Below are 144,179 nucleotides of genomic sequence, written 5' to 3'. Positions count from 1 at the left end.
TAGGTGGTCAGACAAACACAGTGTACCATTCACTGTGGTTTATGCAGATTGTAGTGCTATTTTTCTTTTCCATTTTGTCTTCCTCCTGACCTCGCACACACACATATACACAAACACAAATTCTAGCATATACGTATACGCACACGGCTAGCTTCATGTTAAAAGTATGCTGTTTTTGCCTTTTGTGTTGGCTGAGGGAGAGCAAGACAAGGGGAAAAACAATAGAGAGTGATAGAGAGAGAGAGAGAAAAGGAAAGAGGGAAGAAGAGAGAGTTGAGCCACAGAGCAGCACCGCGCGGAGCAGCTGTGGCACTCCCAGATTTCCCCCTGATTGCTTTCAGCTGGTACTTGAACCCTGGGCCTTTTGGGTTTTGGAGGCCAGCCCAGACCCCACAATCCCCCCAGCGCCCCATCCAGCTGCCTGACCCCTCTCTGACCCCGCGCCGAGGATAGGAAAATACGAGCCGTGCCAAGCCAGAGAGACTCTTTTATTTTGCCTGCTGGCATGCTGCCGGTGACCATGGCTTACATAATGGGAAACATAGCAGGACCCAGGAGAAACCAGTCAAACCCCCCCCCCCAACCCCACTTTTTTTCCTCACCAATCTATCCTTCTCTCTGCCCCTCTTCCCTCCCCGCTGCACTTTCCCTGCTCTCCCTCCGCCTGTGATATATCTTTCGGGCCCTCGCGCTAGGGCACATTTATTACACACGCCCTCGACACAATCTTGAAGCCCAGCCACACACAAACACACACACGTGCATGCACGGGATCCATCGCGCACAGCCGTTTTCACACACGCACATGCAGGCGGCAATGCACGCGTACTTGAACAGATGCTCTCGCACAGATGTATCTTGATGCTCCGCTCTGTCGCACACACATATAGGTGTGTGGATGTTCATATTTGTTCAAGTACTTTTTGTACGTACATGCCAGATGCTTACTTCCAAATTGGAAATATGAGTATTTCGGATGCATGTGTGCGTGTTAGAGTGGTTAAACAGGATCAGATGGATCCTGCCGTGTTTTTACTGATCCCCATTGCCACCCTGGCCTCCTCCGATCGCTCCTCTACAGTGCGAGTAGTTTTATTCACGAACAAATACAGTGTGACCAGTGTAGCTTGATTCACAAACAAATCAAAAACTTATATTGCGGTCAGTGTAGCTCAGTTGTTCACTAATAAATGTCTCTTATGACCTGGATATTTTTAGTGAATCTAAAACATTATGAGCCGCTTCTTTTTTTTTGTAAATCACAAATGCACAGAGCAATCAGTGTAGCTTGATTCACTAACAAATGAATCTTATGAGCTGGTTCTTTATAGTGAATCAAAAATATACAGCATGACCAGTCCAGCTAGATTCACGAACAAATGTCGGATCCCCAGTGCCACCCTGACCTCCTCTGATTGCTGCTCTTGTGAAATCATACAAGCCTCTGCATCCCTTCTAGCATGTGAATGTGACTCCCTTTGCCAGAAACCTGGGAGGCAGGAGGGTAAGAGTGTGTGTGGGTGGTGAGATATGACCTGGGATTGTGTGTGTGCATCTGGCAGTGAGTCTCTGTACATGTGGCAGTGCGAGTGGTTGGCTAACCCTCTCTTGAGTGCCAGCTCACTAGGAGAGCAATCCATCAATCACACGTCCTCTCTGTAATCTGGCTCTGCCCAACATCCAACCAGCCTGTTGGGACTCTCTGCATATCATAAAACATTCTTGAACTGTTTTTCTGGTGCTTTACGTGCTTTTCTGCCAGGCTCTTTCTCCCAGAAAAGTGCCCTGCGTGTCTTCACTCGCTCAGCCTCCCCGTTCCCACCAGCTGTGGAGTGAAACCAGCTGACACTGCAAAGGAGTGGGCACCCAGGGGTATGATGGGAGAGGCATACCAACTCCAGTCTCACCATATTATACAAGACCCACTGCCAGAGCCTGCTATCAGCACCCTGAGACATCGTTTTTTTCCCATCTTATTCTGTTTCCGGAAAAGTGATGCCAATTAATTCTGTTGATATCCACAGCAGGAGCCTGAGGGCTGGCTCACCTGCCGATGTGCTGCGACACCTATTACCATTAGGTGCTCAAAAGTGCCAAAGGCTTATTCAGCTAGTGGAGTTAATGGTGCTTGCTAAGGCTCATTTGGATTTGAACTCTAAGTATTGAACTTTGATGCATAACCCATCCTGCACCAACGTCAAATCATTCAGCTTGTTGAGGAGAGGTGTGCTATTATTACTTCATGACATCGTGTCCACAACTGTTGACAAAATTCTAATAATTATTTATTTATATTAGAAAAAGTCCAAGGCACTCGAATTGGTGAAAAAACTTTAAAAAGCCTTTATTTCTTCATGGCTATAACTTTTAAAATTGTTATGGTGAGAAGCAAAAGTAGGCCTACACCTACGCGTTGCGGCTGCTAGCCTTCATCAGGGTGTGTAAAACAAACTTCATCTCATTTCATTTAACAAGAGTTAATTAGTCGAATTAGAAACACCTGATCTTGACCTGATCAGCTTAAAGATAGGGCTACCTTTCAAAGAGTATGTTTTTCACAATACAATTGAATCAAGTACACAAGTCAAATTACATACATGTCAGAATTTGTAATATAACTTCTCAACAAGCGAGAAGGAAAAAAAAAAAAAAAAAACATCAAAAAAACAAGATACAGAATTAATACATTACAAAAATGGTACAAAATCTAGTTCTCCATTTAAACCCGGAAATGTAGTTGCTTTCAATGTATAAATCCAGAAAGATTCTCTCTGTAACAACCTTTTAGTTCGATCTCCTCCTCTGTTTAAATTAATTTTAAAATAAAAACAATTAAAATAAAGCACACTAAACATTTAATATTTTATTTGTTTACCTGCACGTCATATCCAACATCAGAGAACTGTGAATACTGTATGCAAATGTTTGTTCAATTATTACAATTGTAACTTTTGAGATACTTCAAGAAAACAATTCTGTCAGTGGGGTTTGGCTGACAAAAAAGGTTTTCCCTCTTTAAGTAATGACATTTACATATTTAAAAAAAAAATAGTTTGATGGATGATAAAAAGGTGGGGGGTGGGAATCACATAATTTTCCAATAAAGTAGGGATCCAAATCATATATAGGCACCAGAATATCATTGAGACTTGAGAGTTTGCTCTTTTGACTGTGAGTAACTGCTTGGCAATAGCAACCATTCAGAAACTGCTTAGCAATGCAGTAATAACTACTAAGAATGTATTGGCAACCACATAGCAACACCTTAGCAACCACATAGCCCTGACAACATTTTCTTAAAAAAAAATGGTTTAATGTGTTATTCTGCTGTATTGAGGTACAGTATGTTTGAGTATACAGTATAATGCAAGCAATCTATTATTTTCTGGGCTTTTTGCCACTTTACTGAGAAAGCACAGGAAATTGGGGGAAAGAGTGATTGAAGGGGTTCGGGATTCGGGGCCAGATCAGATTTGAACTTGCATCTTTTGTATGAGCACTATGGCTCAATATGTTGATGTGCATGTTGGTGCATGCACTTACTGCTTAGCCACGACAATTTAGCGCAATCAAGAGTTAGGTTTAGATATAGAGACAAGGGATGATCATGAAGTGTTTAATAATGTTATTATGTATAAAAGACATTGATATTACATATTAATATCTGATAAATAAATATCTGAATGAATATATATATATATATATATATATGTATATGTATATGTATATGTATATGTATATATATATGAAGAGTTCAGATGCAAAAGCCTCTAAGTGCCATCTGAAATTTTCTTCTAGAATGATAATTTTTATGAAGCTTGTATATTTAATTTCAGTAATTTCACTAAAATGCCAATGAAAATGACCTATTAATTGCCATTTAAGTGAAATTACTGAATTTAAATTTTTAAAATTAAAAACAAAAACAAAAAAATTACATGATTTGAACCCAGGGTTAGACTTTTATTAGTCTTGAAGTTGTAGTCATGGTCTTTTGCATAGTTTATTCATTCTTGCAATTGCCACTTAATTTCTCATATTTGCCAGATCATTTCTCATTACATCTCATTGTAACAAAAGGGGACCTCCAAAGAGGCTGGTGCCCCGGGGCCTCACAGGACCATAATCTGCACATCCTTTTTCTTCCTCTCTCTCATCCTCCCCTGTCGTAGCGCGGTCGTGTCCCTGGGAAGGTCTCCGTCTCAGAGCTCTATAAGATTAAGTCATGGACGGATGTTGAGGGAAAACGCTGACCTCTCATCCTCCCTTGTGCTCCGTCTTGTAGTTTTCGGTCTCATCTTCTTCTTCGACGTTTCCCTGATCCCCTTGTGCTCCTTTATCCCTGCCCTCATGTTTGCCCCCAAGCCTCATAGATTGTAATAAAAAGAACAACGATAATAGCGGCGGCGGTGGCCTCAGTGGTGATGTAAAGAAACACAATATAACAATAACAAACACACTCCTCAGCCAATGGCCAGTGACTGACCTCAGCACTGATAGTGTGTGTGCGCGCGTTTGGGGGGAGAGCGAGGTTGCTGGCATGCTGTATATACGGTCACTTCCTCCCCAGTTTAAACAGAGCAGGCTGTGCTGGCAGCCTCCTCTCTCTCCTCCAAATGGTTTGCATCATGTTTGAACCCCCTTGCCACCGCGCCCCCTCCCTTTCTCCATTTCTTTCTTTTCCTCTCTTCCTCTCCCCATAAATCATCAAATATCTCAGACTTTATGTGAATCTGAAAAAGGGTGAAAGAGAGAAGAGGGAGAGACCTTTTTTCTCTCTCTGCTGAAAGGGCATAAGAAAAAGTCATAAAGTGGCCTGCGGATCTCTTTCCATCCGTCCCCCGTCTCTCTATCGCTCTGCTCTGGTCCTTTTCAACCCTCAGCACATACACATTAACATAGTACATAATTTAGGACATAAGATCCATTTGTGTTTTGAACATAATTACCTACTTTTTCTGTTTTGTAGAATACAGTGGAGAGAGATAGGACATGGAAAGGAAAGAGGAGTGTGTATCAGGACATGTTGCAGGCAAGACTCAGACCTATGACCTGTACTAACTACTGCACCACAGCTCTGACATACTGTACTTACATTTACCACACTTAAACCACATCCAGGTGCAACACAACAAGCTAGCATCTGGAAGTAGTTTGTCAGTTTACACTGAAAGCGAATATGTTACGTCAACTAAAATAACAGCCAAACCGAAGATATGGCTGCACCTGAAATCGTATATTCTCTGAGTAGGTACTTCTTTTGAATGAGTACTTACTTCTTACTGCTTAATAGTGTGGTCAGATTTACGTTTATTTATTTTTGTTTGATGAATGACAAAAAGGTGGGGAAAAGATCCCAACCCTTATGAAAAGAAGTTTATTCAAGTGTGCTATTAGTATACTTCTTTTAAACTAAATATACTTCCAGTCTATTTTTTATATACTTCTCGGAAATATGCTTTATGTACTTTTCAGAAATATACTTAAAATGCACTTTAGTATACTTGACTTATGCTGACAGAAAGATCTATTTGGCCGACCTGTACCTTTTGATCGAGATATACTTCAAAGGACAATTAAGTATTCTAAGTATACTTGGCTTGTAGTTGTGTTTATCTTTAGATTGAGTTGCCTATTAAACACTTTTTTCACATAGTTTTACATACTGTCTTATAAACTTACATTTGTCTTTGACAAAAATGCTAATTTCTTCGCTTTTTGTTTAAAGTGTTGACTTTTTTTATTATTAAACTTACCCACATTCAAGTGTTGATAAAAAAGGATACATGAAGATTGAATAAAATGTTTTTAAAATTAGTTAAAGTATATTTTAAGTATAAAAAATGCATACCTAAATAGGAACATAACTTAAAGTTAAAGGAAAAAAATTAACTTAAAGTACTTAAAGTTCAAAAATAACATATAAATATTAGTTAACTATAAATATGATGTTATGTTCACATAAAGAAAACTTACAAGTATACTTGCAGTATAAAACTACTAAACTAGTTGTTTACTGAGAGTTTAGCCGACTTCAAATTGTACTTTAATAAACTAAAAAAAGTAGCTGAGCACTTAAAGTTTACTACTGTTACAATTATTGTACACTTAAACATTTACTTTTTATATCCTAAAAGTGGGCCAATTTAGTCCCAAGCAGTACTGAAATAGGGCACTTATAAGTTTATACTAGAACATTGACATTAGTATACTTACTACATAAAGTATACTTAAAAATATACTTAAACATTACTTAAGTATACTTCATAAAATTAACTTGAAGTATACTTCTTTTTCATAAGGGAAAGCTTTCCATTAAAGTCATATGTAGGCACCTGATTATCATAGAGACTTGAGAGTTTAGCAACACACTAAAAACCACTAGGAATCCCTTAGCAACTCCATAGCAACTCATTGACAACCAACCTGCCAACATTTTCTCAAAAAAAAAAAAGTCTGGTACTTCATGACCACTAAAAACTTCTGTTCTATATAGTATGTAATGTGTATTGGATAAATTTAGTCTGGACGTTCTATATTTGTCATGTTGTCGTTGTCATGTGACCACCTACAGCGTCACTTTACTGCCATTCACAAATCCTCTCCTGTGGCCTCATTGGATAGTAAAGTGTCCATTGGATGTACACTTAAGAATCTCGCCGGAAATCTGGATACTTTTTGATAACATTTAATTTTGATGGTCGCCATTTATACTTTCTGTTGACTCTAAGTATGATTATTAGTATTAATAAGCGTATTAGTAGACTGTCTGCTTCATATCTACACTTAATTGTGATGGTCCCCAAACATACATTCTACTGACAATATAACTTTGCAACTGCATGTCAACTTATTCTATAGAATCCTAACCCAAACCCTTTATTCTACTAACCCTTACCATCTACTAATACTCAACTAAAACTGTAATGAGAGTTAAATGACATGTAGGTGCAACGTTACTGTAGTCAACAGAATGTCTTAATGGGACCATCAAGATAAAGTGTAACCTACTTTTTGTATTCATTGTTACCAAAAAAGTATTCTGACCTGAGCTTTTCTGTTGCCCAAATGGTAGAGCATGGTGCTAGCAAAGCCAAGCTCATGGGTTCCATTGCCAGGAAAATCAGGAACTGATAAAATGTAAACATAAATTTAAAACTGATAATTTGGCGTAATTTAAAGCAAATACATTAATGCCTTGTAAGTGTAGCTGAATACTTTTTTGGGCTACTGTAACTGCAAATTGTGCCCGTCGCAGATATTTATCTGTGTGTATGTTAGAGAGAGGAACATTGAGCTCAGCGAGAGGATGAGTTTGCCTGTTGGCAGCGAGCGTGTCATTTGCCCTGGGTGAGCTGTCACTCTTCTCCCTCTGGTCCAAGCCCCGCCCACTGTTTATTCATAAAGAGGAATCACTGTAAAACCAGAGGAGGTCGTAATAAATCAGACCACAGTTAACTGTGATCCTCAGCCAGGCTGGTAGTGCATGTGTGTAACTGTGTGCAGCCACATGGGTGGGCATACATTACTGTCAGCTACTCTGATTAAACGACTCTGGCTTTATGAACAGAGAGAGGGGTAAAGTGGGGACATCCCCACAGCCTGCAGCCTTTGGCTTTTTTCCCCCATTTAGATCATATCAGTTAACCTCAAAGCAGCATCCAGATCCTTTTAAAGTGATTTAAGTGTTTTTGAACAGCATACAGGTGTGTGCAGGTATCACTTTCAGAGATCATCAGCTACACATTTGCATTTGTGCGCCTCCCACACCGATCGCTGGCTTCACGGCGAATATTAAACACTTTACAGGAGGCCTGGGATCCATTTGAAATTTTATAAGAGCGAAGCATGTTATAGTAATTACTGACTCCATTTATTAGCATTTCCACTAATATGACTAATTTGTTTTTCTTCCTTTTTTTTCCTGTCAATTTCTTCTGCTCGCTTTCCACCCGGTGAATGAATGCTTGTGTTTCTTGCAAATGTACCTTGAATATACCTGCTCATTTGTATTTCAAAGGAAGTCTGCTGCTCCAAGCATTTCCTCGGCTGACTAAACTTGTTCCTTTCTGGAGATGGATCAGACAGGAGTTTTTGTGACCTGGAGAGGGAGACACAGCCATATCCCCTCACTAACCCCAGGGCCTGGCTCAGGTGGGTCACATACAGACGAAAGATTTCTATCAGGTGAGAGGCAGATGACTCAGAATCAAACGATCAGAGAAAATGTGGGTTAACTGGTTGCTATACTAGAACTCCACCTCCTCGTGTGACTCTATGAAGTCTTCTTCAGTTATTACTCTAGATTTCCACCATGCATGAAAGTGTGAAACGCTCTTTTCATTCGTGCCCCTCCCCTTTCGTACCATCATTTTCATTTCTGCCTCAACGGATCTTGCGGTTCCCACACTACTGTGTTCTGGTAGTGAGTGGCTTCTCTAACAGTATTCATCCCATCCTGCTCCATTACTGTCATTCTATGCTTTAATGGTCCCTGTCTGTTTTGGGTTATAATATAGCAGCATAACTGTGGTCAGTGGTTTTTTATGATAATTGTGTGTTCGCTGAGATGGCAAGTCAATCGACAGGCATGCTTTAATTAAGAGAGCAAAAATGTCTGAGTCTGTGCACTCACAAGTCTTTTGGGTAATTAACGGGAATTACTTGGAAAATCATTAGATTAGTTGTGAGAAAGAGTTTTGCATGAAATGGATTGGGGTCATCTTACGATAAGATTCTGAGAAATGTTATGTTTCACGAATAAAATAAATTAAGCCTTGATTGCACATAGTAGCACTGACGGCTTGTAATTTTTGTTAAATATGTCAAAAATTAAAAAAACCTCATGTCATAATTTTTTATACTGCCTCATTTTCAATCCAAAGTGTCGTTTTACATTGTTTGTAGCAGTACATATTTCTTCATGCAATTGTTGAGGCAAGCTTCAGGATTAGGATTGATCATTGCTAAGCTTGGGGCTTTTTTCAAAAGCATGTAAATATGGATTTGAAATTTCGTGTCTTTCCCCATTCAAGTAGACATAGCTGTGTACTTGACTGAAAACCCCATGGGTTTCGAAATATGGCCGTTGAGTGAAGTAACTTGTCTTAAAGGACTTTGATGATGCCTCAAATCATGCAGCTTGTTGAAGAGAGGTGTGCTATTACATTCTGCCAGATGGAAAACAAATCCCATAAAGAAGCCACACAGATCTAGTTACAAGAATATGTTAGTTTAGGTGGTTCTTTTGACTTGTAGCAACCATTCAGAAGACCTTAGCAATGGCCTAGAAATCACACAGATCACCTTGTCAGTAACTAAATGTTCTAGGGCAAGCACCGTTAACATTAACTTCAAAAAATCCTTTTTGAAAGAAATTAATGCTTTTATTCAGCAAGGATATATTACAGTTACCAAAAGTGACAATAAAGACATTTATAATTTCATAAATAGTTTCCCTCAAAAATATTAAGCAGCACAATTGTTTTCAACATTGATAATAATAATAACAAAAATATTTCTTGAGCACCAAATCAGCATTTTTCTGAAGCTTCATACAACACCGAAGACTGGAATAATGACTGCTGAAAATTTATCACAGGAATTAAATTACATTAAAAAAAATATTAAAATAGAAAACATTTATTTTAAATTGAAATAATATTTCACAATATTACTTTTTTTTACTGCATTTTAGTACAAATAAACAACCTGTGTGAACATAAGAAACTTCTTTCAAAAACATTACGAAAATCTTACAGATCGCACATTTTTGAAAGATAGTGCATATGGATGTTTTTTAATTATTTTTTTTAAGTATTTAAGTTCTAGTTTAGTAGAAATTAATCATATTCTACCAAATGTAGTACTATGAAATAAAACTACAAAATGGCGTAATAAATGTTTAAATGAAGAAAGGTTTTTGTGAGGGTTATGTTGTGTATAGAAATAAATATAATTAGCTCAGTATGAAATCAACCAATAAAGTCAGTTGAAATCAAGGTAAGTTGCTATGATAGAAAAAAATCGTGTCTGCCTATGTTTCCATATTCTCATGTATATGTGTGAGTGATCAAGGTGGGCTTAAACCTATGTACTGGTACTAACACAAACACCCAGTTAACCTTATGGCTAATGGAAGACTCATGACCCTGAAACCTAATCTAAAAGAGCTCTCACGGTGCTTAATAGATCATTGTTTTTATTGTAGGCAGTATGCTGGGTATTACATATGGTCTTAATATAGGACAGTGGTCCACCCACACCGCGAGATGAAAGGAAACCAACCCTCCATTTAACACGGGTGATATACGATTCGTAAAACAAGGGCTGTGATATTTCACATGCTTTTATTTACTCATCTGCGTGTGCATTAAAGCAGGGTTGTGAAATATTTCAATTGCCGTTTCCTGTTGTAACAAAATCCAAAAATGCACAGGAAATAACATATTGGCCAACAGATTTATGGAGAGAAATAGCCCTGACTAAAACAATTACACCAAACACAGCCCTGTAAATAATTATTATGTCTGTGTTTTTGGCATTACACCAGGTCAGCTGGTTTCATTGCAGGATCTCATAAACGCAGCTGGAAATCAAACACAGGTTATCACAGGTAACATTGCAAATGTGCACACGAGCCTGCATAGAAATGCTGGACTCATATGGAGATGGTTATCAGTCATAACTTCCTGATTCTCTGCCGTTATCTTATGGGACATTTGCTGAAGTGCATTTTCTCTATCTAATAACAGATGAAGGTGATAGGAGGTTCTGAGGAGGACTGTTTCTTCTGTGGTGGAGGCTGTGAAGGGTGATGACTGTGACGGTGTCTTCTCGGACCTCCTCTCAGTTCAACTCCCTTGTAACCGGCAGCACGGCACTCCCAGTGCTCTCACTATTAAGTCATGAGGTTAGGTCATGTCCCCACACACCAGCTGGTTATTCTGCTTTTACTCACTCTGGGGGGAATTCTCTAAGAATGAACTGCACCCATCGATAGTGGCGTTTGTTTGCCCAAAATGCACTGTTTTAGCTCACGTTTTGCATTGAAAAATAAATAAATAACGCAAATGAATGGTGCAAACAATAAAGCAAAATTCTATTTACCATCTGCTTTCCATTGAAATAGCACTTTTGCAAAAGAAGGCTTTACAGGCCTACAATAGTTTACATAAAAATACACGTTTTTGCAAAAAAAGAATGACAATTACTTTAATTTAAATTAGTGAAATTACAATTAATCAATATTAAGTACCGGTAATACATTGAAATATCAGTAATTCATATTCAGATGATAATACATTATTACTATTTATCATTATCATTTAATTAATTTATTGAATAAGAACATTTTTGTCTTCTTATACGCTTACACAATTTTCAGTTTTAGTATTCTTTATTGCCATGAAAAAACAAACAAACAAAAAAAACAGTATTGCAAATAATTAGGTAATATTCACAAGTCAATTAAAATTATTATTATTATCATCATTATTATTATTATTTACATTGAATATTGAGTGAAATAACAGTTTGGAGTAGAAAACTGTAACAAATTTAAACAAAATTAAATTAAAAGAGCTAATTGAACTAGCAATTAAGAAAGATAAACTAAAGATGAAGAATCAGTCCAGTGATTGTAAATCATCGAAATATGGTCAAATTGAGCTTAAATTTAGTGATGAAGGGACAAACTCAAGTCATACTCACATACCGTACGACTATACTCTTTCTCTGGGTGTAGTGGCGGCCTGCTGACATAGAGTTATTATACCACTTAGTTTTCCTACTGTATGGCCTGCAGTGCATGTATATCTGTGTTTGTTGGTGTTTGTCTTTTGTGTTTGTGTACGTACGTGCATGTTTATGCGTGTGTAGGGCGATGTGGGGTTCAGGTCACAGACAGCCTCCTGCAGTACTGCTCTGGCTTCAGTGTGGTTACAGGTGCTTCACATTACTGCTCGTAAAACTCAGTGAGAGGGAAAAATTACTGCCACTATTTGTTTGGGAGGGAAAAAGTGAGCAGGGATCTGGGGAGTTCTCTGTATATGGATGGGGTATTGACATTTTAATTCACAATCTCTCTCTTTCTCTCTCTCTCTCTCTCTCTCTCTCTCTCTCTCTCTCTCTGTCTGTTGAATGCTTTAGCCATGCATTCCAGAGCAGTGCCCATACTGTTTTTGAATCAGAATAAGGTATCGCTTCGAAAGGGAAGAATGTAACTGTTTTTAGTGTGTTTGTGTCGGTCTGTTTTTTTTATGCCCGCTGGACCCGTGCCATTCTTCTTCAGTGTAAAGGTCACAAGGTCTGCGGGTCGTGGAGAGGTGAGAGCGGAGAGAGGAAGCAGGCTTAATCTGAAAGAGACTGGCAGTTTCCTGTCTGGAGAGCATGGCACAGAGAGCCCTCTGTCCCGTCTGACGGCCCCATACTCTCCCTGCCTGCGCTCCCAGCGTAATTCAATAAGAACCTGACATCTTCCTCTGACCTCCATGAGTCAAACTCCAACTGCACTCACCAGCCCATGAAGCACCAGCACAATAACACTGACTCGCACCTTCTCATCAGGCCTGCTTGCAACAGAACCACTGATGCCTGTTCAGATCTGCATGGCTGTGGAGGAACATGAGCTGAAGATGTTTAAGGTCTCAGTCTTTACATCACAGACATCCTTATCGTTAAGAAACACTAGGGCCACTTCACTGTCTTATTATAGTTTAACATTTTTAATTTGAATATTTTTTTCTATTTTTCTATAGTATTTTGGTAACACTTTTACAATAAGGTTTCATTAGTTAACATTAGTTAACTACTTTAGTTAACATGAACTAAGAATGAACAATACTTCTACAGCATTTATTAATCTTAGTTAGTTCATTTCAACATTTACTAATACATTAATACAACTGAATGTTGTATTTGTTAATATTAGTTAATGCACTGTGAACAAACTTGAACTAACAGCTGGATTTTTATTAACTAACATTACGAAGATTAATAAACACTGTAACAAATGTATTGCTCATGGTTAGTTCATATTAGTTAATGCATAAATGAGACCTTATTTTAAAGTGTCACCTAAGTTTTAGTGCTGCCAAAGTTAATCCAGTAATTCATTTATAATAATAGTAAAAATTGTGTAATTTAAAAAATGTTTGATAGCATTAAATACTATGGCATTTTAATGCAGGTGTTTTGTAAAAGTTTTATAATATACCATAATTTAAAAAATAAAATGAAATTGTGGCCATTTTTATTTCATCTTAGTTTTTAAGTGATGTTTTTTTTTGTTTGTTTGTTTTTGTTTTGTTTTCAATTTAGTTATTTTTACTCTAGTTTCCACTGTATCATTTTTAGTTTATCATTTCAGTTAATTTGTCTTTTATATTTTGAGTTTTAGTATTTTAGGGATACCAGAGTTAATTAGCTAATTTATGTCATTTAAAAATGTTTGTTGCCGTTAAAATATATTAATGAACATATTTAAATGTATAATATATATATATATATATATATTATATTTAAAAAAAATACAAAATTAATGCGAAGTTTTAAAACAGGACGGGTGTTTTATAATATGCCATATATATATATACATATATATATACATATATATATATATATATATATATATATATATATATATATATATATATATATATATATATATATATAATGTCTGTTAAGCGAAATTAATTTTTCACAGGAATTTCCATTTATATCAGTTAATGAAAACTGATTTCAGTTTTTACGATGACACTGGTCTAATCGCTATCTCAGTCCCATCTTTGTCTCATTTCTGCCTCTCTATCTCAATGCCAGCCTTAAAGGAGAACTCCGGTCAATTTTAACATTGAGCTAATTTTTTTGTAAATTTGGAGTGCTCTCAGTACAGAGAACAACGACAAAAATCGGTGTTGCCTACACCGTGTTATCCTCTTTTTAAAATTCGCACCCTGTTGAAGCAAGCTTTAAACCTGCTTTTAGCCTCTTAACATCCTTGATGTGTCATTACAAGTGCCCAGCCATGTGAGCGATTCCTTTAGAGTTAACACGGGTGAATCTGACTGCAGTAGATGTGAAAGATATGAATAAAAATTATGTTAATTCAGCCAGCGCAAATACCTGTATTTTCTTTCTGTTTTTTTTGGTCGAAGTCCGAAGTAGTCGATTGTCGAGTTCACTCGCGTGATAACCTATGCGTGTGAACTCGACAATCGACTACTGTTTAAAAAGAGGATAACACGGTGTTGGCAACACCGATTTTTGTCGTTGTTCTCTGTACTGACAGCACTCCAAATTTACAAAAGAATGAGCTCAATGTTAAAATTGACCGGAGTTCTCCTTTAACTCTGTCTTGGTCTCATTTCTTTCTCAGTCCCATGTATCTCAAACTCATCTCTATTTCAGCCCCAGTGCCAGTTTCATCTGTTCAAAAAAAAAAATCTCAGCTGTAAATTGAATCTTTGTTCTCCAGACTACACTGCACTGGTTCCTTGTGTGTTTATTTCAAAGCTCTGGTCTGAAGGAATATATAACCACAGTCAACACCAGCACAGGGCAGCTGATAACACATCTCTCTCTTTTCCCCCGATCCGCACAGCTGCTTTAGAGCTTTGGTGGAGTGGCACACAGGTCTGGCTCTTTGCAGATAATTGGGATCCTGGGTAACATTATGAGATCAGAGTGGTTTACTGTTACATTTGCCTCACATAAAACAGAAGAAACACGACGGTCAGCCAGCCATTGTTTAGTTTGACCCATGTTGATAATCAGTGTGGTAATCCACTGGCAGAATACAGGGAAGCTGGCAGAGCCGTATGATAGAAGGCCAGAGGCTGCGCAAACACACAAACTTAGTCATCTCTGGCTTCTCCTGTCTCATTAGCAGTGCTTTCTGGAGGACCAAGGCTCTTAGGTTGTTTACAGGGTTTATACAGAGGGCAGGTACGCATTAAATTCATAAATCAAAAAGGTATTACAAAAGTAGACTATTTGAGCTCCAGAACCTAGCTATAATAGGATCAATCAAAATCGATCTTATTTAAAAAATTGTTTGAACAAATAATTACATAAGTAAAACAAATATGTGACCCCGGACCACAAAACCAGTCATAAGTCGCACGGGTATATTTGTGGCAATAGCCAACAATACATTGTATGGGTCAAAATTATTGATTCTTTTATGCCAAAAATCATTAGGATATTAAGTAAAGATCATGTTCCATGAAGATATTTTGTAAAGTTCCTACCATAAATATATAAAATGTTTATTTTTGTGAGTGATTCTTTTGCACCCTCAGATTCCAGATTTTCAAATAGTTGTATCTCGGCCAAATATTGTCCTATCCTAACAAACCCATACATCAATGGAAAGCTTGTTTATTCAGCTTCACAAATTCTCAATTTCAGCTCAATTTCACAAATTTGACCCATGTGACTGGTTTTGTGGTCCAGGGTCAAATATACAGTATAAAATATAAAAAAGTTTACTCTGAGTTACTCAATCATAATTTGCTTTATATAAAAATTATAGATGTCTATATATTGTCCTTAATACCTTATTGTCCTTAATACCTTAATATCCTTGATACCTAAGTGAGCATGTGTTTGTGTGCGTAGATGTCTCCAGGTTCCCTGTGCCTGCTGCAGGTTGCTGGTGAACTGAGCTGGTTTCTTGCAGGCCTGTGTGGACAGGAGGAGCCGCTGCTGGCCTTCAGGACTGGAAAGTATGCGCTCTGTGGCCACAGTCCCACCTCTCAGCCTGGGAACGGAAGCAGGGAGTCGCGAGGGAAAACAAGCAGACAATCAGGTAGAGGAGAAAAAGAAAAATAGAGAGACAAATAGTTGTCATATTCCGTTTATTGTACTTTTATTTTATTGTTTTATTTATTTCCTATACCTGTTTCACAACCACAGCTACACCTGTAAAACCTGGTTGACTTCCACTCTTAAAGAGATGGAGGAAGAGAATTTTATAGACAGGAAGTCAGGAAGAGAAATACACATTTGTATTGGAAGTTGCTGTGCGTCATCAACATAAATTGACATTCGTAATCGGTTTTGCTTCTGACATATTTCTAAGTGAAACTGGGTATTCAATTAGAAAATAAATAAATAAATTGGAATCTATTTTATGCAAGAGGAATTGATTAGGCGATGAAAAGTTGCGAAGTACTGCATTGATTTTTAGTTTTTTGATCCTTCAAAAATCATTCTGATATGCTGATTTGGTGCTCAAGAAACATTTCTTATTATTATCAACATTGAAAACAGTTGTGCTGCTTATTATCTTTGATCAATAGAAAGTTTAAAAAAAAAATGTAAAATTATAAATGTCACTTTTGATCAATTTAATGCATCCTTGCTGAATAAAACTTATAATCTTTTTTTTTTCAATCATATGACCTCAAACATTTGACCTGTAAATTTAATTTAGGAGTAAGTTATTATTTAAGATGAATCATTTTATACGCTTTAATAATCATTACAGTTTTTTACAATCACTTTGTTACTATTTTCAGAACCTTGATGTCATTTTTCACAACTCTAGACACAAAACTCACAACCAATGATCAAAATGCACATTTTTCAAAACTCTAACCCTTTTCTCAATTGCTTGGATACAATACACATAAAACTTAGATCATTTGTTCATTCAACAAAAATCACCTGTTCAATATGACACAACTTAACATCAAAGTACTACTATTTCAAAAGGCAATTCACACATTACATTTCAAATGAGTGTCTATTCATTTCCTTACATTGATCTAACTATCAATTGATACAACTGCTCAAAATGATAAGAAACTATTGCATTACTCTGAATGCATAGTTGTATGGAAACAGACAAACTAACTTCCATGTTTACAGTAAATCATGAAAGTTTCAAGATAACGATATTCATTGTCACCAATTAGCATGGAGCATGAACCAATTAGACTACACTATCCATGGATGTAGCCTAATATTTGATCATACTGCTTCATCAGACACTGTGTCTATGGTCCCAAACACTGTACTACCTTTTCAGACTATGTACAGTATTGACAGCACTGCACTGTATAGATCATCACTCCTGTTCTGTTTCTTACAGTACAAGCAAGCAAGTTGAGGAACACTGCATTTGATGTTTTACAGTACTGTCTTTTCTTTTCTATTTCATAGCTAATTATTTTTTGCTTTGATTCAAATAAACCTATGTTGTGATTGTACTGTAGTGTTTTGCATCAATATATTACAAACTTTGTTCAATGATTCCACTGTAGTATTCTCTCTACTACTGCAGTGCCTTTACAGAGATGTATTTACTGTACATGTAGTGCCATAATGAAACCTGTATCACCTATTTTGTTCTACAATATTTAATGATTGTACGAACAATGACACAATGAAACTATCGGTTGCTTGTGTGTGGGTGATCTATAGTTATGTCTCAACGGTATTTCACAGTAAATTAGTTTTTTGAACCAATGATTGTGCAAGTGCAAGATTTCTTTAAAGATGTGAATACACAATGCAATGTTTTGAACATTAGATAGCCTGTGTTAAAAGTGATAACCGTTTTGAGTTTTGTGTCTAGAGTTTTGAAAAATGACATCAAGGTTCTGAAAATAGTAGCAAAGTGATTGTAAAAAACTGTAATTTATAATTGTATGTGCTTTATTTATATTTTAATGAGCTTTATTAAAACAATAGAAGTCTGTGGTATGTTTCGTATGTGTGTGTGATGTGTTGATGTGGAGTGGTTAATGAAACCCAATCCTGCATCAGCATGTGTTTGTACAGCGCGTGTGTGTGTGTGTGTGTGTGTGTGTGTGTGTGTGTGTGTGTGTGTGTGTGTGTGTGTGTGTGTGTGTGTGTGTGTGTGTGTGTGTGTGTGTGTGTGTGTGTGTGTGTGTGTGTGTGTGTGTGTGTGAGAAAGTGTCGCTGAGCGTGTGTTTGGGTAAGGACAGTGGCCAGCAGGGGACAGGGTGGGTTCAGGGCAGGGGAAGAGCGAGGAGACAGAGATCAGCGTATTCATTTTCCACGAGGGGTGTCCTTCTTCCCTGCACGTACAGTGTGTGTGTAGGTGGGGGGCACAGACCCCATACCCTTCTCCTTTGCACTTTCTTTCCTTCATTTCCTTTTGAATACACACACACATACATGGACAAACACACCCCTTTTCTCCTCAGCGCTCTCTCTCCTCCCACCTCTCTCATTCTTTCAGCAGGAGAATGAATGGTTTTTAGAGTGAATTATGTGTGGCTAAGAGATGATGGTGAATGAATGGAGTTGTGGGAGTGTGAGAGTTGAGCGAGGAGCTGGAAATCATATCGGAGTTTAACATCAGATCAGGGGACAGCTGTTTCTAATGAGTCTCTCCTAGTTATTTTGTCACGGTCTGCTGAACAATTATGAGGTGAGGAAGGCGGGACAGGAACAGGAGTGTGGGCAATGGTTTGTACTTTCTCTGGTTGCAGGTTTATGAGAGTAATTTGTTTATAAATAAACAAGTTGGCAAGTCAGTAAGTACTTAGACTCTATGACAGTGAGGTAAGATACAGGGGGGGTGTTCGTTCTTTTTCAACTCCTGTCTTAGTGTCTATCTCGGGCCCAGTTTCATCTCTTCCTCAGTTCCATCTCTATCTCTGCCCCATTTCTGTTGGACTCTCATCTCTGACTCAGTGCCAGTCCAGTGCCATTTATGTCAGAGAGTCACTCCTTGATGCCAGTTTCATCTTGACTCATTTCTGCTTCAGGATAGGTCTCATGCCTGTCAAAGTGTTACTTTCATTTCGGTCTCAATGCTAGCACCATCATCTCATTTTTAGTATCGTTTCTGCTTTAGTGCCAGTTTCGTTTCACACAATCTCAGTGCCTTGCAGCACCATCTTTAGTCTCTTCTTTGTCTCACTCTTCCCCTCATAGTCTTGTCTCAGTCCCAGCGGTGAGGAGTTCACTGTTACTCAGCTCTAATGAGCAAAGCAAACATGCCACTTCTGATCAAACTCAGAGAGAGACAGGCTCAAATTCTCTTGTCATGTTCTATGCTAGAACTGAGGGAGCATTTGAAAGCCATTAAAATGAGCCTCATAACGTGTGGCCGAGACAGTATGTACAGTAAGGACAAACACTGCAGCAATTGTGTCCTCAAGCCCACCACAGATGTTTGGTCAGGCTGCCATTGACAGAATGGCCTGAACATCAGAGAAATGTCCAGATTGATGACATCTGATTATTCTGATGGGTAGGGTTAAAGTTAGGGGATAGAATATAGTTTGTACGGTATACAAATCATGATGTGTATGGAAAGTCCCCATAAAACATGGAAGCCCAATTGCCCCCCTTTCAAATCACAAATTGGATTTAAATTAAATTGACTTGAAATTTAAACTGGAAGCACAAGAAAAGAAATGTACTGATTAAATAAAAAAATAAAAAGAATAACAGTCAGGGAATTTTCATTTGTCCAACAATGTGTCAGAACTGATCACTACTTAGGTGTTCTGGTTTCATGATCTAAATCATGGCGTTTTGGCTCCGTTTTGAATGTAAATTAAAGCACTCTGGGAAATCAACACTCTTGGTCCATAAAATTAGTTTTAATATTACATTCCTTTTAATTAATTTCTAACATGAAATTGAATTAACATATATGTTTATATTTCTATTTGATTACATTCTTTTTTCATTTCAATTCAGTGCTATTTCATTAATTAATGTTATGTTGTGTTTCTGGAAATACGATGTTCATGGGCATTTCATACAAAAAAATAATGTTATTGTTAATTATTGTTTATTTAACTATTCATTATATACACCTATTCGACATCCTAAATTCAAATTACAATTACAATTGTGCATCCTGTTTTTAATTTACTACCTAATTCAGGAATAGTAATCCAACCGACTTGGCATTCTTGATAAAATTTTGAATGAAGCAAAGTGTGTGTGTGTGTGTGTGTGTGTGTGTGTGTGTGTGTGTGTGTGTGTGTGTACGTGCTTCTGCAACAGTCGCTGGTCTCAGAGGAATTGAACTGATTGAAGAATGGAAGAAAGACAGAGAGAGAGCGAGAGAGAAGGGGGGGGGGGGATGACATCCCCAGCTGTCCTGTGACATCACTGCACTGGGGACAGGAAGTGCAGGAGTTATTGGGCAGGCCGGGAAAACATGGGGTGACATCAGAACTCTGTCTGGGTCTCATAGCTATCCATCTGGATAAACCAGAGTGAGACCCCCTCTATTATTGTCTCTCACTCTCCACTCAGTCTGTTTTTTCTCTTCTTATGTAATTAGAGATATAATGCTCTCCATGCCATGTGTTTCCTCATCTCATCTCCTGTCAGATTACTCACAGCTCATTCTTTCAGTCTGCCCGCCTCAGGGGCTCTCTCACACACACCGCTATCTGCCCACCGTCCACCCACACTGCCCACACACACATACTATGGCCTTCACACTGCCTGTCATGCATTATGTACAGCACGCATAGGAAAACAGCCGCTCATTTACTCAGACGTGTGACCTCATTCTAAATCAGACACATGTTTGCAGCACTGACCACACATAGAGACAGATAAGTACACACACGTTTACACTCTATATTTCCCATAGCATTAGCACATTTGCACGTCCAGTCTGTCATTGATAGAGAAATGTATGCCAGAGCTGTTCAAGATGCAGGGAGTTGTCGGCTGATGCTGAACTGAAGACTTTTGGACGAAGATGTTTGTTGATGTTAGACAGCACGACAAGGACAAAAAAGCTACATCAGTTACTAAGTCAGTTCCACCACGAGGCCCTAAAGTCAACATGAAACAGATTTCACAACCCTTTTACTTATGTAATGTCATATATTCAATGAGGAAAATATACGGTCGAACTAGATTTTATTAGTCGGAATTGACTTGCATTGTGAAAAGTGCTCTCTATAAGAGGAAAATAAGAGGTCTTGTCAGTCGAAAAGAGACTGAGACAAAGTTATTACATTACATACATATTTAAAAAAAACGTACATTTTCTTCTGAATAACAGTGGCAGACCAGGAACAAATTAAATTTGGTCAATTTGTATTTCATATTGACTTTACAAACATTTCTATCAGAAAGACTAGGGAGAGAAAACAGCGTAACAAAGCATACATTTATTAACAGCCCAGCAAGCAGTTATAAAGTTCTTTGGCGTAGGCCCCGTCCGTAACTCGCAATCCGAGGGTAACGGATTCTGCATTTCCTGCCTGAAGACGAAGGCAGGGGCGCAGCCGACCCCCTGGGAAGTATGGACAGGGACCATCCTGGTGGTGGTGGGGAGGATGGAGGTAATTGATGGCGTCAGCATCTGCAAACTCAGACGTGTGTAAGTACCAAACTTTAATACTGCAGATATTAGAACACGATTGGTTAGATGTGAAGGTAATAAGTGACGTACAGTAACAATTGAGTCTTCCTGGCATAACTTACGCTAAAGCTTTCATATCAGTTTAGAGGGTAATCCAGTGATTAAAATAATGCAAATATTTTTTGGGCTGCACAATAGTATCTGTACTACATCAGTTTTCAACTAATATTAGAGTTTATTTTATTTTATTGTTTTATTAAAGGTATTGGCCAATATTAGATATTCATCTAACACTCATTAGGTTTATCTTAAAAAACATATACACATGACTTGTGTAATCTTCAACAAATCTCAAAATAAATATTAATTTCCATACTATACATGATATGAAATATCAATAAATTGTAGAATTGTTTTATTTTTATTTTATTTTGACAAAAGTATTATGTTCTTATACATTATTATTAATATATAATAATCTATATTATATACATCATATAATATGAAATATTTCATAAAATTAAATTTAGTCTAGTCTAATCTTCATGTACTTTCTGTTAAAATGGCAAAAAGGCCATAAACTGAAATAAGTTATGTGTGACAAGAAACTGATAAACCAGTTAAAATGCAGCCTGTATGATTACACTGAATCTCACCGGATTAGTCCCTTCAGACTTATATACTCTTCTGTGTTTCTGTCATTACAATAATTACAATCTGTGGCCGTACAGTTGTGTGTGGCAGAGCAGTGGTCATCCAGTGTAAAAACATCAATTCTGAGCTGACACAACATCCTTTATTAACGTGCGTGTGTGTGTGTGTGTGTGTGTGTGTGTGTGTGTGTGTGTGTGTGTGTGTGTGTGTGTGTGTGTGTGTGTGTGTGTGTGTGTGTGTGTGTGTGTGTGTGTGTGTGTGTGTGTGTGTGTGTGTGTGTGTGTGTGTGTGTGTGTGTGTGTGTGTGTGTGTGTGTGTGTGTGTATGTGTGTGTGTGTGTGTGTGTGTGTGTGTGTGTGTGTGTGTGTGTGTGTGTGTGTGTGTGTGTGTGTGTGTGTGTGTGTGTGTGTGTGTGTGTGTGGTGGCTGGAGATTTCCACATGGCCTATCTGAATGTGAAACACATGTTGATGTGTGGGTGGGAGAGTGAGGAGAATATGTGAGGGTATCCATGTCTCAGTGTGTGAGAACACCCCTCTCTACCATCTGCAGGAATAGTTAATAACGTGTGTGTGTGTGTGTGTGTGTGTGTGTGTGTGTGTGTGTGTGTGTGTGTGTGTGTGTGTGTGTGTGTGTGTGTGTGAGAGAGAGAGAGAGAGAGAGAGAGAGGGTGTGAGTGTGTGTCACAGACCTTTTCTCCATCTACATCTTTTCCATCTTCTCACATACTTTGATCTCCATCCGGCTATTCTCGATGCAAATGATGTTAGGCACCTCATCTATGGGGGTTGACATCATATATGGCCCATAATGCAAAGGATTTTGTGAGTTTGACCCTGAATCTTTTGTTCTGAAAGATATGGATCATGTGCATGAAAGTGTCTATGTTATACCTGAGTGTGTGTTGTCATTTGTTTCGGTTTGTTGTGGGACAGACAGTGGGAATGTGCGATATGCATGTGTAGGGTGAATGTGAAGTGTGTGTGTGTGTGCAGTGTGTGACTGTTGCGTGGGCTTATGGTGTCTGGCAGAGAGTGGTGGTGCTGCAGATGGCAGGAGGTAAGGAGAGGTGTGTGGTTGCATTAATACGGCCTGCAGTTCTCGTTAGCACTAATCAAGGGCTTCCTGTACTGAAAGAAGCCTGGGTTCACCTTCCCAAGCCCTGCGAACAGCACACTCTCTGCCTCTCCTTTATACACAAACACGCACACACCCACTCTCGCTCTCCCCGGGTTACACAGAAACATATGCTATGTTCAGAATAACATGCTAGCGTACTAGTCATACTATTCATGCAGTGTAGTGTATACTGAGCATGCAGAAAATCTGTTTGCAGTGAATTACCAACTATATTTGCCAAGATTTGCAGTGTAAAACAGCTCACATTAAAATTGAATAATATATCACACAATACATTGCACATAAAATGAAAAAAATGATAGATATTAAAATAAAGTATTTGTCTCTTTTTAAATTATTGATCAAATTACTAAATGCTAACACATATTTACATAAAATTTCATTTAAAAAGGCTAAATAACTATTTAAAGATAATTACATACTCCTCGCATGCAGTGCAATAAGGTCATGTGACCGCATTTTTCAACAGGCGAATCAAATGCTCCGCTCTCAACCCAGATACAAACACTGCTGTCAGATAATGAAAATTTGATGGATGAACTCAAGGTTCGATTGGACTCTTGTCGTGTCAAAAGTGAAAAGACTTTTCAGTTGTATGGACGTCCAGTTTTGATATCACTTAAACGGACAGTATGGCATTTTTCGCCACTAGGGGTCACTAACCTATTTACAATAACAAAGGCGTAGATTGATGACGCAACATTTGCTAAGAATTATGGATCTTGTCGTCAACGTCAAGCCGACCGATCTGATAATGTTTATGGATGAGTGAATACATCGATGCTTTTATCATGACTGTGATATGAAGCAGTTCGGGATTGCTAAGAGACAGCTATCAGCTCCACACGCGACGCGAGTCCCGCGGATATAAAAGGAATATGGACATTTCATTCTACCGAACTACACACAGAATTACTACTCACAGGTCAGTTTATTAGACAAATTAAACTTGTGAGGTAACGCAGCGCTGTTTCACTTGGTCTAACATTACACTAGCACACTAAACTGCATTTGAATGTGTTGAAATGTATGTGTTAGTTTGTCTGTATGAGACTAGCAGTAAACTAGATCAACATTAGAATAACATACAGATCATATTCTGACATTTTATCATTGTTGAACTATATAACATTGATTAGTTTTATGTAAATGTGCTCACCTGTTTAATAAAGTACATGTAGGAGCGGTCGAAGTCTCAGACGTGGAGCTCTCGTTTATATACTGTCTATGGGAGCTCTAGGCATCTCGAAAACACCGCGCTGATATTAATTCTTGTTTTAGTTCTCCTTTTTTATCCAAAGTCTGCTTGCCATGGTCCATAATGTTTGAACGAAACAACAACAACAGTGTGCAAATAGACATTGCGAACTACACATTTGTCCACGTCTGTCGCTTTGGTTACTATCAGACGGCTCTGGTTGCTATGGCAGCATGAGCGGAAACCAGGGAGAACGCGGATATGACGCCATTGACTGCGACAAAACGGAAATAAAGAAACGTGCCGTGTCTTCGAATTAAATTACAAATTTCTCCTGGTTTGAACGTTTTTGGAAACAGTCGGGATAATGTAAGTACACAACAAAAAAATATATATAACATAGATATAGTGATTTTTGCTATTTTTAAAGCAAAAAAGTTACATATTGTGCCTTTAAGTCACTGATAAAAGAACACGGGCTTGACTCCGGGTCCCATTGCATATTCATACAGACAGTAATCGAGACGCTAACGTAAGTTGCTGTGGGAATGGGACATTTCCCATTTCCCAAAACACAAAAACTGACTGTGAACGCAGGCTATATCTGATTAATCTCGGGATGCATTTGGTTGAGTTAATTAACCCGCTAGCAAAGTAATTTAATTCAGAATAAATGAAAAAAAAAAAAAAATCATCAGTTAAGTATACTTCAGTTGTGACGCAAACGCTTAGCGTATGCATACAGTTGAACACATAGCCTTTCAAAATATATTGATTGCATGCGCAAACACTGGCGCACTAGAAAGATTCATCCTTGTCCAGTTTCTGTGCTATTTTTCTCCAGAAGTTCTAAGAGATAAAAATGTTGTACATACAGAACAGTTCTTCAGAGTACATACAGCAGTACACGCGTACTGTGCTGATGGTCAAATTTACGTTTGGTGTAGCCTAGCGTACACATAACCATAACCAAAGTATAATGCAGTATACATGAGCAATAAGGTACGAGAGGCTGTGTTGTATCTAGCATGCCATTCCAAACCTTTTTCTGACTGCCTCACTTCCCTCTCTAACTTCCTGTGCCTGTTCGACAGTGCAGTGACCTCACTGTGCAGGATTCTTGCACTCTGTCTCTGTGTTCCACAAAATGAGTTGGAAAATGCAAAATTGTGAGAGAAATCTTTTCCATATTCATGCAAGCTCCCCACCCGCTCCAAGTCTGCTGGCCAAGACGAGGTCTGATCGGCTTGTCCCTCCGTGAACTACAGCAGAGGTCGTGACCTTTAGTCAGAATGGAGAAAGTGGACCACAGAGTGCTAATTGAAACAAAAGACCTCTTTACGGTCATCCTGGCACAACAGGGAGGTGCAACTTATAGCCAGTGCGGTGCACACATCCTGCACTTTCCCACACAATGACTTGGACTCGCTTATAACTGTGACGTCAAGGCAACCATCTATATCAAAATAATAGTTCCACAGTAAAGAAGAGGGCATGCATCATTAATGCAGCACACATATAGACGGAAGGGTGATAAAGCAGACCTCTTAGGATGTAAAACAATGACCGTGAGACTAGTATGTTATTCCAACCTACTCCACGTTCGTATTTTTCTTCCCCACGCTGTCGGTCTATCTCTTCCTCTGCTGAGCTCTAAAGAAGCGCTCGAGTTAAATATATGCTTTTAAGATGTGGAAATTAGGGTTGTGCGCCAGTCAGAACTGATTAATAATGCCTTTTAAATTCTAATTGAATTCCTGAATTTGAATTGGGGTAGCAAACATCATGGCAAATTGTAATTTCAAATCAGGGTTTTACTTATTTAATTATTGTTTATTAGTTTATTTGAAGAAGAATTTCTTAATTATTTGAGAACACTAAACATACGGTAACTAATAAGCTATGTACCTATATGTAATTAAAAAATATTTCCCTTTTTATTTTGAGGAACTAGATTTAAAATCAATTGAAATTCTATTTTTTTTATATAGGTCTGGTTTATAGGTCAGTCAGACCAGATAGATAGATAGGACATTGGACAAAGATGAAACTTTCTATGGCATTATAATCATCATTGCCCTGACTAAACCTTCTCCAGCTTTGCTTGCTTCTCACTCACTCTCTCACTCGCTTTTTTTCTCCTTCCCTAACTTCCTTTCTGCCCTCTTTAATGCACTTTAATAGTGTGTGGGGAGACACTTTGATAAATAGACTGAGAAAGACATAAGAGATTTGGTTTAACTTTTTTTTTAACTCACACTTTTGGCTGTACACTGCGTGTGTGTATGTGTGAAATCCTTTATTTTTTGTAAGCTATCCCCTTTTTTTACAGTGCCCTGGGCTTTGCAATGGATAGCTTTCCCCCACCCTCCTGCTCCAATCGGCCACCCCCACCCCCAGCGCTGAAACCGGGCCAGCCCCAGCTGCCTGTCCAGATGTGAGAGAGAAGGAGAGGCAAGGTCCAACAGGGGATGAGGGCCTGAAACAGAAAAGGGGCTCCACAGAGAATGGAGCATAAAAGAAAATCAAGACATTCAGAGAGAGAGGAAGATGGAGAGATGTCAAGGGGATGTCTGAATTTGTTCCCAGGGTCTTTAAGTGAAATTCGCACATGGAATGGAAAGGTGTCACTGTGGCGTCCAATTCATCTCTGGACGGTTCCAAATAAGAGGATCAATGACACTAGATTGTACCTTCTCTGAATAGTCATTGCAATCAAGTCTGATCTCATGATCTCAGTGGACTGGAACATGTCCTATCCCAGAGAATGCAGACTTGGCATAGTCGTATCCATACAGTTGTTCCTGCTTGCCTGTGCAGGTCCTTCCAGGCCGGCCCTGATTTATGAACACCCCCTGAGCTCTCTCTCCATCCTGGAGGGGCTCTCTGATTAGAGATGGAGAAGAGAGGGCGAGTGCAAACACTCACGCATCCACTCGCGCACCCCAGCATTTGGTTCTAATTACACACGGGGCGACTCCAGGGCCGGGTGTCATCTAGAACACGGAGCTAGATTTACACTTGACATGTTTTATTCACACAGGTTGGTCCTGGCCTGGTAATTGCAACATATTATCTGGGCCGATTCATCAAAGGGAACAGCCTGCTACAGTAAACTCTTAAATGAACGACTCATATGGGTCACAGACGTGAAAAGTGGAGGGTTTTATTAGCACAAAAAAAGACTGAACCAACAAGTCCAGTTCAAATGCTTTGGTAAAAGAGGTGTTTGTGAAATGTTTATGCCTTTTTGGAGGAATACTTGGAAGTGGCCTCTGTTATTGCAGAACATGTTTGCGATTTGATCAGCCATAGTTTGGTGGCAGTATATTAAGTCATATTTTAGTTGTCTAAAAGCCAAAATGTGGCACATCAGATGAGGGTATCCCCTTTGTTATGGTTGTTAGCCAAAGGCTACCCCTTGCTGCTTTAACAGGAGTGTTAATATGTGAAGCTAGTAAACACGCCAGTGGATTCAAAGACTTAAACATGCTGCCCTGCACATTATGCACTGAAGGCCTAATGCACAGAATTGTGAAACTGGGAAGAGATACAGTAAGCGTGTTTACGTTAGGGTTGCTAGATAGATAGATAGATAGACAGACAGACAGACAGACTATGAAGTACTCCAAAGCTATTTTATGAGGGGGAAAGTTAGAGTTCTCCATGCACTTTGTGTTTAAATAAACCCCCTCTTACAGTCTAATCCTCTTGTAATGAGCTTGATTGCATTATATATTGTCCGCCACTTACGGCATTTTGCCCAAACCCCCCACAAAGCATGACATCAGAGTACAAGCCAAGGCCGGAAATGCGACAGGTCCCGCCACACGCAACATGCGAGATGCACCCTTCGACACGTACAATGCACACCATGCCGCCGGGAAACACAGGGACACAGCACCACAGGCTTGATGGACAAACCAGACCGCCGCACACACATAGACACACATGTACATTCTTTCAAGAGGAAAATGGTAACAGTCAGTCCTGTGCAGTAAAATAGAATGGTGCACCTTCATTGTTCTGGCCTCTGGACTCTGGCCTCGCTTCCTGACACCTTCCGTTTGGGCTCGCACACAGATGGCCATGGATGTGCAGGAGCAAGTGCGCCCACTCTGCCTGTCCAGACCCAAATAGAGAGGCATAGACAATCGTATGTAGCCAAGGAGAGGTAAAGGACTAATTGTTGACCTGGAGTGTGGGTGGATGGTTGATGCTATTTGTGTAATAGTGCCCCTAGCCTCGGATCAGATGAGTCCCATGCTATCCCATGCAGGGAGCTGTCTATATCAGGGAAACTCATGGAGACATTTAATGCGTGTGTTTTTATGTAAGTTTGTGAGGAGTCGCGGGGGTGTCACTGTCTGACAGGATGCTTGGGTCAACTGTCTACGTGTGAGTGCAGCCGGGCCTGGGCCAGCAGGTCAGGGTTGGGCAGCCCACAGGAAACGGCCAAGACATTCTGGCCCAGTGCTGGAGGACTTAACCCTTGCACTGCCAGCCTGGTCGGGGCTCTCACTGTTGCCGGAACTGAGACTCCCGAATACAACTCTTTCCAACTGAACTTACAGTGCATATGCTACATTTTGTTACTGACATATGCTTTGTTAAAGGGATAGTTCAACATGGAAATTCTGTCATCATTTACCCACCCTCATGCTGTTCCAAATCTGTATGACTTCAAAAGTTTGGAATCGTATGATTTTGTTAAAATGTTTTTTGAAAGAAGTCTCTTATGCAAAGCTGCAAATAGTAATAATGTGAAATATTTACATTCAGTGTTATTTTAGTATCATTAGTCTTATAGTTAATGTTCAAATTTTGTTCAAATCACTGTAATTTTAGCTGCAGTCCGTAACTTTTGTTGTGTTCAAAATGTAAAAAATGTATATTATAAGCAAGTACATCATGAATCCATTTTCCATACCATGTTTTTGTCTTATCCTGAGTATGGTACACCTATAATAAGTGTTTATATTCGGACTTTATGTTTTAGACTGGTATGGTAGTACCACAGCGGAGTAGCCCAGTACCTGCATGACTCGTCATCGATATAAACAGAGAGAAGTAACTCCGGCTACAATGTTCTTCCACAAGACAGTTCTGTTTATTTACCGCTAGAGTGAAAAAAGTTACAGACTGCAGCTTTAAATTTTTTATTAAGTTTGTAGTGAGTTTTTGACATTTTTATTAGTTTTTTTTTTTATATGTCTAAATGGTATTAATTTTTATTTATATGAATTACTTATTTTAGTAGCCTACTTAAACTAAACGAAAATTTGCCTTGGCAACCTGCTGAAATAGCCTACTGTTATTTATGTTTATTATATATTTTATTTCAGTTAATATTTATTTTAAGCAACGGTTGGGTTTAGTTTTAGGTAATGATAATAACCCTGATTACATTATAAAGTAATTGTTTTGAATGTATTTTAAAATGTAATGACAAAATTCAAAGCTGAATTGTCAGCATCATTACTCCAGTCTTCAGTGTCACATGATCTTCAGAAATCATTCTAAGGCTTCCGGGTTTGGAATGACATGAGGGTGAGTAATTGCAGTTCTTTCATTTCGGGGTGAACTAACCCTTTAATATTTCTGTGGAAACCGTGATAATTTTTTTCAGGATTCTTTGATATATAGAAAGTTCAAAAGTTCAGCATTTATTTGAAATAGAGATCTTTTGTAACATAATAAATGTCTTAACTGTCTTTTTTTCCCCTTTCTGAATAAAAGTATTTAAACAAAAAACCTACTGCCCTCAAACTTTTGAACAGTAGTGTATTATGCAATATCATATTATATCATTCATTTATCCATAATCACAGGAAGAAACACAAGTCCTCATAAGAATGTTTGGTATTTGCTTTCTAATTTTAGTCTCTTCTAGTGCTCCTCCTCGCCCTGGGTGTGACAGTCCAGCCTTTCAGACTGGAAACAATGTGAAGCAACACCTTCATCATGTAACGCAGCACCCCTGTGTTCCCTGCCATAATGGCTCCTTCTCCCCATTCCTCGACCGATGGCCTCTCTAGAGTGCAGTAAGGAAGGGGGACTTCAGTGCTCCTCTGGCCACGAGGACACTGCGCACTGGAATAAGTGGACAGGAAGTGACTCTCAGAGTGAAGGAATTCTCAGACGGCGGGGGTCCATGAGGAAAGGTTGACGTTTTTGGAAAGCAAATGATGTTGTGATGTGCCATCAACAGCCTGCAGGAAGTGGTGGTCTGTACAGGGCCATGTTTATGTTGTTCAGCGTAATGGATTTATATAAATATGTCATTGATGAACCACTCACATCAAGCCCCATAAAAAACGTTATATATAAACTCACCGGCCACTTTATTAGGTACATCTTGCTAGTACCGGGTTGGACCCCTATTGCCTTCAGAATCACCTTAATACTTCGTGGCATAGATTCAACAAGGTGCTGGAAACATTCCTCAGAGATTTTGGTCCATATTGACATGATAGCATCGCACAGTTGCTGCAAATTTGTCCGCTACCACATCTCAGCGGTGCTTTATTGGACTAAGATCTGGTGACTGTGGTGGCCATTTGAGTTTAGTGAACTCAATGTCATGTTCAAGAAACCAGTTTAAGATGATTTGAGCTTTGTGACATGACGCGTTTTCTTGCTGGAAGTAGCCATCAGAAGATGGTACACTGTGGTCATAAAGGGATAAACATGGTCAGCAACGCCACTCATGTAGTCTGTGGCATTTAAACAATGCTCAATTGGGACTAAGAGGCCTAAAGTGTGCACCATTACATCACACCATTACATCACTAGCCGCCTGAACCACTGATACAAGGCAGGATGGATCCATTCTTTCATGTTGTTTATGACAAATTCTAACCCTACCATCTGAATGTCGCAGCAGAAATCAAAACTCATCAGACCTGGCAACGTTTTTTCCAATCTTCTATTGTTTTAATTTGGTTAGCCGGTGTTAATTGTAGCCTTATTTTCCTGTTCTTAGGTTACAGGAGTGGCACCGGTGTGTCTTCTGCTGCTGTATCTCATCTGCTTCAAGGTTCAACATGTTATGCGTTCAGAGATGCTCTTCTGCAGACCTCGGTTGTAAAGAGCGGTCATTTAAGTTACTCTTGCTTTACTATCAGCTCGAACCAGTCTAGCAATTCACCTCTGACCTCTGGCATCAACAAGGCATTTTCACCCACAGAACTGCCACTCACTGGATATTTTCTTTTTTCCGGATCATTCTCTGTAAACCCTAGAGATGGTTCATGTTGAAAATCCCAGTAGATCGGTAGTTTCTGAAAAACTCAGACAAGTACGTCTGGCACCTACAACCACGCCACGTTCAAAGTCACTTGACTTAAATCAGCTTTTTTCCCCATTCTGATGCTCAGTTTGAACCTCGGCAGATCGTCTTGTATACATGCCTAAATACATTTTTATATTGGTGCCATTTGATTGGCTGATTAGATGTTTGCTTTATCGAGCAGTTGAACAGGTGTTCCTAATAAAGTGGCCGGTGAGTGAATATATATATATATATATCTTCACATTCCTAAAATAATTGCCCAAGTAATTTTTTCAGGTTTCTCAGAAAACACAAAAAACTGAACCTAACTTCAGAGGATGAGTAGATTTTCGTTCTTCTTGATGCAGCTGCCATCTTGAAAAGCTTGTAAACTTGCATACGTTTCATTGTCTTAGAGTGTGACATAGGCCATTATACTACAGGGTCTAGAACCGCATGATCTGTTCAACTGAGGATGTGGGCAATTTTACCAGAGGTGGCCAGCATCATGAGGAGATGACTTAATGACTCATAAAATGACTTTATTATTTTAAGAAGGTGACGATATAAAACATATGTATATGTTACATTATACATTATATTTAATAAAGTATAAATATATATATATATATATATATATATATATATATATATATATATTACACATATATTACACATTAAATACAAGTCAGACTTTTATAAATAGGTCATGGATGAGTCACTCACACCGAGCTCCCTCAGTATTTCAGGACAGACGTCTGTTTACTTCCTGGTGCCAAACAGAGGGCATCTCTGCTCAAGAGCCCCCTAGATAGCGGGCTAAACTTAAGCAGGGCCCATCCTGTTTTGGGATTCTGCTGTAACCTTGAGCGTTTTGACTTTCCTGCATCTCGCTCGAAAACAGTCAGCTGTTATCATTCCCGCGTCATGTTTGTACCCCACACAACGATGTTAACGGTCGCTCTGATACTTTACACCGCATCTGTTTGCTTCTGAGGGAGACGCTCTTGACCGTTATAATTTGTGCGTTCATGTCCATCTCACCGATGGAACTGTTCCAACTCTCAGCTTAGCCAGTAGGGCTTTCTTGGTTTCACATCCCTCTTCAGCCAAACACAAACACACACGTCCGGCCAGCCTGACCCAAGCTATCTCTCCGCCTGCGAGTGCCAGACGCACACACATACACACATGCCCTGGACCCTCCTGCTCTTCCCACGTTCCTCCTCTCCCTCTCTCCTCTGTTCTTCTCTCTTCTCTGCTTGCATTTCCTTCTCTCCTTTCCTCTGCCTCAGCACCCTTGTACATCTCATTGTCTCTAGTCTCTTCATCTTTCTCCACTTCCTGTGTCTTGCACCCCGTGCCCTCTCACGCCCCCTCTTTCAACCTCCCCCTCTTTCTCCACATCTCTCTCTCTCTTCGCGACGTGACTTTTAGCACAGACATTGGGGCTGTTGCCAATAATCTGGGGCAGAAAGGCGAGAGATGAGCGCACACACACACACACACACGGACACATGTAGATGTAATAGGGCACACACTAATGTACTCCCTCTTCCCTAAACACTGGTTAGGTATTTCACATCAACTCACAAGAGTACTAGGATTTAGTCTTAAAGAAATATTCTAGATTAGACTCCACCAAGTCTTTGGCCTAATGTTGATTGCTACTGAAAGTTATGGTAACCATTACACTCAGTGAAAACAAGTGTTATGGTTATGCATTTGAAACAACCATGGCCATTCTAAGTATTATTGTTGACATGTTTTACAAACTGAGGGATGAGTCATCTTTATTTTCTATGGTAATTGACAACAGATTTACCCCTGAAAATCCATTTATATTCATATTCTGTATACTTTTTGTATACTGTAACATACCCTTTTTAATGTGTTTATAGATTGTAATACATTTATAATAAATATATTTTACTCAAATGTATATAAAGAATATAGTTAGCATTATATATACATATATATAAAACAAATAAACAAATATCCATTTTATCCGTTCATATTTTCATCCTTACCGAGTGAAGAATTGTATCTCTATTCTTATCTCTGCCTCACACTCTCATGCTTTCTATCCATCTCTCAGCCATTCTCTGACACACAGACACTTAATGTCAATGAGCCATGCGCTCAGATTTAATGAGAGAGAGAGATAGGGACATTAAGTTATGTCACTTAACAGGCTTCTGAAGCGCTGAATCTAGAATTACTTTGTTGTGATGTTTTTCCTGAGTTGCATGGATCAAAAGACAGACATGTGATCTTGGGAACAGAGAAGTGAGAGAGAACATTTGTGAGAATGAAAGAGAAAGAAGGGATCAAGCCATAGCTGGCAAAGTCATTCACACAGAAGAATGCATGAGATTACAGCGTCTCTTTTGGGTTCAAGAGAAAAAGTGAATGTGTATCGATCCCAGTGTATTCAGATCTGATTTCTTTTTAAAAGTTATTTGAATTAAATGATAGCATAAATAGACATATTTTTACTCCTACAAGTAGCCTAAGGTAGTCGATTGCTGAAGTACATAGTATGGAATTTATAACCTAACCATATCATTAGATACTTTCTGTATACCTTCATACTAATTATAGCCCTCTATTAACCTATTCCTGCAAATATAATATAAACATAAAGAGTATGTCCACAATGTGCAGATAAGTGTATACCAGAATGTATGTATGAAGAAATTACAGAAAAGTCATTTCCATGCTATACAAAACAGCTAGCTGTATCTGATCTCATATCTCTGCTTTTCTTCCAGATATCTTCATGGCCTGAGAGAACAAATGTCACCTTCAGCTCAACCTTGCCAACCTGCCAGTCAACAACACAATTTAATGTAGTTGTGAGTAAAATAATGAATGCATACATGCATGAGGGCATTTGAACTATTTTCATTAGGTTTGGGTTCAAATTTGTCATTTTTATTTCATGAAATCAGGAAAATGCTCAGTGTTTAATACATATATTCTAGACCCATGACACATAGTGCTCATGCAGAAAACACGTGTTAAATTTTGGCCTTGTGTCCCATTCCCCCTTCTTTTTCCCTATTTAATATCTCGTCCTTTCTTTACTGTCCTTATGAACAAAAATTAGCAAAAGAAAGAAAGACTAGTTCAGGTCTTCCCTGTAGTGTCTGTGCAGTCATCCTCTGTGTTAATATGCTGAGGATGAACCCACAGTGGAACTCAGTCATCTGTGTTTACCATTCACCAAAACACAGGGCAGTTAGTATTACTAATGTGAGTGCTAATCTCCATTTCCACCACACACATCTCTCCTCCACTCCTTGTCCTCCTTTTTTGATACATATTCACAGAGACACATGTTCTTGAAGTCTGTAATCATTTTACCCACGGTTGTGCTGACACTACACCACATCATCCTGAAAACGTCCAACACGTCTCAGAATTACTAGAAATTTACAGCAAAAGCATGCTGTTGTCGAACATTGCACTCCTCCATGAGATTTCAGTGCCGCACCCGTCTTTGTCAGATCTTGGTGAGATAGCATAAATCTCATGATCTCATACATGGAGTTCAATATATCATACACATGTGATTTTTCAACTTTTCAATCCCCTGGGATGCTTAAAAAATAAATTATCACAGAGTTAAACTTACTTATTAGACTTTTTAATATTTTTTTCTTCTTGCATGAGTTTTTTGAAATGTTAAATTTGGAGTGTTGCACTTTTTCCCAAGAACTTTAAGGTTAAAAAAAAAATATATATATATATATTTATATATACATATGAAGAGTTCAGATGCAAAAAAGTGCCATCTGAAATTTTCTTCTAGAATGATCATTTTTATGAAGCTCGTATATTTAAGTTCAGTAATTTCACTTAAATGGCAATGAAAATTACCTATTAATTGCCATTTAAGTGAAATTACTGAACTTAAATAACCGAGCTTGATAAAAATGATCATTCTAGAAGAACATTTCAGATGGCACTTAGAGGCTTTTGCATCTGAACTCTTCATATATATATACATATTATATTATTAATATTATCTTTTAACAATCAGTAGATTTTTTTATTAAAAAAAACAATCACTTCAGTTTATTTTCATACATTCGAAGTTAATTGCCTGCAAAGCTAACTTGTTGGGTTAGTAAGTATAAATAAATTCATTCATTCATTCATTCATTAAATACATGCATACACATTATACCAAAATTTATCTGAAAGTTCATCAAGGTCATGATCAGATCTTCCGGACATGACACTTGAAAACGTACTTTCTTCTTCTTAACACCCATGTATGATTACCAAAAAAGTCAACATTCCACCTTATTCTATGCCCTTGTAATGTGGCGAACGGATGTGCGTGTGTTTGTTAAAAGTGTGTTACTAAAGATGTAACACCCAAGTCGAGAGCTTTCACACATCTCTTTGTAGATACACCAACACCCTTCCAGCACAGATACAGGCAGTGAAAGTGATAGTGGAGCTGATAACCCATCAGTAACTCCATACGCTCTGAGATCACTGCGCTTCACTGACTGTCAGAGCCCCGTTTGGACACAAACTCACCTGATCTAACAGTACCAAAGGCTATCTTCAGCCCAGTGTACCTATATATTTTTTATATCGCTTATATATTCTTTATAGTTAAGATGTAAATTATCGTACATTCTGAAACACACTCTCTCACTCTGTTCAGTAGTGCATTGGTAGTCTCACTCACCTCCGGGCATGTGCAGTATGGCAGAGGAGATCTGAAGGTGGTGTCATAATGGTGTGTGTGTGTGTGTGTGTGTGTGTGTGTGTGTGCTCTGTACTCCGAAGCAGGGTCTCCCCTGTGTTTACTGGCCTCAGGCCTCTTAGTACTCCACAGTCTGGACCTGTTCAATCTACACTGAGCTTAGACCTCAGGCGCTTCATCATAATTCTCTTTTTCACCATCTCAGTGCTACAGCATTACCTATTCACTATTCTCTCTCTTTTTGAAACTTTAATTCTGTGTAAAAACAAATACAGGTAAATGTGTTTGCATATCAGCGTTAAGGTGTTTTCGTAAGTTTTAGTGCGAGTGTTAAAAAACGCTGATCTCTCTCACTTGTTTTGACACAACTCCTCTGGTAATGTCACAGGATGGGTGGTTCTGTTTGGGTAGGTACCCACAGATGTGTGTCAATCATAAGACAGGAAGTGGCACTGAAAGTTGACACCCTCACACGTTCACACACACACACACACACACACACATACACACACCCTTTACTCTAATAAAAAGCATAGATTGCACACATTGCTGTGTGTGGCACATATGTATTTAGCCTACTGCAGCTGCAAACCTGTTATGCCTATTTAGATCCTAGACTTTTTATTTGAGTAGTTTATGCATTTATGTTGATCAACATCAAGATTTCAGGTTCAAATCTACATATGAATGTCTAGCCTAACGGGAAAGTGTTTGAGTCTGTATTTGTAAGTTATAAACATTGTATAATCACCTTTTTACCTTCTTTAGTTGAAAATGGTCCTACGTTTTTTAAGTTCAAATATTCAATGTAGTCTCCCAATTTACATTAGGCCATAAAAGTTGCAAGCATACTGCCGTTTTGTTGTACATGCCTGCCTGCTAAAGATCCTATGATTACTTCAGAAAGCCAACGGCTTTTATGCAGTCAACAACATAAGGGGCCGTTAATACAGAATGCATTTTTGCATGCCTTTTGTTTTTTTATTCCACTAATACCCTGCATCTCGCGTTTTCTGTGTGGAAAAGAAGTATAGGCTAATCTATTGAATAATCGGTGCTGTTTACTCAAATGTCAAATGAAATATGAAAAAAGCACACATTTACAAAAATTGTAAAATAATTGTATTGCATTCTGTCCTTTTTAGGGTCGCATTTTGTCCTGTATTTGTTACATGTCTTTGGTTTGTTGCGTTCATATTGTATGACTGATATTGATTTATGATATTATATTGTATGATATTGTATATGGAAGCGGACCTAGACCCATCTTTTCAGCGGTCTCTGTCCGCTTGTTTGTTGCGCACCAGGGTTCAGATGGCAGCATTCACACTTTAGTGAACCACACTAGCAGAGCGTTCGCACCAGGGTTCGTTTCAAAAAAACAAACATGCCAAGTGTGAACACGCCCTTAAAGGGATAGCTCACCCTAAAATGTCATCATTAGGTCATCATTAAGGGAGTAGGTAGCGATCTCGGTCTGTTTGAAGTGTGAACACACCCTTAATGATGACCTAATGATGACCCTTTAAGGATGTGTTCACACTTCAAACTGACCGAGATCGCTACCTACTTTATATTACCTCTCATTCTCATCCTCAATCCCTCGGTCTTCCTCATCATGACAGCTTGGCTAAGAGAACGTCTGCGGTAGAAAGCACTTCTTATTCATTACAATCAGAGAGTTGCCTTTTTTTCGAACATGGAGAGCTGAATTTCCCACCTCATGGGGGGGAAATAGTGAGAAAAGGATTGGGCAGAGAGAATTTTTGAAGCTGAAAATGATACGTCTACAGATCAAGATTTTTCTCGGTTTACATTTGTATATTAATGTGTGTGCTGGATGGACCAAATGAGGTTAAATGCCATATTTCACTTTTTTCACTTTTTTTCCATTTTAATTCAGAGCAAGTAAGGGCAGTGCATGCACATATATAATGCATAACAAGAAACACTTTAAGTCTACTTTGAAAGTCAGGCAATGCAGGTTTAGTTTTTTGCCCCTCATTCAATTTTCTGCTAAACTGCCCTCTATTTTATTTTATTGTATTAAATTGATCAACTTTATTTAGTCTCAAAGTTTAATCTTTAATGGATCGTGTTTACAAAAAAAAGCAAATATCATTTAAAAATAAAATCATAACAAAATGATTTAAAATATAAGAGATCAAGTAATATAAATTTTGAGCTCCTGAGGCTGACGGTCAACATTTTCTGAAAGAGAGTTTCAGAGTGTGTTTGTGCGATGTGCACACCCTGTCTCTGTCTGCCAGCATCTTTCAGCTGTTTTGTGAAGCATGCTGTGTTGGCAGAGTTTATTCAGCCCAGGTTCTTGCTGTGTGAGATGTGATTCCATCAGCACAATACGCCCCTGTGCCCTTTACCCTCATCCGCCACACAAGTCCCTGGACATTTCCTCCAATGGAATAAGAGAGAAAACAAAGACTGCAGGTGTGTTTTTCATTGAAAATAAAAATGATGTTTGTTTTCTTCCAAAATGGACAGTTTTAGATGAAACCATTGTTGATGAATGTAGAGCTCATCTATGATTCTCTTATTTTGCAGGCATGTGAATCTGCCGTTAGGGTTTGTTTACTGTGTGTTGGTGCACTGCTATGTTCAGACTTTGTATGTTGATGTAACCATGCCAGAACTCTGCGCCCTATGACATTATCTGACATGGGCATGGGGCACCACTCATTACACAACACCAGATACTTCAGACCTCTGGCATTTGAGCTGCGATGACACCCAGCGGCAGGAGGCAAGGGCATCATGCCAAAGAATCCAGCCTGCGTGGGCACTCGGATCTGCGGAGTGGCACTATAAGCATTTTATCAGAGCCAAAATGAGTAAAGAATGTGGGAAACCAAGATCCTCTCATCCAATATTTGAAATCCTTGTGGGGACATTTTTTGGTCCCCATGAGGAAAACAGCTTATAAATCATAGTAAGTGATGCTTTTTGAAAATGTAAAAACGCAGAAAGTTTTCTATGACGGTATGTTTAGTGTAGGGGAATAGAATATACAGTTTGTACAGTATAAAAAACAATTATGTCTATGTAAAGTCCCCATAAAAATGGAAACTGTGTTTGAGTAATAAAAAAATGAAATGATAGATAAACTGCTGACTAAAATCAGAAACGCATCTGTGTTTAATGTAAATGTAAGCGTCACCATTTTGCCAGTCAAATAAATGATATCAGCCTGTTTCAAAGGTGACGGGGTCTTCAAAATATGCAGATTGAATTCATCAGTGTACAGAGTAAAACGCAGGGCTTGCTGTAATTTGCCTTAACACGTCGAAGCCCTTAAAGTTCAGGGTCTTGGCTGCAGACTTGTAACAGATGGAGTCCCAGTTCACAGTTCTGAAGAGTTACATTTATTCCGTTGAAACTCCTGGAACCTCTACTCCTGTCTGCCCCTACTTGTTTTTATAAACTTTTTGTGACTTCATTACAGATCTCAAAATTGGACTCTGTTATTTTTTTTTCCCCCGCATCTCAATAAGCCACACGTGGCAGAGCGCTGGATGTGATTATGTTGCTGATATTTCCAGGAAATATTTTCTCCAGCGCTGTCGAAATGTTAATCGAGAGATGATCAAGTGTTTGTCTGTGCGATTAAGAGGTTGTTGGTTTCAAGGTGTTTTCAGATGTGCTCTGGGAGGGTTTCTGCATGAACTCCAGCTGACATAGTAATTGCTATGAAGAATGTGGATCTTTTGTAAGTTATGAGATTCATTCAGAATTTCTCCTGAACGAAACTCAGCTGGTTAGCTGCACTCAAGTCCAGATGGGAGTATCTGACCCGCCTTCACGCTCAGCTTTAATCATTCATCTCCAATACAAGCACAGCCTGATGACCCAAATGAACATTAAGAGAGCTGTAGTTTGGTTAATAATATATTATTAAATTAAACGGTATATATCAATCTATATCAGTGCTGTGCAGTGGTGTTCTGAAATGAGGATGCAAAATCAAAATGTAAATTCATGTCTCAGTTACAATTTTCCTTGTAAAATAAACATTACTTATAGTGTGAGGAGTGCCGAAATGTGAACCAGATGGATAGTTGTATAGATAGATAGATAGATAGATAGATAGATAGATAGATAGATAGATAGATAGATAGATAGATAGATAGATAGATAGATAGATAGATAGATAGATAGATAGATAGATAGATAGATAGATAGATACACTGTAAAAATAATTCTGTGAAAAAACGGTAAAGTACTGGCAGCTGTGGTTGCCAGCATCATACCGTAAAATACGGCATGTTACTGTTAATGTTTAAGCAGCTATATGCTGTTAAATTACAGTTTCAGACTGTAGCTGACAAAACGGTATTTAGCTGTTTATTTCAAAAACAGTAACATACCGTATTTTTACAGTATGATGCTGGCAACCACAGCTGCCAGTAGTTTACCGTTTTTTAACTAGATAGATAGATAGATAGATAGATAGATAGATAGATAGATAGATAGATAGATAGATAGATAGATAGATAGATAGATAGATAGATAGATAGATAGATAGATAGATAGATAGATAGATAGATAGATAGATAGATAGATAGATAGATAGAAATTAAAAACAAACAAATCTTTGAACATTCAGTGAAAGTTATTTTATTGCCAAGTTGATTCAAGATAATAAATGGAAAAAAAATGACATTTTCACAATGGCTTTTAAAGCAATTAAAAGCCCAATCAAAGTCATTCATTAAGATTTTGGAACTAAATAACACAATTTTAATACCCCACAAATTAATTTTATACAAAAAAATCTTATAAAACATTTGACATGCAATAAATACATTCATTTCAGTAAAAGCATTTTGTTGGAGGGAGAAAAAAAAAGGAAAAGGAAAAAAGAAAACTATCGACAACGCATTTAAAAAAAAATACTGCTCAAATGTGTTTTTATTGCCTTTTTTTGGTCAAGTAAATCTTGCAAAAAAAGCACTTGAAAGTGGCATATTAAATTGTGTTATATTTGAAACAAGTTCAGAACAAGAAGTAATGGTGATCAGTGATATCAAAACAGACATGCTGGTGTATTACTTGGCTGGAGAGTAATGGGAACATTCACAGTGAGCTGGGTGGTTGAGTTGAGTTTGTGCCTTTTCCTCTTTTTCACTGTTCACACTTTTTTTTTTTTTTTTACTTCTAAATGCCTACAATTGTTTAAGGTCTTTGGTTGGTGTCTGGTTAATGTACTAGCCATTTTTTCTGCCCTTTATCACAACTTCCCCCCACTTATTTTCCCTCATCACACTACTTACAAGCCTCTGTATGTGTGTGTGTGTGTGTGTGTGTGTGTGTGTGTGTGTGTGTGTGTGTGTGTGTAAACCTTGTAGCCATCTCAGAGATGTTCTGGATGGTCTCTTTCTTGCTCGTCTCGTCAGTAACGCTGGCTGTGTTTTACTTATGGCTTTTTCAACTCAAAGCGACACTCCAAAAGGAGCAGGGCAGCCTAATTAAATCTGACCTAATCTGGAACAGAGAGCAGTGACAGGGCTGTCTGCCATCCAGCTGCGAGTGTGTGTGGTCATGCATGATTACAGCGGCACGGTCCTATCAGGCAGTCGTTTTGCTGACGCTTTCTGTTGTTTACATGTTTGGTTAGGCTGTACAGAATTTTTAAGCACGTCTAATCAAGGATGATAAATACAAACAGAGCTCGGGATTGTGTGTCCTGGACTTTCACTGATTCGGGTCTCCGCTTCCAGAGTTTCGGCTGTGCCTGCGTTCCAATCTAAACATGCAGGAGACACTGGTAGCTGCGGTACCTCACTGCCAGCACAAAGACAGCCTGTTCCTGTCACACTGAGATGAGGTGATCATTTTAGGGCCTGGTGAAAGTATCGTGATAGTCCACGCATAAGCTTTGCAATAGAAATGCGATCCGCCATCACTATTATGCCTCAGTGCCACTCTGAGAAAACAACTAAAACGTAACTCGACACTCTCACAAATGTTTCTCTACTTGCTGTTTAGTGATCCATTACAAGGTCAAGAACACAAGACAGATTTGTTTTGTAAAATCAGTCCCAAAGGACTGACGGAAAATGACTCGCAATGAACTTTGCTCTTGCCTTATGAAAAATGCCTGAAAGAACCAACATAAAGAACCATTTCAGCAAAAATGGGTTCTTTATGGGTCAATGACAAATAATGACAACTTGGATAGTGAAAAGAAAAAATATTTTACAAATCTAAAAATATAAAATGGTGTATCTATCAAGTAATCAAATATTTTCCTTACACTTAGAATACATTTATGAGCACAAAATTAATTGAACAGCATTCAAGTCCTTGTCAGAAATGTGTCTGTCATTGTTTTTTTAATATATTCTTCAATATCAATAGATTCCAGACACACACCCCCACCCCCCCCCCACCCCCCAAAAAAATCACGTCATTGACCCATAATATGGTTTATATTGAACTATAAAAATAATTGAAGAACCTTTCTTTTTTTAAAAACCATGTCATTTTAATATTTCCACAGATTCAGTGGGAGGCAAGAACATCTGTGTGACCCAGCCAAAATTGTGCAACCCTAAACATGTTGGCCTTACTGGCAAGTGCGGGCGGCATTAGTATGTTCATTTCCCTTTTGTATGGTCAAGTTTCCTTAATCACCAACTTCCTCTTTAATCTGCATCTCTGGGATATATTTATAGTTATTTAGTCAGAGACAATAACCCCGTATAAGGTTTACATCGTTTACGTTGCCTAGTGGAGGATATTAACACATGCCTTTAAGTTCACTTGGGAACTCGGTCGGGGCTTAAAGAGAAGTTATTCACATAAACATTTAGACAACTGTCTTCTTCAGCATGAAAAACAGTTGGGTGCCTCTTCATCAGAGGTGTGGGCAAGAGCTGAGCATCGTGGGTCAGGCTATAGGAGAGGGAGAACAACGGCTCGAGGTCATTTTGGGAAACGTGTATAGAGAATGAAGGGAGGAGATCGAGTGGGAGGAAGAAGAAGGAGTGGCACGAACGAGAAGACCACTGAGAAAGACGAGTGATCGAAGTCATGATTCAAATATGAAGCCACAAAAATGATGATGTAAAACAGATGAATGTCAAAGCACCCTCACTCCCTATTGAACTATTTTCCTTCTTCTAAACAATGAGACAATGAAGCAGACAGATGGACAGGTGCATTGTGGGCCACACAACTGACACCAAGACATCCCACAATCATGGAAGATTCCACATGACTCACTGCAGACTGCTATACATGAGTCAAGATCAACAATTTATGTTAAATCTAGATGGGTAAAAAAAGTACCAGCTGTATGAAGGAAGTGAGCAAGGATATTTTATTGATAAGAATTTCTAAGAATCTCAATGCTTTGAACGTGTGAAGATTATATCTCTGAGAGGATATGCACAAAACTGACAATTATGCATTTAATCATAACTAACTAAAAAAAGCTTTAGGTTTTGCTATTTAAACATTCAAAGAGTATATTGGTTCCTTCTATACTTTATGACCAGCTTTGGTTTTCAGCTCTCACTGAGTGGGGTTTCCTGAAACTGAGAGGAATATTTCCTTTGGACACATTTATGAAGCATGGTCAGACTCAGAGTATATTGTTCCACATTCAATACAAGTCAAGCTGAATCGACAGCATTTTTTGATTAACCATCTTAATTTGTCCCCTTTCTTTTAAAAAATAAGGTTATGGTGATTCAATACGGCACTTGCAGTAGAAGTAAATGGGAAACTTTCTGAAGTATTTTATAAAAGCACTTCTTCTGTTAAAACTAGTGTATTATCTGATCATTTTTTACAGTCCTAGGGTGTGTTATGCTGTCATGGCCACAAAGTTTTAATACTAGATATAACATCCTACTTTCACATTAAAATCATGTTAAAACACCCATTGTCTTTTGAAACAGTGAGTCATTTTAATGTTTACGGATTGGCCCCATTCGGTTGCATTCTAAGTGCCTTGCTGTAACCCAGACTTTCGCTCTTTTAAAGTAGGGACGAATGCCACAAATGCTGTAAATTTGGGTTAACTGGTATCGAATCCCTTTAAGAAACATCTTTGAAAACCTCCATCCTTGATTTGTGCTCCTCAGTCTGCTTTTCCATAGATAGACAACGTCTGCAGCCCTGCTCTGTTCTCTCTCACCGTCCTTTGCTTTCTCTGTCCCTCTCTATCATCATCTGCCTATCTGCTTTTGAGCAGAACCACACCAAACATCCTGCTCACTGCTACTACAGAGTCAAAAGTTCACTTCCCCAGCTCAACTTTACTCCTTTGTAACCGTTCCATTAACAGAAGCACTTTTCGCAGGTTCAGATCGCTGGAGCGTAAAAAAACACAACCAAACATCTCACCTGCCCCCTGACCCCGACTCACACACCTCTATGTTCCCAGAGCCGTCAGTGAATGCAGAGGCGCTCAATATTTGGTTTTCTTTTCTCTATGCTTTTGGAACCGAAGTGGAAAATTTCTTTCTTTTTTTTTCTCTTGTTTTGTCTGTCGGGGAGCAGGAAAGAGAGAGCGATAGATTTTCGATGAGAGCGAGCTAATGAATGGTGGAGAAGGGGAGTGTGAGATTTATTTTCCCACCACTGAAATCCACTTCAAACGGACTGCCACATCTCCTCAGCGAGTATTAATATGTCTGCGGTCAAAGTTTTAACTGTTATGATAGCTGTAATATTGTTCTATGCCTCGAGTCAGAAGATTTGTATTCGGTTTACGCTCTGGGTTTCGTTTGGATACAAACAAACCTCCGTGCCCAGACTGTTTTCATGTGTTTTGCAAAATTAAGTTGAGAGGAATTTCTGGATCTCGGCTGTCCACTTAAGAGTGTTGGGAAATTTCAGCATCTGTCTCGCCCCAAACAAGCTGGTTTCATGCGTGTGGTTTAATAGTACATGTATACAAAACCTCACTGGGAGTCTAATCCTGCCTCTCGGCAAAAAGGTCAGCTAAAGTTTCTGCAGGCCCGCCCAGAACAAATTGGTCAATCAACTTCAGAAACTATGCTTCCCTCCTTACCAACCCGGCCAAGTGTTTATCATTGCGGCGAATTATTGATAAACACACAACATTTCTTATACAGCATAACGTTAACAGTAATCGGACTTGCTGTCTGGCATTTCTTTTAGTGCATGTGTGAGTTTCAAACTGTGCTTTATAACTCTAAGTACCTTCAAGTGTACAGAGAAACATACAGAATTCTTATCAAGAAATCATTTTTAATTTACAAATTTGCCTTTTATGGTAATTAAGTCATTTACCGTTTCATTGTGTAACTACAGTATTCTGTAATGTAAAAATATAGACAGTTGCATAGGCTAATCAGAAAAGAACAAAAATCAAATAATCATCTCAAGGGGGAAAAAAGACAATTTTTTTGCATTGTGAAATAACCACATGTTTAAAAAAACAATAAGATCCCTTCAGAAAGTGTGCTTGAATTATAACGTATAAGACACAGACAGCAAATATGTTTGTGTTTTTATGTTAAACTATTGCTAAAGCATTGTGTCACCCACCCTTTGATAGGCTCAGTCCTGAGGTAAGCACCAATGTCATTTCGCTTTGATTAAGAGAGTTCAATCTGACCAAAATATAAAAAAAGAAAACAGAAACACTTTGTATAGCTGACATTCTACAGAGTAAAGCCCAGGTTCAATATTCACTAAGCTCTAAAGCTTTAAGATTCACTAGTTCTTTCACAGTGCATTTGTGGTTTAAGTTTTCACATTCACCAACTGAGGTTGTAATTGTAACTAGTGGTTAACGAAAAATTTTCACTTAAGGTCTGGCAGAGGAAAAGACAAAAATGTCAACATGGTCTTCGGAATAAAAAAACAGCAGGTGCCGTATCTTATTAGAGCATTTACATCTACGGTAAAACGATTTATTTAGAGTCAAAGCAGATGAATTGTAAGACATAAAGGAAGCAACCCTACAAGGCTACCGTGTTTCATGTTGCTTGAAAGAAATGAAGGATTGGTCGTTGTAAGTGTAGCTTATGATATGTTAGTGCGGTAGCTGGGGGATTAGGGTGTATGATCAGATCACAGGGCCTGGTCAACTGGCATAAAATCTAACATTAGTGGGAAAGACCAGCGCGGATAGTCTTCGAAAATCTGAGATTTCACAGGGCTTACCCTGAGTGAACCAGCTGCTGCTATCTGCGCTCACAGTATCAGATAGAGAGAGAGAGATAGAGAGAGAGAGAGAGCCCTGCTCCTCATGTTCAGATGGTTGTCACATTAACGGCTCTACGTGTGTGTGTGTGTGTGTGTGTGTGTGTGTGTGTGTGTGTGTGTGTGTGTGTGTGTGTGTGTGTGTGTGTGTGTGTGTGTGTGTGTGTGTGTGTGTGTGTGTGTGTGTGTGTGTGTGTGTGTGTGTGTGTGTGTGTGTGTGTGTGTGTGTGTGTGTGAGGCACCACGGGGTCAAAACCGTCACATTAGCCTGAAATTAACTGCACTGTAATAGGGGTGAGGAGGCCCTCTCAAACATTTCACATAAGGAAAGGTCTTAAAGGTGTTGCTGAATCAATCACTTACAAAATGTCACTGTTTATATACACAAAAGTGCCTTCGCTGTGACCGTTAAACATCTAGTCATGCAGAGAATCTTTCAAAGGGGTCGACTGCAATGCAACTGAAGCATATGAACTTTTCAAAGGCACCACCCATGCTTAGTCTGTTGCACCAGATGGACCGAAACACGTGGACACAGATTGTTATATCATGATCGGAATATGCACAAAGATATTCCAGTTGTGAGATCACAGGGCAGTACTTGCTACTTTTTCAATAAGCTTAAGGCACTTGGCATTTGAGGAAAGGAAATGGAACAAAGACACTAAATAGCTCGGGACCATACACCTGAAGGTAAAAAAAAAAAAAATGGCACTCTCTGTGAACTATCATTCCACGCTGAAGGGGATAACTACATCAATGCAGAGAAAAGCTTAGATCACTTTACCTAAGTCCTGGAACAAACACTCTTCAGTTAGTTGCTCCCTTTAGTATGGAAAAAAACTGGGCCATTCACAAAGCTGGAAAATCAGATACAGGTGATGCAGTACTCCGAAAAATAGTCTATAAAAAGTCCTCCAATTACTATAAAATCCCAAAGATTTGGCTTTTTCTTTTGTCCAGATTACTCTCTCCATTCTGGACAGAAGCCCTGAATATTGTTCATATGTGCTTTTTCATTCTATATACACCAATAATACTTAGTACACAGGTTTAGGGTACGATTGCAACTCTCTTTTGTAACATTTGACATTTTCTCTTTGGCTTTTCATCATACAAAAAAAAAAAAAAAGGAAAATAAAAATAAATAAAAACAATCTCTTTTTGGTTTTCAATTGGTTGTTTGGCTCGGTGATTGAACAAAAAAGAAGTTGTTTTTTTTTATAAATACTGCATTGTCTGAGTGTCCAACGGTCAAAACAGATTATAAATAAAGCAGTTTCCTCCTTTTAGAAAAGTAATTTTAAGAAATGCACGTACTGCAAAATCTGCAAAGAAAGGCACGTTCAGAATTAAACAGCTTTGTGCATTTTTATGGCCAACACATTCCGGCCTCCACTCTTTGAGGTGCAGGTTCAAATGAAGATGAGGTGAGAGTTGAATACTGTGAATGGTATACAGTGATGTCTCTTTAGAAAGTATAGTTAGTGGTTCCCCCCTCTAGCTGGGAGAGTAGCGGTCAATGGTGCGGGACTCTGCCGAGAGCTGCTGGGAAGTGGGCGGCAAAGACGGGTTCAGGATGTCCATCTTGTTGTGAGTGAGGCCGAGGTGTTCCACAGCCAGCTTTGACAGCGGGTAGAGGCTCTCCATGACCTTGGCGTCAGCCAGCAGATGCTGAGAAGCTGCAAAAAGGTCTGAGGTTTTCTCCTGCTTCAGACCCAAATGCTCAGCTGCGTACTTGCTCAGAGGATAAATCCCCTCGGAGAAGTCCATCTTCAGCTTGCCGTCAGGAGTCAGTCCTCCACCAGCTGATCCACTGCTGTGCATCTTCATGTGACTGATGAGGTTGCGCTGCTGTGCAAACTTGCCACCGCACACCTGGCACTCGTAGGGCTTCTCTCCGGAGTGGATGCGCATGTGCTCCGTCAGACGGTACTGCCGAGTAAAGCGCATGCCGCAGGCGTCACAGGCAAAGGGTTTTAGGCCCAAATGGCTGCGCATGTGGCGTGTCATGGTACCACGTTGGGTGAACTTCTTGCCACAGATGCTACAGGGGTATGGGCGTGTAAGCCAGTGGGTTTTTTCATGCTGCCTCAGGGTGGCGGGGTCTTTATAAGACTTGTCACAGGAAGAACAGCGATATGGTCGTATGATCTCCCCAAGTCCAATGGAATGGAGGTTTTGTGCCGATTTGTTGTCTAGGAAAGGGCTGTGGAGGCCACTAGTGCTGTTCAAGCTTGTAGGTCCATGGGCATTGATGGGTTTGCTGCTGTTGTTGTCCACCTCACTCCCATTGTTTAGCTCTTCCTCATTATGCGTTTCCACATGGGCATTAAGCTGCTCTGAGCTGGGGAAGCCTTTGTCACAAGGGATGCACACGTACAAGTTATCCCCGAAACTCTCTGGCTCGTATGGCATGTGATATCTTCCACCTGGAACAGATGGAGATGGACGACCCTCACTGCTCCCCGTCTCCTCACTGCCGGTCCCATTCTCATCCTCTGCATCATCGCAAGTCCCCCTGTCATAGCCCCGTTCGCTCATGTTCAGCTTTTCCTCGCTATTCTTATGGTGGTTCATGTGCTGGTGGTGTCTCTCTTTATCCTGCTCACCCATTCCTCCACTGTCATCCTCTTCATCCTCCTCATCTTCATCCTCTGGGTTGGAAGGCTCATTCTTCACCCACCGATAGATGCTGGACCCATCTCGACCTTGTTCTCTGGAGTCCTCCATGGGTTCTGGGCTGGGAGGGCAGGGGTAAGGTTCTTGGCCCTGAGGACGGTGCAGGTGGGGAAGATGGGGTGCAAGTGGATGATTGGGTAGGGGGAAGGGGTGTGGGGTGAGAGACCCCGCATGATGGGCTGCCTCCATTTTTCTGGAGCCATCGTTAGGACTGAGCAGGGGGCTGGTGCTTTGGTCTAGCTCCCCCTCAGGCTCCTCCTCTGGGTGAAGTGAGGAGATCAAATGGGGATGACCAGAAGGATGCTGGGATTGGGGGCTTTTCTTGGACAAGTCAAGGCCATAGACAGATGAACAGTTCCTGTCAGTAGGGGCCAAGCGCAGGCCTGACTGTGGCGACAGGGATGCCTTTGCTGGGGGGTATGGTGGTGGACCCTGGGTGTGAGCTGGTGCATAAATCTCTCCACCATGGGGGGGCAGTGGGAGGGAGGGCAGGTCCTCTAATGGTGTAGGTCGCGGGGTGCTCATCACTGAGTGGATGACAGGGGGAGATATTCGAAACCGCCTTCCCCCCATGCCACTGGGGTCTATCTTGTAAGGTAAAAACCCAGGGTTAGGACGTAAATGGTACTTCCCATTCCTCTTCAGCTTCTTCTTGCATAGAGTCACCAGATCCAGCAGTTGCAGGTAACTTGCAGCCGCCAGCACTGCACCTATATTTGGCTCAGTTGGTGAGGTGGGGTCACCTTCACTTAAGCGTCCTGTGTAAATATAGTCAAGAATGACTCGAAACACACCTGGACTGACCATTTCATGGTCCAGATTGATGAGGTTGTCATGAACAACAAGAGACTTAAGGTAGAGGCTACTGGCTGCCAGGATGTTCTTGTGAGCACGGAACAGTGCATTCTGCACCACAATGATAACATCACATAAGAAGCCTTTGGTTCGTTGTGTGTTCAATTGCAAGAGGAGGTGCCTAGCATGACTTGGGACTTCCATGGCATCCAGCATCGACTTCAGACCAATACCTGAAACAGAAGAGAAATGCAACAATTAGAAGCCAGATATTTGTTGCAGACAAATATAAACTACCAGATGCTTATCAAATGCAGCTGAATTTTGCTTACTTATTTGAATACAGTGGTATAAGAGGCCATGCCTATTCCCTTTTTTTTAAAATAGCTGTCTTTTGAAATATAACACACATTACTGACACATCTGTTCGTGTTAGACTACCTTGTAAAACTTGAATGGCAGCCCTTAAAGATATGAAAAAGAACACTTAAGCCTGTGTGCATTTTCTTGAGCCTGAATATGGTTCTTCATTTACTCTTTGATATCTTTGTAGACTTTCAGGTAGGGAATTGAGGGCAAACAATTCAGCTTTTCCTTTAATACAACAAGCATCAGAAGAACTCCATAAAAGTGAGCTATAGCTGACCGAGTGAAACTGCAATGGTTTTGTCATTATCAAGATACAAACCCACATGTTTAAAACTTACAGTGAAGTAGTTAACAAAAAAGAAAGAAAAAAGACAGGGGACAAATGCCAGTATAAACATGTTTTCATATTGCTGTCTTCCTGATAAAGAATTCCAGAGGTGGTGTGTGGAGTTTTAAACAAAGTCAGACTGAAGGTTTTGCAAGTGTGATGAACAGCAGGCATAAACCAGCAGGGACAAAAAATGCAGCAAATTCATGACAGGACACTCTGCTGTAATATACTGTATAGAAGTGTGACTTACAAATCAAACCATTTTCAAAAGATCACTTGTCAGAGGGTTCCTACAAGTCACTGCATAAACATTCAACCAACAAAGGCAAGTTTAAATTCTAAGCTGAATGCAACAATTCGCAAACATAATAGTTTCTGGTAGATGTGTAATGTTTATTGTTTAAACCCTGCTACGTAAGGATAGTCTGAAGATAAAACGGATATTTAGGGTCCCTCAGGGGCTGGTTTCACTGATGGGAAACAAGAAGCTAAATAAATATTCATCACAACATCAGTTCATCCTCTCATTGTTTATTTCATTGTATAAAATAATCCTCTTAGATGAATACTGTAGTTTGTAGTCATAAGCTTCCATTTAATTAGCCCTTAAATCCAGCAACGCAATCTACCCTATAAATTCAACCACAACCACAACGCCAGAAAATCAGTGTTATACACAATGTGTGAATTATTCAATGACTTTTAGTGGTTTGCCTTTTTAAAGAAATTCCTGCCAGTAATTTTCTGGTTATTCATCTCCTACAACCCATTCAAACAACATTCAGGAAATTACTAATATATGTATATATTTGTGTGTGTTCTTGTATATATGGTTTATGAGGACACAAATGTGTATAATAACATGGGTATTACAACGTAAATATGGTTTATGAGGATGCTTCTTGTGTGTGTGCATGTGTGTAAAACTACAACAAAGTTTTAAGAAATTAGTAGCATGTTTTTTTGCAGTGTCCGATACTGATCTTGAGGGAAGGAGCTCAAACGGTTGCTGAGGTAACCTCATCAGGCTAACCCCAACTAAACAGTTGACACGTAGGCCTGTACAAAAAAAAAGGGTGGGGGTTCTGGTTTCCACTATTCCTATTTATTAAAATTAAAACAGTAAAATGTGATGCACAAAAAAGCTGCATCTCTGTCTCTCTTTAAAGTAAAGAGCAACTGCGCACTGTAGAGACGCACGAGGACGCGCTTGTCATTTGGTATCTCCACTATAGAAATAAACACAGTGAAGCAGAGAAACCATACATGGACAGAATTAAAGTTCGTCTATTAAAATAAAATAAAATAAAAAATTACTGACAACATATATGTATAAAACAATTAGCCTATCTGTGTACATTTTTTTTGTGTCAAAACAGTTCATTTAGCCCGGTGCCAAAAAACATTTGCACATCAGGGAACAACAATAACGCTTCAGATCAGAAGTCATGGTTTTGAATTATTTTTGAACATTTCCGTCTTGTGGAAATAATGCCGGAGCTGGTTATTTTCGGTCTGCAGTGCACCTGTAGGCTACCTTCCTCCTTTATGTCAGCCTGAACACTCGAGTAACAGGTTATTCAATACAATTTTCCTAATTCATAAATCATGTATTCCGTTTAATTTCTAACTGCGCGTCGTTTATAGTTTTTTAAACGATTATATAATTGCATAATTTGTAATTAGGCCAATATAAAAGAGGATACACTTTCACGAACGCACAGAAACAAAGAGACGAAATTATATCAATTGCCTGTTGCAGGCAAAGTTACCACAATGAAGCGCCTCAACCAAACAAACATTACCCGCAAGATGTCCTCTCAGGCCGCATCTGTCTTAATAAAGCACTAACGTTGTGTAACTCATCTCCTCCCCTGCTGCCCACGGACACGTCTCATCACTGACAGGTGTATTTTAAGGTGAATAGCCATTTTTGGCTCATGGTCTTTCCATTAGCTCTGAGAGTTTGACAAAGCAGCAGATATGAGCGCGTGATTTACAACGATTCGTGCCGTACTGTCCTGAACGTGCTGCTTATAACAACTTCTATTAAGCACAAGAAGATGACAAAATAGAAGGAAAAATGTAAACAATAAAGAAAGAAACGGGGGAAATGGAAAGAGGGCTGTGGTTAAACCTTCACCTGAAAGTTTTTATTAGAAATACAAAGAACGAAAATCAGTCAGACAGCGTTGTCAACAAACATAATAAAAATCCTTTCAGACCTTCAGCGTGTTAAGATTAAAAGGGAAGTGATGAAAGACGTGTTATAAAACGACTGTTTGAATTTAACGCGTAAACACTCAGCCTACTTCCTCTCAATCATAGCCTATGACCTTGCGGATTTACATAACGCGTCTTTAAAACACTTTTGCATCAGAGAATTTGAATGAATATGATCCATATGAGAATCGAATCATTTAAATGAATAAGCCTTTTTCTAAAACGTCTCAACAAAAGTGGTTTAGAAAACATTAGCCTAAATGGGTCGTCAATCTCAAAAACATTTTACTGAATAAATAAAGTTCATTTGAATAACTAATTTGAATAGAAATACAAACGCTATCGATGCGCAATAAAATGGCACTTGTTTGGGTGTGCAGCGCATCATGCGACAGCTCTATTTGCTATATTTGGTATGGTATGGACTGGATTAAAGACAGTGCATGGGTCATATTTTTAGGTGCTTTGGTATTCATTAGCCCTGTGTTTTGTCTCTGTTGTCATTTTGCTGGTTTAGGGGCGAGGCAGGGGTCTGCTCGTGTTCTTAAGACTTCCTCTCTCTCTCTCTCTCTCTCTTACTCTCTCTCTCTCTCTCCGCCCTCGGTCTGTCATCTTTCTTTTTTTCTTTCTTTTTTTTTTACCGCAAAAGCGTCCTCCCTTAGAGATTTATCCCGTAGAATTAGTCTAATGTGCCTTTAAGGAACATACAGTCAATCAGTCACATCTTTCAAAATTCCTGAAGTGGCGTATAGACGTTGTAAACATAAGAAACACAATAAATATAGGCCTAGCTGTATTTCGTTTGTTTGTTGTTGTTGTTGTTGTTTCAGGAAAAGGAATGGCACATAAAACAGAAAAACATATACGGATACATATTAAAATGACAAGCATAATTTAAAGAATGTTGGCCCTATAATTTGAAATAGCCTAATTAAAGTTAGCCAACACGTGTTCAAGAAATAAAAAGAGAATAAAAATGTTTGAAATTAGTTTTGAATTAATGTCAGTTTTAAAAGAGTTTGCCATAACTTATTTTTCAAGTTTTATTGTTTCCTAAGACATGCTCGTTTTGTGAATGGAAGGTAAAACCTGCGCAAAACCTCTTGGCACCAAGAAGCGAGCGTTTGTCTTGGATCGTGCCTGTTTAAAGTGGTTTAAAGTCAAACAGCAAAACAACTGAGATTTATCGACCATTTTGCATATATTTTGAAGGTAGGAGCTTGGAAAAGAGCATATCATGCGTTGCAGATTCCTCTACCACAGCTTGTCTTATTGCGATCATATTCTCTCGCGCGCTCCATCAGCACACGCAGCTCTGGATATTCATTCATAAATACTACTGGGAGGATTTGCTCACCATCCCCTATATGTGGCCTCTATGGTCAGGGATGAGATGGAAATATTCTAACCACATATCACATAATCTAGGCCTATATCGGTTTTATGTTCGGCTACCTACCATAAGAATCTCTTGGATGGAGTGTATTAGAGAAGTTGAAAATAAAATAAATAAAATCTAGGCAGGCATGTAAATATTCTCATTCTATCTAAGAGCATGTTACACTTTTAAACGTTAATTAAAAAAATCTATTATGCCATGCAATTATTTCTTAGTTTTACATCTATGATTAGGTTATTAGGGTAAAATATTTAAAACTAAATTATATCACTCCAATAAATCCTTTAGTTTTCACTGAACAAAATACATTATTGAGAGATATAAACGTGCGAAATGTTGTTCAGTCTAAACAGAGAATCTAATCTAAAATAGCCTAAGTGCCATCAACAATCTAAGACTCTCAAAACATGCAGAATTTAAATAGTTCATTTACGTTCAGACTAAACTTCAAGCAAGACATCGCGTAGCTGTCTTTAAAATCGAATCATTCTCTTTAAAGTCAAATCACTAGCATGTGAAACACCATGAATTCTCAATTAAGGATGAGCTGAGAGCCCCGTCACTGTGATGATCACACCGCCAATCACCGATCACAACACTTCTGGATTCATAATGCGATTAAACTTGTACTTTGTAAAGTCCCTCGTTCGCTTTCTCAAGGCAATAAATGAAAACTTTAACGTTTCTAAATATTTTTCAACTTTTGATCTCTCCAAAAAAGTAAGTATTTGCATGCTGAAAATAATCGTGGGGTTAATAATAGCCTACTAAAATGTGCAATACAAAATACCGAAAGGCAAACAATCGGGTCTTGATTTTTTTTAAAACATTTACATCTAACTCCAAAAGTGCTGACAATTTAAACAGTTGAATCTCGGAATAATATTGTGTATAACTATGAATAAAGTGTTGATGAGGAGGCTATGGTTAAAATGTTAAGAGCATTGAACGTTACCTGGATGCCCGATCTCTTCTGCCATCCGATCTAAGTCTCCCTTAATGATCATCTCAACAGTCTTTTGGAGTCATTTCTGACGTTTCAACTTTGAACTGCCAGCCTCCCAAAAACCATGCCAGTTTTCCGAGCACGACTGCCAACTCTTTTTTATTATTAATTGCAATGAATTTCGTGTTGCTCACCCTCCCTCTTGCTCTCTGTCCCTCCTCCTCCTATCTCTCTCTCTCGCTCTCTCTCTCTCACTCACTCACTCACTCCTCCTATAAAAATACGTGCGTACTCCATCAGCTTTCCTCGGTTTTTTTGTATGTTTTGTAATTTCCTTGGCTATTTTTGCATGGATGTAATAACGCGACTGGAGATGATAATGGGCTTCTGGGCTGTGTGAGTGTTTTAGCGCCTCGTGTGATGTCAGTCTACAATAAAACTAAAAGGTAAAATCGAGGGCAGGAACTTAGAGTGACCCCAACTTGAACTTCTCAACACATCGAGGCTTCGTCTTAAAGAGACAGGCGTTTTATCGTATCACAACATATTTTTTACGTTATAGAGTAGCTGTTATTATGACTGCGAACTACTTAAACACAGATAGCCTGGTGGCCATAACTTATGTATTGAGTTCGTGATAATGTTATTCAGGAAAATAAATAGTGAAACGGCACACCCCTGTCTGTATGTTTACTCACAAATACACTGATTAACTTTTGTGTATGTATGTAAAATGTATGTCTTGAGCTATTTAAATTTAATTAATTGAATACAGTTGCACAACAAAAAGTACCATCGTGTCATTAATATTGTATGGCTGTACCATGGTATTTTTGGAAGAACGTTGAGGACCATGGTATACAAGTAATACTTTTGGTTACACTTTATTTTAAGGTGACGTAGTTACATTGTGCTTACTCAAATAAGTAGGCTGAGTAATATTAATTTAACATGGTGACAGTTTAGGTTTGGTTTGGTTTAGGGTTAGTTAATTATGCATAATTTAGCCTACTGTTATTAGTAAGTACAATGCAGTAACGTGTAAATGTGTCACCTTAAAATAAAGTGTTACAGTAGTATTTTGTCCGGGAACTTAGATGGTAAGCAATGTTGTGATCTCAAACAGTTAGTTGCCCTTGACACTGAAGTTGAAAAATTCAATCTATAATTATTATCTGGACAAATTTAAGATTAGTTTAATTATTTGTAAGCTAATTTATTGGTGTATCTTTAGCATCAGTACTATAGTGACACAATTCATAAGTCTTAACTCACACACTTTTACACAGGCATTTATTTGATCCCGATATTTAGACAGAAAAGCTGCAGAAATTATGCATAGACTGCATCACCCAACACACTGACAAAAAAAAAATGTAGTCCTATGATGTAACTACACCACTGGAAATTTTGTGAGCTTCAATAATAGATGTGTAATCTTCATTTATTTAGCTAATTATTTATTCTGAAAATTAAGGCTCAAGTAAGATTATTCTTTTTATTAGGTCTAAAGTCAGTGTAATAGATGCCATGGCCTATTGACAGATCGCAGTTTCTTGCACACACTCTTAACAAAAAAAGTTTTGAATTAAGTTAGTTGTTTAGACAACCATCCATGCACTGGTGCTTTAAAGAACCCAGAAACCACTGGTCTTAAGAACCTATAATGTGACATCAATAACAATAATTTTTTTTAATCTCCAAAAAAACAATATAACTCATACAAAACCATACACAGTTAAAAAAAAACGGTTCTTCATCAGGATAGAGTTCCTACTTGAACTCCTTGCTGAACTTAAGAACTCTTGAAGAACCTTTATTTTTAAGCATGTATATTGATTAGTTTTGTTCTAACAGCTACACAGACGGAATTAAATATGTTGTAGTATGGAGCCTAATAGTGATAGTAGGCTATGTGATAGTAGTCACTCTGGTTGGCAAGTTGTGTTTTGTTTTATTTGTTGTCAAATTTTGGGATGAAAACATTTGAAGATATTTTGTATATGTATTTTAAGATGCATACTAAGTGGTATTTAAAAAAGAAAATCCGACCAAAAAGTAGGCTACAATAAGTTTCCCTGCTGTCCAGACACGCCTGCATGCACGAGCGCCAGTTATCGTAATCTATCAGGTAAGTGTGTTGGCACGCGCTCACTTAGCACACCTGAACGCGCCGCAGGTAACTCACACGATACATGCATTAACATAAACTCACCTCGGATTCATGTCTGATGCTCTTGCCGATCTTGACTTTCCCTTTACGGGATTTCCCCTGTCCAAAGATCCCCAATCGTCCAAATTCCTCTTTAAAACGTAAACCTTTCCCGATGTTTCCAGCTTCTTCCGTGTTGTCCCTTGTCCTTTACCCTTCTCCCCTTCTCTCTCCCTCTCCTCGTGTTAGAATGGATCGGACACTTGAGAATCTGGATGGACTCTGATTGGCGTTCGTCTTCAGAATCACTGCAGGCTGCGCGCGCAGCGACACCTAATGGCTTATATTATTATAAAATACATACGTTCGTCATAAAATGGAAATAATGTGGCATGCATTTCTAAACTAACATGAGCAAATTCGAAATTTTTGTTTGATGAATTAATAGTGGTATAATTCAAAATAAAATATCTACGGTGTCTGTAACGAAGCAGAACTATTGTGAAATGATCGTGTCAAGTCACCTTTATAGCACTGTTTCAGCTTTACAGTGATAAACAGGAAAATAATGATCAAACAGAATTCAGTTCTGCTGTAAAAAAAATAAAAAGTAAATAGTGTCATTATACCAAGTTGTATTAAAATTGCATATGGCAAGTAAAATTGTATTTGCCAATGTTCCTGGATCAACATATTTTGTCGATCCTGGAACAACATGTCGTCCTCCTAACCCTATCCCTACCCCTAAACCTAACCCTACCCATGAGTTATCCCTAAAATCAGAGGGAAATGATAGGTGAATAACACTGATGTAGAAGCACATAACTCTGGTTATAAGCCTAAACTTGACATAAACTGTAATCTTGTCCCTCAAATCTGATTGGTTGATTGGAATGTTGTTCCAGGACCAACAAAAATGTTGATCCAGGAACTTCTTGTCCGTGGTGAAATCAGGTTCACCCTCCAGGTTGATATTGCAAAGTTAGGATTAATTTCCTTTAATTTTCTGATTAGCTTTATAAATGTTTCATTTTGCTATGCAGCGGAATTTAAGTTTTTGTTACAGATTATTGTAAATTTCACCTGTTCTTGTTTTTTGAAGGGACGATTTTGTGGTGTTAAATTCTTTAATGAGAAAGTTCTTAAATAACGTTCTTTATTTCAGGTTTTCAAATTTTTTATTAGTTTTATTTTTATTAAATAGCCTACTGTTGTGGTAGAAAATAGATGCCAGGTGTCTTTAAGGACTTTTTTTCTTTTGAGACTTTGGAGTAATTTATGTTTTATAAAGGCCTTCTTTCATGCATAATCTTGCCGCACACAGTTTTACTAGTCAATAATATTTTCTTGTAAGAAACATGACAACTATAAACACCTTCAGTCTGACTGCCTAGTGAATTTAAGACAGAGATTCCCATGGTGTCATGTTTTGTCATTATTTTTGCTATCGCTTTGTGGCGTCTCTCGTTTGTTGTTGATCGCTGAGATGAAAGTGTTTTTTCGTCGGGCACTCAGCTGGCAGAAGCCTTTTCGAGTCGCAACCTGCCCCCCCAGGACCTTGAATTACTCTAACAGCTGACTGACATCTGTTTCCTCGTCTCTCTCCTGAAATTACTGCAGTTCTAGATGCTGCTTTTTAATTAGAATTGTCAAACTCATAGCAGTCTGGCTTTACTGAGGTGAATGTATTGTCTTTAACTTCCAGTTTCTCTTGATGAACTTATGATAACCTCAAAAAACAGAGATAGGCAGAGCTAGACAAAGGACAGATCATGGTCCAAACAGCACCTGGATGTTTTTCAGTTCACTTTTAATGTCACGGTGTGGTATAAAATTCACTGCCCATATGTCGGAGAGAAACAATGGGAATCAGTTGCTCGAAATAGCCAAGTTGTTAAATATAATTGCCGAATTTGACCCCTGTGACTCACTGACCTTGACTCGTGTGACACCAAAGTCATTTGGCTCTGTTATGTTTATTGTTTGTTTACTGGCTCGTTATATTTGCCAAAGTCAGCTCTTTTGCTTTCTTGAGGACATATTGGGCCTCATTCATGCAACATGAGCAGAACGAATTTCTAACCATTCTTACATAAATAGTCACATTCAATTAACATAAAAAATGTACACACAAATTTGTTCTGCTTGTGTTTCATGAATGAGGCAGTACGCACACAAGCAAAATTTAAATTTTGTTGATTTGGATATACGTTCAAGTGAGGGACTTGGAAACATTTCAGTCATCACACAGCCAGTCTCTCTGATCGACAGAGAGGAAGTGAACTGCAAGGCTTTATCTCAGCAATCACAGTTAGCTCCCCGCAGCCAGCTAGCTAGTGAATACGCACTTTAACATCTATTAGAAACTGATCTGAATTCCTAATGAGTCAACAACAGGACAATGCCTCCTACTCAGTGGTGTTAACAGTGATTAAGTGAATGAAAGCTGTGTTAAAACGTTAACCAGGCCTGCCACTGGATCACAGAGCACACTTGCACAACCACTGACACTTAACAATCAGCCGTCACCTACTAAACAACACACCTAGTATTGTTTATTTGAATGTGCATGTGTCAGAAACATTTGTATGCGTGAAAAAGTGTGACAGGATTGTGTGTGTGTAAGAGATGGAGAGAGTGCAAGAGAGCTGAACAAATTTTGTTTTAACAAGTGGGATGTTTATGTGCTGCATGTTAAACTTTATTGGCCGTGTGCATGAGTGATATTGGTCTGTAAGTGGGTCTGTGAGACTGCACTTTTCTGTCAAAGTTGAGAATAATCTGAGGAATGCCTGACTTGGGACCAACGCATCAAGTTTAAGTATGCATAGGGAATGACTAATAGCATTCCACTCAATTTACTATAACATTGTTGTTTCCCAGCATAAGGCCTAGAGTTAAAGCGAGGGCGAATTACGGTCCTGCAAATCCCAGGTGCACCAGTGTCGCTGGAGGCCCCCTGTTGTTGCAATTATGAGAAAAATCCTTATATAAATAAATAAATTATAATCATTTAATAATAATAAATAATTTAAATAAATCAATAGAAAATTATAACCCATAATCTAGAATTATAATAATTGAAAAATGTAAATAATAATAACATAGATAAGAATAACAATAATATAAATAAAAATAAATCAATAAATGAATAGCCTAATTAGCCCTAACAATAATAGAGATTTATAACAATGTATTAATAAATATAAAAAAATATTATTATAAATTATAAATATATAAATATAAACTAATGAATTAATAAATAAATGTAAATAATAATTGATCATAAAAAATAACAACTGAAAAATACATAAATACCAGTAATAATAAAGCATAAATAAACAATAGCCCACAGTTAACAAAAAAAATAAACATATCAATTTCAATTCATTAATAAATAATAAAACACAATTAAATCGATAAATAAATAAATAAATCATTTTGTAAGAGTAATTTTTCTCATAATGGCAAAATAAAAGGTAGCAAATTCTTTATTTGTATAACACAGTGCAAAATGGACATTATATACGATATCAAAGCTGCAATAATGTGTTCAATTTTACATTTGTTGTGGCATTTTTCTATAGGTTTCTCTCAGTTTGAGACCCCTGATCGTCAGACGCCCCGTGGCACTGGGCTATATCACCGCTCTATGCGTCCTTGTGTCAGAATAATGCACCATGGGAACAGCTATTTAGCGGTTGAGCTGTTTGTTGCCTTGCGCCCTTGGCCAGACACCCAACCAGAGTGTTCTCTCTATGGCAGCGTGATGAGCACTGTTTCTATCTTTGTGGGTACAACCACTCAATTTACCACATGCAAGATCACCGGGCCCTTATGCCAGACACACCCCTGAGAACCAACATCTCACCAGAAATTGAGCGGTAGGCCCAACATTTACGCACACCCTCTCCTAATTCACTCTAATGAGATGCTGCGAGACAGCTTTAGTAGATAGGCACGCAAAGACAGGTCATTTGCATCCTCTGCCTTTTGTGCGCGTCCTGGCCGACACGCGGAAGCGTCCTCCGCTGGCAGTGTTGCCGTTTTCTTGAGATGAAAGCTAAATGAGAAGCTGTCATGATTGATTGGGAGAATGTAAGTGTGGGTTTGAACTGGGCATGTTGTGATTCAAACACTTGCGTTGGAGGGAAAGGCATGTGCACCACTTGCGCAAAACAACCACTCTTTTTAGAGCCTGTGATGGTGCGACTTCCTCAAAATACCTTCGCAGAGCGTGTCTATTGTTACCAGATGTCATTCTAACTTTCCAGCACACACTAATGTAGGCCTACAGCATTTGGGAGTAAAGGCCCGTTCACACCAAGAACCATAACTATACAACAATAACTATAAGGATAAATGGTGAATGTGAATTCATGTTCCTAGAACAACATTCCAATCAACCAATCAGATTTGAGGGACAAGTTTAGGGTTTATGTCAAGTTTATGCTTAGGTTCCTACACCTTAATGTTATTCATCTATCATTTCCCTCTGATTTTGGGGAGAAGTTATGGGTAGGGTTAGGTTTAGGGATAGGGATAGGTTTTTTCAAAAGATGTTGATCCTGGAACATGTCTTACTTGGAAAAATCACAGCGACCAAGGATAAATATAGCGTCCACACCAACACAAAATTACATTCTGTTTACTCTTGTCATCTGCTCTTTAAATGCTTGATCTCGTTAAAGCAAGATGGATTCTGATTGGCTGTCAATGTTTTCATCGTTCATCAGCTGGAAAAAGTTATTCAGTCCCTGCTATGAAACGATGTCGTTCCTCTGTGATGTTATCATTATAATTGTGGTGTGGACTCTGCTATTGTTTTAAATTTAGACCCATTTTTAAACTATATCGTAGTAGTTATAGTCATAGTTCGCGTGACAAACTTTAAAAGCGGCATACGACAAAATTGCAGCGCATGTTTATAATCAGAATGTTATCGTGCGTTATACCATGGTCTGAGTGAATACTCGATTCTGATTGGCTGCAGGGTGTCCATTAAAAAGTGATAGAGGACACCTAAAGGAGTTCTGGTGAAACTGACTGTTTACCGTTCGAAATTAATAAATAAATGCGCTGGCTACATCAGCTGTGAGTAACCATAGCAACAGGCAGTAAACTGAAGGGTTCTACGAGCTGAGCAGACTATAAATATCTCCGGTTGCTAAATAAACCATCAGGCGTAACCAGGGAAACCAAGTCATTGTTTGTAAAAACTTTAGATTTCGATTGTAAAACTAATTAAAATATAAACTAATGTTTTAAAAATGTGTTATTTGGCCCTTCGAGGTGTCCATTGTCAGGTATTAATGGACGACGGCGTGGCGTGAGCCTCCGCCGAAGTCCATTAATACCTGACAATGGACACCTCGTCGGGCATTAACCCTTACTTGATGTGGACGCTAATATAGATATCGCTATAGTTATCGTTATTGGTGTGAATGGGCCTTAAGGATGTCTAACTGGATGCATTAAAGCAACCATTGTATATCCATTTGGCTTTCGTGTCAGAAATAGTTCAAGTGCACAAAGTACGTCAGAAACAGAACAGTTTCGTGTCTGGGACTTGTCGCATCTAGTGTAGACAGCATCACCTTTTATAAAAGGTTCCATTGGCTTTTGTCTCGTCACATCACATCGCTCGCATCAGTTGTAGACACAGTGGAACCCCACTCAGTGAGTCAGTGAGACCAGGGTCACTGTGCCACCCTGGCCCGAGGGCTGCAAGCAACATGTTGGCACCAGTGGTCACTGGTCGTCTTGGTGTTTGAGCAAATGATCCATCTGTGGAGCACATGGCTGTCCGCTCAGTGGTCTCTGCTCATTAGCCCCTCAGAGCCACTCCAGACACACACACACTCACACAGGGGAAGAGCGGCCTTTTGTTTTCTGTGGCCTACGCACTCTCTACGCCGAACCTCCTCCTTTTCTCTCCTCTCTTCCAACTAAATCTCTTTTCCGGCTTGATTCTCACTGAAAACCATATGGCATGTGACATCATGGGGGCAGGAAGCCGAGCTAAAGGGAAGGATAGAGCAGAGGAGAGAGCTCGGACTGGTGATGTCAGCAGACAGGCATGCAGGGAGGCCCAGTGGGGGTGGGGGGAGCAGGTTGGAAGTGATTTTTTATTTTTTATATATATTTCACTCCCACCTGGATAATCAGGGGGAAAATGGACGCGGGTTGGGGGGAAGATCTTGTGGACTTTGTGTGAACCGTTTTCCTTTAGGGACCTGTCCCCGTGCTGTAATAGAGAATGTCTGCCCTCATTTACCAGTCACATTTTAACATTGTCCAATCTAATATGCACAAAATGCACTCTGAGGTACAATCAGTCTAGGACAGCTATAACAACTAGGGCACCTATCATGTCCAATCAAAAAGGCATTATAAAGGAAATCCGTTCCTAATGCACTCTTAGTTGGGGTGAATCTGCCTCCAGCATTTTTCCTGCTGGATAGACCCATAGGGTACAAGGTAGTTTCAACATGTAAACTACTAATCAAAAGTTTGGACACACCTGCAGATTCTTTATTATGACTATAGCTGCTATTCCACATCTTAGAATAACAATACAGTCACCAAACCGAATAATTAATAATGATAATAAACAAATCAAAACTCTTATATTTTAGCTTCTTCAAAGTAGCTACTCTTCCTAAAATAGATACATTTATATGTATAAAGATCCATTTTACAATGAAAAACGAAAAAAATGAAAAAAATACATATACATATTATTTAACACTTTTATCCAACACTAACACTATTTATCTTATGCATGAATTGTACTTTTTTTGTTTTTAATTTATGAGTTAGTGCAGAAAAAGCAGCCTTTTTGCACTGAAAAGTGCTCAGCATACATGGAAACTGATGTTTTAAACGCAATGCACCTCATGATTTTAAGTTAAGAGAATGAATGGAATGTGCAGTCAGTCTTAATAATGAAAATACATTTTTACACTTTTTTTTTTTATCATTTTTTCGTGGTCCCCAGACTCCGAACATTCCATTCATTCTTTTCACTAACTTGATGAGGTGCATCGCGTTTTAAACAGTAGCTTCCGTATATGCTGAGCACTGGTTGGCTGCTTTTTCCCACACTATCCATTCCAACTCAAATATTTTTTAAAGATTTTGTTAAGAAAAGAAATTTGTGCACAAGCATAATTAACTCTTTTTTTATATATATTTTTTACAAAAAAATAAGCATAAGCCTTTAGAGGAAAAGTTTCATGAGGAACATAAATCCGGTCAGGTGCGTCCAAACGTTTGACTAGAACTGTATTTAATTTCATTCTGTATAGCAGCTTTGATTTGTGTGGTACAGTAATGCACCGAGACCTTGGGCAGCGGTTCAGGCCTGGTATCTGGGATATGCATTAACCATGAGCGTAATGCACTGTGGCCAACTCTTTTCACTGAGTTGCCTTAATGAGACAAAAGTGCACATTCTACAGCTGTTTGCATTGAACCATGAGATTTTCCATGTTTATATGCAATGATAGACAGAATCTTGGATCTCCTCTCTTCCTCCTCAACGGACCCCAGGTCCATTTCCGCTAGCCTATTGCCTCGCACTCCCTCATGCCTTACCTAAACGCATCCAACTTCTCCTCGTCTATCTCATCTCCGTCTCTCTCGCCGAAGAGTCACGATCTGCGCACCAGGCTTTTTGTCTGTCAGACTCCCTCCCCTGTTCGCTCGCTGGGTGAACTCCACTGCTTTGTTGGGAGGTCCTGGTCTCCATACCACCCCCGTTCCAGCCAGTTCTCTATCAGCACAAACACACACACTACCCCTCTCCTCTGATTAATGGCAGAGCTGGGGCGTGTGCCAGGCCAGCTCCTCGCAAACTCAAGTGAAGTGAGAGAGAGAGAGAGAGAGAGAGGACAGGAGAGAGGAAGGCGAGGCAGGGCTGCCGCAGCTGTGGTTTTGGAGCCTGTCTCTCAGCCCCTGCTCTGCCCCCTCTCTCCATCTCCTCACTGGCTCCTTCGGGGACACACGCCTTGGCCAGGCCCCAGGAACCAGGGAGTCAGGGCCAGGGTAAGGGGAGAGGAAGGGGGAACAAGACAGCGAGAGAGACAGAAAGAGATAAAGGGAGAGTGAGTGTACAGAAAATGACAGGATGTTTGATTTTACTGAGGAATTTTGAGAGGTTATGGTTGAGACAACTAGATGTGGCAAGAAAAGGGTGCCTAAGAAATAACAGAAGTGTATGAAGTGTAATAGTAGCGCTTTTCCTCCTCCGGCGACAGTAAAAACATTTGTAATGCTACAAAAGTTTTCTATTTCAAATAAAGTGTGGTTCTTTTGAACTTTCTATTCATCAAAGAATCCTGAAACAATGTAAAAGGGTAAAAAGCAGCACTGTTTTTAACATTGATAATAATAAGAAATGTTTCTTGAGCAGCAAATCAGCATATTAGAGTGATTTCTGAAGGATCATGTGACACTGAGGTCTGGGGTAATGGCTGTTAAAAAATCAGCTTTGACATCACAGGAATAAGTCGCTATATTCGAAAATGTTGGAATTATGCCACATCCCCTCCTTCCTCAACGATTGGAAACATGGCGTATTATCGTGATATCTTGTTCTAGCTAATTAAAAGAGCTAAGCTTAGTGGCATTTTTGACATAATATGTCATTTCAAAAGACTAGACTAAGCTAAACTGTTAGCATGCTAACCAAGGCTAACTAAAAACAGAAAGTGAAATGTTTAAATTGAACTTTTGTTGGGATATTTAAAAGACATTAAGTAACATATTTTTCATGATTAAGAATAAACAGACCGTAAAGCTATTTTATAACACTTCTAATCATGCGCTACCCTATCTAGGCCAATAAATTGATGTTTCAGCAAAGGGAATGCTTTCATAACATCAGATTGTATTAATGCTAGACCTGCATATTTATAGAATTTATAGCAGGCCTACTATAATTTAGTGCTCAAGAACCAAGTTGTTTGAATGCAGCATCAGGATGCAACTTATTTTTTTCTAATACTGTTTGGCTAGTGACACAGAAATGACATGTATTATACATGTGAGTGGATAGATCATGATTTCATGGTTTTCTTTCTTCTGCTAGCTAGCAGATGAGTTGCATCTTATGCTGTTGCTCTATTATTGAAGGGTTCTGCGGCGTATTGCTGTCCCAAGCTTGCGGCCCTCTGTGTGTGCGTCCTCTCTTGCGGTGTTTTATGGGCTGTGTGCTGCGGTGCTCTGACCTCGCTCTCACCCTGGTGCCACCCAGCCAGTGCAGGACTCAGGCACCATTGGCCCCTGCCAAAATCCCACAGCGCCACATCTGCTATCCATAAACGCCAGCCACTCTTGCTCTCCATCTCCTTCTCACACCCCTCCATCCCCTTCCCCCTCCTCCTCCTCCTCCTCTCCCTCTCCCTCCTCTCAAACATATTTGCTTATTCTTGTTTTCCCAACTGAGCGGCACTTAAATTATACTCCTGCACAATCTCTGTTTTACATTCAATTTAAACACTCAGTGGTTCTCTTCTTATCTCTTCCTCCCCTGCAATCCATCTCTCTCTCTCCTTTTTTTTACTCCATCTCCTCTTCCACTGGAAAAATCTTTCACCCGTTATGTCTTTAGTGGGATCCAGCTGTGTGTGGTGGCAGTGAACTGGGAACCACAGGACATTCCTGGTCCAAGAGGCCCCAAGCCACCAGCATTAACTCCTTCTGACTGTGGTCGAAACCAATCACATGCTCATATGAGCGCTGTCCAATATACCTCCATGTAGTTTGTCCCTCACTGTCCCAAACATTTTGCTTTCGATCAGCCAAAACACAATTCAACATTTCCACGTTAATCTCAAGCGGATGCTTCTGGTACGCGGTGGGGCTCAAGTGGAGGAAAAACTCGACAATCACATTCCACGCATGTTTTTAGAGGAATATTCAGGGGTCAATACAAGTGAAGCTCAGTTCTCACAGTTTTTGTGGCATAAAGATGATTACCACATAATTATTTTGACATGTCCCTTGTTTTCTTAAAAAAAAAAAAAAAAAAAATCAAGGCCCTTTCAATGGAAGTGAATGGGGGCCAATTCGTAAAGATTCAAATACTCAGTTTCAAAAGTAAAGCCACAAAATATAAGCATTATGATTTTAGTGTAAAAAAATAATTTCTGCATAAACTTAACTTCAATTTTACAACTTTGTTGGCATGACAAAAACCCTAAAACGATCTTAAAAATAACGAGAACAATTTTACAGCTCACGTTTTAACAGAAGAATTATTAATATAAGTGCTTTTATGAAATTTCAAGCATCACATTTCTGCGTTTAAGGTTACATTGAGGCAATTTTTGGCAGATTTAAATGCAGAAACTGATTTTTATGGTCGTTTTAAGGTTTTCCTTGTGTAGGGGTAAAATAAGAGAAAAAAAAAAACAGAAAAAGATAATTTTCACACACAAAATCATGTTATCACATGTTTTGTGGCTATATAGGCTACTGAAACACTAAGTAGGCTATATTAATGTTTACAGATTGGCCTCATTGACTTCCAATGAAAGTGCCTTACTGTAACAGATTTTAGATTTTTTTTTCTTTTTGTGCAAGAAAACAAGGGGTGAAACAAAGTAAATTTTTACTGCTAATCAACATTACGCCACAAATGCTGTCGATTGAGCTTAACTTGTGTTGAACCCGGAATATTTCTTTAAGGACAATCTCCAATGTGGGAGGATTAGATTTCCTCTCTAGATCATGAACATTTGGCCAGGCATACCACACCCCATTCAGCTTTAAACAAGATGTGTTTAACACATCCCCGCTCAATGCCCCCGGTGCACTATGGCTTAAAAAATGAACGAGAAAATAGATGGAGTGCCTCAACTTAAACCGTCCAGAGCTTCGAGTGCACCCCTAGGCAATAAAGTATTACCCTAGTGCGATTGTTTTATCATTATTTGACTTTTTCCACCATAATCAAATTCACAGCACAGGATAAAAATGTACATATTGAACTTTTGATACCCCGTTTCTTGGATCACATTGTGTTTTTTGAGCCCAAAGCTTTACCTTCTCTTTTCCCAGACATATTGGCATGCGTCTGTGGTGTGGTCCCAACAGAACCTGGGGATGAATCATGTAGCTGCAAGCATGCAAGAGCACTGTTTTATGATAAATATTACAATTCATAAATCATTGTTTCTCCGAAGAGCAAAAGAGCGAGGGGAGGGGGTAGAGAGAGAGAGAGAGAGGGATGGAGAGAAAGAAAGAGAACTGTAAAACATTTGGGGATCCGGCGAGAAAACAACGGAGGGTCACGCTCCCTGTGTGAGAGAGTGTAGATGGTGGTGAAAGGGGGCTTCAGGTCAGGGAACCACCAGGGAGAGGGAGTGGTGGAAGAGTCTGTAGGAATGAAGGAGAATAACATTGCAGACGGCGCACATACACACTCCATCTGCGCCATAAAGGCCCATTGAACCTCACTGTCATCTGCATATGGCAGCATCGCAGCATAAATTATAGTCGCTATGCATTCGTTCACCAGCGATAATCATCCCTCACCGTTGCCAGCGATTCTGAACGATGGCAGCCAGAGGACAGTAAGGGCTGCAGTTGTTGTTGAGGACATACTTGAGGGAGATAATATTCCAGCGTGAGGTTTGGTTTGAGCTAAATGATGAGAAATAAAAGATTGCAATGACAGTATTTACAATGAGTTTAGATGCGGGTTTGCGCCACTGCCTCCCTCATAAAAACACAAGACACTCTCACTTTGGGTTTTGACAGGAATTTAGTTCAGTTCACACTTTTTTTTTTCCTATGCTCCTCCACAACACTGCGTTTTGCTGGTTAACAAACATTTTTTGTGTTTGAGAAATTATTTCATGGGTTAATTTGTCAACCTGAGGCTGTAAATAACAAACGCCATTATGTCTGTACTGACATTGGTTAAAAACATCCCAGACTCAAAAAGGAATGTCAAACTCTTACTCACCATTTTCACTTTAATACATGTTTGCCATCTAGTGGTCACTGAGGGACGTGATCAAATGAAACTATGGGAAATGCTTGAAGAACACTCAAACAAGCACAGAAATTATATATAGTCATTTAATTGTCAATTAAAGTACAGAGAATCAATATCCGAGTAGCTGTGACACAAGCAGTCAGTGTCATGTTATGCTTCCATTGCTTTCAGTTCATAACTTCCTGCCTCTAGTCCATGTCAATGTCACTGAACGCCGGTGGCTCCTCTCTCTTGACCCAGGGCAGAGGGGCGGGGACATAGGGGTCGTAGGTCCAGCGAGGATACACCCTCTTATACAGATTCATCAGCACTGTGTCCTGCGAGGGCATCTGACTGTCAAATACACACTTCATGTGGCCGTGAGTACCTGCAAAAGCACAAATAGAAGTGTCACAAAATACTCAAGAGTACCAAACACCCTTTTTTTAAGAATGTACTTTTTCCCTCTTTTTCTCCCCAATTAAAATCTAGCAGCTAATACTTAATGCAGTTTTGTTACAATCATTCCTATGTATATTTTCAGCCCAGTAAAGTATTAATCTATAAATATTACTTCCACCAATATTATTTATGAAAAAAAAACTCATTACTTTTGTGTATATATTCAGAACTGAGACTTTTTTAAATCAGTTTTATTACTGGTTTTGATGAATATAACTAAAGAATCATAAGCATTATGAGTATTTATTATTATTAATACACAAAATATTTTATAATAGTTATGATTATTAGTGTTGTTTTTATTATCATTATTAAGTTTAATTAAATGCTTAATATTAAAATATTCATTAATTATGAAATAATTTTATTTAATAAAAAATACTATCACTAATGATGATAATATTGTTTATTATTGTAAGCTTATTATTTTATTGATAAAATCAATTAGAATTGGTCTTATTAATAATAATAATAGTAAAATTATCATCATGAAAAAATATTTTGTGATCTAATTGGTCGAAAATTTATATTTTGAGCCATGTTTGTATTGTCAAGTTTAAAATGCTAGTAAATTCTTTAGTCAATATTAAATTCATTATCCCCTGGTTTCACAGACAAGGCTTAAGATAATCCCAGACTAAAATGCATTTTTGAGCTGTTTTAACTGAAAGCAACTTCAGTGACAAATGTCAGTGTCATTGTTTTTGTCTCAAGATGCACACCAGTAATGTTTTTTTTCCTAAGGCATATTTTAAAAAAGCTATTTAAATGTCTAATTGAACTAAGGCCTAGTCCTGGCTTAATCTAAACCCTGTCTGTGAAACCAGTCCTAAACGTTTCACTCCACAGATTTTTTTTTCATACCTAAAGCTTCCTTGATGTGTCCTCTTCGTCCCCATTTTGTACGTAGTTCTACTGGCTTAAACCACAGAATATCATCTGCAAAAAAAGAAATGCTTTAATGTTGGACTCCACCATACACACATCTGAAAATAAACAGAGGAAATGACTAACGCCTTCCGTTCTCACCTCTGTTGAAGAACATGTAACGGACCACAGCAGAGCGCCGGTTGATTTTGAAAGGGTGTCCACTCAGCACGATTCTCTTTAAAACCACACGTCGAGGATCGCAGCTCAAAAGAGTACCTGTGGCCACCAGGTCCTGCATACCTGTGGTAAAGGCAAAAAAAAAAAAGCTGAACCACATGCTGTACTGGTGAAGGCAGTTCTCTTTTTGAATCAAATGTTGTGTCTGATTCTCCCCACCATTGTCTCTCTGTTTGAAGACCAGGACACCAGCTGTGGGGAAGGTAATGGGGGCATAGACAGACATCACTGTAGGAGCATCAGGACGCAGGAACCGCTCCAACTTGTGTTTATCAGCTGAGGACACAGAGAAATGGATTTAACCCTGTCAGATTCATCATGTGGACAGACAAAAAGGCTTCGTTTGAAGGGATCGTTGACCCAAATGACCCGTCATTTTTGTTCAGATACAAATCAACCATAGTGCTAGACTTGGCAGTCCTGTAAAGCAGGGGTTTTCAAACTGGGGTGCGGCGACCCAGAGACTGATCAAGTTCAGAGAAAGTCTAAAAAATAAAAATGCAAATACATTAATAAAACCAAATTATTATAATATTTATAAACAAAAAATAAAAAGATATCATTAAATAAATAAAAATTACATTGCTGTTTTATTCAGTTTTTCAAAGATCAGTCCTTGTTCATGAGATTAATGACAGTAACTGTTTTGGTCACACTTAAAATTAGGCTCCAATTATTACTATTAAATAACTATCAACTATTCCTTCGGCTACGATTAAGTATTATAGAATATGGTCATGCAGAATAAGGCATTAATATGTGCTTTATAAGTACTAATAAACAGGCAATATCACAGTAATACGCATGCTAATAAGAACTAGTTAATGAGAATTGGACCCTAAACTAAGGTGTTACCACTCTTTTATATTTTATCTTCATAACACTAATAAACACAGTACACTAATGGTGGGTAGAAAAAAAGAATACAGCTATGTAAATATTTTCCATATAATATTGTACACATTTTCAACATTTGTGTGTGTATTTTTATTTTATTAGTTAGGAAAGGGGTCCCTTCGCAAAGGGAACATCCTATAAAAAGTCCTCTGAAAAACATGATGCTGTTATTACCAGAAGTGTGCTGTGAAAAGATGGCTGAAGCTCTGAAGCGCCTGAAACCGCACTGAAACACCAGCTCTTCTTTAGACTTGATGGGTTCTGTGTTGCTCGGGTGCTGCCGCACCAACATTTGCATCACTGACATCTGCAAAGAGATGGCCACTTCAATACTGGCTATAATTACTTGTGAAAGCACATTTAAACTGAGCAGTAGCATTGTATTTCAAAACTGAAACATCTCACCCTTTGGGAATTTTGTGTTAATCACTTAAAATGTTTGTGAAACTGTAAGTACCTTCTGTTCATGTGGTAGCAGGGACACCATCACTAATGGTTTTCCGGACAGAAAGCTCTCCATTACTGAGGGAGGAACGTCCACAATATGAAGAGTCACATACCAGCCTACCTGCAGGAATAAAAGACGGACATTTCCAAACAAATTCCTTGGGTAAACCGTGAAACACCAACGTTTTTGGAACAAAACCAAGGTTTATTTGTGAGAACTCTCTAGCCCACACCCAGTCCCCCATACAAACCATCGCTCCTTCCTCCTCTCTAGCAGCATCTGCTAATATTCGGCGACGCATGCGCTCAAAATTCTGGAATTGGTAGATGCGCGAGTAGTTGGGGGGCAAGTTCTCCAGGGGGTCCCATGGGGAGGAACGGAAACTCTTCAGACCTCTGTACCTCTGGAACCTGAACATGCAGAACAGACCAGTAAGCTGGGTAGAAACCTTGTGTACATTACTGTTCAAAAAAGTATTTTTTTCTTTTAAATAGCAATGTAAAGCTATATTTAAAAGACCTTTATGGTGCTCTGTCTTTTTTTGGAGTTTGACAGTCAACTACTGGTAAAACAGCCAATTCATATACATCATACATACATACACACACACATACATAATACGCATACATATACACATACATAAATACAATTCAATATATCGGTACCATATCGGTTATCAGCCTATATTAGAGTTGAATCATGATGAACCATGTTTATTTTAACTGTTTGCAACATTTATATTACCTTAACACTTACTATAACACTTAACACTGTTAAATGTAATCCCACTGAATACCCATATTTCCATACTATAATATTATTATAATTTTGTGATGCCTAAATTCAATTGTAGCATTCAAAAGGATGGATTTTAGTATTTAGTGTTTTATTTTTACATTTACTGAATTTTAATAATGGCCATTACATAAAAATAATTATCGGTTTATCTGTAACAGCCAATTTTAATATATGCTCATCCCTAATGCCAATTATGAACCGTCACTGCATGGAAAATAGCTTATTTTAGTAATTTTTGTGTTTCATGGGGCGACAAAAAAAAACATAAGTTGGAACAACATGATGGCAAGTAAAATTAGATACAAATTTAAATTTTTAGGTGAACTATGCCTTTAAAATCCAACATTGACAGATACATTGTTGGAACTGTTGTGGTTCTTACCGTGTCTTGGCTGGGACGTCTAGGGGAGTGTCGACTTCATCGGGGAACATCTCATTGGCACGCGCCTCTCTGTACCTCCTCAGTCCCTCTCCCTCTTCAGCCTCGTCAATTTCTTTGTCATACTTCTGATCGCCTCCGGTGTGTCCGCAGGAACTGATCTCCTCCTCTTCTTCTTCTTCCACGTCGTCATCATCTCCTTCAGATGCGCATTCAGATCCAGCATCCTTAGAGAGGAAGAGAAGCATGTAAAATGTAAAAACATTTCTCTAGACATACATCCACATAGAGTCTAGCAAACCCAAACAAAACAGGCCATTTCTTTGAAGTCCACTAAACAGACAGCATAGTGGCTGAGATAGGGAAAAAGACAAGACATACCGCTGGGGTGCATTCACCCCCCTGTGGGGTCAACCTGTAGAACAATCGCAGGTGCAGTAATAAAAATAATCTCCGTAATCATCTGTAGTACCACTTCCCTATTGTTAACATCTCGCATTGAAAAGTCTCCTTTGGTGCGCCCCAAGACATCAAACACATGCTAATTATGATTAAAGAAAATAAATGGACCAGAGCTTCCATACGTGTCAAGCTTCCCCTTGTTCTTTCAAGCCCAGCTGGTATAAATAAATGGCCGCCTCCCCCACAAGTCTCGACAGGAAGTTCTGTCTAAAGAGCAGGAAGACAGAAGGCTTCTCTCGGGACACCCTCTCCAAACACTATTGTTGCGTCGAGATGCCTGGCACTAAGGCCAAGCAGCAGACGTTGAGAAAACAAACAGTGCCTCTCCGCCACACAGCGCATAGTCACGTATGCAGTGTTCCACCCGCGCCGTGCCCACCCTTCATCTCATCCTTCTGAATTTATTTAGACCTTCAATCATTATCGGGCAGTCAGATGTACTTGGGTTTAACACGCTTTTGCCAAGTTCTGATGCCACCTCGCACGGTTGCCATAACAGATATACGAAAACAAACCATGTTTGCTTCCTAGGGTTTGAGGTGCAATTGACCCTTCGCAGGGAGTTTGATTGCGATCAGACCAATCATAATCCGCCATCCGGGCAAATCTGCCATTTTTGTCCTACTAACTCTCCTGACTGCTTTGTTGATTAACGTTGGAGGATTTGAACATGAAAAACGGAGTGTACTGACGTCTTTCCGCGGTTAAAAAAACATCCCTTCTTATGTTCATTCATGTTTATTTGATGCTATAAATTAACTAGAAGGAAGAGATGATCGGTTCACGAGCAGCTTTAACTGAGGCTCTACAGCGATCTGGCAGACACATTAAAGAGCCACAAAACGGTATTTATTGTTTAAAATCCTTTGTAAAAAAAAAAAAAGACCAAATTTGAAAGTTGAGTCTTTGTTTCATATCAAAAGTAAGTTGGTCTGTCAGCGTGTTGTCTGTGAACACACTGAATAGGATATGTTTAGTTGGTGAATAGCATAGGCTACTATTACACAGTAGCGATAACGTTAAGTGCACCAGAATAAAATATAATATTCAGAAATAAACAGTGTAGCTGACTTACAGATTCAGTTAACATCCACAAATGAATAAGCGCGACAATTCAGGGAGCAGGCTACACAGTGAACTCAGAGAAAACAGTTTGTGAATAGGCTACTACAAATGATGGCCGTGATTAAAATATAATATTCAGAAGTAAACAGTGTAGCTGACTGAAGTGGGTCGCACACCGGACGCGCAGCTCAGCGCCGCGCCGCGTCTAGGACAACTCTCACCTGAAAATCCGTTAGCATCAGCAATTTTCTGATTTCTGTAAATAAATATAAAACTAAATGTATATTGCAGCACGGGGTGAAGTCCGTATATACATTAACTACGATTTGAGACACATAAATGTAAATTTAATATAAAACTATGTAAATGGCGCTCTGTGGCGCGGCAGGATTTTGAACACGGTCCTGAGCCGTTGCTGGGCGCCGTGGACAGACGCCGAAAGGCGCCGCCGGTGTGTGTACTCTCAGAGAATAAAGTGTTCGAGTTTAAAAGACGTGGCGCGGCGCTGAGCTGCGCGTCCGGTGTGCGACCCCCTTTAATGTTTAGCTGACAGAGTGTTTAGGTCAGAATGTTTATTTTTAAACCACAACCTCCTAAGTGCTTCTTTTACCGATATATTTAACGATATCTTTTGTATTTCGATTCCAAACTACGTCAAACTTGGCACTGCACTTACTCGTGCCCGTAGCAAGACACCTGTCGAGTTTGAAATCCATCGTAACTGACGGTTCGAAATAGGGCTGGGTATTGGCAAGGGCCTCACGATACGATACATATCACAATACATGGGTCACGATACGATATATCACGATACGATACAATACAATACATATTGCGATATATTGCAATATTTTTTTTTTTAAATCAAAAATGTAATAAAAAATAAAGAAATAGAGCTGAATATACAACTTTTTATGTACCACCTGGGGTATTCTGGTATGTGTATCACATTATATTGATAACTCAGCATCCAAAAACTTAAATTCCAATTTATTCGCAAAGGTATTTGCATTGTGTCGAGTGTGTCTGCGTGCGCGAGCGACAGTGCGCGAGAGTCGGAGTGTGTCTGCGCGCGAGAGAGACCGAGTGTGCCCCAGCATTAGTAGCCTAATTGGTACATAATGTTATATACTATAAGAGGCATGGAAGTTCGATTAATGGACAGCAATAATCAGTTCTACAAACGTCTTGAACTATTGTTTATAATAATTTAATTGTTGTTTTTATTTATATTGTTGTCCATTAATCGAACGTCCATATAATGTCCATATATATCGAATGCCTCTTATATAATATTTATATATTATTACTACATACATTCAATCTTATTTAATCCTCCATATGGAAGTTTATGTGCTCGAATTATTTATATTTATTAAACAATAGTTCAAAACAAGACGTTTGCACTGATTATTGTTGTCCATTGATTGAACCTCCTTGCGTCTTATATAGTAATTATATTACTATGTGTATACCAGTCCAATACTAATGCTCGGACTCGGTCTCTCTCGCACGCAGACACCCTCGGTCTCTCTCGAGTTCTGTTGCTCGCTCGCGCAGTTCGCTTCGCTTTTGTCCAGTCCGGCGCCTCATACAACTGGACAGTTGAGTGACAGTTGACAACTGTCGTGAGTCAGCGACAACTACAGCAGCGGTGGAGGAGGTCGTTTGACGCACACAGGGATTTTTTTTTTTTTTATATCGATACTAGAGGTTGAAATATCGATACACTATCGTGAAAAAAAATATCGCGATAGTTAGCTGTATCGATATTTTTGCACAGCCCTAGTTCGAAAGATATGCGAATAACAGACACACAGACAGACAGACAGACAGGTGTTTCTGTAATTAATAGATAGATTATATTACGATTACAATAATACTACTGTAAAATAAAGAAACTGATAATAATAATAATAAATAATATTATTAAAAATAAAAATAATAATACTTTTGTTTTACAGAACAACAATAACATTTAAATATTAATATTCAAGATCGTGTCAATTTCTTTGCTTTTAAACGTTAAACAAAAGAGCTTTTATTTTGGCTGCAAGTAGACCTTAAAACTTCTCTTTTGCATACATTTTGCAGATTTATTTATATTCTTATTACGGGAGGCACACGTTGCATTTTCAAATGTACTCTACCCAAACACACAATGCTTGCAGAGATGGAGCTGCACTGATTGTGAACGGAGCCAATACAAGACACTGAAAACATGTATGGAAAAAATGTATATTTGACATGTACATTAGGTTCTCCGTGTGATTAATGCAATTCACCTTTGTCATACATCTCATGGCGAAAAAAAAAAAAGGAAATCTGTAAAATCCCTCATCTATATTCATGCTTGTTCACAGTACCCGTGATATTTATTTTGGTGGACTATCTTTAATAGCTTCCTATTTGTAGGTATTTGGTTATGGCAGAGGAGGCTGAAGTTTGATTTTCCTCTAAAGGAAATGCTTCATCAAAAACTTGTGACAGCTTGTGTCAAAATAATAAAAACTCACCTGAGATTCATTATCATCATCCATTTCATCATCCATCATCCCATCTTCATCATCACAGCTGTCAACATCATCATCATCCTCTTCCTCCTCAGCATCATCTTTGATCCATATGGCCTGATAGTCAGACGTTCCCTTTGGTACCTTCATCATTCTCCTGTTCTTTATGCCATCTGAACAAAAATAAATACATATCAATCACTATAACATACATACATATATATACACACATACATACATAAACTTTAAAACTCTGATCATTAATGAGATGTATTGCCACAAACAAAAAAAGATCTCATTCTGTTTTGACAATCTTAATTTTCTTGAGCTAAATACAAATATTGTGGAAGAGAAAGAGTTTGTATGGGAGTTGCAACAGTGCATAATGCCTCATATCATTAACAAGATGAAAAGTTATAAATGCAAATCAATCAAGAAAATCATATAGAACAATGAAACCGCTAACTAATATTAACTTCTCTGTCTTGCCAACACTTGACCGCCGCCACATTACATTGTTGCTCATTTGCATAGTCAGTAGACACTGGTGTGAACATGGCTCAAGAGCTCATGGTAATACAGTACCTTCTGCCTCCTCCAGCTCTGCTTCTGTAGGCCACGTCTGCTCCCCATCCATGGGATCCACCTCTGCCTCCGCCTGCAGGCTCTCTCTCTTCTCAGGGTCTGCTTTCATCAACACCCGAACGTCCCCATTCACATCTCCATCCCCACCATCCTACACGACATACAGAGAGACAAAGATATAACAATCTTAATAAATAAACCAATAAACATCACAATAATAAATAAATCAGGTGTGACAACACTCCAGCATCAATTAATTAGTCCATCCAAAATGAAAGTGAAAAGATGATGCCACATAACAGCAAATAAGAACACAATTTGGTTTATTAATCTAAGTTTATTAATTTAAAATGACTACATGATTAAATTGAAAAGTTGTATATTTTAATATTTAATGGACTTCAGCTAATGAACTAACAGTGAAAACACTACAAAGATTAACAAAATACTGTAACAAATGCATTGCTTTGTGTTACTGATAGTCAATGCATTCCAAATGGGACCTTATTGTAAAGTGTAACCATAATTCCTTCAGGGGAACATTATTATTCCATGAATTAACAGGATCATTAATATGTGAGGAGGGGGCTTCTAATATTGTTGTGGACAATAGGGGGTCAAAAAAGTTGAGAACAACTGCTTTTAATGCTTGTTGCTCCTAGTTAGGATTTGGTGTTGAACTTGGAATTAATTGATTAATAACAAATTGCACTATAAATTCTCCATTACAACAAAAAATGCAGTCTTCAAAAGTGAACAGTAACGTAGCCTCCTAACCGTCATCTCTACGTCTCGTCCTGGCTTTGCTGGGCGAGGGGCTGCTGTCACTATGGGTAGAGGGTCTACAGGAGCATCGATCTGGCTGAGCTGGAAGTCTCCATGACCTGTGATATGCACCAGCCTGTTGACTTGTAGAGGACAGCCTCGAACATATCCTGACACGCAGAGGGTTCCTAACCCTGTGGCTGGGCCCCCTGTCCCATTCTGGCTGGAGTTTGGTATATATGTGGCTCTCTGAGCCAGCAGGTATGAGCGGCGAGAGCGGAAACCCAGCCGTCTCTGTTTCTGTGCCGACAGGTGCCTCAGCAATAGCGTGGCATCCTGCTCGCTGTCCGCAGGGAAGAGACGCGATTCTGGGAAACGAGACTCTACCAAACGAGAGAGCGCCCTTCGAGACTCAGTGCGTTTCTTCACCGCTAGATCAGCCACCCCCTGACACACCAGAGCTGGAGGGCAAAGAGGAAGAAGAATTGATTACGATTTGTCAATCGTGACACTCGTATCAAATATTTGTGCAGAGCGACTGGTAAACTGTATAACTGATTGTTCTCACCATGACTTGGTAACCCCTGGGCAAAGAGACTGGACAGGCAGTAGTCTCCATAGCTGTCCCAACCTTCAGTGGACTCTAACACAAACACCAAACTGTCTGCAATCTTCGCCACATCCAGGAGTGAATGCATATCAGCTGAAGTGAGACAAAAGAAGATTTTTTTTCAGCCCCTTTTACAGCCCTTTAAGACAAAAAAGGGCTTAAACCACACTTGAAAGAGTTCAAATTGCCTAAAACATTAGGCCATTACTATCAAACATTAAAAACGACAGTAGGAAAAATAGATATTTATTTTGAAATTTGCTAAAAGATCACATTTAACTATGTTATTACATTTTTTGTTATTAGATTCCCATTAGATGACAACAACGGTAATCTAAAAATATTAGCTTGCACAATTAGGTATCCAATATCGACTGATACTGTTAAGTGTTAAATGTAAATAAATAAAAATATCAGCTGATAACTGATTTAGAGCCAATATATAGTATAATCTTTATATTGTGCATCCGATAAACACAAACATACTTTTCAGGTAAAACATTTTACAAAAACAAGTTAGTGACTTCACACATACACTAAAAATTAACGAGCGGATTAAAAGCAACTGAAAAATGAAAATGAGATTTTAATTAGCATAATTTTTTTTCACTTGGTTCAATGTCTCATCGAATGCCATTAAATTCAAACATTTGAGAGCATGGCTTAAATAGACACTAATGTTCAAAAGTTTGGGGTCAGTAAGATTTTATTCAACTGGGATGCATTACATTGATCAAATGTTATAGTAAAAACATTTATAATGTTACAATATATTTCTATTTCAAATGAATACTGTTCTTTTATACTTGTGAAAGAATCACGCAATGTATCACAAAAATATCAAGCAGCACAACTGTTTAACATTAATCATGTAAAAAATCTTTCTTGAGAAGCAAATCAGCATATTAGAATGATTTCTGACAGATCATGTGACTGAGCAATGATGCTGAAAATTCAACTTTACCATAACAGGAATAAAACTATATTTTAAAATACATTCAAATAGAAAACTGATATTTTAAATATTATATATTAGTGTTCTTACTGAATTTTTTATCAATTAAATGTACAAAAACATTTTTTTTTTACCTTACCAACCCAAAACATTTGAAAGGTAGTGTAAATATTTTTTGTGACCACTGTATACTGTCAGAAGTTAGAAATGAAATTCAATTGTGCTTAACCATCATTTGTTCCTTTGCTAAAAGTGTTACCTGTGTCTGGTGTGTAGAAAGTGAATCTCTGTTTAAAGCGGGGTAGAACGAGACCAAAACTGTTCTTAGCCCCAGTGACTCCTTGATCCTCGTGCACCACGCCATCAAGTCCTTCACCTCTCAATATTTTGGTGACAGCTCCAGGATCCACTCGTGCGTGAAGGGCTATGACTGCCACCAGATGAGGGGGTCCATCCCTGCTGCCCAGCTTCCTTTTCTCTGTCAGCACCTGTCAACATCAACAACCCAAAGGAGTTTAGTTCTTCAACTAATGGCCAATCTGTAAACCAAGCAGAAGTCTAATAATGTCAATTTACCGAGTCTTTTTTGTTGCGACGCAGCTGGTTGGCTTTGTTTCTGCGGTCCATTTTCCTTATCACTCTTCTCTGTTTCTTGGTGAGAGCCATGACAGCAACTCTACCTAATTTGATTGATGTACAGGGTCAAGTTTACAGATCTGAACAGATTCACACATTATAAGTAAGAATAATATCAATGAGAACCAGACTAAGATGGTTTGCAAGTCTCTCAGCCTGGTCAGACTGGTTTTAGAGGGGCTTTGGTGCTTTTGATATGTTCAGGCTGAGACCAGCTTAAACCAGCTAAACTAGCAGACATCTTAGGCTGGCTTAAGTTATTATAAACGTAAAAGTTTAAAATTTCACTTAAAAGGCAATGCAAATAACCTATTAATTGTCATTTAAGTGAAATTACTTAAATATTCTAGTAGAAATTTTCAGATGGCACTTAGAGGCTTTTGCATCTGAACTATATATATATTTGTCTGCTAACTATATTCACACACAGATATATATTTTTTCATTAGTCTCACTGATTACTGCTCGGACCTTTAAACACGTGTTCAGTCAGACAGGCATTGCCCACGTGACGGTTCGCGCATATATATTTGTGAATAAACCCATAAGACATAACTTACCCTTATTCTCCCGCCCGATCTCGCCTTTAGTTCGGTGTTTTCCATGCTTGTGCTGTTTGTTTTTCTGCTTATAAGCTCCAGGTCTGTGAACCTGCTGCTGTTCATCTGCAGCAGCCATTTTCTGTCATGCCGCACATGTAAACTTTATTGACGTCATATCCACGCGCCTGGCTTTCCTTCTGCAGAACCGCATTCGCCACTGAGTAAGAAAGTGCCCGAGTGCCACCTAGTGTTGTTCAGCTGAACTATCGAGCCATGGAGACAAGGACCCGTTTCATGAGATTCACTATACAATTTGGTGAACTGTCAATGGACATTTTTACTCCCAAAAATGTATGTTAAAGGATTTTTAGGGCCAGTAAGATTTTTTTGAACTGTTTTGACAATGTGATACTATTTTTTTCTCTGTTAATGTAGGCTATACTTTACAAAGTAAGTACATTTGTGAAGCACAATTGTTAGTATATGCATCATGGTAGTATTTGTCATACTGAATTTAATTTATGCTTTAATTTTAATTATTGTTTTTGATATTAAATTGAAAAAAAAAAACGTTTCTACGGGATATCTCTAGCTTTTTTGTTTTTTAATAAACAAACATAATTGCACACAGTTATTTACATCATTAAATATATCTGCAAGCTGACTGAGCTTTCACATGCTGGTTCGAATCCAACATCATATCTTGATCCCATGCATTTTTTTCTTCCTCATTCCATTGCCCTATAAATAAAAGGCACAAAATCCTGTATATATATATATATATATATATGAAGAGTTCAGATGCAAAAGCCTCTAAGTGCCATCTGAAATTTTCTTCTAAAATGAGTATTTTTATCAAGCTTGTATATTTAGGTTCAGTAATTTCACTTTAATGACAATTAATAGGTAATTTTCAATGTCATTAAAGTGAAATAACTGAACATAAACATACAAGCTTGATAAAAATGATCATTCTAGAAGAAAATTTCAGATGGCACTTAGAGGCTTTTGCATCTGAACTCTTCATATATATATATATATATATATATATATATATATATATATTTTTTTTTTTTTTTTTTTTTTTTTTTTTTAAAGACTGTGAGCTGGGTTTATAGCGTAGGTGGGTTCATTCTCTGTTTTTCTCAGGAAATCCTGGGTGGTAGAGAGAAAACACATTAATTTCTCATCTATGCTGGACAGAGCTTACATTTTCTTGAGCCATTTAATTTCAACAAGCTTTCTGATACATGTCATTTTTTATGTTATATTGTCATAAAAATGCCATAAAATAAGAAAACAAACCAATGTGTCCTCCATAGTCATAGTCCATTTAAAAAAAATAGATTATAAAGAGGAAATAATAAATCATTCCCAGCACACACACACACACAAAAAGCTATTTTAGATCTTCTCCAAACATTTGATAAACACCAAGAGTTCATTTAGCCAAATGGGATGTCAACTGGGTCATTTAGTCCCTAGAGAATTTCTTTGTTGTTTTGTGTTCAATTATTATAGCACACCAGTGTCTCTCTAACTCATCAACAGGATGAAGCATGGCTCTTTAAATCCCATTCATAAAACAGGCTCCATACATCTCAAACCCCTCTGTTCGCCTGGATACAGTGACAGCATCCTGCGCTCTCATTGGCTGAGAGAGACGGCTGCTCCAGAACCAACCCAGAGCGCTAGTTCTTTGCTCTGTTTACCAATTGGTTGCTTGCAGGCTTGTTGACATCACTGTAATATTTTTGCCCAGGGATCAACTTTAACCTCTTACTGATCCATAAAAGTGATGATTACCAATATTGAACAATACCAAGACAATCTACAGCTCTGTGCATTTTAAGCTTAAACTGTGGTGAAATGTATTATCATCATAGAGTGTAGTTGGGATTACAACAGAGGCAAGCTGTAATCCTTTACATTTGATTTGTATGAGTTGTTCTCTGCTTGTCCTAGTTATCTTCAAATCCATCTGTGTGAATGGTGGTGGGGTTTCAAACTTCAGACACACGAGAAAAAATCATCATCATTTACATTTCTTTGAGAAGACATCATCGTCATCATCATATGCACTAGCATATAATTATAATCTCTAAATTTCCAAAATGTTTCAAAGATACTCCCATATGTTTAACTGATAACTTTATGCAATACACTTTTGTAAATTTGTTAGCCTACTCAAAAAAATCCAACAAATATAATCATAATGCTGAACTTTACTCAGCTGCTTCTTTCACAGGAATCACGTTTCATTACATTTTCCTCTGATTTCATCTGTGTTTACCTCTCCAGAACTGCCATGCTGCAATTAACATCATAATGGATCAGGGTGGGACATCTTAATACTCCTCTATAGGAAAATAAAGAATGTCAGACCATGACAGAACTTATTCCTCAAAGATTTTGGCAGCCCCAGCAAACAATGTCTTAAATATTGATATAGGACATATTTATGTGTATAGGCTAGTTGTTTATTGTAGAGGTTTTAATGCTCTGTCTCTTGGGGCCGGTGGGAGTTTTCCACATTGGGAGGGCGGAACTGGCGTTCCAGGAACCAAGGCGAAAGCGAATCAGCTCGCTTAGTGAACAGATTCAAAATACCCGAGTCATAGAATCGGTTAAGTCGCCACTCCAAGGCGCACTAGAAATACTCGCGCGACATTATGATTTTAGTAAATATGGTTTGGAAAAACACCACTGTTTATCACTGCATTTTGTTTTGTATTAAGTTTTGTTTAATTAGCCAAAATATAGAGCTACGTAGGCTACAATTGATTATTTCCACAGACAAACGACTTCTGTACAGAAAAACCTGTGCGGATATAAACGCGTATTACTGTATATAGATAATATGTAACCTATTTTAAATCTGTTTTTTGTGGGGGATTATTTTTTTTTTAAAGAACAATAATTCGCGTTCGCACCCTGGTAAGATTCTTAAGCGCATTACGAATCGGCTCGAGTGAGTCCAAAATGATTCAGTTCAAAAAGAATGATTCGTTGGCGAATCGGACATCACTAGAGGAGGGCAGAGAGAGAAAAATCACAGCCACCATCACAACATGATCATCACCCCGCAGCCCAAACACACTGGTTCAAAAAACAACAGTCTCGAGCATTTCGGACCGAATCTGTGAAGTGGTCCCGCCGTCGGTCTGAAAAAGGACCGTGTTTATCTCTGTTTTTAAGCCGTTAGGGAGTGGATCTGTCTCGGACGCCATCTTTAGCAGCAGTAGCCCGGGAGAGTGAAGAGCTGCTGGGCCACCGTTAACCAGCACCGGGGCTGGAGGAGTTTCTTCAGCGGACTCTCATGCTTGACAGCGATCGATACGTTTTTGGGGTCTGATTTTGGGTCGGTAGGCGTGTTTCTATCCCCTGGGTTTGTTGTTGTTGTGGTCGGAGGAGTTTTCTCGGGCTGGCTGCTCATCCTGGCCTGTTGGGAGGGTAAGTGAGCTGTTAGCTCTTCTGCTAACTTAAGTTCATGTCAAAATAAACACTTCCTGTTTTTTCAAGACAACTGAAGGGGTTAGATAAACATTTATCAGTTTACTGTAACCGATTCCAGTAAATTAACATTAAAACACAACTGTTTTGATCTAAGTTTATTAGTTTCCACCCAAGTCATGGGTTTGACTGTAGAAGTTTGGCTGCAGGTGATGAAGCAGTTAACAAATCATCTTCATATTCACCATGTAGAAATGCATGTGTATGTTAGGGATTGTAGCTCTGGGGTGTGTAATCTGGGTGGAAGTTAATAGGGATGTCACCAGGAGAGCTGGTCTATTTCTGTCCATTATGATCACGTGTCATATTTACTGTGATCTGAAATACTTAAATCATGCTGTTCATGTTAAGTAAACGTGCAGTTTATCATCTCCAGGCTGATGTATATGTGTGTAAACAGCCGTTCAATTAGATGTATTTGTACAGTTGAGATGTATAGACTGAATTCTAATGATGGATGGACCTACTGTTTACATTTTGAAGTTTCCATGATGACTATCTGTCATTGTTATAGATCTGATGATTCATAAATGGCTCTTAGACATTATCATTGCTTCTGCTACTTGTATATTGATGCCCGTATGCACAGTGGAAATGGCAGCTCTGATTGTAATGCAATGAAGCTCTGCTGCATTTGTTTATGGCTTTGCATTGCTCATAAACATGCAAACTGGTGGTGTGTGATTGAGAGGCTGAATAGTGCCTCTGTTGTTGAGAGACACAGGCTGCTTTCTCCACCGTGATTGTCTTTCTCTGACCTCATTGCTGCCTCTGTCCAGCATCCGTTACACTGAGCCCTCGGGGTCTCCACTCCCACATCCATCTGATATCAGACCTCTGATTATCATTGATGTCATCAAGTGACTAGCACAAGTTTGGGCTATCAGTTTTGATTCTTTCAAATATCCGAAATGTATAGCTGTTCTCGCACAGTGAGAGCTTTGCTGTTGCTGTGACCAGATTTGAGTTTTGTCCTCCTCCTGAGCATTGCAATTAATTATGGTTATTATTTAAGTGCTCAAAAATAGTTTATTTATTATTAGTTAAGTCCCATTAGTTCAGAATTTTACTTGTGTAGATATTATAGTATAATAAATGTATTAATTATCCATTTATTATATTATTTAGCATAGGCCTAACTAATGTAAAAATTTATAAATACATTTTTAGTCTTAATGTATGCATAGAGTACTGTTTATGTATGTGTATTATTATTATTATTACTACTATTATTATTTTTATTATTATTGCTGGCCCAGTAGTTCAGAATTTTACATATTATAGTATAATAAATGTATACATTTGACATTTATTATATTATTTATTTTAACTAATTAAATTGTTTGTCGTAATATTTACATATTATTTTATTTATGTTTGTTTGTTATTATTAAAAAATATATTATTATTGCTGGCCCAATATTTTCACTGGAACCATCACAGAATTATAAACTTATATCTTTATATTTGTCACAAAGGATCATATATATATATATATATATATATATAATGAAATACTATATAAATTAAATTATTAGTAGTAATATTTACAGCAGTGAACACTTTGTACTATCGTCATGTGTACAGCTTTGTTATTATTTGGCCTGTTTTATGGAATTATATCATAAAGACATTTTTGTTTTGTTTATTGTAATAAATAAAATAAAAAACAGGCTAAATGTATCCTAAAGAAGCATCAAGGGCTTTTTCAAAAATATATTGAAAAGTAAAATTGATTTTGTGCAAGAGATTAATTATAGGTTGATTTAGATAATGTTTTGCTTGGAAAGAACAATAATATAAGTACTTAGCAGCTAGAATGGTCTACAAAATAATGGCCATGGTACTATTTCCAAATGAAATGATCTCCACAGGTGCAGCTAGGACGCAGGGCCTAATCACTCGCAAGGTCATACTCAGTGAGTGTTTATAAATACGCAGCGGTGCACCGCCGGCACGGGACAACATCTCTAAAGCTCTCCCTGTGGAGAAGGACTGGGTCAGACTCAGAGTTGTGCTGCTGTTTGTCTGGCAAATGAGGGGAACTCCCTGCTCGGACAGAGGAGTTTCCTAGACATTCCTCCTCATCTCAATTTAAAGGATGTTGTGATACTCGATTAAGGAGAGGGGTAAGTTATTTGATATCCTAACGAATTCTTTCAGGCTGGTCCTAACCGGACGGTGTCTATGGACGGGGATATATAGGTGTGGGACAGTAATAGTAATTTCTAAAGCTGTTTTTTTTGGACCGATAGAGCTATTTCCTTGTATTTCACATCTTTGCGGTAGCAGACCCAAGTTGCAGTTCTGTTTTTCAGCTTTTCACACATTCCTGAATAGCAACTCAGCATTTCTCCATTTGTGTGGCTCGGCTTTGTGTTGACTTAGAGTTTTGTTGAAACTTGTCAGTTCATTGGAAAATGAGATAAAGTCCGAAGGAAATGAGTGAAGGAGTGAAGAATTTCGATGTTGACTTAAAGAGCTGATTAGCACTGAAACGGTTGATGGGAGATTTGAAGTGCCATTAGCACATGAGCTGAGCGAACAGGAAGTAGAGAAACTGTGAGTGAAAGAAAACGACATCATGTAGGCAGTTCCTGCCCTCCTGTTGTGTCGTCCTGTCCTGCCACATTCCTTCTGTGTGTGTCTGTTGAATGGCATGATGGGGTGTCATCTCTTTCTGTCTTTAAAAGTCCTGCCCTCACAGCCTGTGTCACATGCTAAGCATCTGGCAGCTAGCGTGATTGCTTCGCATCTCTGATTTGATTTCTTAAATTCCATGTCAATGAATATGAATTGAGGTATCAAATAGGATGCATCACAGAACAGTCATTTGAATGTTAATTTAAAGAGGTAGGAATAAAATGGAATGAACAAGCATTTATTTAAAAGAAATTTAAAAATATTATATACACCCTACCGTTCAAAAGATTTGGATCAGAGTTTAAAAAACAATATTCAGCAAGGATGCATGATTCAATTGATAAAAAGTGACAGTAAATACTTTTATAGTGTTACAAAAGATTTCCATTTCAAATAAATACTGTCCTTTTTAACTTTCGATAATAATAATAAATGTTTCTTGAGCACCAAATCAGCATATTAGAATGATTTCTGAAGGATCGTGTGACACTGAGGACTGGAGTAATGATGCTTTTCCAAAACTGAAAATGAAATTCAGCTTTGTCATCACAGGAATTAATTTAATTTTAATATATATTAAAATAGAAAACACTTCTTCAATATCGAATCATGAGCAAAACTTTAAGTCCGTTTACAGGACTTATTTAACGCTGGTTCGTCTTCATAAGATTTTTCCAAATGTTTCCCAATCGTGTTTCAAGTGTAAGTCTAATATTGGCACTGTGATGCATATGTTGTGGAGCTGTAACATGCATGATCAAGGTGTACTGGAAAGAAATAGGCCTACATAAAATTGTTCAGAGTATCATTGGTAAATCTTTAGCTCTATCCCTGAGTATCTATCTCTTTAATTGTAAAACTGAATTACACCTCAGCCATGATCTAGAATGCGTTTTACATCTGTGTACCTACTTAGCGAGAAAGTGTATACTTCTGTTGTGGTCCACTCCTCATGTCCCTTCTGTTAATATGTGGATGAATCAAATTGCTATTTTCCTTTAGAAAAGCTAACTTGAAACTTGCGCCGGAGGTCTAATGATTTCTGGTGTATTTGGTCCCCTCTTTGGAATTTGAATTGTTGAATGTCTTTATTCCTTGACTCGTTTTCTTTGCTATTACCCTTCACCCGATCCTTGAACTACCAGTTGATGGATGATTGTATAGACCCCTTCACGGTCGACGTCACAGGAAAATGTCTAGGCGTTCGATGTTTACAAACATTGAAGGGGTCTATATGCCGCCATGAGAAACCGCGGTTTTGATATTGTAAAACTATAAAAAAAAAAATCTTTAATAAAAAAAATTATAAAAAAATAGAAAACACTTATTTTAAACTATAATAATTTAATTTAAGAATATTTAAATATAAAAAATATTGGGCTTAAATGGCTTTATTTCAAAAAAGTAACATCTCAAAAAAAGGATGTCATTTTTTTTAAATGAATCCCGAGGATGTGCCACCCAGGATCATGAGACGGGATGAGGAGGAGAGAGGGTCGAGCTAGCCTCCATTTTGTTTGACAATACTTCGAATGTCAACAAGAAGTGACGTCACCCAACATCGCTTAGAGCACCTTTAATGCTCTGTGACCGTGATCACATTTACCTTCATGCTATGTGGACATTTATCATTACACTTAACTCATTCATCAGTGCCTTATGGTTAATTGGTGTCAAAATATATAAACAAATATATAAATTCAAGTTCAAACAGCCTTTTTTAAATGCCCGACTCCCTAAATAGTGCATGATGTGGCCCACTGACAGTGAGCATTTTCAGATATAGTTAGTGTATCTGTCAGCTCTGCATCTATAGTGCTCACGCTTGTGTAAAGGTGAACGGGATGGTGTGATTTGAGTGGGTTGATTGGTGTGTGTGTGTGTGTGTGTGTGTGGGCAGAGAGAGTGTGAGGCAGCTGGTGTGGTGGGAGGACGGCACTCGGGCCGGTCTTGTGACTGAGACATCAGCCCTGAGCTCTCAGCATTGTGTCTGTGCAGCCGATCATCTGAGCGTCTCTGAGGGGGGAGAGGCGTCCAGAACCCAACGAGCTCCAGCAACAAACAAAGCGCTATTTTAGAATGAGGTCATTCCTATGTGGCTATGATGGTGTTTACTAATAAAGCACACAGTGGGGATGCGGGCTGTTTGCATAACTATGACCACATGGTTATTAATGAGAGCGTTAAAGTTTAGATGAATTATAACTGTGTTTGATGTTATCAACATAACTATCTTAAAGGGACAGTTTCTCCAAAAATGTAAATTGTGTCATCATTTACTCATCCTCATGTTCTGTTTTCAAAATGAATCCCAAGGATGTACCACCCAGGGTCATGTGATCATAAATGGTATAATTCCTAATGTGACCGTCACATTTACCTTCATGCCATGTGGAGAGCTTTTTACTTTATAATTACGCTTCACTTAAAGGAACACTCCACCGTTTTTTTAAATAGGGCTTATTCACCTTCTTTCCTACATTTAGATGCAAATGCATTTTTGTCTCAGTGCATGCATTGTTTTAGTTTGACAGGGTCGGCGCTAGCTTAGCTTAGCATAATGAATGGAATCCTTTGTTGCCAGCTAGCATGTCCTGAGTAAAAGTGATAAAAAAACCCCACCTAATTACTTCTTGTGGCCTGCGTATTCACAACAAGTACAAATAGCGATGCAGATTAACACTAGGCGATTTCCTATGCAGATATTGACTTGGGACTATATTAGGGGGAAGCACAGGCGAAGCACTGCTACTTGGGCGCAGAGATATCACGCCCAAGTAGCAGTGCTTCGCCTGTGCTTCCCCCTAATATAGTCCTTAATATATAGGTCAATATCTGCCTAGGAAATCGCCTAGTGTTAATCTGCATCGCTATTTGTACTTGTTGTGAATACGCAGGCCACAAGAAGTAATTAGGTGTTTTTTTTGTTGTTTTTTTCATCACTTTTACTCAGGACATGCTAGCTGGCAACAAAGGATTCCATTCATTATGCTAAGCTAAGCTAGCGCCGACCCTGTCAAACTAAAACAATGCATGCACTGAGACAAAAATGCATTTGCCCACCTATCTAAATGTAGGAAAGAAGGCGAATAAGCCCTATTTCAAAAAACGGTGGAGTGTTCCTTTAATTCAAAGTGCCTTATGGTCAAAATATATAAAAAATCAGGTTCTAACAACCTTGACACTGAAAAGAAGACAGAAGAGAAGGTATTTTAAGATGTCACAATGTTTTTTTGTGTCTCAGTAGCTGTTTGTGCAAAAAAATTGGAATATTGCATAAAACATTCGTGAATAACGCAGTGTTTCCATCCCATGTGTTCTAGAGAACCAAATCGTAATTTCCTGAGAAATTGGTGCAAAATATCTGTAATAAAAATGGAAGTTGCTGCAATGGGGAAAGCCACTGTGTGTGGCTCTTTTTTCCTACATCATAAATGATTTGCGTCTTAGTGTGCACAGACAAAATGCAATAAATGCTATCATGATATCTTGCATTCGGATGCGTGGTGTTTAGGAATGCAATCATGTGAGACACTTCTGGGAGGTCATTATGCCAAATCATGATGATGGCTCAGGCATTTCAGAATGATCAGACCAACATTTGAGATGCTGTGCAATGAAATTGGTCCGTTAGTTAGTCCAGTTATCCAATCAAATTCACTTTTTAGGCAGTGTCACGTGAGTTTTTTATTTTTATTTTTTCAGTAATAGTGTGGGTTTCCATCTTAGTTTATGCTCATTTCTTCTTATCGGAAAAAAGCATCCACCTCGAATGTGCGTTTTTTGTGTAATTTTTTGAATTTATGCGCATCTTGGTGTTTGTTTTTTTATGCAATATCCTAAAATGTGCATAAAAATAGGTGGATCATGGAAACAGCTAATGCTTTTTTGGACCCCACTGACTTGTGCACCGGATGTGCAGAAAATGACAATATAAAGAGATATGTTTTGAAATCGGCGGAAATGACAGCACAGATTAAAGCCACGCATACCAGCCTTCTATGTTTCTGCTGTTGCCTGATAAGACACAGTAGTCCAGTGCGACGGCTTCACATTGTCATGTTGTAAACTAAGACAACATCTGTATTGCAAACCCCTCCATGTTGTGGTGGTTGTTGTTGTTTTTGGCATATACCTACAATGCGGCGTCATTGCCATAAACCAATGCAGATATTCCAGAAAATGAAAGAGCGGCATGAGACACACAAATTGGATCTGAACAGTTGCGATTCACAGTGTGGACAGTCAAAATTTAGACCAGATTCCAATCGGATTTGGACTGACAGTGTGAACATAGCCTTAGTGTATCAAGTCAATTTCGTTCATCACTTCTCAGTCTTGTATGAGCCGGAAGCTTCTAGTCCAAAACCAACTGATGTAATAATAATTGTGTTGTATGATGATGGCATATTTTCATTTATGTGTAGATTTTAGCTGTTCACTCAGTCCTGTCCTGAAGTCCAGAAGTCTGGCTAATTATGGACAAGGTGACATTATGCAAACTCCCAGGGTTTGCATTTTGAATAGTGGCGGATGTTAGTCACCGTGACGCAGCGGAGCTGAAGAAACTCTAAACAGAAAGATTATAAGGTGCATCTGTCTGGAATGATTCAGTTCAGACGCGTACAGCTGTGAGCCAGGTGTCATGATGTCTCTTATTATATCGCTCTGTCAGTTAGTCAGTCATGCACGTAAGCAGATAAACATTGTTCGAGAGGGTAGTTTGCAGCTTCTTGGCCATTGGCTAAGAGATGATGTTGCCATGGAAACTGGTGTGCTAGTTGTTGCTGGGCTTCAGATGGGAGCCGGTGCTGGAAGCGATCCCTCTCCTGAGTTTTGGCCGGAGTGTGCTTGACTGCTCTGACACTGCGCTTATTAACATCAGCCTCTCGCCAATAAACCACTCCACCTGGCCCCATCAGAGGAAGATGGACATTTCTGTCTCTTTTATATACATCATGATCATCTCTATCAGACATTTTTATTTTTAATTAATTAGTGATTGTATACAAAGTGGATTATAGTACTCAAGTTTGTTCCCATGTGAATCCCAAAACCTTCTATGTTTGTGCCTGTATAAATATTGCTATATAAACACACTACCAGAGTTTGGGGTAACAATTTAAAATAACTGTTTTCTATTTTAATCTATATTTTAATTTATTAATTTTTTAGCAAAGCTGAATTTTCTGCATCATTACTCCAGCCTTCAGTGTCACATGATCCCTCAGAAATCAATGCCGATTTGGTGCCTAAGAATCATTTCTTATTGTTGAAAACAGTTGCGTTATAGCATGTTCATATTATATTATGTATTAATTATAATATGATGTATAAAAAGTGCCTTATGGAGACTTGTGAAGTGGGGATTTGAGTGGTGACATAAACAAACTGTTAAATCAGATTTGAATAGTTGAAACACATTTTGAACTGAAAATGAAAATGATTGACTTGGTCAGCTGTGTAAGGGATGGCTTGACATATTCTGCGGTCAGAATGGTTTAAAATGGAGCAGAAGGCTGGACGAGGAAGCTGAGGGCTGTGGTGTGTCATTCAGGAGTTTGACGTTCTGGGTATGTTTACCCGACAACAATGTACTTTTAAAACTTAAACGTTTCTCCTTTGGGGTTTTCGCGTAGAAACAAAAACGCTGTCAAAACGATAACCGTTCACACCGATCCGCCAAACGATTACAAACGCTGTGTTATGCATGCCAGGCCAGTTGGCGATGTCACTTTGTAAAGAAACTACGCGCATGTAGACTGAACACGTAACGCTCATAGCATCTCCGTTTTTACAAGACGATAACGGTGATGTTTTCAGAAATGTTTTCAAAAGTTTGCCTTTTCAGGCCCCCAAAACATTTGTCGTGTAAATGAACAGCCAAAATGCATAAAAAGTTTTCTGTTTTTAGTTGAAAACTGTGTCGTGGGAGCAGTGTGTTTGTAAGAATGGGAGGGCCACAGGTGTTATGACTGCAGCTCTTGGTTGTCTCCCGCACACTTCCTCTCTCCCTCTGTCTTAGCTCACAAGAGGAACTCACTGTCAAGCTCAGTGACCACATCTGCTGTACTGCGCAAACCCTGTGCGTCGACCTGGGGTCTTTTGCTGCAAACAGCAGTTTAAGCACATAGTTTCTCTTAGAGTTGTCTAGTGAACAGAACTTTTATGATTCCCCCTTTCTGTTAATTCATAATTCTTAGCACAGGAGTGTTGACATATACAGTGAAGTCCAGTGAGTCCCCATTGAAAATTTAAGTGATAAACAGATTTATCACTTAGATTCTCATATAAATCCCACTGCATATTTTGAATCCCTATTTTTATCAATGAAATGCTAATGATTGTGTCTGTCTCTCTCTCTCTCTCTCTCTCTCTCTCTCTCTCTCTCTCTCTCTTTCTCTTTCTGTCAGGTTTTGGTCCATATGAGGCCACTGTCTTGCAGATGAGCCATCAGTGGGGGCTGTCGTGTCGCAGACCCAGATAGTGACTGGCGGCTGCGGCCCAGGCCCCGCCCCCTCCCAGCATGCCCAACGCTGTTCGCGCGGGGAGTCTGAAAGACCCCGAGATCTCAGATCTCTTTTTTAAAGAAGACCCCGAAAAACTATTCTCAGACCTGAGGGAGATCGGTCATGGCAGCTTCGGTGCTGTATACTTTGTGAGTACTTTTGCATCTCCCAGAAAATGGCTTTTAAACTCTGTTAGCTTATTTTAGGTTGTGAGGAAACACTGAAGTCAATCATTCTTCTACTGAATTGATGTGTTTATTTATTTTTACAGGCACGGGATGTGCGGACCTCAGAGGTGGTGGCCATCAAGAAAATGTCATATAGTGGAAAACAGTCTAATGAGGTGAAAATAAATGCTATTTATGATGCTATTATAAATGCTATGCTGAGTTAAGAGAGATTACACATGACTGTGTCTCCCTCCAGACTGTAGCCTATGCATATATCCCATGATTCATTATTTAATCAGAGCTCTAATGCACACTGTATTTTTTTTATTCTCGAGTAGACATGTTAAAGGTTTAATGAGGTGAATGTGCAGCAATGTTGTTTTTGTTAACTCTAATATAAAAAAATTATTAACTGAAAAGTGTGTTTTTTAATTATAAATGGAATTTAAAAAAAATGGGGAAAAGAACTTACACTTAAAAAAAAACCTTTAACAAAAATTAGAAGTGTTGCCTTGACAAATAACTCAAATAAAATAAGTTCAAGTTGAAGAACTAAAATGACTAAAACTGACATAAATAAAAAAAAATATTGATAAATAGAATGAATAAAATGACAAAAGCACATAACAAAATGACAAAAATGTATACTCAGTTTATACTCAAATTAAATCTAATTCAAAACATGAATAAATACTATAATATATAAATAATACTAAAATAACACTGGAGGACTATAACTTATGGCTCAATGAGGACAGTTCTTATAGACAGAAAACAAAAAGAAAATGATCCATTCACTGTTTGTCTGAATCCTATCTTTTCATAAAAAGACAGGAATGAACTCTTCTTGAATTGATGACAAATCATGTCATGTCTTTTTAACCTGCACTTTTAATCAGGGTTAAAAAATATATATATTGCTCCTGCTGCCCAGAAAGGCGTTTTCTTTGCATAACTACTGTATATGCAGGTCTAATCGCATTATGTGTAGTTTCATATGAATTGATTAATTGACAAAACTGATTACTTTCTAATCGTCTCTCATCTTTTTTCCAGAAATGGCAAGATATAATAAAGGAGGTGAAATTCCTTCAGAGGATAAAGCATCCAAACAGCATAGAATATAAAGGATGCTACCTGCGAGAGCACACAGCATGGGTAAGAAACCTGACCCTGCTTTCAGCTCACGTAGCCTTATGGGAACATGTATATCTATATCGGTGGCAGATCTGCATATGATGTAATTATACACTGAAATGTGTCTCTGTCTCTCTAGCTGGCTATGGAGTACTGTCTGGGGTCCGCCTCAGATCTTCTCGAGGGTATGCTTGGATGTTTTGATGCTTGCTTAATGTGATGATGATTAGCTGCAAAGATATGTGGTCTCTATATACATCCTCCAGTTACAAGCAGAAATAAGCATTTATTTATGGAAGTATTTGTTTATCTCCAGAGAGAATACTATAAACCAGTTTTTTTTTTTTTTTTTACTCGCAGTACACAAAAAACCTTTACAAGAGATGGAGATAGCAGCGATTACTCATGGTGCTTTGCAGGGGTTGGCGTACCTCCACTCTCACAACATGATTCACAGGTGAGTTCTCATGTTAGTGAAGAGTTTATTAGTACCAACTCTGGCTATATATATATGGTTATGGTTTATGTGTACATATATATATATAATAGTTCGTTTCTTAGTATCAAACCTGAATAATAATAACATATAGATATTTTTCTATCAATTATTGTCTGTGTTTTTTTTTTCTTATCTTTCTTACCCCAAAATTCTGAATGGAGATGTATCATGGTTTTCACAAAGATTAATCAGGAAAAACTTTTTCAACATTGATAATAATAAGAATTTTTTTTCTTGAGCACCAAATCATCATATTAGAATGATTTCTGAAGGATCATGTGACACTGAAGACTGGAGTAATGATGCTGACACAGGGGTTCAGTTCAGTTTTATAAGTTCACCCTTTTATCCCCGCTGTTTGACAGGGATATCAAGGCTGGGAACATCCTGCTCACAGAGCCTGGACAGGTGAAGCTGGCAGATTTCGGTTCTGCTTCTATCGCTTCTCCTGCTAATTCATTTGTAGGGACTCCTTATTGGTGAGTCACACATTTTTTCCTATTTATCTCTTGAGAATTTCAACAGTTATAAACTTTATTGACCTCATCAAACTATATAAATTAATCAATCATAAGCAAGTCTGCATGTCGTCCCTGGAGAGCCTAAATGTTGGTTAATCAGATTTTAAGCATTAGAAGTTGTTGTTAGATTCTGCCTAGGCCTGCCAACTACTAAAATGAAATATTAATAGATTATGGTTGCATTACATAACACTGAAATCTTCTGTTTTTCTCCAATATTTGCTTTTTTTCTATTTTAGGATGGCCCCAGAGGTGATCCTGGCCATGGATGAGGGTCAGTATGATGGAAAGGTTGACATCTGGTCTCTAGGAATAACCTGTATTGAATTAGGTGAGATGAAATAATATGATTCATATAGACTTAATTTTTTTTCTAATAGTTTCTAATAGTCTTTTTCTCCTCTAGCTGAAAGGAAACCTCCGCTCTTCAACATGAATGCAATGAGTGCCTTATACCATATCGCGCAGAATGAGAGTCCATCCCTACAGTCCAGTGAATGGTGAGTTGATAGCTTCAAGCTGAGGAAGGTTAATGAACACTAGAGAAATGCAGTGTTATTTAAAAATATCCTGCTCTTTCTTTTCCCAGGACGGACTACTTCAGAAACTTTGTGGACTCCTGCTTACAGAAGTTGCCCCAGGACAGACCCAACTCTGAAGAACTCCTGAAAGTAAGTTAAAGAAAGTCTGTTCAAACAGAAGTATGGAGTTCAGTGAGTTCTTCCTGAGGATACTTGCTCAGGGACGCTGTAAGAATTCATTTATTTTAATGTGATCTTTTTTATCTTCACTGCGCTCTGATGCCTTCAGTTGTTTTGTGTTATTCTTAAAGGGGTCATATAATGCCATTTTTGTACAAGCTAATATGATTCTTTAGGGTCTAAATTAAAAGTTTGTAATATACTTTAATTAAAAATTCTCATTAGTATTGTAAGAAAACACTAATTTTACCTGGTCAAAAACAGCTCTGTTTTCAGCACGCCGTTTCAGTGCATGTGTCTTTAAATGATAATGAGCTTTGCTCACCCCGCCCCTCTGTTCTGTGGGTACACCGTATTAGACATTCTCTGACTGTATCTAACACAATAACCACGTGTTATTCGTTATAAACGTGGGATTATGAATTATATTGAGAACGTCGTACATAGAAAACATGCCGTAAAGTACCCTGAGTGTAAACCTTAGACGCATTCATCATGAAGCCTGCAGTAAGGTTTGCAAATTTCGCAAAGATTAATATAAATACGAATATAAAGGTTAATAAAACATTACACTCACATCTTCTGGAGGTTCAGCAGGAACACGTTGGTACCGATCCGTTTTTTCTCGTTTGTGAAGCTGTCTGGTGTGAAATGATTCGCGCAAACATGAAAGCACAGACGATCGTGGGGAATCCCCGTGAGGGAATCCCCGCGTCAATCCTTTGGGCATATCGCTTCAAAAACAAAACTCAGCCACTGCTTCTTCAACGGCTCGGATTTAGGAACATCCAAATGACTGCTGTGTTCCTTATTACATCTAAGAACAGAACACCACAATCGCTTAGACGCCATTCTACTCCAGCATATCAACAATGGCGGACTACTATGACGACGGCTGTCACAGCTCGCTCAGGGCGGGTCTTGTGTTGAAACACGGCTGTCAATCACAATAGCGGGAGGGGCGTACGATCTTATGACGTCACAATATCGAACGGCTTGATTTCAGAGATGGTCAAACATATAAGGAGATTAAAACAAAACCACTGGATGGATTTTTATCATGATAGGATGGTTGTGTACAGGCACTGCCAACAGACATTTCAGTGCAATCAACTTGTAAAAGTGCATGTACCATTATATGACCCCTTTAATGCTCTGGCTTTCTGATGTTTTCTCGCATCTGTGACACAAGGAGTTCATAATGCAAAGCTTAACAATAAAACGTTTATTTGCTGGCCTGGTCGACCTAGTAGTTCAGATTATTATTAAAAAATCAAATTTCAGATTAATGTAAAAAATAAATGTTAAAACAGTGAAAAATGAAATTGCTTCTTTTAAAAATATTTTAATCCAGTCTCTTATGCTCACCACGGGTGTGTTTATTTGATCAAAAATACAGTAAAAAAAAAACAAAAAAAAAAAAACAATAATATGAAATATTGTTACAATGTAAAATACTATTATTTTTATTTGAATAAAAAAAATGTCACATGATACTTCAGAAATCATTTTAATATGCTGATTTGCTGCTCAAGAAACATTTCTTATTATTATAAATGTTGGAAACAGTTGTTTGTAAAATTATTCATTTCTTTAAAAAAAGATCTTATGACCATAAACCTTTGAACGGCAGTGCACATAATTAACAAAATTAGGAGAATTTACCGCGTGGGAATTTATTTTGTTTAATCTACCTGTTCAGTTCTCACTCAGTTTCTTTTAAAGCATCTGATCCTCCTTATCTTGATCATCATAACCTTGTCTTGTTGTGTGCAGCATGCATTTGTCCAGCGCGAGCGGCCAGAGTCGGTGCTTATGGACCTGATCCAGCGCACCAAAGATGCTGTGAGAGAGCTGGACAACCTGCAGTACCGCAAGATGAAAAAGATCCTCTTCCAGGAGGCCCACAATGGCCCTGCGGCAGAGGTCCCAGACGACGAGGAGGTCAGTCGTTGGAGGAGGTCCTCCTTCAACCATTGGTGCTCTCTCAAATGTGTTTTACAGTCTTCCTGCAGAGGGGGGAAGTTTTTTGTCCTGGTCTATAGGCATGCATTGCCTCATCACTTTTTTACTGAAGAGATGTTTCTATTTATTTATTGTGTTGTAGGAAGTGGAGCACAGTGCTGGCCGCACAGGCACAGTGAACAGTGTGGGCAGTAACCAGTCCATCCCTAGCATGTCCATCAGTGCAAGTTCACAGAGCAGCTCGGTTAACAGCCTGCCTGACGCCACAGACGCCACCGATGACAACAAGAGCGAGGTGGACCTGATGGAAAAAGACCAAACCATCATACCCAACAGCTCCATGATCCACGTCAAACCGGTTCGTGCACGTCCACTGTATTTACATTCACATTTATTCTCTTGCTTGTATTATATGCAAAGTGCATGCATCACTCAGTCACCATTACTTCAGCACGTAAGACATAGGTTGATCAGTCACAGAGGATACTCCTACAGACTGTTTACCACTTTCTCGATCTGGCCAGCTCTAATCTGATTGGCTGACACCATTCGTGTTTTTACAGTAAAAAAAGTTGTTTACAAGGTACTGACTTTTTCACTTATGTGAAAATATAATTAAAAAAACAGTACTTGTTACTTATGGATGAACAGAAATTCAGTTTTCTGTACAACCTTTCATATCATTATTTAAATCGATTTTTCCCCATTATTTTAGCACCGTATTATAGTTACAGACCGCTAAACATCACAAAAAAACAATTACATTTCAATCAGTCGTTTTTGGACAGAATAAACTGCATTGTGGCCCAGATTTTGCAGTTTGGTCAATGGCTTAACTAAATTATTAAAGCCGAAACCACTAAAAGTTAAAAGAAAGTTTTTGTAGTCAAAGTTGAGTACTAAAATGCTTGAAGTATTAATGCAGGACACTAAACTTTAAGTTTAAGAAGCGAGACCTTTGCAACCGCTGATTGACTGTCTTTGAATTCTAAAGTACATTGAACATATGCATGGCCTATTTGGTAATACTATGCTTAATGTGTCTGAAGGAGGAAGAAAGCTACCAGGAAGAAACCGAGGCTCAGAAACAGCCCACAGAGCCCCAGTCTCCCCCAGCACAGACACCACGACGTCAGTACCGGAATCGAGAGCACTTTGCCACCATCCGCACAGCCTCCCTGGTGAGAGCCAGATTACCACCCAAGAACAGAGTCAGGGAGTCTGTTTGCTCTCTGATCACTTCAAGTTTAACAGTTCACTGTTTCTACAACACAAAGCTACTTTCTGTTCTGCTGGTCAAGCGCTTGTCATTGTGTGTCTTAGGTGACGCGTCAGATTCAAGAACACGAGCAGGACTCTGAGGTGCGCGAGCAGATGTCTGGCTACAAACGTATGCGCAGGCAGCACCAGAAACACCTCCTGGCCCTCGAGAACAAGCTGAAGGGTGAGATGGACGAGCACAGACTCAAGCTAGACAAAGAACTGGAGAATCAGAGGAACAGCTTTGCTGCCGAGATGGACAAACTCATCAAGAAGCACCAAGGCACCATGGAGAAAGATGTAATGAAACATTATCATACAAAACCAAACCATAAAAGAGCTGAATGTGTATTGAAACGTCATAAATTATTGATGTTTATAGTTTAAAAACATTGAACTGACAGAATTAATGATCTGTTTATAATGCATTATTCTGCCTATCAGGCCAAGACTTTTACCAACGATGAAAAGAAATTTATGCAGCATATTCAGAGCCAGCAGAAGAAGGAGCTCAACAGCTTCCTGGAGTCTCAGAAACGCGAGTACAAACTGCGCAAGGAACAGCTCAAAGAGGTCAGGAAGCCACTCTGGACAGCCTCACTCTCATCCTCGTTATATTCCGTTACACATTCCCATTTATTGCAATTTTTCATTGCAGGAGCTGAATGAGAACCAGTCCACACCAAAGAAGGAGAAGCAGGAGTGGCTGTCCAAGAAGAAGGAGAACTTCCAGCACTTCCAGGCAGAGGAGGAGGCCAACCTACTCCGCCGACAGCGGCAGTATCTAGAGCTCGAGTGCCGCAGGTTCAAACGGCGCATTCTTATTGCACGTCACAACGTGGAGCAAGATCTCATGAGAGAGGTCAGCACGCAGAGAGCTTGCATGTACATATTAAACTCACAAATCTAAATTACGACTCCTTATGTCTCCAGTTTTGGGTTTTAAACCAAGCCAGAAATTAGTGACATTAATCAGTCTGACATGTGTCTGTTCTCAGGAGTTGAACAAGCGTCAGACGCAGAAGGATCTGGAGCACGCCATGCTGCTCCGACACCATGAGTCCATGCAGGAGCTGGAGTTCAGGCACCTGAGCACTATCCAGAAGATGCGTGCGGAGCAGATCCGCCTGCAGCACCAAACCGAGCTCACCAACCAGCTGGAGTACAACAAGCGCAGGGAGAGGGAGCTCAGACGCAAACACGTCATGGAGGTCCGACAGCAGCCTAAGAGCCTCAAGGTAAAATCACTCTAGTTTTCCAGGTTGTAAGTTGCAAAGTCCTTGAAAAGAAGTTTGGTGGGTGTATAGCATAGTGGTTGAACTGGGCTGGCAACCAAACTGATTAAATAAATCGAAAATAAGATTAGTTTGGTCATGAAAGATTTGACCCAGCTGATTGCTTCTATATGAACGGGTCACAATGGTCGACTAGTTTTAGGATTTTTTGAATAACACTTTATTTTATGGTAACATAATTACATTGTACTTACTCAAATAAGTTCTGAGTAATATTGATGAACTACATGTGCTTACTATAGAGTTAAGGTTAGGGTTAGAGTTTGGTTTAAGGCGGGCGTACACGGTGCGATTTTTGCTGTTTTTACGAGCTCGCAAATAATTTTTTTCACTCGGGAGAAATCGAGTGGAATCGGTGATGCTCGCATGGTCGTGGCTCGCAGCGTGTGAGAGGAATTACGAGCCGAGCCGAGCACGTTATGAGCACCTCCCGATCATCTTTAAACATGTTTAAAAAATTCGGGGAGTCGGCCCGATTTTCACCAGCTGTCCCCTATTTCCAAATTATACACAACCACGTGGGGCTATACCTCAGTGGCAGCAACCATACAGCGTGCGCATACACTGTCTCTCTCCCTCTCTCACACTCTCACACACCCACACACACACACTTCTCTCAATTAAAATAATAATAATAATAATATTAAATAAAAATAATTAAATACAAATAATAATTCTCTCTCTCTCTCTCTAGTTTTTATGTTGAATGGCTACTGTTCTCTGCTTTACAACAAATCATTTGCACACACATTTCGGTCATTTTTTCTATCTGAAGCTTTGCCATGCAACATTGACGGTCTCTGTGTTTAGCGCGAAAGCTCACGTGATTGCTGCCGGCTCGGGATAAAATTCGTGCAGGACAGTCGTGCCGTGTACCAGCTGCATTGACGCGATTATCAGTTAAACTGACTCGCAACGTGTGCAATATCTCACGACCTCCCGAGTGTCCGATCCTGGTCCGAACTCGCACCGTGTACGCCCGCCTTTAGGGCTAGTAACTTGTAATTATGCATTAATTAATTAGATTAGCTAACCATCCATCAACCAACTAGTTAATTAGTGAGGACCGCTGCATTCAATTTCATTCTTTTGTGTTCAGTCCAGCTGTTTTTGAACAAATTAAAGCGTCCTATTTGAATGTCCTTGAAGAAACCTTTTGCACATCTCTAATTACTTAATTTTCTGTTTACTGATGTTTCTGCCATCGTGTTGTTTCTCTGACAGTCCAAAGAGCTCCAGATCAAGAAACAGTTTCAGGATACATGTAAGATCCAGACCCGACAGTACAAAGCCCTGCGAAACCACCTGCTGGAGAGCACGCCAAAACCCGAACACAAGACCATGCTGAAGAGACTGAAGGAGGAGCAAACCAGGAAACTGGCCATCCTCGCCGAGCAGTACGACCACACCATCAACAACATGCTCTCCACACAGGCTGTGAGTACAAGACAGAAAACAATACGCTAAAACTGTTTGACCATCAGTGCCCTATCTAATGACACGATGCTCTCGCTCTCTCTCAGTTGCGCCTGGACGAGGCGCAGGAGGCGGAGTGTCAGGTGCTGAGGATGCAGCTGCAGCAAGAGTTGGAGCTATTGAATGCGTATCAGAGCAAGATCAAGATGCAGACGGACGCCCAGCAGGAGCGAGAGAGGAAGGAGCTGGAGCAGAGAGTGTCTCTCCGGAGGGCCCTGCTGGAGACCAAGGTCCTACACTTCAACACACGACGAAAAAGCTTTGTTTTAATTCCTATATGTTCTTGTAAAATATGTCCAGAATTTAGTATTTTCATATTGTGGTCATGCAGCTGAGAAGGATATATTCTATAATAAGTCTTATGGGGCTATTCTGGTACAACTTCACAAAACCAACAAGGTGCGTGGAAAAGACAAAAATACAACACAAACACAAAACCAGCTGTACTTGTGGAGTGGAGAAATGAAAAAATAATATACGAATCATGGAAAAAAAAATTCCAGCTTCATATTTTGATTTTGTTTAATTTCTCCACTCCACAAGTGCTGTATGATCTGTTTAGACAGACAGTGTTTTTTTTACAGTGGTCCCAAAATGTACTTGGACAATTCATTTAATGTTGAACAGTACATTTATCATTTAAAACTAATGATTTGACATTTATACATTGCCATTCATATTTAATCATGCCTTAAGTGTCCAGATTGTTTGGGCTACCGTACATTAATAATTAAACCTGACTGTCTGTCCTCTTCTGTGTCTCACAGATCGAAGAGGAGATGTTTACCTTGCAGAACGAGCGCACGGAGCGTATCCGTAGCCTGCTGGAGCGCCAGGCCCGAGAGATTGAGGCTTTCGACTCAGAAAGCATGCGCTTAGGCTTTAGCAACATGGTGTTGGCTAACATCTCACCTGAGGGCCTCAGTCACAGCTTTCCTGGGGCCCCGGCCAGTTGGATCCCCCATCAGCATCACTCGGATAGCTCTCAGGGGACACAGTGGGGCAGCAGCACTGGTTCAGGGCCCAGCCACCACTACCACTCCAGTCAGGGAGGACCACAGGCCCAGCAGGGCTGGGGCCAAGCCATCCCAGGAGGTGGGCTTCCTCCGTGGGGCCACTCTTCCTCGGGCCCTCCAGGGGCCATGCCAAAAAGCAGTGTGGGGATGCGCAACAGTCCCCAGGCGCTTAGGAGGACCACCTCAGCAGGGCGCACTGAGCCAGGCATGAGTAGGAGCACCAGCATCACATCTCAGATATCCAACGGTTCACACCTGTCCTTTACATAGACACCAGTGCGTTTGTGCCAACCCTGCACACACAAACACACACACAGGGTAGGGGAACGCACTGGCCCACACTAAAGACTGGCACAGAGAGCAGAGCTAACTGCACTCGTCTACCCACCTCCCTCTCTTCTCCTTCTCTTTCTCTCTCATTTCACTTTCCTACATGCAGATGTGCAGGTAAACTATAGTAAATATCACTCAGGTCAATAGGTATTCTAACTTTGCATGAAGCTTGTTTGACAGCCATGCAGAGCTCGAGTCAAAAACACTAGTCTAATTTAAAGCTCACTTGATGAGATTCATTTCATGCTTATATTATAAAGAAATATAAATATATAAAATCTAAAATAAATATTTTATTGGTTTAGCTTTACCCACTTAACGTGTGGATTCATAAACCAAAAGGATGTTGAAAGGAGATGTTGGCCATAATTCTTAACATTTGCATATAAATCCATAATTATTATGTAAGAATAGAATCTAAGCTGTCAGCCTGCTGTCATGCTCTTAGGGAAAACAATTTGGGTTTTAAAAAAAATAATGAAATCAAGATGGATTGAGTGTGCGCAGTATATGTAATGTCTGTTAGGAAGAGAGTTGGCCAATCTGTTGATTTGAGGGAAATCGTTTTCGTTCTTAGATTTTTTTAAGTTTGACGATTCATTTGCAGAGAAGATTTAGTAGTTTGCCTACATCAAGTACTGTATTTTTGCAGAGAATAATGTGAATATGAATACACATTTCGTTAGTTTTAGACCTTTTTGTCATGTTTAGTGTGCAGGTAAAGGTCAATGGGGCCGTGTTGCCCAAGCAGTGTGTTTTTGCTGAGTTTAGGATTTTAAATCGTGCAAGCAAGCACAAATCTTTTCATATCTCCTGCATATTTTTTTGGCTGTATTTGCATTAAGAAACTTAGTTATGGCTTCTTCAGTCTTCTTAGTCTTTAATACACCCTACATTTGATTAGGTCAGCCAGCTTTCATCTGGAATGGGTGTCCAGACACATTAAGATGTGGTGCTTTCTTGATTATTCATTATATGTGATGTTTTATGCGTACAATGCCAGCTTTAAGATATCAGATATATGTTCAGTGCCTTGAATGCGTTAATAATTGAAATATTAAGTAGAGACATGCCAAGATGAATGTTCTCATGTAGCTGAAAAAAACACTCCCAAATTTAGAGTCTAAACATATTCCACCAATGTAATGAAGGTCCATTTAAGGTCTGGATCATGAGTGTGGGTTGTTATGAATAAATTTGGTTGTACTTGTAAAAATGAGCTTAATGTAACGCTAAATACTTGTGTTAAACTTTTGAGGTGCCTTTTAATAGCTGCCAAGCAGAAGCACTTTATGTAGTGTGTCATGTTTCGAGGAATATTTTTACAAGCGTTCTCAGTTGTGGCAATGATTAATGCAGGCGTAAACTGTAGTGTGTGATGGCGGATGTCCAGTATGTTTACTGTTACTCTTTTCAAAAGGTCTGTGTGGTAATTTTAAGAAAGCGTAGATATGAATTCTTTGTGTTGTCGTGATTTGTCAACGCATAAGAAAAACAATGTAGAACCTGTTTGAATGTATCCTGACCTTCGACAGGTTTATGTTGTGTTTTTGGCACTCTAGGAATGTAATGAGTATGAATGACTTGATTGATTTTTTTTTTTTTCCTCGGAAGGTCGTGACAGCAGGCTTAGTTTTGTGACACTTAATGGGAGCAGGCAAACACTCTTGATGGTCTCATGACCTCCACACTAAATAGCACTGTTTCACACTCATTCACTACCAGTCATACATGTGGACACATCTACTGTTTATTTATTATTACTATTTTCCATATTTAAAATAATAGTATATTGAGTATACACTACCATTCAAAAGTTTGGGGTCAGAACGAGTTTTTTAATGTTTCTCATCAAAACTGCATTTACAGTGAAAGCAGTAATATTGGGAAATGTTATTCAATTTCAAAGAACTGTTTTCTATTTTTATGTATTTTAAAAAGTAATTTATTTCTGTGATGATAAAGCTGAATTTTCTGAATCATTACTCCAGTCTTCAGGTGTCACATGATCCTTCAAAAATCATTCTAATATGCTGATTTGTTGCTCAAGAAACATTTATTATTTCCAATGTTGAACACAGTTGTGTTGCTTTTTGTGAAAACCATGATAATTTTCTTTTTTCAGGATTTTTTGATAAAAGTAACAGCATTTATTTGAAATATACATATATTTAACATTATACATGTATTTACTGCCACTTTTTATCAATTAAATGTGTCCTCTGGCTCTTTATTTCCATGGGGAAAAAATTCACTGACCTCAAACTATTGAATGGTAGTGTATATCAGAGGAGAGTAGCATTATTTCAACCAAACAGCTGTTGCCAAGTAGATTCAGAATGTTTTATGTTGTAAAGTTTTAGTAAAATAGTCACACAAAATATTTTTGTCCTATCTTTTATCTTTTACCTACATTTATGTTTACAAAGGCATAGGAGAAATGAAAGATTTTTTTTTGTGATGACTCGCTCGATTTTTAGTTTATAATCAGTACACTGAAAATGATTCACAGAAATGAATCAAATTTTTGGTCGAATAAATCATATCTTTGGTCTTTAGGAAAGTTAATGGCCAGATTTTCATCCTGGGATTCTTTTTAAATAGTATTAAGAAAAGTTAACACTTGCAGTCAGTCAGATCTATCCAAACAAACGTTTGACTGGTAGTGTCGGTACCAGTAATTACATGTATTTTATTAAATCAATAGCTGCCCCAAAGATTTACCAGCCAAAAAAAATATATTTTTTCATTTCCTCCCTCATTTGTTGGCTGTTATAAGTGACTGAGATGACCAAGTCGGTGAGTAGAATTTCATCCCATATAGGCAGGGATCTTTTAACCCTTTCCCCCTGCTCTCTTTCTGTCCTCTGTGCCGCCCGTACCACAGGTGTCAGTGCCTAGTATTGTGAGGATTTGAGCTGTGCTGCCGATGCCCCTGCCTGCCCTTGCTCTCCCCCTCTGCTTTACATGCCATCACCCCAAGCCAAGCTCCGCCTGGATCCAGCGTTTGAACGCACGGATGCCTGAATGCACTTTTTCGGGGAATTTTTCAAGCTAACTCCCCTCCCCCCAAGCGAGTTTGTCTAGTTGGTTTGCGTTCCATCACTTTGACTGCAGGAATCACGTTGACTGACTCATCCTTGTGAATTTTTTACTCACGTTTTAACACTTCTGATGGAGGACATTGTTACCTCCCCACCCTTCTAAATCCATTGTGCAATCATTGGTGAAGACAAAACTCTCCCGGCAGGACGTGTCCTTTCCTTAATATCCCACTGTCCAAATCCACTTATTACCAAATGGATCCGGCTCTAATGTGAAAGAGCAAGTATAAAGTGTACCTAACAAACTCCAGTGTCGTTGTCTGGGGAGAGTGTTCATATTGTATATTTGATTTAAAATAAAGATTTAAAATAGAAATTAACTAAATTGATGGCGACATACGTCCCCCCCCCATCAAGATTCTGTGCGTATAGACAAAAGGTTTTAAAAGAGAAATATTAAGAATTGTAAACTATGTACCTTACGCTTTTAAAGGGGTTATTGGCCCGTGTACTAGGAGCCTCGGGGAGTTGAACTTCAGGGAGTAGTGTGTGTTTACATGTCACCTCTGCACACTTTGTGTTTCCATTAGTATTTGAAATTCATAGGAACGTTTCGGGTCCTCTGTATTCTCGTCACCTTTATTCTGAACCCTCCATTCATGTGAATGTCAGAAGGTGCAGCATAAGAGCTATAAAGGCACAGAAAAGAGTTCTAAAAGGACACAGGCAAATGTTTCTAGTTTTATTCTTCCCAACAAATGATCAGTTTTGTTTTGTTTTTTAGTACCTTTTGGGTGAGGGCTGTTTGAATTTGGTTGCCATTACTTATAATTGTGGTTTTATTTGACATACCTGCCATCGATTTAGATTACACATTTTATTTTTTATTCTATCCTAGTTTTAAACTTGTCCTACTGACTGAATTTAGGGGATATGTAAGTAATACTGATATATGAGAAATACTAGAATGGAATGCAAACTTATTTTCTAAATAATGGAGGTTCAAACCTCTGGTCAAACACTGTGCCATCCCACAGCTGCCAAGCCCGGTCACTACTGCATTCTCCTGTTGACAGGCTATGAAAGAGTGATGGTTATTTCAGTTTTGATGGACCTGAACACTCCTATCGCCAACACTACAAAGAAATGAAACGGGGAGCGATAGAGAGGGGCTGGTCTACGGGGAAGGGCTACATTTCTTGTAAAGAACATCAGTATTCGATTGCTGTGGTCGAGATGGCATACTAACGTACTCCATACTGAAATCCTTTTTGAAATGGTAGTATGTTAGTATGCCGTTTTCACACGCACCCATTGTCTGGCTCAGCATCACCACTATAACTCATATGTAACCTGTATCAAAATGTATAGATCGTGTATCATGTTATTGAATGTCTAAAAAGATTATACAAAAGTTTAAAAATACAGAATAAATGGCTTGAAATTGTATTAAAGTATTCATGAATCAGAGAAGACAAAAGTCTAGGGATAAATGAACTATTTTTTCTGTTCTGTAATTACTGTTGTGTTGATGGAGGAACACTGGTCAGTGTAATAAATATAAATTTAGTACATTATGTCTGACTTTTTATTCTTGGAATTATGATTACTAGCAGTTGGATGGTTGCATTGAAGCTTTATATGTGTCAGCTGGGGCAGAGATCTCATTTCAAATGGAGATTTTCTTTACAACATTGATTATTATATTGACAGCTTGATGTTTTCCTTAAGTTGCTTGCACACACTACATTTCTAATGTCTGTTCACTTTTGTCTTGTTGTTAGATGAAATGGCAACAGTCGTTTATTCTTAGCCACCAGAACATTTTGTTTAAATGGTAAAAAAAAAAAAAAAAAAATCCCAAACCTAAATAATCTTTTTCAGTGTAATAATTTTCCCAATGTCCTTTATTTATGTATAATGTTGTTCGGAAAAATAGTATGCTTGCTTTTCAATTTTGTTTCACAGCAGAAGACAGTTTAATCCCACCGGCAAAACAGACAAAATTTACTAATTGAGTTTGAAGTCTAAAAGAAAAAACCATGAAACATTTTAAACTAAAACTAAAAAATACTTAAAATCATGGGAACATTTTACATGGTTGTGTATATAGCTGTTTAATGCCATTTTAGATACAGTTTAGCATGCAGAACAACTCATAATGCATTTAATACCATTTTGGTACTTATAATGTTTAATGCTTATAATGTTTTTCTCTTATTGATTTTCCATTATTATTGATAAACAACATATCTTGCAAGTTGCAACATTTTTTTTTATTGATAATAGACTTCGTAGTTGGTATCAGAGCCATAGAGAGAATGTTCTCTCTATGGCTCTGGTTGGTATGACGCCGACGAGTCCGAAAGGACGGAAACGAATTTTGAACCATGTGAGCCACCGTAGACAAAATATGTGTGTGTATCCCTGAAGACTCATGATGTTATGTGTATAAAAGTTAAGTGATCTTAGGCTGTACTGACAAACAGTTATAAACAGAAGACATGTACGTGCGTGGAAGGTGTAGATGTGTTTACAGCTCGCGATAATCCGATCCGTAACGTTACTGTCAACTTTTAACTTGTCAAAAGAGAAACTTCAAATGTTTATAGAAACCCAAGACTAAACACTTGGTTTCAAAACATCTCTGACTGTTCCGGTCTGCTTTATTACGAATCGCGATGGCTTTGTCAGTAGTCGAACGAGTCCATAGCTGGTTGGTTTCGTGTTTCTTTAAGTAACTTTTCAACAGTGAACTTGTGTTTTATCCTCGAGCTCAGCATGGATCATCAGGCGCTTTTAAACACAGTCTTCTCATTTAACAAAGTCCTACAGTGTGTTGTAGTTATGTGGCAGAGATACCGTAAACCTTACCGTATTGAATGTATTTAACTGGACTCAGATGAAGTCATGAGCCGTCGAGCGATTCTCCTGTCTGGATTTATTTATCTCTGTGTGACACAGTGTTGCCCCTCCAGACTGACACACTGCGACAATGGCAAGGTATTTGCTCAATTCACTCTACACCACGTTAGATATTATTAAATGGTAACCAACAACCATAGTAAACAATTGACATGTCAGGTCCTGCTAGATGACTTCTAAAACTATGTCTGGCACGATCTGTGGTTACAGAGATCTCATTTTCTTATTACAATGATTTCAGACAAATCTAGTCACAGACCTACCAGGACCTGAAGAGCTTGTGTGTCAAGAGCTCTGGCCACAGTCGCAGACGGTAAAATATGTTTTTATTATACAGTGCAAAACCAAACTACTCAATACCAATTTGCACAGTGACGATAAAAATTAGGGATGCACCGATATGAACATTTTGGCCGATACCAATAACCGATAATTCTTTATATTTGAAAGCCAATAACCGATATATTGGCCGAAAAATCTAAATCCAAATTTTCATATCATTTTTGAGGGCCTGATTAGTTACAAAAACAAAAGTCTCACTATTAAAATAACACAATTATAATGTTCTCATTCTAATTTTATGTAGCCTATATGTCCGACTTCATATTGTATATTGCACTTTACTGTATATTTTCTTTTTTAAGTGATTTCAATCATATTTCAAGCAATTCAAAACCATCATGGCGAACAGTGAGCATCTGAAGTGTCTCAGCCGAAGGAAATAATGTATTATTTATCGGCTTTAATATATCGACCAAATTTTCTTATCGAGCCAATAACAACAACATATCGTCCGATACCGATATGGTGGCCTAGGCTATATATCGTGCATCCCTAATATAATAAAAACATGACTGATGGATGTTCCTTTTTGTTATTTCAGATTATCCCTGATATTGATACAAAACATATTATAAAGGTAAATGAATCTCAAATGGGACATGTTGAAAACTTTGTTCACTCTCAAGCTTGGCATTGTGCACTGTAATGTTATGACCAATTCAACTCTGTATTATACATTTAAAATAGCAGGATGCTATATGTGCATCTTATCTAATAAAGTAGGCCTTTAATAAAAGCGTGTATCTTGTAACTTTGACTTTTGTCCCGTGCAGGCTGCTGATCCCATCTGTATGGACACACCCATTACATACAATGACTGTATTCCCACCCAGTAAGCTATGACACACTCTCCTGTACCTGTCATTTCTTATCTGGTTTTACTTCTAATATAAGGGTTGTAAAGAATTTAATCCGGTTCTAGTTCAGATTCCCCTTAAAAGGGATAGTTCACCCAAAAATGTTAATTCTTTCATCATTTACTCACCCTCAAGTTGCTCTAAACCTGTATGAATTTCTTTCTTCTGCTGAACACAAAAGAAGATATTTTGAATAATATGGGTAACCAAACAGTTATTGGGCCCCATTGACTTCTATAGTATTTTTCCCCATACTATGCAAGTCAATGGGGCCCATCAACTTTTTTTTGCTCAAAATTAACAAAATTGAAATGAGTCAATACATCATCAATCATTCTTTCAAAACGTGTTTTTGTCTTACCCTGATTCACTATGGTAAGCCGTTAACAGATCCGAATGTCATTTGATTAGAATTCCCAACCCTATTCAGATGTGTAGTTGTGCGTTATCAGTTTAAATTGTTGTGTTTGTAATACTGACACCTTAAAATAAAGTGTAACCGTGTAATTATACATTTAAGTACTGAGTAATGATTAACTACATGTACTTACTATAGGGTTAGGGTTAGGGTTAGGAATAGGGGTTGGTTGCATGTAATTATGCAATTATTTGTGTCTCTCTGTGGTCATTAAAAAATCCCAGGATGTCCTTTGAAAAAGAGTTAAGGTGTAACCCTGGAATCCTGGCCAAATTTGCCCACTGGCCTCTGTCCATCATGGCCTCCTAATCATCCCTATATACTCATTGGCTTCATCACTGTCTCCTCTCCACCAATAAACTGGTGTGTGGTGGGCATTCTGGCGCAATATGGCTGCCGTCGCATCATCCAGCAGGATTCTGCACATTAGTGGTGGTTGTGGAGACCCCCCCCCCCCTCCCCCCGATGGAAAGCGCTTTGAGTGCCCAGAAAATTAAAAAAATGTATAAAATATTATAAAAGAATTATAATTTATAGTTATTACTACAGTAACTACATGTGTAACAAGGACACTTTAAAATAAAGTGTTACCGTTGTGTTTTTTAAATAGGTTTGTTATTAATAAGTTTGTTAATTTGTTTTGTTTTTTCAGTGGACCTTACCGGCCTGTTGAGGCCGCGAGTGGAGAGTACCTCTACTGCCCCCCTCAGCGATGGCTAAACAACCTCAAAGTAATCCCAGTATTCGTACTATTGCCAAACAATCACAGTATTCATACTGTAAATCTAAACCTATAAAGCTATTATAAGCTATTATAACCTATACTAAAGCTATTTTTATAAATGAGCTCTGAACGTGTTGTTTCTGACAGAATGGAGCGCTGGTGTTCCTGTATCACCCGTGTGTGTCAGCGGAAGCTCACAGGAGTCTGGCGGTGTTGGCTCATTCGTGTCTGCCTCATTACATCATCACACCTCACCCGTGGCTCAGCCAACACAGAGTGAGTCACCATTCACAACAGTAGCTCACAGTACACACAGGTGTGAGCACTGGATGGTTGTCTGTGACTGACGTCAAACAAATGTAGATTACATTTAGTATCAGAATTATTTTATAATCAATTTCAATCAACATTAATGCATAATTTGTAATTTACTAATAATTCACTTGCATTAATCTAGGCTAATTTTTAAATTATTGTTCATTGTTAATACATTATAATTCATAATATATTAAATAATGTTAATTTATACAACTTTATGGCTGGTTTCACAGACAGGGCTTAGATTAAGCCAGGATTAAGCCTTAGTTTAATTAGGACATTTAAGTTGCTTTTTATAAACGTGCCTTAGAAAAAAACATTATTTGTGTGCATCTTGAGACAAAACAATGGCACTGACATATTTTAAGATATGTCACTGAAGTTGCTTTCAGTTAAAACAGCTCAAATATGCATTTTAGGCTCATTTTAAAATGTATTACTATTCACTACTGTTCAAAAGTTTGGGGTCAGTAAGATTTTTTAAATGGTAATGAAAGAAGTCTCTTATGCTCACCGATTTATTTTTTTATTTAATCAAAAATACAGTGAAAACAGTAACATTGTGAAATATTATTCAAATTTAAAATAACTATTTTAAAATGTAATTTATTCATGTGGTGGCAAAGCTGAATTTTCAGCATCATTACTTCAGTCTTCAGTGTCACATGATCCTTCAGAAATCATTTTAATATGCTGATTTGGTGCTCAAGAAACATTTTTATTATTATTAATAAGAAGTTCTTCTTAATATTTTTGTGGGAACATCTTTGATTAATAGAAAGTTCAAAAGAACTGGTTATTTTAAATAGAATTTTACTAGAACTGTCACTTGATCAATTTAATGAATCCTTGCTGAACAAAAGTATATATTTCTTTTAAAAAAATCTTACTGACCCCAAACTTTTGAATTGTAGTGTGTCAAGATCCATTAGTTCACAATAGCTAATGCATTAACTGGTAACAAATTGAACCAGTTACCAGTTTTTTTTTAATGCATTTAAAAAGCACCATTTCTGATAAATATCTCATGTCTGTTATCTTTCTCAAAGCCTTTAGCTGTGGTCTCGTGGGGTCGCTCACTAGAGATGTCCCGCATCACAATTGGGGTTTGTGATTGGCTGCTTTCCATTTCCTCCAATATTAGTCAAGCTAGTACAAGCCAAAGAGCAAAGTACAATCTGTATTTGACAAAACCAGCACCTGTCCGCAAACCAGTGAACACCAGTCAAGAGATGTCCAAAGTGGAGAGATTAAAGGTGAAGAAATTGCCTTACGTTGATCAATATATATTGGTCAAGATTTGTATGATAATGCAGTCGGTTTACGTAAATAGAAATGCTAATGTTAACTTTCTATGCTATTCTTCTCCTTTAATCGCTAGTCTCTTAAACGCTGCTGCATGGAGGCTCTCAGTCTCACTGAGGTACAGAGGACTAGAAGGAAAACCAGAAAAATCAGAAATGTCCTCAAACAACCACCAGAGAAAGTGGAACTGAATCATGACGTCAAACCAGACAAACTTAACCGCACAGAGATTGAAAAACTGAATCGTACAGAAACACTGCCACAAAACAACACAAAGGAAATGGCCTCCCTCTCACTGCTAACTGTTACACAATCTCTCAGTTCAGCAAAGGACTCTGAGAAGACACAGAATATCAAATATCAAATAGACAGAAAAACGCACAAGAAAACTATAGCGGAAGATAAGAGGCATCGCATCAAGACTGACACAAAGGCGCAGAGATCTGGATCTGAGTGCGGGGAGCTTGGACAGTGTGGAGTCCCAGACTCAGTGTCTCCTCATATAGGAGGGCCGCTGAGGGGGGAGAAGATACCCATCCCACGAACTGATGAGGCCGTGTGGGCAGCAGGCGCTCTGGGCTTCCTCTTAGTGCTTCTCACCCTGTCTGTGCTCCATACACGTCTCTATCGCCACTGCCGATCTTCCTCCAGTCTCTACTGGCACGACAACCAGCAAGACTATGAGAACGTGGGTGGTGAGTACACACTCTCGAGTTCTTCGTGTTGCGTAAACCATTTATTCTGTCACTTTCCCATGGATGTTGGCTCAACAGAGGTGTTGTTTGTGTTCCAGACATCATCCGCCGAAGGCTTAGGATGGTTGGCCGGAGGAAGAGGAGAATCAGCCAGAGCAGGAGACAGGAATGTGCACTTTTGCACTCCAGCAATGAGGAGAACTCTGACTAGCTGAGACGATTGGTGGACACTTGTAATCTCACACACTCTATTTGAACTCTATTGGAATATCTGCCCAATCATGTGGCACTCATAGAGTAAATATGAATTTTTTCCTTTCATAAATCAATTTTGAAGCCGAAGAGAACTTGTCCGTTTACACATTCGAAACAACACAAGACAATTTCTCTCTGGTATTTCATATAGTGACACAATTAAGTGATATAAGTTTATCACTTAATCTTTTACTACCATTCAATATAGAAATACCTTTTACAATATAGAACGTCTGATGCATTTGGCCCACAACTGGAAACACTTCAGGATTTTTCAGAGTCGTCATCTGATTGGTTGAATTCTACAGGACGTCCGGGAGACGCATGTCGAGTTCTTTAACAGTCCGCTTGGAAAAAAAGATGACAAGACGCTGAGCCCCCTCAAGGAAAATACTTTTTTGGTGAAAACAACTGTCATAATCAGCACTTATGGGACTTTTCTGGATTTTTAAAAGCATTTTAAGTATGTAAAGTTTGTGGCATAGACTCTTTAAAATACATCCAAGAGTTTTGCACAGTGGTCTGTTATTGTAGGGACATCGAAGTTACATTTTCACGCCCCTAAACATGACACGGAACAAAACAAACTGTGATTATGCTTTACATGTCAGTCAGACGGCCTCTGGGCGGTCTTTGGCCAAGGAAAGCTGCTATGGAGTCCAGACTTTCTGCCATCGGTCTGAAGATCTGGCTACGCAAGACTAGGTTCAAGCAGACTAAAGGATTGGAGAAGTCCTGCTTACGTCTCCAGGGAGAAGTATGACGTTTTGCCCCGAAGGTCTAGTTATGATATTCTGAGGATGAACTGTTCACAATGCAATTTTAACATGCATTCAGAAATGTTTCATTTCATGCCAACTTAAAAAAAATTTGGAATGTTTTAGTTACATTAAAGCATTTTTTTCCAGCTTGAATATTGCACTTGTAGCATTTTTCCTAATGGGAGGTTTCTAAAGTGCTGTTATCATTTACCTCATGTTGTTTCAAAACTGTAAGACTTCTGTGGAACACAAAGAAAGACATTTTAAAGAATGTTGATAACCTAGTTTTTATGTTCCACAGAAGAAAGAAATGTATACAGCTTTACAACAAGAGGGTGAATAAACAGTGATAAAAAGTGAAATTCTATCCCTTTAACTGGGTTAAAAGCTTCTTGTGATAAGTTTGGATGAAAATGTGTTTTTTACTCTATAGCCCCGTCTGTTGGTGAGAATGCCTGTGGTTTTTGAGTCGCATGACTTGACACAAGGAGGTGGCAGTAGAGACCTCTCCGGTTCCACTGGCACCCAGTGATTACTGCGCTGCACTAAAGTTGAGCAGATGCTTTGTCATGTATAGGACAGAAAGCAAACTAGTGAAGGACTACAGTCATAACAGTTCTGTCAGTGACCTAATTTTGTGTGTGCAAAGTTTGCGGCTTCATTTGTTGTGGTGTTCATTAACATTGTTTCTAGATTATTGTGCAGAGTAATCAGATGCATTTTAAATAATTGCAAAAAGCTTCACTGGCCAAAACAAAACAAAAACAGACAAATTTCACAGTTTTTTTGGCCCTGGCACAAAATGACCAGCTAACATGATGATTGCTAAGAACTAACGCTTTGCATTAAAATGGCTTCACGTGCAAGGAAATTGCTGAAAAGAAAATTGCACATGAAATAACCATTTACCAGATCATCAAGAACTTCAAGGAGAGAGGTTCAGTTGCAGTGAAGAAGGATTCAGGACGTCCAGCAAGCGTCAAGAGGACCATCTCCTGAGGAGTCGGCTATGGAATCATGTCACCACCAGTCCAGGACTACTCAATATTGGCTACAAATGGTGAATCTGCATGCACAGTGAGGAGAAGACCTTTGGACAATGGCCTGGTGTCAAGAAGGTAAGCAATGAAGTCACTTCTATCCAAGAAAAGCATCAAGGACAGACTGAAATTCTGCAGGAAGTACAAGGATTGGACAGCAGGTATTGATTCATTTTTGTGCATTTAAAGATCACAGTGAATCACATTATTCCATATTCCAATGATTTCTCACTGAAGGATAAGGGCTTTGTCCAGGCCATCATGTGGATATAGTCTTGCGAAACCTTGCTTATCCAGTCACTATGAGGACGAGACTGATCTTTTAAAAACAGCAAAACAAGCTCCAAAATAACATTGCCAATACATGACAAATGTTGTTGCCTAATATTGATCCTATGTGAAAGAGATATCCTGAGTGACATTCATTTGAAAATACTCATCATTTTTAGCATACGTACTCATCGCCCCTCCTCACCCCTCGTATGTTAGATCTTCTAGCAGTTCTAGCAGTTCTTATGAGGCCTAAAACAATTGTTAACCGAATGATTGCCTCAATGATAACCAGGATCGTCTTTTGCAAGTTTGAGTGGTTGTGAGTTGTGCAATGGAAGTCCTTTGAAAGCAAAATAAGGAATGCAACACAATCTGTGGATTACTGGCTCACGGCTTTGTATTGTGAAACCATTGCAGAAATCGAGACGCCACAGAGACATATGAGACGGGCTGTTGATGGTATATATATACAATATGTTTGGCTGTTTCTTTCTTGCTTTAAGGCACCCTGGAAGGGCTCTTGGCAGGCATGTGAGGCTCAGTGTATCCAAGATGGGAAATGCTCTTGCATGTTTCAGGATGACGATGTATTTTTCTTTGTCCCTTTTTTGCCTGTATGTTTGATAAACGTTTTCTACCCTTTTAGACAGTCCCTGGGTTGTCTGGAGTCCGCTTACATTGTACTCTACATGCTACAAATTGAGCCCAGTTGTACATGGAAGGAATTTTATTTGATGTATTCTTCTCACCACACACAATTTTACAATTAGCCACTTTAGCATTTTATGGCAGAAAGGCAGTAAGACCACAATTACATCTGCTGCAAACATTCTTTTGCTGGCATTTCTCGAACGGTAACTTAAAATTGCACGTTTCTTTAAATACTGTCCTCCTACTCATTCAGGATACCCATTTTAGCACAAAAGGATTTATAGAGAATTTTATGCAATGTCTGCTGAATCCAACACTGAAGAATGTCTCGAGACACATCTCTTCATTGTCCTAAAACGAAGTATATAGAAATTGAAGGGAATATGGAAAACTAAAGGCCTCAAAACTATGGAAGCATTACTAATACTAATTGCATGTAAGAAATAATGTGAGGTAAGCTGGTTTAATATCTGGCTGTACTGCATACTCAAAATTTTTATATACGAACAGTTATTACAATAATATTAACATCATAACAATGCAGTCATTTTCACTAGTTGATAACAGAGACCCAAAAATTTGTGAGTTTTTTGTTTTTATGACATAAGTGAGTGAATTCATGGTGAAATACAATTAAAGTAGTGTCACCTGTTTTAGGGATGAGCAGTTTGATAGAGTGCAATAGCCAGGATCCCATTCATTTTCTCCAAATGGAAATGTATTTTTTTAACTATAACTTATAAGCCTTCAAAACAGGACTACTATAAATTGAATACTGAATACTATGACTCTCTGATTGGTCTCAAAACTATGAAAGTATTCCAATTCCAGTGAGGATGTACTCCAAAGAACATTTTTGCAATGAACAGTTTAATAATGAAGCAAAGTTTCACTTTGTTTAAAAGCAAATGTTGTTGTAAAAAGCTAAAACTTTCGTCTTTAAAACTGTAAAGAATGTACCAAAAAGTATTTATGCATAAACTGTTGTATCAGTTTTTTTTTTAAAGTAAAAAAAAAAATATATATATTTACACAATTATACTTCTGCCAGATTCTCAAGGAAAGGAAATAACTGCATTCATTTATAAATGGTCCAGATCACCAGATATACTGCAAGTAACACTCCACTGTACAAAACATTGTTGATATTAGAGTTATTTATGGGGAGGAAAAAACATTTCCAGATGTTTTTATATTTATTTATTCTATTCTCGCCAACAAACAGCAGATAATGGAAGATACATGTCATTGGCCATGAAATACTATGGATATCACTCAGACAATCCCATGTGAAATCTAGGAATTTTTTTTTTTTTTTTTTTTTTTTAAGGTAAATGCCACCTTTGATGCCTATAATTTGACACATCTTTCACAGGATCCCTCTTTTCTTGTGACCAGAGCAAACCACTCCCTAAGCTTGAGGTTTTCCTGGTTTTGGCACTGTCTGAGTCATAATAATATGTTAAAAAGGGTTCACATCAGCTAAGACTTTCAATGTCTCCATGGACTGGCCATATTCAGAAGCTTCTGTGGTCTGCAGAGGGGAGATGCGTGTTTTGCTCTGTCTAGTTTGTGCCTTTGGCATTTTTGGTCAGTATCATTCTGCACCTTTACCACTTGAAGATGATGGATCGGTTCCTGCTCAGAATGACCTGTCCCTGGCAACAGTAAGTCCTGCATTTGCACCTTTTTAATGCAACTAGTACTGTAACCCAGCTCATATATATATGTATGTATGTATGTATGTATGTATATATATATATATATATATGTATAAATGTATGTATGTATATATATGTATGTATGTATGTATGTATATATATATATATATATATATATATATATGCATAAATGTATGTATATATGTATGTATGTATGTATATATATATGTGTGTGTGTGTGTTTATTTGTTTGTTCTTAATGAACTCGGGAGGAATAATTCACAATTCTAGTGATTTTGTGTCATCTTCCATTCTCAATATCAAGTATTTCATTAGTAACTGGTGTGTTTTATTCATCCATTCTATTGATGCATATATGAGCCAAAACACAAATAACTTCACATTTATCATGTTTATTTGTTTTTGTCTAATGTGAATGTTTGATACAATGAAAATATACAAGCGCAACAGATTTTTCCCTAAACCTAAAAGCATATATGAGTTAAAACGAAGCTTATGAAGTGGGTTAAACACAGTAACGGAGGGGGAAAAGACAATAGTTGATACTTCCTGTGGTGCTTCCCGCACGTTTCCTTACAGAAATACCTGCAGCACTTCTACAGTTTCCAAGCGGATCCTGCAGGCCGCAGGAGGAGGAGTCGTCCATCTTTCTCTTCCAAACTGAAGGATATGCAGAGCTTTTTTGAGCTGAATAGGACAGGAACCCTGAACCCAGAAACCCTCGCTGTCATGAGGACTCCTCGATGTGGTGTCTCAGATGTGGAGGATTACAGTCACAGACGTGGAAACAGGTGGAAGAAAAACCTCATCACTTATAGGTAAATACCATATTTAACTTATATATGTTACATAAAATGATCTTCATTTTGATCGCCCACCATGTATGGTAATGTAAGCGGTACAATCTTACAGTGTTGGGAGGTACACCAGTGACTTACCAGTGAATACAGTGGACGCTCTGATCGCGTCGGCTCTGGATGCATGGGAAAAGGCCAGCCCTCTCACTTTCCTGCGGTCATATTCTCACCAGGCGGACATCATGGTGGAGTTTGTTGGAAACGGTAAGTTAGCATCCACTTATATGCACATTTACTTTTGAAGACAACGTTCCTCATCTGCCATGTCATTTATTCTGAAATGAATATCTAGAACATGGCGACTCCTTCCCATTTGATGGTCCAGACGGCACACTGGCACATGCTTTTGGCCCAGGCGAAGGCATCGGTGGGGACGTTCATTTTGATGAAGCTGAAACATGGACAGCTGGGTTCAAAGGTAAATGTACATTTTAATTTCATTTAATAAAAAATAAAAAATTCTTATAGACATAAATAATATAGGGCCTGGTATTAATAAGAAAACAGTTAACTTGTTATCTCTCTTTTTTCCTTCAGGATTTAACCTGTATGTGGTAGCTGCACACGAGTTTGGTCATGCGCTTGGTTTGAAACATTCGCAAAACCCAGAATCGGTGATGTATCCGACATATAAACATGGTAAAACACACAATCTGCTCTCCAGTGAAGATATCATGAACATCAACACACTCTATGGTAAAAATAAATCATGTTTCAAAGTCTATGACTGTGAAATTGTTATATTGTGGGAACAGAGGCAGCGTTCAGTTTCCACATTTATATGAGAGATCACATGTCTGTGCTTTTTTTCTCTCCAACAGGGCCAAGGGACAAAAGGCCCTTTCCATCTTCAAGGTTTAGCTGGAGCTATCCCAGCAACCCCTGGTTCAGTGGTTCATATTTCCCTGTGTCATTCAAGGACACATGTAATCCCGATCTGACTTTTGATGCTGTGACTACTGTAGGAGAGGCTATTTTCTTCTTCAGGGACAAGTATGTTGATCACATAGTGTTGGCTGCCACTTAAAATCCATTTGTTAAAAAAAAAGAGAGAGAGAATGATGAGCTTGTGAAGTATGAAGTATTAATCTTCTGTTTGACTTTTGTTCTCGTATTTGCAACTTTATCTTTAACATTAGCAACTTTATATCTCACAGTTTGTATCTCAAAGTTTTTCTTGTAATTGCGACTATATTTCACAATTGCATCTTTATTTCTCACAGTAGCAACTTTATCTCATAATTTTTACTATAATTTCTCATAATTGTGACTGATTGTGAAGATCAAGTCTTCTTTACAATTCTGACATTATTTCTCTCAGTTGCAAATTTATGTCTTATAATTACAACTTTATATCTCACAGTTTTTCTTGTAATTGCATCTCTTTCCTATTGCGACTTTTTCTCACAATTGCGAGTGTTTCTTACAACTGTGATTTTTTTTCACAATTGCGACTTTGTTTCTCACAATTGTGTCTTTATAATTCATTATTTAATTATGACTATTTAAAAGACTTTTTAACCGCTCACAATTAAACAAAACTTTTAAACAAGCATCCATGGTGCCATAATATTAAGACTCCTGGATGGCATAATGCATTTAATATATATATATATATATATATATATATATATATATATATATATATATATATATAGGTTATCATGCTCTTTAATACATTCTTTGGAATATTTTCTTACTTATAGGCTATCACGTGTACAGTTTTTATTACATAGGGTTATTTAATATAACTCTTTGTATCATTTTAGGTACTTGTGGATCAAGCACAACAATCAAAATGATATAAAGGAAGGCCCCATCAGCAATTTCATGCCAAAAATTGATTGTCATATCGACGCTGCTTATTGGGTCCCACAGCGGTCAACAGCATATCTGTTCAATGGTACAGACATTGTGCATCTCTGTATTGCATCCAATATGTTAAACAACATGAATTCTCAGTGCTACCTTCAACACAGGTACGATTTTCTGGACCGTGAAAGGATCTCAAGTAAAAGGCAGAGCGAAAAACATCAGCAGTTTGGGGTTCCCGTCATGGGTAGAGAAGATAGATGCTGCGGTCCACATTCACAAAACTGTACACACCCTATTCTTCACCCAACATCAGTACTGGAGGTGAACTATAGAGATACAACAGCAATGTATCACTAACATCAGCTTTAACGTGAATGACATTGAAAATGTTTTTTTTCTCATAGGTATAACGAACACAACAAGACAATGCATGACTCAAGCCCGCGGAACATTTCTCATGATTTCCCAGAAATAAATGGACCCATAAGTGCAGCAATTTATAAAGATGGTGCGTATTAGACTGATTACACTTTGTCTGTAATTTATCTGTATTTTCTGTCACATAACTTTTATCCATCTCTGTATTTTTTTTTCAGGTGCTCTTCATTTCTTTGTTGGCTCAGATGTGTACAAATATGACGTCAAACATAAGGAAATTATTGGAGCAGATAAAACAACTTCCTGGCTTGGGTGTTAATGGATATTTATTATAGACCTATAGACCTTATGCGCCAGAGAAACGAGGGCGCCGCCATCTTTAGAATTGTCTTTTAACTTACGTTTTTGCGGTCGCTCTGTATATTTCTATGGCATTGCTGTCCAGGAGTAATTAGCTTTTGAAGTGGATTTACTTAATGTAAAGTTAACGAAAGTTATCATGAAGACTGTGATGTTTAAAGCAGATGACTTAAATGTCAGTCGACCGGGAAGATTTTAAAACGAGCCGTTCATTAATAAACACGCAAAATCGCTGTGAAAATACAGACCGGAAGTCAAAAGACAACGAGCGCAGCGCTGAAAGGGGCGGGGCTACATAAGGTCTATAGAGACAGAGCGTATTTAGGCCACGCCCACACCTGGGGGGAAAACAATCCAACTGTCTCCATTAACTTTGCATTGCGAGAGGCTGCCTCCTTGTCATTTCTTGCTTCTAACAAAGACAGAAAAATGCCTAAAAATTGCTGTGTGACAAGGTGTACAGCAAACAAGCTAAAAAAAAACAGAAATACGTTTTTATTAGCTCTCGACCCCAAAAAACGAGTGTTTGAGGACATAAAAGTGGATACAGGCAGTTGAGACAGAGCGTCACATGTCTCATTACTCTGAGAACTAACGTACGCCTGCTGGAGGAGACCGTAATCGGCAACACAGGATAGTTTATCTTACAGAAATATAATATATAAAACTGACATTTGGATATTTGACTCACCATGTTTAACTTACTGCGCACGTATTTTTAGTGCATACTGAGTGTCAGGATCCCACAATTTACCCATTCGTTCCAGCCTGTACCCACTTTTATGTCTTCAAACGCTCATTTTTTGGGGTTGACAGCTTATGAAAACTTATTTCTGGGTTTCTTAGCTTGTTTGCTGTACACCTTGTCACACAGCAGCTTTTAGGCATTTTTCTGTCTTTTGTTAGAAGCAAGAAATGACAAGGAGGCAGCCTCTCGCAATGCAAAGTCAATGGAGACCATTGGATTGTTTTCCCCCCCGGTGGGTGTGGTCTTCAGATTATGATGCGTTGCGCTCTGTCTCTATAGTTCCTAAATCTAATTTTAATCATTATTTTTGCGATTCTGTGTTTAGTGCCGCTAAAGTGGTTTAGAAATGACACACTTCACCTGTAAAGATATTATGTTGTATTGATTTGTATAGCATTGAATTTCATGTGATAAATGCATCTACTGTTTGTCTTTGGAATATCTGTAACATCATGCAAATGTATCAAAAGAGTCATAATGTGGTATAAATTAAAATGTATTTTTCATCTGACAAAATGTTAATCAAAAATGTATGACTGTATCATTACTTCTAAAGAAAAGAACTTGTTTGCATTCAGTTCTGCACTTGCATACCTGAGGTAAACCAAAGTATTTAGCCTGAATATGCACTATTCGGCGTGTATTTATGATTGCAATAAAGTACTTGTACTTGCTTTTCATGCAAAATTGACATTTAAGAATATCCAAAGTGAACAGTATATAAAATCATTTACTACAAATCATGACACAATCATAATCCTCTTCACTCCTCTATAAACCCCACTAAGACTTCTGATGAAAAGCTAGACGTGACCTCATTTTGTGGATGACAAAAGCCACTAAATGGCTGACAGTAAATTCTTGTTTGAGGGCCCGGGTCCCACGTGATCGCTTACTACCTTAAGGTATGCTTGAGTTGCATAAGACACAGACATAAAAGCGAGAACATGAGCGTGCCATGGTCAAAATGAGCTGGTTGTGGCCTTGGATCTTGCTGTGTTGGATGGTGAATACAGACACTGTGAGGACTCTTCAGAGCCCCAGCCCACAGGACATCCAACATGCTGAGGTTTGCCTGGCATTATGTGTATCTCTAAGCTACATGTCCAACATCTTTTACTTCACTGATCATCTTTGATTTATATTTGACAGATTGCATTAGTGTTTGAGTCACTAATGTTTCAAAGATACATTTGGTGTAGATGGTGCAACATCATGTAAAAATTTGTGAATACTTCATCATAATATCAGTGATTATAATGATTGAATTATTATTATGATTTTACAGTGAATTAAACTTAAATATCCTCTATGTTCTATGTTCATTTGAAATGTAAATGTTGAAAATATAGACTAAAGCTGATTTTCTGACTGGAATAATTCCCACAGGAATATCTGCAGCAGTTCTATCACCTGAAGATGCGCAGTCGCAGTAAAAGGCATGCAGAACTCATGAAGGAGAAGATCAGAGTAATGCAGCATTTCTTTGACCTGAAGGAAAGTGGTCTTCTGGATCAGAAAACTGTGCATGTGATGAAAGAGGCCAGATGTGGAGTACCTGACGTGGAGAACTTCAGCGTTCATCATGGACAGTCCAAATGGAAGAGCAACACCATCACTTACAGGTCCGGCAGAGTTGCCTCTTACTTGCTTTATAAATATAGAGTGTTATCATCCAAATTCATATGAGTATTCCTTCAAAAATTGTCTTGAAAAGTGTGTCTTGGTTTTTAATAGGTTCTAGTGTTATTGACTGAGAATAGTCAACTAGTGTTAAAGCCTAAGGATTTTGTTTGTTTGTTATTCCTCCCATGGAGTCTCTCAGGTTGCAGCATGTCTTTTGTAAAATGTGGCTCATATGAATCCTGCAGGATTGCGAGATATACTCCTGATCTCAGTCGAGGAGAGGTGGAGAACTCCTTGCGATTGGCTCTAAATATATGGAGTGATGCTGCTCCTCTGAAGTTTGTCCAAGTAAACCACGGCAATGCAGACATTACCTTCTCTTTTCTCTCCAAAGGTACATTTTAAACTAATCTAATGTATTTTCTTCACTTTAATACTTTGGAAACACATGTGAAAACCTGAAATTTTGTTCACCTATAGCACATGGAGACTTTTTCCCTTTCGACGGGCCTGGAGGGGTGCTAGCTCATGCTTTTGAGCCTGGAGAGGGCACTGGAGGAGATGTTCACTTTGACGAAGATGAAACATGGACAGCGAGACACAGGCACAGCAGATCAGGTACAGCACGGTAAACATTGAATCATTCACATAATGCAACTGTTCAATTAGCTAACGGGTATTCGTAAAGAGTTGCAATAGCAATGCAGCACCATGGGTGGGTGAGTATGATTTAAGAATGATGGTCCAGATTTTAAAATAATAATAATAATTATTATTATTGTTGTTGTTGTAAATTCTTATTATTGTTGATATAAATAAATAAAAAAATACAGGCTGATTTTTTATTTTATAATTATGATAACAATAATAAAGTATATTATTCTTATTAATGTGTTGTTATAAATTAATAGATAAATAAATAAATAAATACAGACTGATTTTTATTAAATAATAATAAGTATTCTTATTAATGTACTGTTATAAATAAATAAATACAGACAAATGTTTATTTAAGTAAAACAAAAAATATTATTTTTATTATTAATAATTATTATTGTAATTATTATTATTATTATTGTTGTTGTTCTAAATAATTCAAACATACAGGCTGATTTTTATTTAATTTAATAATAATAATAATGAAGTATTCATGAAGTATTATTAGTTGTAGTAGTAGTAGTAGTAGTAGTAGTAATGTATTGTTATAAATAAATAAAACATACTTATTTTATTTTATTAAATAATAATGACAATAATAATAAATTATTATTATTATTATTATTAATGTGTTGTTATAGATCAATAAAAATAGACTGAGTTTATTTAATTAAATAATAATAATAATAATAAGTATTATTGTTAATGTATTTTTATAAATAAATAAATAAATTTTTATTTAACTAATAATAACAATGATAATAATATTTGTATTATTTTATTGAACTAAAACAATTTTTTTATATATATATATTATTATTTAAGTAAATAAATGTATTTGTAATACATTTCTGTAAATAATATTTAATAATCATTAATTGTGTTGATGTGGATGGCACTCCAGGATACAATCTGTTCACGGTGGCAGCGCACGAGGTCGGCCACTCTTTGGGTCTGTCTCACTCTAGGGACCCCACTGCTCTTATGTATCCAAAGTACAAGTTCATCAACGCTGCAACATACAAACTGCCAAGAGACGACACACTGGGGATTCAGGCTCTGTATGGTGAGTCACTTTACCAAAGAAACATGTTTTTGTTGTTATACTGAACGAAATGGTCATTTGTTTCCTTTTTTCTCTTTTTTTGAAAGGAAAGAAAACAAAACAACAGAAGACACCAGAAATCCCCAATAAGTGTGATCCCAACTTTTCTGTTGATGCAGTGACAATATTCGGAAAAGAAATCATTTTCTTTAAAAACAGGTGAAGCATTTAATCATCTCTACTGACAAATTAAAAATGTAGATGATAAATGTTCAAGGTATAAAGTATTTTACATGTCTCTAGTTACATGTGGATGAGAACAAACTGGAAGACATACTGGAACAGGCTAAGAGAAGGTCCTCAGAGTGTTCTTCTACCGAGCATCACCTCGCCGGTAGATGCAGCCTATGGCATTCCTTCAAAACGAGTGGTATATGTGTTCACAGGTAAAAAATAAATAAAAATAAATAATAGCATGCTGCCAAATCAACTTTATCATTAAAGAAAGAATTTTCATAAATTGAAGGCTTTGCTGAATTTGATAATTCTGATGTATTGAATGTTATTTTGAACCTTGATTGGGTTGCAGTGCGTAACTTTTTGGGGTTAAAAATTATCCAAAATAAATGTTTGAGCAGGTATGTAACCAGCCAGTGTTCAAAACTATCTGCTTGCCTTAGCTCGATTCCAAACGGTAAGCTTGTAATAATGTTTTTAATTCCAGTGGTACTGGTGGATTTCGGCGGGAAAGTCGAGCATGTCATTGCTATTGCGTCATTAATTCACATCTGTACACATAAAGAAGGTGTCTGGGCTAGTAGGCTATAAATATTGCCTGTGAGGATGTTGGAGGTGGAGATTTATAGCCTTTTCTCACAGCACTTGATACAATTAAACTTATAAATGTTATGCGGACCCAGAAAGATTCAAACGACAATCACCAGGAGATTCACCCGTTGTAAAATGCAAAAGACTTCGGACTGGCTACAGAAAAAAAGAGACTGGATCCGGGCCCATGCGAAAACAAGGATAATATCGGAAGGGCATTAAATGTATTCACGCAATGCTGATGTTGTTAACATTAACAATTTGAGAACAAAGTATAATTTGCACGGTTTGACGTGATATGATAATCAGCGCGATTTTACTGCAATGTTTTTTTCCCTTAGTTGGTCAGGACAAAAGTGGATGTTACTTACTTGTTCAGATGACATTTTCCAGTGAAAAATTCTTATGTTGGTCATACTTCCAAAAAGTAGAATCTGTGATTCCGAATGACAGTATTCACAGACAGACTGACAGCCTCACATTCTCCTCAAAACATTGGATTCATCCACTTCCGTTTTTGCGGTCGAACGAAAGTTACCATGAGGATTGTAATGTTTAAAGCAGACGTCTTAACAAATGTCAGTAGGCCGGGAAGATTTTAAAACGAGCCGTTCATTCATAAATACATAAGATCGCTGTGAAAATACAGACCGGAAGTCAAAAGACAACGAGCGCAGCGCTGAAAAGGGGCGGGGCTACATAAGGTAGTTCAAAAGTTTAGGTTCAGTAATTAATACTTTTAAGGATGCATTAAAAGTGATCAAAAGTGAATGTAAAGACATAATGTTACGAAATATATAATGTTACGAAAGATTTCTATTTCAAATAAGTAGTTATTTTGAACTCTTTTTTTTTTCACAAAAAATATTAACTATTTGAATAAAAATAAGAAATAAGAAATATTGAGCGCCAAATCAGCATATTAATGATTTCTGAAGGATTATATGATGATGTTGAAAATGATGATGTTGAAAATTATGCAGCATTATGTCATCACAGGAATAAATTACATTTTAAAATATGTTAAAATAGAAAACAGTTATTTAAAATTGTAATAATATTTCATAAAATTGCTGTTTTTACTGTATGTTTATCCAAATGCAGTGAGCTCTTTCAAAATCAATAAAAAAGGATGATTTTCCTTTATTCTTCTGTTTATTAGGTCCTAAATATTGTGTGGTTCACAAACTGGAGCCAAAGAGCTATTATGGCTCCATCTATGAGTTTGGATTTCCAGCAACGGTCAAAAAAATAGATGCTGCTGTTCATGTCAGTGACCGCGAAAAGACCTACTTTTTCACAGGAGACTACTATTTCAGGTAGAATATTTTATTTTTTTCATATTCTCCTCGATCATACGAGGAGAAAACAGCTAAATTCAACCATTAGAATATAGATATCTGAGATATCTCTCATTCTAGACAAAACCCACCTATATGTAAATAATAACTGACGACAGGCCATTGAATTGTTAGAAAATAATGCACACCCGCTACAACGCATTATACCTTGTCTTTAAGGTGTGGTAAATGTAGTGTAATTGTGGAATAATTTACTCCTGTCTGTTGAATTATTAGAAAATAATGCAGTGTAATTAAACTAGAGAACTAAAATTCCATATTTTGTAGTTATGATGAGAAAAAAAGTATGATGGATCCTGGATTTCCAAGGAAAATTCATCCGGATTGGCCTAGCATTTTTGGGAAGGTGGATGCAGCTTTTGAACTCAGTGGTAATGGACAGTTTTACATAGTATCAGTTTTCTCTGTAAAACATTTTCCCTTGGATTTATATGTATTTTTTTCTCAACAGGCCACATTCACCTCTTCTGCAGATCAAAGTCATTTATCTTCAGCCAGCAGAAAAGACGTTTGCTGCGCGTTATGAACACTAATGCTTGGCTTGGCTGCTAAGAATTGAAAAATGAGAAGAAAACAACTGATCACAAGTACAGGAAGGAAATGTATGACTGACTATTGTGCCTCATATATCAAATTGTTAAATAAGTTTAGTTGTACTGTATCAAGAGTTATTTCATGCCATGTGGTCAGAATTATCAGTGAATTAATACATTTTCTAGAACTGTATATATTCAATATCTTTGAAAACATATCTGCATATCTCTGATTGACTATGCACACATGCAGTGCTTTTTAAATAACTTTGAACATAAAGCATCATCATTACGGTAGTAAACTCCAGTTTAGTGAACAACATTATGTGAGAAAATAAGTAAAACCTTTTTCATTTTCACTTGACTTTTAGTTCATGGGTGTGCCTAAGGTATTATGTTGCTATTTCAGTTTTGGTTTATATTTCAATTTTACATTTGACACTTAAAAAAAACAAAAACAAGATGATGCAGTCCTGGCCTGGAAGTCATGAGAAAATAGGCAAAAAAGACTGACGTAACTGAACTAAAAGCACCAAGACACGGCGTCTCTGATTTAAACTGATATGGCTTGTTGGCCTAAATAGTTTGGATTAGTAATCAAAATAACATGGGCTCAGACCATATACGAGTATAAAGAATGTTAAAGAGCTGGGAAAATGATTTATTGTAGCCTGCAGCTAACAGGACCTTGCTTGCCCTGACTTTCTCAGTGACTACATTTTTCAAACAAGCCACAATACATATCACGTTTAAATGCATTATGTTGGCTTGACCAAAACATGTTGTGTAACATTTTAGATGATTTATGCTCACCAATGTATTCATGACCAAAAATACAGTAAAAACAGCAATACTGTTAAATATTACAATTTATAATCTTTTTCTACTTGAATATATTTTAAAATGTAATTCATTCCTGTGATGGTAAAGCTGAATATTCAGCATCATTACTTCAGCCTTCAGTGTCACATGATCCTTCAGAAATTTTAATATGCTGATTTGCTTTTTGCTAACATTTCTTATTATCAAAGGGGTGTGTGTGTGTGTGTGTGTGTGTGTGTATATATATATATATATATATATATGTGTGTGTGTGTGTATATGTGTATATGTATAAGGTCATGCAACTGCTGCAGAACTGCTCCAAATAAACATGCTATAGTTGGACAGAGTAACACATAGAAATCAATTATTAGACATGACATATTCAATAAAATAGTGATTTATTAAAATACATAAAATAATAAACCATCTAAATGACAGAAAACAATAACATTTAACTTCCCTCTCAGTACTGTAAAGGAAGAATACCACCTAGAGGATGTACAGAGGAAATAATGTTCACAGAAATGTAGTCACATAGTGCAGCTGATGGAAAAGGTCCAGTTAAGTAAAACAAAACAAAAAAGCCAATGGACTTAATAACAGCTGGTGCAGTGAAACAAATGAACTGACACTCTTTCACATACATAGTCAATAATTACAGTTTAGTCTTAAATTATTTCCTTTTTTGTTTTGAAGAGTGCCGAATTAGTCGGGGCCAGCATATAAACATCTTTAAAGTATTCAAATGATTACTAGGCTATAATGGTGTATTATGTACAATATCTCACATTCTGGATGTAAAACAGAAAGCAGCTATTTAGAATCGGTAACTCTGCTGAATAGATCACTCTCAGTAGCACACATGGCTTGTTATGTCCCTGAAATGCTGGCGAGCAGCATGGCTTGTCCTCAGCGTCGTTACTCGTCATAGTGCAGGGATGACAGGAATTTGTCCACATCTAAGTCATCGGGAAAGGAGTCCAGCAGCTTCTTCTGTTTCTGAAAAAGAAAAAAGGAATTCGAATTCATTTAATTTGTAATATATCATAAGAAACGTTCCCTATCAATATTTTGTAAAATAAAAGTACTTATAATAAAATATCTAACAAACATATAATTGCAAAATATATAATTATATAATAATAATAATAATAATAATAAGTATATAATAAAAAAGAAAAAAAATTGATCCAAGGTAGTGGACGTAGCTACCCTGGTAATCCAGAGTTCTTGCGAGAGCACGAGTTGAATTTGCTCAGCGAGTTACTCTGGTGTCGAGTAATGATGCTCATTAAATATGCCCCTCGATCTGAGCTGCACCAATCACATCGGGTTATCTGATATAGGCGGGCCAGAGGCGAGATGACGACAACGGTGCGACATCTAAGTCATTAGTAAACAATGCAAGATGGCTATGGATGAACATCATTTGTTTGAAACAGCTTTGGCCGCTATAATGAAAGATTTAGACTTTTTCCTCTAAAAGAGGAACAGAAGACGGCGCTCGAATCGTTCCTTTGCAAGAAGGGCGTTTTTGCTGTTTTGCCGACCGGATACGGTAAGAGTCTAATCTACCAGTTAGCTCCGCTGGTAGCTAAGCGATAACTTGTTGCGATTGGTCGTAGTGTTATCCAATTGCGTGCAGTGAGATTTTCAAATGAATGCCTGGTGCCGCCCTTCGAGCTTGCCAATTTTCATTAGTCGACGCCAGACCATTAATCTTTTAGATTTAGGTCTGGATTTCCAGGCTAGGACGTAGCCACAAAGTTTCTCACATCATATTTTGAAATTGCCTTAAAATGTAGGATATGTGATGTTGCTTCAGATTTGGTATAAATAAGCTATTTCAAAAAAGCATAATTTCGCTACTATTGCTGCATGGCATGCATGCATATTAAAAAAAAGCTATCTAGGCAGCTGGGTAGGTTGAGACGTGGTCAATCTTGATGGTTTTTCACAAACAGCCAATTCTATATCAACTCACCTTAGATTTCTTTTTACTGCTTGAGGAGCTGGAAAGCTGGAGCTCTTTCTTTGCCAGAGGGCTTGTTTCAAGTTGCTTTCGTTTCTTTGCTTTAGGGATGGCGGATTTCCCAGCACTGGCCTCCTCTTGACGCAAGCTGTCTTTCAGAGGACCTCCTGTCCTGGCGGCGCGTGACAGGATCATGAGAGTGTGGGCGGCCATATTGATGCTGTTCTCACTCCCCGCCTCGCTGGCGGGACTGCAGGAGGGGATATCAGGTGTGGCGTGAGGGGGGAGATGCCTCGGCGTGCTTTCACCCTCCCTCCTAAGTCTTTGCCGTGACGGGGTTCTCAATCCCTCCGTCTGCTCCTCCTGTGCACGTCCTGGTCCAGGTGTTCTTGGGAGAGGGAGATCTGGACCTCTCGCTGCCGGCCTCTTCGGCGGAGTGTCCGCAGGAGCCTGGCCCTGTATGTCCTGCAGCATCTCAGCGGCTTGTTTAGTCAGCGGGCTCGTCTTGCATAAAGTTTTATTGGAAGAGCTCGATACGGGTGCCGGCGATTTTGCTGTAGAAGATACGAGATCCTCAGCGGGGCATGCAGATGTCTGATGATGGCAGCTCTCCAGCTCATTTTCTTTATTTGCAGTGATGCCTGGAGAGTCCTGTAAGGAAGCTTTCTCTGAGGAACTCTCTGCTGGTTTTAAAAGCTTACTTCCACGAGATTCTTCTTGTGTGCTGTCCTTTGTGTTGCCTATTGGTTTCTGCTTTGGCCCGGGAGCAGATGATTTTGAACTCTGTGAAACCACTCCGCCATCCTCCTCCGGTGATGCTTGTGATTTTTTCTGTGATTCTGATCTAATGTGAGACTCTGGCTCAGTTGCAGCTTTGTTGGAAGACTTGGTATTTACAATGATTTGATTTAATCCCTTTTCAGTTACTCTACTTTTTGGGCGTTCTTTTTGTTGATGAAATATAGTGATTTTTTCAGAGTTCTTTATAACTGCATTGGGATGTACTTCTGGCAATCTAATCGTTTCTATTCTTCTTTTACAATTGTCAGAAACTAAAGGCTGTTTCGGTTCAGTGGGTGTGATTTCTTTCTGAATCTGCTGAGTTGGGGAGGATGTAACAGCAGAAGACGCAGGTGTGTTTGTCTGTAAGGAATTTTGCCCAACTGCACAGTTTTCAGGTGTGACGTCAAAGCAAAGTATTCGCCGATGGCTGGGACTTGTTCCACTCACACACTTTTGTTGCTCAGACGTCTGGGGAAGTACTTTTGAAACTTGACCGGACCCAGATGTGCCAGTTTTGCCTGAAAATCAGTAAATCAAATCATGTCACTGAATTACAGTGATGCATAACCACAAAAATGCATTACAGAAACTGTAACCTCAAGATTAAAACAAAACAGTTCATATTTGTGTAATAAAAATATAATTAAATAAAAATAAAATACATTTGTAAATTAAAGATGTCCTACCCATGTCAGTGTTTCCCTTGGGTGCCAATTTAGGTTGAGAAATAATGTTTGCAGGTTGCCTTACAGTGGCTGAACATGGCAAAGTTATCTGTATATAAAAAGGCAGTGGTTATAAATAGAACAAAACTAAAATTGTGAAATCTGACAATGCTTGTAAGCGTCAAAGTTACTAACCTGATTGGGAAGAACTGAGAGTTTTCCAGTATTCTGCCCCATTACAGACACTGGAAGCATTACATTTTGTAACATGGGCGAAACTGGTGAGGATATAATGATTGTGGAGCCTAAAAAATACAGTTGGAATTTTAAAGCTGCAGTCTTAATCCTGAGGAAGACTAAAAGTCCGCAAATGAGTGCTTCAACGTAAACACGAAAGATACAACCCAAATAAAGGAATAAAGTGTCTTATATAATCAAACAAACTCTTCACTCACCAGGCGAAAAGGTCTGAGAGACATTTGGTCCCATGGACACCACAGTCCTCTGGCGAGGTGGCGTTGTTACCACATGTTGCAATGAAGACAGAGTCCCTTGAGGCACATTACTTGAAAGCAGCATGACATTTGCCCGCTGCTCGGTAGCAGACGGATCGGTTACGACAAAATAGCTACCTGGAGACCCAAAGGCTGTGTTGGCTTGTAAAAGCTGAATGAAACCGGTTTCCTGGCCTGCGGGACGTGCCAGTGGAGCCTGTCCATTATTCTGCATGCTCCTCGTAGGTGTTCCAAAAGATCCAACACCCTCCGCCCCCTGCAAGCAGCTCACAGCCTGAGCCGTTTCATCTTGTGTTATGACCGTAGAGGTTGCAGGCAAAGTCTTGGCAGGGGAGGACAGGAAGATGGTGGGAATGTGGTCACTGGTGATGCTGGAAACAGCCTGGTTCAGTGCTGCATCAGTAGTGAGTCCGTCCTGCTCATCACTGATGATGATTTTCAGAGACACAATCTTACTGGGGTCAGGCTCCTTGGCCTGGGCATCAGAAACGCACGTGGAGGTAATCGGCGTAGTGGCAGAAGATGAAGAAGCTGCTGTAGGGAGATTGTTCCTGATAGTGCTGGGCTGAGTTTGTGTGCAGGAAGGAGTTAAAGGCGTTTTATTTGAGGAGGACAGAGAAGCTGTTTTGGCGGATGTGTCCATGTCAGGTTGGGGTGGGTTAAGTGAGGTCACAGCCTCACTTTGAATGGATAAAGAGGTTCCCATATCCACATTCTGTCCGATGGTCATTCCTGTTACTCTCCCAGACTCATTTACAGATGTATTATCTGAGATTTCAGTAATGAGTGTGGTTTGTGGCGTCTTATTTAACACAAGAATTTGACTGCTTGCATTTTCATTGATTGTTTCAGTTGTGTGAGAGCTCTCCAGATTAACTAGCTGTTGATTCTGAACATTTACTCTTTCAGAGGTTTCACTTTCTGGTTCATCTATCTCCATGCCAACTCCTTCTTCAGCGAAAGAGGAGCTTGATACGATTTGGTCAGGTGGACGTGAATCCACTTTATCGTTCAACTTTGGAGAAGTTGAAGGGGCACCTCTGGATTGTTTGTTGCCAGATAAAACTCTAGCCCTGACTACCCCTGTCTTGGAGTTTGTGGATCCTTCTGCTGTTTGTTTGGTTATAATACGTGGCTGCGGAGCTGTGGAAGAAGACTTTGCCACATTACGAAGGCCGGAAGATTTCTTTTGACTTTTTGACGTATTTTGGATGCTTAAGTTTTGTGCACTACTTTCTCCTCCTGATGTGGTATCCTCCTGTCCAGTACCTTGCATTAAAAAAGAACAATACAATAAACAGTTTATACACTACCGTTCAAAATCTTGGAGCCAGTAATTTCTTTTCTTTTTTTAAGAATAACTTTTATCCAGCAAGGATACATTAAATTGATCAACTGTGACAGTAAATACATTTGTAATGTTACAACATTTCTATTTCAAATACTGGAAATGCTGTTCTTTTAAACTTTCTAGTATTCAAAGAATTTTTCAAATATGTATCATGGTTTCCACAAAATCAATTTTCCTCATTGATAATATTTAGACATTTTTTGAGCACCAAATCAGCATATCAATGATTCAGAATGATATCTGAAGGATCATGTGAGACTGAGGACTGGAGTAGGGATGCAAATTATCGATTAATTCATTAATCATTAGATGATTGACCTTATCGATCGATTAACGATTAATTGATAAGCGGCTATTTTCCTGAGAATGTAAATTTCTCACGGTATCAATAGTGTCTTTAACATAAAAGGCAAAATATTGCTTATACTGAATAAAAATGCATGTTATATTGCTCAACTGATGTTTTATTGTAACAGTTGGGATACGGTACAGATAATGGAATTTATGTAGTTTAACAAAATAAATTATGCACAGAAAATTAAAATACATAAAAAAAAATAATAATTGTAAAAAAAAAAATTGCATCACAATAAGTGTATTGTGATTGTCACTAACATTTTAGTAACTAAACTGAATTTTATTAGGTTTAGTGACAACATGTTACAATGTTTACATGGTACAATTTCTGGTAAGCTACGCTTTTTTATTATTTCAATTCAATTACCGGTATTGTGATTTTAATTAATATTGACTCGTTTGGATAAATATTAGGTAGGCTACACAAGATAGACATTAATTTTTCTCAAGAAAAAAAAAAACAACTCACCTAATGCTGTAAACATACAGAAAGCCCTATCAGCTGGTAGTAGGCTATTATTTAAGGTTAAAAATAATTAAATATGATGCGTTTTTTATTATAATAACTTTATTTAATGATACAAGTAAAAATATAATAAATATGTAATATAGAACACATATTTAGCAAAATACTCTCTATAGCTATTTCTTTTCTTGCCAACTACGTGCTATAGCCTATATTATGTTCATTAAATGGCTTTCCTGAGGTAAATGTGAGATAATTGTTCTCCAGCTATGTTATTGACCTATTCACGCTGATGAAAAACACTGATTGATCGATATTATGTATGAGAAATATACATTTCGGTAAGTTGTACTGTATCTTTCAACAGTGTTCGTGTTATTTTTTTACTATTAGCTAGTAGCGTTTGAGATGATCGGTTCACGTGCGCTAGGGATCTGTCACATAACATTTACAAGCGCCAAAACGGTATTTATTGTTTGAATTTCGTAATAAAATTGACAGAATCTGAGAGCTGAGTTTTTATATATCATAGCTAACCTGGGGTGCGTTTCCCGAAAGCATCGTTGGCCAACTATGGTCGCAAGTTCCGTCGTTACCAATAGAGTTCAGTGGACATTGCGATGAACTTGCGACCTAGTTGGCCAACGATGCTTTCGGGAAACGCACCCCGCCTCTGTCTAGCTTCGCGATTTTTCTGTGCATGAGATAATGGATGTGTGGTGTGATGCGTGAGGGCTGGCAGCTCTGTTTCTGAAATGCTCCCACATTCCCCTCCGTTTTGACCGCCTCATGTTTGGTTTCTTTTTTGCCGCCTCAAGTTTGTGTCGGGTCTCTCGCCGCCCGCGAGAATCTCGTGCACGTTCGCAATGTTCAATTAACCGACAATAATTTTATTTAATCGAGTAAATTCTTGTCGACAATTAATCGATAATCGATTAACCGTTTACATCCCTAGACTGGAGTAATGATGCTAAAAATTCAACTTTGCATCACATGAATAAATTGCATTTCAAAATATATTAAAATAGAAAACAGTTATTTTAAATTGTAATAATATTTCACAATATTACTGTATTTTAAAAGTCAGTAATAGTCTGAAGGGGAGTATGAAGGGGAGTATGCTATAGTGGTGTCAACAATAATCGATTCGGCGATGCATCGCAATGCGGGGCATGCACGATTCAGCATCGATGCGGCAAAGTGCCATAATCGATTATGTCACTGTTTTAGGGGTGTATTAAACCATTCGGTACAAGGCACGCATTTTCAAACCGAACGGTTATTTCAAATGTAAGCGCGTCGCGAGCGCGCTCATAATGTAGACGCTGGCGCGACCACAACATCAAATGGCAAACGCAATGTAAGCGGAACGAAACTGAGCTACTCGTGACGTCGTATCAGTTTGGACCAACGCAGCGCGAGCCGATCTTATACTACACAGCGCTAAGAGATCCAGTAAAGAAAGCATTTGAACTCGCCACTAAAGTAATAACATTGCTGCGAGATCTAGTGAGAAACATTCACATTTCTCCGTTATTAACGGATCAAACAGCGCTGACGTGGAAACCAGGAAGAAACATTGTGACATGAATGACCTATCCAGTGTCCACAGATCAGCAATATTCACCATGGATTTACTGTAGTAACACTAACTGCAACTTTGAAAGTTTGGCAGGAATAGTAGGCTATAATGCTTTCAAGTAACGTTATGTCGGATTTATTTCGACATTATGAATAACATTGCTGCCCTCAAATGTTAATCTGAACTAAAATAAACATTTGTTTATAAGCACAAAATATTACATTTAATTTTTTCCAAGGAGCTGTTTTGTTTTATATGCTCCCAAGAAGAGTCAATTATAGCTCCATCATTGCTCAAAGAAAAAAAATGTCATACTTTATGATGTTAGTTCTAATAAAAAAAGAATAAAAAAAAATCAAGGAAATTTCTCTGGCATTTCTTTCTTTTTGCTGTATCGAAAACGTACCGAACCGTGACACAATATCGTATTGAACCGAACCATGAATTTTGTGAAACGTTACACACTACACTGTTTATTTTCTGGCCTTGAGTTGGACAATAAAGTTGAAATTTAATTTCAAATGGTTCTCAAGCAGAGAGAAGAGAAACATTTCTCATTCAAAGCACTGAAAGCAGTGATTTATGCTTTCTTTTTCAGGTTTGAAAATGCCATATCCAATACCCTGTACCATTCAATTTTATTTTATTTTATTTAATGACATTTATGTCAAAGATACAGGAGAGTGATAATACACACATAGCAGCCAATAAAATCTGTTGTTCAATATCTGACTGCTTGTATTGCCTCATGACTGATGAAAATTTTGCCTTGTTGTGTGCAGTAGAATTTTGATGCATCGCAATGCATCGTAGAATCGAATTGAATCGAATCGTTACCTGGTGAATCGTAATCGAATCGAATCGTGAGGGCAGTGCCAATGCACACCCCTAGTATGCTAACGTGCACAGTTTTTTTGCGTCTTCAACTAAACGCAGTGCGTTTTGTAATGTCACTACACATTACATGTAACACACGAAGTAAGTTAAAATCATTTGACTAGAAACTGTAGATATCACACAAAGAATGTATAGTATACAAGTAGCCCTAAATAGTCTCACTACATTTTGTTACATGTTCAAAGTAAACACAGTCTCTCTATCTGTGACGATAATAGTGTTAACTTAGCTTTCTATCCCAAATGTAGTTTAGCCTGCTAGCCTACACAGCACAGGACTATACAACGACTAAAACTATCACACAACATACTCGTTATAACCGAGTTGGTTGGCAATGCTACGCCACACATTGTCTTTCAAATCGTTGTCCTTGTAGTATATGACTGGCTGAAGCCTTTTCTGTCGCCGCAAAAAAAATAAAAAAATCGACATCGAAGCGAAAAAAAATAAAAGTCGTTTTTTTCGCTGCAGCACATTCGCGTTCGGTGTGGAAACACTCATTACACAAAAAGCTGATCAAAAAATAAAACCATCGCGTGAATTATTCATGCGTCAAAATCGTGTCCAGTGTGAAAGGGCCTTAAAGCTGACCCATCTTACCTGTTTCAGAGGCGCTGTCTACAAACCCAGTCTTATCACTCTCCTGTGCACTTGTACTGGTACTGAAACTCCCATCAGCCTGTTCACTGCCTTCAGTCGTATTACTTTTCCCTATAAAAGAGATGAAAGGTTATAATTAGAAGGAACCTATTTAAATAAAAAATCAGTTCAGCTTGTATAACAATTAGTTGTTCTGCTTGATCAATTGCTCAAACCTACCATAGTCAAAGAGATCAAAGAGCGCCTGAAATGCCGGGTCTGACTCCGTCTGTGCCAGTATGTCTTGGATGGCAACATCCGTCATATGAATTTCCCCCTTAAATAATTTTGCAGGTTAAGTCTTGATATGGCTGTCAAGATTACATTCTCACAAACAACAAATGAAGAGTAAAAGATGTGCATTCACACACCTGGAGGCCCAGGATTTCATCGATCGACTGCTCTTGTTCCATAGCACTGCAGGCAGTTTTCGACGTCTGAGGGCTATTATCGCTGTAAGAGTGATATTACAACATATAAGATCTCAAAGTTTTTCTTTATTATTTTAACTCGTTTTTTGCCCAGTTATTCAGAATTTACCTTGCCAAGATCTTGTTGATGTTTTCAGCAAGTTTTTCTTGTAAGGATCTATCATTGAGAATTTTATCTCTGGCATTTTCTATGACTATTTGCTGTTAAAAAATAAAAATATCATCTTCAGTTATGCAGGAGTATATAGAAACTCATTGAAAGCATTTAAAACAAACAGAGGGATGAAGCGGCCTAACTCACAGATAAGTTCTCCGTCACAGTCTCTTCACTCTGAGTTTCCATGATGAGAGTGCTGGACACTACCGTGGCCCTGCTGGCCCCGCTGCCACCCAACTGACCACCTCCTCGCCGCCTCGGAGAGTCACTGCAGCGGAAAACAGAATTACACTTTAAAATAAATTATTGTTGTTACAGACTGATCTGGAAAAGGTAGAAAGAGCTAAACTGTAACCGTACCATTTTCTGCGGGCCGGAGACAAAGGTCCAGGATTCAGTCTGTTATCAGGGACCAGTATCTGCAACGGTGACTCCCCTATAAACATGTAAGATAGCAAAATGGAAAGAGAGTACTTACAAATCTCAGTGTGTTTAAACATGTTTTTCAGGACTCACCTGGCTGACTAAGGCAGAGAGTAGAGAGTCTGGTATGCTGAGAAGTGTAAGACATTGGGGTAGAATGTCCCAGCAAGCCTTGAGGGGTGGACACAGAGCCGGGGACATACTGGCCGGCTGGAGTCACTGGGGGGTGCCCAGAGATGGGAGACTGTGATACCAACAAGGGTCTCTGTTGACGTCTCATGTTTTGAATGCTATTCCGAGTGCGCACTTAATGACAGAAAAAAAAAAGGGGTTATTATTGTTAACTCAAACTAAAAACATAAAAAAGATTACTTGAAATATAAGAAACATAACTGAAATAACTACAAAATTACTAAAACCTTAACTATAATACTTTATTATCGATGATACTAAAATAACACTGATGTACACTACCTTTCAAAAATTTGGGGTTTGTAAAAGTAACTAATACTTTTATTCAGCAAAGAATACATTAAAATGATCAAGTGACAGTAATGATGACATATATTTAAATAAATGCTTAAATTCTTTTGAACTTTAGACTAAAAAAATCATAAAAAAATGTCAGCTTTGCCATCACACAGTTTTTTTTAAACAAAATAAAACAGAATTTTTTTTTTTTAAATTGTATATTTCAATAAACTGTACATTTAAAGTTTATACTTTATCTTTGATCAAATAAATGCAGCCTTAGGCCCCGATCACACCTGACGCGTTTTTTGCAGTGAGAGGCGCCTGTTTTCAATTGGTTTCCTATGGCAGCGAGCGTTCTGCGCGCTGTTTATGCGCCTGCTGCGCCTCGCGTTTTACCGCCTGCTGCGCCTCGCGTTTTTGAAGTTGAAAAAAAAAGCAACTCCGAGCGGAAAAGGCGCCCGACGTCATCGCGTTTTTTTCCACTGTCCAATCGAGTGAATGGAGAGGCGGGCCTTCCGTTGTAGTGATGAACGCTACAGTTGCTTGAACGCCCGGAGAGTGCGATGATGGAGGATAAACTAGTGGTGCTCTCGCGGGTTACCAGGAGCTTAACGACTTCACGAACCGTAACTACCACAATGTTAACAGAAAGTAAATAAAGTTAATAAAAGGCTGATTTGACGTTTACTTGACTGACAGGACAGCTGTTTCAGTAGTTGCCTAGCAACATAAAAAACGCAGCGCACTGCTCGTTCCTTGTGATGGTAAAAACTGTGCACCTCCCGTTTTCGAACCTGAAAAACGCGTCAGGTGTGATCGGGGCCTTAGTGAACGTAAGATCTTACTGACCCCAAACTTCTTGTATTTTGTCTTATTTCACTGGACATGTTATATCATGCCGTATCTATGCATTATATTTGTATTATATGTGCATTTGGCTAATTTCAGTAACTCCAAGTCATCACAAATACAAGTTCTCTTTTAAACAAAGAGCAAAACTCACATCGCTGATTCAGTTGCACGGCAGGAGAATTTTGCAGAGACCTGTGGACAACACAGAAAGATTTTAATAAAAACGCTTTATTCTGACCCCTGCTTAAAAAATGAACACACCCAATGTAACAGCGTAAACAAATATTCATTCACTTGATTTGATTGAGTGTGAAGTCAAGCTTTTTCCATAATGATGTCATCACTACAGGGATTTCATTTTCTTGAATTGTTTCTGCAGAAGAAATGACACAAGCATGTTATAATGCAAACAGTTTCACCGTGTATCCCAAAACGTTTCATTTTCTTTCGTGGGAACTCACCTTTTGCTTTAACGGCAACATATTCATTTAAAATCGTGATCAGGTTTTTTCCAAATAGAGACTGAAAAAGAGTAATAAACAAACATATAATTTATCATCATCTAGTAAACATGTCTTCTTAACAGACTCCAGTAATGCAGTGATTTTAGGACCCTGTTATTAATCATGAACTTGACACATACAAACACACAGGCAGGGATGATCCCATCCTCTGAGCTGTGCTCGGCATATTCCTTCAGGTTTGGACTTTCATAGATGAAGGATCGACTTGTGGCAGTGAGCCCTTCTTGCTGCAGGTAGCCTAAAGTTAACAGAGAATGATACATTATTTCACAGATAAATAAATATCTTCATTTGCGAATGGTAAGACTGAATTAGCCATTACGGTTATCGATCATCTCAGACAAAGAACGGCAGTGCCAGTTATATGATACAAGTGTCTCTATTTCATAATGGTCTAAATATTTACAACAACACCGCAGCATTGGAGACAAACCACATAGTTATAAACACTATAATTAGAAACAGGGTATTAGCTCGCTAGCTTCTCCTTGAGAGGGACACAACAAAACAGTGTGAACTTACCCAGCACAAGTCTGGCTACGTCAGACGGGAGCAACATTCTTCGATGTTACCTTGTGTCAGCAAACAGTCTGCATTTGAAGTATGAGTATTAAAGATTAAATTAGTCCATAATGTGATAATGTAGTTGAAATATTGCAGGTTGTTTTGCTCTCTCATCCATCTCCACGGCGAAAAGGCGCGGAAATTCGCCTCCTGTGACCCGGATATTGTTTGTGTAAAATTCGAAAGGAAATAAAGGGGAAAGTAGTTTTTCAGCTTTTTCACTTTTTGAGCTGACATTTAGCAGAACTCTCTAATATTTTAAGTATATATAAGTAAATATATATTTAAAAATATTATTTTTCTCTTTTCTGCATTCTGCTACTGTAACTGATGTGTGTGAGTATAGTATTATATATATATAATATATATATCATTCTAATATGCTGATTTATTATCAATGTTGGAAACAGTTGTGCTGCTTGATATTTTTTTGGAACCTGTGATACTTTTTTCAGGATTCATTTATGAATTAAAAGTTAAAAAGAACAGCATTTATTCAAAATAGAAATCTTTTCTAACAATATAAATCTTTACTATC

The 144,179-nt window shown here is 38.4% G+C and overlaps 7 protein-coding genes across 8 annotated transcripts; 4 read left to right on the top strand and 3 right to left on the bottom strand.

Annotated features, from left to right (window-relative positions):
* Window positions 1-46,794: 46,794 nt before the first annotated feature.
* hic1 (hypermethylated in cancer 1) lies at window positions 46,795-57,655 on the bottom strand. 2 transcript variants are annotated; one of them, XM_081371078.1, is made up of 2 exons: window positions 57,479-57,655; window positions 46,795-50,228 (listed from the first exon to the last, which is right to left on the bottom strand). In XM_081371078.1, the coding sequence occupies exon 2, from the start codon at window positions 50,209-50,211 to the stop codon at window positions 48,019-48,021; it is 2,193 nt and encodes a 730-aa protein (XP_081227204.1). In that variant the 5' UTR covers window positions 50,212-50,228; window positions 57,479-57,655; the 3' UTR covers window positions 46,795-48,018. The 2 variants fall into 2 exon arrangements, with proteins under 2 accessions (XP_081227204.1, XP_081227203.1); XM_081371077.1 differs by lacking the exon at window positions 57,479-57,655 and adding an exon at window positions 55,273-55,492.
* An 11,517-nt stretch (window positions 57,656-69,172) lies between these two features.
* On the bottom strand, window positions 69,173-81,824 carry tsr1 (TSR1 ribosome maturation factor). Its single transcript, XM_081370182.1, has 15 exons — window positions 81,647-81,824; window positions 81,027-81,130; window positions 80,710-80,938; window positions 79,454-79,588; window positions 78,898-79,346; window positions 78,121-78,271; window positions 77,539-77,708; window positions 73,499-73,722; window positions 72,569-72,728; window positions 72,328-72,438; window positions 72,045-72,177; window positions 71,133-71,249; window positions 70,896-71,036; window positions 70,731-70,805; window positions 69,173-69,792 (listed from the first exon to the last, which is right to left on the bottom strand). Exons 1-15 carry the CDS (start codon window positions 81,762-81,764, stop codon window positions 69,614-69,616), a joined length of 2,496 nt encoding a protein of 831 aa, XP_081226308.1. The 5' UTR covers window positions 81,765-81,824; the 3' UTR covers window positions 69,173-69,613.
* Window positions 81,825-84,642: 2,818 nt separating this feature from the next.
* taok1a (TAO kinase 1a) lies at window positions 84,643-104,919 on the top strand. The gene is made up of 20 exons (XM_081371199.1): window positions 84,643-85,081; window positions 94,198-94,442; window positions 94,565-94,636; window positions 95,520-95,621; window positions 95,740-95,785; window positions 95,961-96,057; window positions 96,465-96,578; window positions 96,860-96,951; window positions 97,027-97,120; window positions 97,210-97,291; window positions 99,098-99,265; window positions 99,429-99,644; window positions 100,336-100,467; window positions 100,610-100,846; window positions 100,991-101,119; window positions 101,205-101,408; window positions 101,545-101,784; window positions 103,066-103,278; window positions 103,365-103,547; window positions 104,085-104,919. Exons 2-20 carry the CDS (start codon window positions 94,311-94,313, stop codon window positions 104,601-104,603), a joined length of 3,072 nt encoding a protein of 1,023 aa, XP_081227325.1. The 5' UTR covers window positions 84,643-85,081; window positions 94,198-94,310; the 3' UTR covers window positions 104,604-104,919.
* Window positions 104,920-110,042: 5,123 nt separating this feature from the next.
* Window positions 110,043-116,669, top strand: tp53i13 (tumor protein p53 inducible protein 13). The gene is made up of 9 exons (XM_081371218.1): window positions 110,043-110,713; window positions 110,877-110,948; window positions 111,519-111,554; window positions 111,751-111,809; window positions 112,905-112,983; window positions 113,124-113,252; window positions 114,344-114,550; window positions 114,676-115,294; window positions 115,393-116,669. Exons 1-9 carry the CDS (start codon window positions 110,621-110,623, stop codon window positions 115,503-115,505), a joined length of 1,407 nt encoding a protein of 468 aa, XP_081227344.1. The 5' UTR covers window positions 110,043-110,620; the 3' UTR covers window positions 115,506-116,669.
* A 3,152-nt stretch (window positions 116,670-119,821) lies between these two features.
* On the top strand, window positions 119,822-123,325 carry mmp20b (matrix metallopeptidase 20b (enamelysin); the record flags this gene model as incomplete). Its single annotated transcript, XM_081371220.1, has 10 exons — window positions 119,822-119,941; window positions 120,536-120,774; window positions 120,869-121,017; window positions 121,106-121,231; window positions 121,351-121,509; window positions 121,635-121,806; window positions 122,583-122,716; window positions 122,793-122,949; window positions 123,033-123,136; window positions 123,225-123,325. The coding sequence occupies 10 exons, from the start codon at window positions 119,822-119,824 to the stop codon at window positions 123,323-123,325; spliced, it is 1,461 nt and encodes a 486-aa protein (XP_081227346.1).
* Window positions 123,326-125,081: 1,756 nt separating this feature from the next.
* Window positions 125,082-127,665, top strand: mmp20a (matrix metallopeptidase 20a (enamelysin); the record flags this gene model as incomplete). The annotated part of the gene is made up of 6 exons (XM_081370829.1): window positions 125,082-125,183; window positions 125,504-125,739; window positions 125,986-126,134; window positions 126,221-126,358; window positions 127,302-127,463; window positions 127,550-127,665. 6 exons carry the CDS (start codon window positions 125,082-125,084, stop codon window positions 127,663-127,665), a joined length of 903 nt encoding a protein of 300 aa, XP_081226955.1.
* Window positions 127,666-131,359: 3,694 nt separating this feature from the next.
* npat (nuclear protein, ataxia-telangiectasia locus) lies at window positions 131,360-143,800 on the bottom strand. The gene is made up of 17 exons (XM_081371198.1): window positions 143,600-143,800; window positions 143,197-143,315; window positions 143,015-143,075; window positions 142,848-142,926; window positions 142,705-142,745; window positions 141,321-141,533; window positions 141,165-141,240; window positions 140,949-141,072; window positions 140,757-140,848; window positions 140,588-140,669; window positions 140,397-140,493; window positions 140,178-140,288; window positions 134,865-136,193; window positions 134,605-134,714; window positions 134,431-134,518; window positions 132,974-134,262; window positions 131,360-131,988 (listed from the first exon to the last, which is right to left on the bottom strand). The coding sequence occupies exons 1-17, from the start codon at window positions 143,634-143,636 to the stop codon at window positions 131,908-131,910; spliced, it is 4,029 nt and encodes a 1,342-aa protein (XP_081227324.1). The 5' UTR covers window positions 143,637-143,800; the 3' UTR covers window positions 131,360-131,907.
* Window positions 143,801-144,179: the final 379 nt, after the last annotated feature.

This window comes from Scardinius erythrophthalmus (genome assembly GCF_964197995.2).
Source record: "Scardinius erythrophthalmus genome assembly, chromosome: 7".
NCBI lineage: Eukaryota > Metazoa > Chordata > Actinopteri > Cypriniformes > Leuciscidae > Scardinius > Scardinius erythrophthalmus.
This window is presented reverse-complemented; position numbering and strand designations above follow the sequence as displayed.

Coding starts and splice junctions, on each gene's coding strand:
- tsr1 (XM_081370182.1), bottom strand. CDS start 81,764: ATGGCTGCTGCAGATGAACAGCAGCAGGTTCACAGACCTGGAGCTTAT. Junction 79,589..80,709: donor TTTCTACACACCAGACACAG/GTAACACTTTTA, acceptor GTCTCACTTCAG/CTGATATGCATTCACTCCTG. Junction 72,729..73,498: donor GACGTCCCAGCCAAGACACG/GTAAGAACCACA, acceptor CTGCATGTTCAG/GTTCCAGAGGTACAGAGGTC.
- hic1 (XM_081371077.1), bottom strand. CDS start 55,324: ATGATCATTAAGGGAGACTTAGATCGGATGGCAGAAGAGATCGGGCAT. Junction 50,229..55,272: donor AGAAGAGATCGGGCATCCAG/GTAACGTTCAAT, acceptor CTTCTGTTTCAG/GTATTGGTCTGAAGTCGATG.
- npat (XM_081371198.1), bottom strand. CDS start 143,636: ATGTTGCTCCCGTCTGACGTAGCCAGACTTGTGCTGG. Junction 142,927..143,014: donor TGTTGCCGTTAAAGCAAAAG/GTGAGTTCCCAC, acceptor TTTCTTCTGCAG/AAACAATTCAAGAAAATGAA. Junction 134,715..134,864: donor CTCTCAGACCTTTTCGCCTG/GTGAGTGAAGAG, acceptor TGTATTTTTTAG/GCTCCACAATCATTATATCC.
- tp53i13 (XM_081371218.1), top strand. CDS start 110,621: ATGAGCCGTCGAGCGATTCTCCTGTCTGGATTTATTTATCTCTGTGTG. Junction 111,810..112,904: donor AATGACTGTATTCCCACCCA/GTAAGCTATGAC, acceptor TTGTTTTTTCAG/TGGACCTTACCGGCCTGTTG. Junction 115,295..115,392: donor AGACTATGAGAACGTGGGTG/GTGAGTACACAC, acceptor TTTGTGTTCCAG/ACATCATCCGCCGAAGGCTT.
- taok1a (XM_081371199.1), top strand. CDS start 94,311: ATGCCCAACGCTGTTCGCGCGGGGAGTCTGAAAGACCCCGAGATCTCA. Junction 96,952..97,026: donor AATAACCTGTATTGAATTAG/GTGAGATGAAAT, acceptor TTTCTCCTCTAG/CTGAAAGGAAACCTCCGCTC. Junction 101,409..101,544: donor AGCAAGATCTCATGAGAGAG/GTCAGCACGCAG, acceptor GTCTGTTCTCAG/GAGTTGAACAAGCGTCAGAC.